At 45.1% G+C, this 117,777-nt stretch overlaps 7 protein-coding genes and 1 pseudogene across 20 annotated transcripts; 4 read left to right on the top strand and 4 right to left on the bottom strand.

Moving 5' to 3' along the window:
* Nucleotides 1-5,132: 5,132 nt before the first annotated feature.
* LOC129325287 (toll-like receptor 5) lies at nucleotides 5,133-7,214 on the top strand. The gene has a single exon (XM_054972948.1). The coding sequence runs from the start codon at nucleotides 5,133-5,135 to the stop codon at nucleotides 6,984-6,986; it is 1,854 nt and encodes a 617-aa protein (XP_054828923.1). The 3' UTR covers nucleotides 6,987-7,214.
* Nucleotides 7,215-10,909: 3,695 nt separating this feature from the next.
* Nucleotides 10,910-26,628, top strand: TM7SF2 (transmembrane 7 superfamily member 2). Of its 4 annotated transcripts, none has more exons than XM_054991037.1 (12): nucleotides 10,910-10,997; nucleotides 11,377-11,467; nucleotides 12,551-12,745; nucleotides 13,012-13,208; nucleotides 15,130-15,184; nucleotides 15,849-16,043; nucleotides 17,178-17,281; nucleotides 18,666-18,785; nucleotides 21,219-21,387; nucleotides 22,205-22,285; nucleotides 23,087-23,209; nucleotides 26,367-26,628. In XM_054991037.1, the coding sequence occupies exons 3-12, from the start codon at nucleotides 12,691-12,693 to the stop codon at nucleotides 26,525-26,527; spliced, it is 1,260 nt and encodes a 419-aa protein (XP_054847012.1). In that variant the 5' UTR covers nucleotides 10,910-10,997; nucleotides 11,377-11,467; nucleotides 12,551-12,690; the 3' UTR covers nucleotides 26,528-26,628. The 4 variants fall into 4 exon arrangements, with proteins under 4 accessions (XP_054847012.1, XP_054847002.1, XP_054847022.1 ...); XM_054991047.1 differs by having other exon boundaries at nucleotides 10,916-10,937; nucleotides 17,205-17,281; XM_054991018.1 differs by having other exon boundaries at nucleotides 10,923-10,937.
* On the bottom strand, nucleotides 25,579-31,803 carry ZNHIT2 (zinc finger HIT-type containing 2). Its single transcript, XM_054991061.1, is given in 3 exon segments — nucleotides 25,579-25,744; nucleotides 30,252-30,559; nucleotides 30,561-31,803. Coding segments are annotated over 2 exon segments (1,254 nt in total). The 5' UTR covers nucleotides 31,764-31,803; the 3' UTR covers nucleotides 25,579-25,744; nucleotides 30,252-30,508.
* A 2,043-nt stretch (nucleotides 31,804-33,846) lies between these two features.
* On the bottom strand, nucleotides 33,847-37,427 carry FAU (FAU ubiquitin like and ribosomal protein S30 fusion). Of its 2 annotated transcripts, none has more exons than XM_054990998.1 (5): nucleotides 37,322-37,427; nucleotides 36,014-36,098; nucleotides 35,222-35,366; nucleotides 34,727-34,782; nucleotides 33,847-34,012 (listed from the first exon to the last, which is right to left on the bottom strand). In XM_054990998.1, the coding sequence occupies exons 2-5, from the start codon at nucleotides 36,086-36,088 to the stop codon at nucleotides 33,887-33,889; spliced, it is 402 nt and encodes a 133-aa protein (XP_054846973.1). In that variant the 5' UTR covers nucleotides 36,089-36,098; nucleotides 37,322-37,427; the 3' UTR covers nucleotides 33,847-33,886. The 2 variants fall into 2 exon arrangements, with proteins under 2 accessions (XP_054846973.1, XP_054846983.1); XM_054991008.1 differs by lacking the exon at nucleotides 37,322-37,427 and adding an exon at nucleotides 37,137-37,299.
* Nucleotides 37,428-37,807: 380 nt separating this feature from the next.
* On the top strand, nucleotides 37,808-44,154 carry LOC129325280 (delta(14)-sterol reductase TM7SF2-like; annotated as a pseudogene).
* On the bottom strand, nucleotides 42,567-50,319 carry LOC129337333 (zinc finger HIT domain-containing protein 2-like). Of its 6 annotated transcripts, XR_008597812.1 has the most exons (4): nucleotides 50,054-50,319; nucleotides 48,744-48,828; nucleotides 46,045-47,907; nucleotides 42,567-42,755 (listed from the first exon to the last, which is right to left on the bottom strand). XR_008597812.1 is itself a non-coding variant. In XM_054990940.1 (3 exons), the coding sequence occupies exon 3, from the start codon at nucleotides 47,529-47,531 to the stop codon at nucleotides 46,302-46,304; it is 1,230 nt and encodes a 409-aa protein (XP_054846915.1). In that variant the 5' UTR covers nucleotides 47,532-47,907; nucleotides 48,744-48,828; nucleotides 50,054-50,319; the 3' UTR covers nucleotides 46,027-46,301. The 6 variants fall into 6 exon arrangements, 4 of the variants coding, with proteins under 4 accessions (XP_054846915.1, XP_054846927.1, XP_054846918.1 ...); XR_008597813.1 differs by lacking the exon at nucleotides 42,567-42,755 and having other exon boundaries at nucleotides 46,027-46,116; nucleotides 50,054-50,246; XM_054990940.1 differs by lacking the exon at nucleotides 42,567-42,755 and having other exon boundaries at nucleotides 46,027-47,907.
* On the top strand, nucleotides 50,259-54,388 carry MRPL49 (mitochondrial ribosomal protein L49). Of its 3 annotated transcripts, none has more exons than XM_054990986.1 (4): nucleotides 50,259-50,326; nucleotides 52,052-52,217; nucleotides 52,757-52,881; nucleotides 54,221-54,388. In XM_054990986.1, exons 1-4 carry the CDS (start codon nucleotides 50,324-50,326, stop codon nucleotides 54,365-54,367), a joined length of 441 nt encoding a protein of 146 aa, XP_054846961.1. In that variant the 5' UTR covers nucleotides 50,259-50,323; the 3' UTR covers nucleotides 54,368-54,388. The 3 variants fall into 3 exon arrangements, with proteins under 3 accessions (XP_054846961.1, XP_054846945.1, XP_054846952.1); XM_054990970.1 differs by lacking the exon at nucleotides 50,259-50,326 and adding an exon at nucleotides 50,500-50,635; XM_054990977.1 differs by lacking the exon at nucleotides 50,259-50,326 and adding an exon at nucleotides 50,733-51,068.
* Nucleotides 54,389-56,708: 2,320 nt separating this feature from the next.
* On the bottom strand, nucleotides 56,709-86,846 carry KATNB1 (katanin regulatory subunit B1). Of its 3 annotated transcripts, none has more exons than XM_054977447.1 (20): nucleotides 86,790-86,846; nucleotides 85,008-85,275; nucleotides 83,119-83,249; nucleotides 80,459-80,576; nucleotides 80,015-80,115; nucleotides 79,505-79,546; nucleotides 75,584-75,667; nucleotides 75,273-75,388; nucleotides 70,910-70,981; nucleotides 70,450-70,600; nucleotides 69,510-69,697; nucleotides 67,501-67,631; nucleotides 66,065-66,115; nucleotides 65,555-65,631; nucleotides 64,951-65,070; nucleotides 62,704-62,853; nucleotides 61,439-61,515; nucleotides 60,860-60,934; nucleotides 58,105-58,221; nucleotides 56,709-57,423 (listed from the first exon to the last, which is right to left on the bottom strand). In XM_054977447.1, the coding sequence occupies exons 2-20, from the start codon at nucleotides 85,111-85,113 to the stop codon at nucleotides 57,291-57,293; spliced, it is 2,040 nt and encodes a 679-aa protein (XP_054833422.1). In that variant the 5' UTR covers nucleotides 85,114-85,275; nucleotides 86,790-86,846; the 3' UTR covers nucleotides 56,709-57,290. The 3 variants fall into 3 exon arrangements, 2 of the variants coding, with proteins under 2 accessions (XP_054833422.1, XP_054833413.1); XM_054977438.1 differs by lacking the exon at nucleotides 86,790-86,846 and adding an exon at nucleotides 86,643-86,725; XR_008596874.1 differs by lacking the exons at nucleotides 56,709-57,423; nucleotides 86,790-86,846 and adding an exon at nucleotides 86,643-86,725 and having other exon boundaries at nucleotides 58,148-58,221; nucleotides 60,800-60,934.
* Between the last annotated feature and the right edge of the window lie 30,931 nt (nucleotides 86,847-117,777).

The following is a 117,777-nucleotide window of genomic DNA, read 5'->3' as shown; positions in this document are numbered from 1 at the left end:
TCCCAAACAGAAAATCCAGAGCCTGAACTGTGTGTGTTTGTGTGTGTGTTAGCCAATTCATACATTACAAAGTCCTTGCTGACATGCTGCCCCCAGTGTTTGCCTGGGCGCTGATGTGCCCTGGGAGTTTTCTCCCATGTTATTTTCCTGACCTGAAAAGGTCCTGTGGAGCTGCTGTTTGCCCCATTGGCAAAACTTGCACAGCCATCAGTAATTTAGCCCCCAACAGTACAGACAGTGGCTCTCTGGGACTGTTTTTGGATAGAAAAATGGCATTAGAGGGAGGCTTAAATCCCCTCCTTCTACTGCTGCTGCTCTGAATTGGAAACATGCACACCCAGGAGTTAAGTTATGAGCACAAGAACTCTTGGAGAACATCTGATCAACAGGACCTAGAGTAGACACGGGGATTTTGTAATGTGTGAATTGGCCTCATTATATTGTGCAACATGAAGTTGGTTGTCAGTTCTTTAAAACAATAGATTTCAGGGGTTACATTAAGAACTGATATATACTATGGTTTCCCACAAATTCCATGCAAAATCCAAAACATATTTTTAAAGAAAAACATCTTTACTTCTTTCCACTTAAGAACTTTTTTTGTTTTCCTTGCAAGTGAAACTGGAGCCAGGTAGAATCAGTCTGAGGCCCGCATCTGGCCCATGAAACAACAGCCACCATAGAAACAAAAACGTGAAAGAGAATAGGAACAGACGAATGCATTGAACAGCTAGGCAAGAGACCATTCTATGAGGCATAACCCTGTGCATCGTGCTGTCGGAAAGTATGTGTTCTGAAATTTCTTCAACACAATTATTAAAATCACAGGTGAAGTAGCCTTAAGTTGAAACAGGCCATTTAGCTCCTCATTGACTTCTCTTAACTGGTAGGGCGTCTCAAAGATCCTAGGAAAGAAAGATTTTTCACAAGAAAGTGACGCCTTACACAGGTTTGACACTTGTCAGCTTCCCTCAAGTTTTGATGGGAAATGTAGGCGTCCTGGTTTTACAGCTTGGCTCTCCATTACAGCTGCAAGACCAGGATGCCTACATTTCCCATCAAAACTTGAGGGAAGCTGACAAGTGTCCAACCTGTGTCAGGCGTCACTTGTAGCTTGGCTCTGAACATGTGCTCTGCCATTGAGAACAATATTTCACATTTATATGGTCAATGTTCAAACCACTTCCCATATATAACGATATGGTAATCCATACAACAATCTGGTAAGTAGGTCAATATCCACATATTGCAGATGGGGCAAAAGGTAGTTCAAAGCTAGTGGGTTCACAGAGCAGAAGATTCAGACTGGGAAAATATTGATTCATAGCTGTCTCTCGCAACCTCTGCACTCTGCACTTACAGAAGCTCTGTCTGCAACTGAATCTGGTTATATATCTAATCCTGAGTATAGCAGAGGGTCTGTTGGCCCCCAGAATCTTATTCATGAGTTGGCACTAGGAGGGGAAAAAAATACCAACGGTAATGCGCTAGAAGGGCCCCCGAGGGGAATTTCCCTAGCATTTCCCCATTACACAAGTTGCCAAATAACTTTTTGAGTCAATGCTGGGCTATTGACGTGGGGCCTGAGGAAAGTGGAACGCCTTGCTCAGGGGGGTTTATATGGGGTAATGCCAGTTGCAGCCTGAAAAGGGGAGTGAGAGACGGCTGCTTTGCATGGGTTCCACAATGCTGAGGTTTCATCAAAGAAGCCCACTTTGGGGGGCTCAGAGAGGTGAGTAATAAAAGATCACTGGAGTTGGGGCTACTAGCAAGGAGTCAGGGAATTACTTCTAAAGTGAGGATGGCTCATCATTTGGCTGAAGGCAGGAGTGCCAATTTATTTCCATCTCCTGCTCCTATGCTTTTGGCAGAAGCATGAGCAGCAGGCTGTAGGTAGGTGCTTGTACTTATTTCCACGGCTGCACCCTGGAAGTTTCACTTACTGATTTCTGAAGATCAAATTGCCGTTCAATGCAGAGGTGCAGGCCATGCTGTTTTTCTTGGTTGGTTGGCAACCACTGTGGTATCGTCCACGCTTTGCCTGCAGAAGATTTCAGATTTGTATTCCAGCATCTGTGCTTACAATTAACCCTGACATCAGGGCTGGGAAACCTCTCTCTGTGCAAGTCTCACCTGTTGAATAGCTGACTGTCATACAGCTGCTAAAAGCACAGGAGTCCTAATAGACAAAAAAAACTGGCAACCCTTTGAGGTCGGTGGAATGGGGGAGAGAGTTCAAGGTCAATTTTAACAAAGACATCTGTTTCTACTGGTGGGGGTGGCTTGTATAGATCTCAAGAGTTCAGAACATGAGCCTTATCCCAGATTTGAACCCAAATTCTGAGGCTACTGGAACTGTACTTTTCTGCAGATCATGGCAGGAAGGAGATTTGAAGCCAAGCCCTTCTTGTTTCTCTTTGCCATTATGGTATGTTGGTGTCTGCGGGGGTTATAAGAACAGGCTCACAAAGCAACAATAATGCCGACATTCTATGTCCAGTCTGAGGCAAGGGGCTAACTTTTATCCACAGAGTGATGGTGGAAGGGTTTCGGATCTGGCAACTGTATAATATTGGCCTACCAATTCCAGCAAGATATTTTCTGGTTGGAGCTGTGTTGGTCTGCAGGAGAAGAGCAAGGTTTAAGTCCAGAGTAATATTTCCAATAATATTTACAGGATAGAAGCTTTCTGACAAACGGAGCTTGACCCTCAAAAGCTTGTGTCTTGGAAATCTTGTTGGTCTTTAAGATGCTACTGGACTCGAATTTTGCCATTCAGCCAAGTGCTGCTATTTAGCAGCGTTATTTATTTTATTTCTTATTTATGTCAAAAATGTATATGCCACCTCTCTCAAGATTTGCTGGAGTTCCAGTTCCCTTCAGCTCTCACTAGTTAACAGTTGAGTTCCAGGTTTCCTACACACACACACAAATTAGCAGTGGGCAATGACCCTTCAGTGGTGCTCCTCTTCTGGATGCTTCACATCAACAAAAAAACAACAGGACAGATCAGAGACAGGCAAATGATTAGGCCATGGTTGGCAGGAGCCATAGCAACCAAGTTGGTCACAGGCCATCTGCCTGGAGCTACGTGTAAGGGAGCTTCATGTCCGCCAGCATTTCACAAATAGATCTTGGGGACCGGTTTAATACACCTCTGTTTTCCTAATAAGGTTCCCTGCTTGAGTCCCCTCCCTTTTTTACCTGCAAATGTTGAAGGCTCTTTTCTGCTATATCTTGTAGTACTCTGCAAGTATTTATTTAGCTATTTATATTTGTCTCCCCATGAGAACAGAAAAGGTTTATTGTTCCACCCTCCTCCATTTTATCCTCACAACAGCTCTGTGAGGTAAGTCAGGCTCAGAGAGTGAGAGAATGACAGGCCAAAGGTCACCTCCACTGAGCTTCCATGGCAGAGTAAGAAGTCAAACTTAGTCCAGCACTAACCACTACACTATAGCGGACAAGGCCCATTTCAGCAGCTGCAGGGCACAAACAGGCAGGTTGTACTCTGAATATTTGTGTTCAGAATTCCAGAGGTGTAGATATTTTGGTCCATCGCAGCAAAAACAAAACAGGAATTCAGCGTCACCTTAAAAGGCTAACAAAACTTACTCCAACATCAACTTTTATAAGTCACTTCATGAAATGCTTGAAGCGTACCTCTATAAGACTTGATGCTTTTGATGAGGTGAGCTATGACACATGGAAGTTTATGCTGGAATAAATGTGAATATTGAAAAGGGCCACTGGATTCTTGTCTTATTAATGTTGTATGCCCTGATATTGGAGACATAGGGTTGGATCTATGCATTGCTGGTGGATGGTACTGTTGAATCTTTCCCGTCTTCCTAGACTCCTAGCAGCCTCGCAGTACCACCGAAAAAGGAGCCGGGGAATGTGGACAGCTAAAACAGGCACGCAACACAGGCAGGTGCATTAAGGAGGGGGAAGTGAACAAAATCATAGCTCCCACTGTTTCTACTGAAGAAAGGCTCTTTAGCCTGGTAGAACGTATTCATAGACTCCATCCAAGTATGTCCAACTGCTCCTTTCCAGCTGAACATCTAGAGCTCTTGGGGCAGGTGTGGTCATACCAGCTACTCACACTAATTCCATTTCAGCAGGCATCACCAAAAGGTCAAAATAAGGGTCTTCTATGAGATAACATGGAGGTTGAGAGGGAAGAGCTTGCATGAGGCAATCTACAGTGCAATGCTAAACAGTCACACCATCCCAGGGCCACTGAGAGAAGGGGGCTGGAGAGTATGAAATTCCCAGGCTTCCCAGGTCAGTTTGAGGGCCTGCAAACTTGGAATTATGCTCCATTTAGCAAATGCATTTCAGTTTTACTTTTCATGTAGTTCTGCATTGCAGCCGCTAGGGAGCATAGGTAAGGCAAAGCTGAGTTTTATTTTTATTATTTTATTCTGCTTGCTCCTGCTTTCTTGGTGTATTTGTTTTGCACCTATTGCAGTTATTATTCTGTTCACAGTTAACAGAAAGCCAAGTGATTTGCTTAGTTATAACATTTGTTTTAAAAGTATAGATGACGGGAAGGCAATGGTAAAAAGTCTGCCAAGAAGTCGTCTTGATGTGACATCCCCCATGGGTCAGTAATGACTCGGTGTTTGCACAGGGGACTACCTTTACCTAATATTTGTTTTACATGAGGGTTATATGGAGGGTGACATTTTTGCCCAGAGGCCCTAGGTGATTCTTGGCAGCCCCACCTACACCCAAAAAGTAAATGGAATACTAGGATGTAACTACTTAAGATGGCCCTATTAGCGAGTCTTCTCAGACTCCTACTCAAGTCTATTCAATAGGGTTTATTCCTAGGAAAAATTCTTAAAATGACATTGTTAGTGACTTAATGGTAAAGGTAAAATTCGTATCAAGGGCTTCCAGCATCACAATATCAGATGCTAAACAATGCCAGCAATCAAAGGACCTCTCCATGGAACTCTGGGAATGGTGGCTAATAGAATTTGTGGGCCTTAATAATTATTGGTGAATAATTGAATGAATAACTTTCTCTTTCATTTACAGTTCCCTTTTGTATGGCCATCCTTTGGCTGACTGTCTTGGGTTACGCCATTGATGTCCCACTCCGTTGCCATCATACGGTGATGAATTTTCGTCTGGTGGCCAATTGCCAAGGTCAAAGCCACAAGACAGTGCCTGAAGTTGACCCATCTATCCAGGTCCTCCTCCTGAATTTTAACCTTTTGTCTACAATCTTGAATTCTACCTTGCCCCAAATGGATTCCCTGAAGATGTTGTCCCTTGGGAAGCAGTTGGGAGGATCTCTTTATGTTGGAGAGAGGGCCTTTCAGAATGTGGCTAGTCTCACATTCCTGGACCTTGGAGGTAACATGAATGTAACACTACACCCCACTGCTTTTGCAGGCCTGACCAAACTTGAGGTGTTACTCTTGGATGTTAATGGCTTTGATGAAAAGGTATTGGAAAGAAGATACTTCCAGGATTTGCTGTCCCTGAAGAGACTGGATCTTTCTGGAAATCACATTCAGAGACTAAGGCCTGATCCAACCTTTCAGCAGCTTGGAAGGCTAAGCTTCCTTCAGCTGAAGCTCAACAGAATTGAGAAGATCTGTGGGGATGACCTACAAAACCTCAGAGGGCGCCACCTTAGCTTGCTTGACCTGTCTTCTAACCGTTTGCTCTACCGTGACACCTGCACCAACCCTTTCCAGAATATCACGCTGGGAACCCTGGACATCTCTTCCAATCCATGGAATGTGATGCAAGTTGAGCAATTTTTCACAAGCTTAAGTGGCACACAGATCAAGAACCTTAAGATGCAACACTCAGGGGGCATTGGGAGCTCATTTGGTTTCCGTAACCTGAAGGACATTTTGGCCAGCACCTTTTCTGGGCTACATGATAGTAGCACCTTCTCCCTTGACATGTCCCATGGCTTCCTGAATGAATTAGTCCCCTCTGTTTTCTCAGGGTTCCCAGATCTCCAGGTCCTGCTTTTGAGGTCCAATCAGATTACTGAAATCCATGATGGAGCCTTTATCAGCCTGAATCAACTCCGTGTTCTTGACCTATCCAACAACCTTCTTGGGGAGCTGTACACAAAGGCCTTGCAAAGTCTGAGGTCATCACCCCTCCAGTCTCTCATCCTGAAGTCCAACCACATTGGAACTGTTCAACAGGATGCCCTCATAGGGCTAGATTTTTTGCAGTTCCTTGACTTGCAGGACAATGCTCTCTCACAGGTACCAAAGGGGAAACTCTCATCTCTACGGCACCTGATGCTTGGGCAGAACAGGATCAGAGATGCCTGGGGCATTGAGCATCTTAGCCAGAATCTGACACACCTTGACTTCTCCTCCAACCGCCTGAGTGACCTGGGACAGCTTTGGGTGCAGCTAGGGAAGATTCCCTCTTTGGTTTTTTTGAATCTCTCAAGCAACCACTTATCAAGATGCTTCAGGGTTCATGAGGGCCCCAGATACCTTAGAGAACTGGATCTTTCCCATAACAGCCTGGCAGATGTCTGGAAAGGAGGAAAATGTGTGGGCATCTTCCATCATTTAGAGAGACTGACAGTCCTGAATCTCAGCGCCGGTAGCCTCAGAGCCTTGCCTGAGGGTCTTTTCCAGGGGCTGGTGTCTCTGCAAACTCTGGATCTCTCTGAGAACCTTCTGCCCTTACTTCCAGAGGATGTATTTCTTGGTCTGCAATCTTTGCACACTCTCAGCCTCCGGGGGAACCCTATGATGACCCTCTCACCATCCATATTCCAGCCACTTGTACTGTTGTGGACCTTGGACCTGCAAGAATTGGCCTTGCTTTGTCACTGTGAGCTTGCAGGATTGCAGACCTGGTTGCAGAGCAATAGCGTGGCACTGAAAAGATCTGTGGCAGGCATTCCTTGCTTTCTTACCACTCCACCTTTCACCCAAGTCTCCCTGTCCTGGTTCCTCCACAGCAACTGTAATGAGTGGTGAAATGACCCCCACCATACTACCAACTGTAGTAACTGGGGAAAACAAGTGTTTTAATTTGCATGCTGCTAATGCTTGGAGGCTAGATTAAACCACCTTCTCAGGTGGGGACAAGTTACAGGACAGGTTTCAGAGCTAGCTTACAGTCTGCCTGCCTATGAGAATGGCAGTTGAGAGCCAAGCTACAAGAAATGAACTTCAGGAGGAGGAGCACTTGAAGGGAGTCGCAATGTTAGCCGGGAAGCTGAGTTTTAAAAGAGATTGGAAGGCTTAGTCAATTTCCCCCCTCTCTACAGAGCCAGGGAGATCCCTGCTCAGAGGGTTTGTTTATTTCCTCTTTGCCTTTTAGAACAGGAGGTGAAACTGACAGAGACTTCTAGAGGCAAAGAGGAAATTAACAAACCCTCTGAGCTAGGTATCCCTGGCTCTGTAGAGAGGGGAAATTGACAAAGCCTTCCAATCTCTTTTAAAACTCAGCTTCCCGGCTAACATTGTGACTCTCTTCAGGTGCTCCTACTCAGGTAATTTATCTCCTGTAGCTTGGCTCTGAGTCTACCATGGACATTGACTTTGGGTCCCATGGTAAACCTCCTCTGACAGAAGGCATTTCCATCAGCAGAACAGAACTTTCTCCACCCTCCCCCAAACGCTGCAGCCTGAAATTCTCCCCAGAATGCTAAATCTAGCGGCAGGAGATTCTAAGGAATAGCAAGATGGTAAATTGGGGTTCTGCAGGGGAGAAGGTGGAACCAATGAAAATTAGGATTGCCAGCCTCCAAATGGGGCCTGGAGATCTCCTGGAATTACAACTGATCTCCAGGCTACAGAGATCTGTTCACCTGGAGAAATAGCTGCATTGGAGGGTGGATGCCCCAACATTGTACTCTGCAGAGGTCCCTCCCCAGGCTCCATCCCCAAATCGCCAAAAATCTCCAAAAATGAGGGGCTAACTAAGGTCAAATCCCCCCCACAGCCTTGAAACTCATTGTGACCTTGAGCCAGTCCTTATCTCTCACTCTAACCTACCTCACAGGGTTGTTGTGATGGGCAGGAGAGAATCATGGATGCTTCCCTGAATTCCCTGGAGGAAAGGTGGGATAAAAATGTAATGAGTTAAGGACCATAGACTTCACCACTGTGTTGCCTTACGTACTACCTGTTGTCTTAAATACGTGCGCCTATGAGCTACTTATGCTTCATGGGGTCTAATGTCAGCCCTAGAATTGCTTGTGTTCAGTTTCAGCATTTCTTTACCTCTATATTGGATTCTTACTAATGCTGTCTTTGTAAAAATTGGGTTAATTTGCCCTATGGCATTGTTTATGGAAATGTCCTTGATACTGCTTGTATTAATTTCACACTGTGTAATCCGCCTTGAGTCTCAGTGAGAAAGACAGACTATAAATGACATAAATAAATAAATAAATAAATAAATAAAATGTTTGCAGCATTCTTCTCAATGCTGCTATTCTCAAGTACTGATCTGAACAAAGGCTTCTGAAGATTTCACCCGGCAAATGGGTAAAGATCAATAGCTGCCCATATCTCAACATCATCTCGGTTGGTTCTCAACTGATGAGGTCAGGAAGGGTTCCACATTCTCATCAATCCATGGAATGAGTAAACCAAATGATTCAAAAGGGCATTTTTATAAAGGTTGTAGTTAATGTGGTTAATGTTTAAGGCAGTCTTCGTTGTATATATTATGCTGTATTTATTGTCTTTTCCCCTAATTTTTGCAATCTGGTGTTGTTTACATCACTACATATATTTATACACATCACTGTATATAATGTTTCACTGCATGGATTGCCAGTTCGCTAACTCTGGGCTTATTGTATTATAACGTGTTGGTAGTGCAGTTTTTCTCCAACTTTGTGTTGGTTGAGTGTCAGTAAGGAAGGCAGGCTAAAAATGAAGTAAGTAAATAAATAAACAAATGTTATATATATATTTACATATTGCAAAACTGTTATTTTACTTTGCTCTTTTTTGCTGGTGAAGAGATTGTGATTGGGGAGTTATATAATTTTCTGTTGCAGTTTATAATGATTCCTTTCCACAAGTCTTTCGAAAACTGTAAAAGATGCCATGAGCCCTTCTTGGAAAGACAGGATATTAAATGTATTGATAAATCAATTAAGCTTTTTGACCAAAGACATCCTCTACAGTTGTATTTCTTCATAATAACAAGAACAACAACAACAATAAATGATATTTTCGTGGTTCTACAATATTATAATAAAATATATTCCTTTGATAGTGTTTCTTTTAAAAAATCTAAAAGTTAAAAGGAAATGAAATTGACCACAGGGTCACAATCAAATACCGACAGACAATAAGGAAGCAAGAAAAAAATGTGGCGGGGGGGGAACTATGTTATGAGGGGCCATGTTTCAGTAGTCAAGGATCTGCAGTGTTCAGTAGCACAAGGGCTTTTTTTCTGGGAAAAGAGGTGGAGGAACTCAGTGGGTTGCCCTCAGAGAAAATGGTCACATGGCTGGTGGCCCCACCCTCAGATCTCCAGACAGAGGGGAGTTTAGATTGCCCTCGGCGCTGCTCAGCGGCACGGAGGGCAATCTAAACTCCCTTCTGCCTGGAGATCAGGGGGCGGGGCCACCAGCCATGTGACCAGCGGTTCCGGAACTCTGTTCCCCCGCGTTCCCCCTGAAAAAAAGCCCTGAGTAGCACACCTGTCTCCCTCACCTCCAAGAAATCAGCATTCGTGGCGTCCAGCTGAGCATAGAGCCCACTGCATATGTATGGTGGTATCCTAACTGTGTGTGTGTAAAGAGAGAGAGAGAGACTGTTATGTGCGCGAGCACTGCATAGCCAGGACAAAGACATTTTGAAGGACTATCTCCTTCAATATATCCTATATATCAGACAGCCATTTGTTGGGGATCCCTCCTCTTAGGGTGGCCCTTCTGGCACTGACCAGTACTCAGGCCTTTTCTATTGTGGCCCCTGCTCTGTGGAAAGGACTTCCTGAAGAGGTAAGGGACGTTCCCACGCTGGAGATCTTCAGGAGGCCCTACAATGCCTGCTTGCCAGGATTTTTGAGGGAGTTTGAATGACAGACATCTTTTTAGAATAATGACTACACGTATATACCGCTCTTCTAAAGAGAATAGTCCCCCACTCAGAGCAGTGAACAAAGTCAGTGTTATTATTAGACCCACAATATAGCTGGTGAGTTGGGGCTGAGAGGAGTGGCTGACCCAAGGCCAATTGCTGAAGCCCAAGGCAATAAGGGGATTCAGACTGGCTGTTTTGTAGCCCAGCCATGTTTTTAGTCTACACAAGGAAATGTAGGATAAAAAAAGGTTACAACATCCATTTACAAAACTCCAGTGTGTGCCAACAGAAGGACACTGATCTCTATCTCATTGCATCCTAGAGTTCTTTTGTTCTTTGTGGCTGTTATGAGTGTCTCACACCCACTCCGTATGAATGGATTAGTCCTTCAACTGGATCTCATTTTGTATCATTCCCACCCAACATACACACACACACACACACCCTACTGTATATCAAACCTGTTTCAATAGTGGTACATTTCATGCAACTGAAGAAGTCAGCTCTGACTCTCAGAAGAATATTCTAAAATAAATTTTGCTAGTCTTTAAGGTGCCCACTGGACTTCTGCATATTCTGCATGGGCTCTGAAGTGCTCTTTTTCTATCAATACCCCCACAGGCTCCCTCTGCAACTCTCTCATCTATTTTTCCTTCGGGAATCTCGTCGCTCATCATGAATGCAATTGCAGCTGCATTGAACAGTGTCCGTTGGCAAGCCAGACACACCCCCTGGTTCCTGATAGGTTCTCCAGCCTGTGATGTCATTCCTCTCCTGGGTTGCGATTGGCTGCTCCTGGATAGGCACAGGATGAGCAGAGTGGGGTGTGCTGCAACCTGGTTTGATGTGGATAACAGGAGGCAGGTTGACGAGCAGGTGAGCAAGATCCGTGGTCCACAGCCAGGAATATACCCGAGTCCTTTGCAGACCAGACAGGTAAGACTGAGACTGCCTGAGCAGGTGGACTGCAGCACTTTAGGGGCAGGGTACCCCATCCCCCATCAAGATCAGACAACAAGAAAGGATATATGGCCATCTCTATTTTTCCCTGCTGGGGCACACCTACCCAGGTGTAGCTGGGGCACACTGGGGCACACCTACCCAGCAGGGTAGGTGTTAAACTGAAAGAAAGCATACTTGGCATTTACTGATACTTCTTTTTAAAAACTACACTGGGATAATTACCAAGAGCAAATGAGTTTGGAGCCTGTAAAGTTTATTAGGAAGGAAAGTGGGACACCAGCAATTAATTTATAAAAAGAAAGAGGTGCTGATCTAAAAAAAAAGTTTGCAAGTAAAGTCCTCTCTGTTCCAGAATGCCTTCTCCCAGATCCTAGATTAGGACAGAAACTGAGTGGGATGCTTAACTCAGTAGGAACACTCTGTCTTTTAAAAAAATTTATTAGGTGAGTACAAATACAAATTAAATTTTTAATCAAAAACCTAAGTATCAATTTCCCCCCACCCTTTCCCTCCCCCCTTTTTCTCAGACTTCCAACAGCTTTCCAACCCATATCTTATTCTATAACTTACTTATCTATTCTCTCTATATATTATTATCTCCTATTTCCTTAATAGGCTAATTGATATCCATTAAAATCAAATCTATTCAAAACTTAAACTTAACAATAATTAAAACTTCACTTTAAATGATAAAGATCCCTATCTCTAATAATTCCCCCAATTAGTAACTTTCAAATTGCCATAGTTTCCCCTTCACGTCCCACTTTTTCTCCAAATACTCCTTCAATCGCCCCCAGTCATTAAAAAATTCTTCAGAATTCTGGTCTCTCAGCCTTTTTGTCATTTTGTCCATTTCTGCCATGTACAGCAACTTTTGTATCCACTCTCCAATAGATGGTATTTCTTGCACTTTCCATTTCTGCGCATACATTATTCTTGCCGCTGTTGTCATGTAAAATAACAGCGTTCTATATTGCATGGGAACATCTTCCATATTTAAATTCAGTAGTAGGAGTTCTGTGTTCTTTGTTATTGAAATCTGCAAAATCTCATTTATCACTTCTAGAATATCTCCCTCAGTAGGAACACTCTGCACGTGCTCAGGGACACATGCTTATCATTATTTGTTTCAAACAAAAGACATTGGCCAGATCCCAACAACAGTTGGAAGGCTGTACGCTCCACTCCTGAATTCCAGCTACAAGCCAATAAACTTGAACGTGTAGGAAGGCTGGCTGGCTTGACTCAGTAGAAAGAGAGAGAGGCTCCATGCATATTCTTCTGGTGATTCATTTCTAAAAGAAGAAAAGCTCCTGAGCAAAATTACCCCCTGCCCACATTTGATGCACTGTCAGAAGGCAGAATTAAATTAAGGGAGGGGGTTCTAATCCTCTTGACAATCATAAGCACGAGAAGATATAGTTGAGTCTTAACCAGGAAGTCACTTATTCATATTAAAAGAACTTAATTTGGGTATCCAAGAAGAAGAAGAAATAAAACTTGGTCAATATGGATTCTTTCCTCAGGTCCAAGCACATGGCTTGTGAGTAAGCCCTGCCCTTTGATTATACGCCAGTCAAGCCTTAAAAAGAACACAGGAGTTCTGTTGCTCTCTGGCAACGCTGCCTGCTCTCAACAGCTGATTTGGCACCTGTTCAAGAGATCAATGGATCGACACAAGATTCCCCGCACCAAAGAACTGGAATTTGGGGGCGTTCTAGGTAAGGAGGAAAACTCAGGGTGGGTGGAGGACGGCGGGGAGGGGGACAAAATAGACAGGAGCCCAGATGTCCTCTGGGTGTTTATGACCCCTCCAAACACTGCTGCCTGAGAGAACAAAAATACCTTTTTATTTTTTATCTGGAATAGCTATCCTATTACCTCCCCGTTCACAAATCTGGTTTCTGTTTTGCTCTTAGTTTTCCTTCCCAAGGCACTACATCTTCCCCCTTTCTAACCCCTTTTCTAACATACTTTTCTGTTGCAGGTGCTGCCTTCCTCCTCATCCTATTGCCGGCCACCGTCTTCTGCCTGTTACTGACTTGCAAGTCAGAACAGGCCAGCCTGTTAGATTTCCCCCTGCCTTTGCCCACGCTCCGCTCCCTGTGGAATCCCCAAGACTTTGCACTGGTCTTAGCCTGGGTAGGGCTGCAGGCTTTTCTGTATATGCTACCTACAGGGAAGGTAAGAAGACCTAGACCTTTTTTTTTTTTTGGCTTGCTGTGATGTGTAGACTTTATTGCCTGGTTTTGGGCAAATTGCCGTATTGTGGTCTCAGTTTCCTCTAAAGAGCTTAGAGAAACAACCTTGTGAGATGGGTTAGGGTAATGGAGACCTACCCAAGAATCCTAACATGCTTAAGGGAACATCCCTGATTTTCTTTAGTAATCTCTATAAACGTAATTATCTATCTAATTCTGAACCAGATCATAAAGTGAGAATTAATAGACCTGCAAAATGGAGCTAGGGACACATTTCTTTACAAATCTGAAGTTCTAAATTGACAGTAAAAATTGTAATCTAAAAAATAAATAAATGGGAGGATTGAAACTCTTCCAAATAATAGAAACAATGCCTATAGCTTTAGGAAAAGAATGTCCACTGAGCAATTAGTGGTCATTTGGAGATTGCTGGACAACCACAACAATATTGCTGAGCCTTCCAAGTCTTGATTTCTATAAGGCAAAGCCATTGGTTGGGATGGGGGAAGCAGGGTTGGACTTGGAGGCAAAAACAACCCTAGAAGGGATCCCATCCTCCATCCCCTGATGGAGGATGACTCACCAGGGATAGGCACAATGGCCCCTACGCAACTGGGCTTGGCCTAACAGCCACCATGCAACTATGTTCAGCTTGTACTAGGGGCCACTGCATAGCTCAGCCAGGCTGTTCCCAGGGAGAGGTTGCCAGAGTAAGGGAAGGAGGAAAAGCTGAAGTCGGGGGAGCAGATAAAGGTAGGTTGGCTGGTGGATGGGAAGACGAGAAGGAAGCAAGAAAAGAGAAGAAGCTATGGGGGCTATGAAGGAAGAGAAAGAGACAATCGCAGGAGAGGGGATACAGGGGAAAATGAGATCCCTCCCCCCCGTAAGTCCTTGAGGGTTCCTTGCTTATAAAAATAATAATTGTTGATGTTATTAGTGATTGCCACAAGCCCATAGTCCCCATCCCCTACTGAAACTGAGGCTAAGTGTGTAAATGTGTCTTTACTTGGACTTGGATCCAGAGGAGTTAGACGTGTTAGTCTGTAGTAGCAAAATCGAAGAGTCCAGTAGCACCTTTAAGACTAACCAACTTTATTGTAGCATAAGCTTTCGAGAATCACAGTTCTCTTCGTCAGATGCATGGAGGGCAAGAAGAAACTGGTCAGATATAGAGGAGGGGAGGGAGGAGTAGATGCAAACAGCTCTCAAACAGCTCTCAAACTTGGACTGAATGCAGATTCCTCCCCTATTTACCTGCACTTCCATTTTCTCCCATTCCTTTATGTTTTAAATTTTTGATTGTAGGGTCCATGGGCCAAGGACATGAATTCTAGTGTTTTACCCCATAAAGCACCATTTATGTTGATTGATTAATTAATTATAGCACTAACAATCGATTAATCATGTTTTGAATCTATGTCAACAGCATCAACAACTGTACACAATCATTTTTTTAAAAAGTTCACCCAATAAATCCAAAGGAAAGAGGCCTAGCTGATGCCCGAAGCATAACAGGGTGTTTCAGACAAGTCACCCCAAACTGAACCTACTTCACAGCTCATACTGTGAGTTCCATGGAGAAAAGTTTAGTTCCTAATATAACAATAAATATTTTTCTATGATGCCAGTCACTTTTCTTCCCATTTTACAGCCATGGGGAACTGAGACTAACTCACAGTGACTTCTCCGAGGATATGAAATGGGGGTCATGGCAGAAGTGAGATCTGAACCCAGCACTTTTGGGAGTTCTAAGATCAGCCCTCTAGCAAGTGGATCATATTGTTACAAACTATCTTTTTTTGTAATATTTTTGTTCCACAAAATAGGTTTCTCTAATGTCGTACTTCTGGGACAACCCTACTAATAAAACTCTCCTTCCTGCTTCTTGTATACTTTTTTAACAGGTCACAGAAGGGATTGTTCTTCGAGACAAGAGCCGGCTCCAGTACCGTATTAATGGTAGGTACCCCTGGAAAATGGAGATCGTGCTAGAGCCTGAGATACAGGTTGTACGATGCAGGAGGGGAAGTCAGTTCTGAAGGGAAGCAATACTTTATGGACAGAGCAATGTTTTAATATTTCATTGCATTGTGTTTGTCTATGAACAAAATTCGAGTCCAGTAGCACCTTAAAGAGTCAAAGCTCCCTTCATCAGTTGCAAATACCACTTTTACGCCCCAAAAGAAACATTTAATATTTTCTCCATACAAGCAGAGGATAATCTGATTAATCTTGCTTTCCTGTACCCCTATGATCGTGGAAAATTGCTAAATCAAACCAAGTTCCCTTATGCTCCAGCGCTCTGTTCCTAACTGTGGCCCACCTAAGGTATTTCCTTCAGCATTTCATACTTGTAACACCCTTATTAGCATAACAAGGACCACTATCTAGCTGTCCCCTCCCCCTATTATTATACCTTGCTACAGGTATAAATTCCATTTACCATCTTGAAGAAGCTGCCTGATTGGTCAGACCATTAGTCTATCAAAGGTCACTCTTGTCTACTTGGAAAGGCAGCAGATGGCAGCAGAAGGCAACTTCAAGTGCTCACGTCTGTGCCTAAAGCAGCCTCAGGACAGCCAGTCCTCCTTCTGTCTAAACTGTTTTTTTTTTCCTTTGGCAGGGATCCATGCCATGTGGATCACAGCCTTGGTGGTGGGGGTTGGCATGGCTGCAGGTTTGCGCCTTAGCTACATCTATGACCATTTACTGCAACTTGCCTTCTCCGCATCTGTCCTTGCATTTGGGCTCAGCATCCTTCTCTATCTCAAAGCCCTCCTAGCCCCAGGGACAGCACTGGCTCCAGGTGGGAATTCAGGTGAGCTCTACGTTCCGTGGAATCTCATGTGCCGCTTCAAAGGGACAGAAGTGTCCACATGAACGTCCCTAATGAAGCCCATATTTTCAGGGATCTGTGCATAAGGACATGCCTGAACACATGCACTAACATGTGAATACTACAGCTGTGGAGGGTTTGGGAGAGGGAGGGAAGAATAATGTAAGAAGATAGCAGTCAAATGCCCAGAATCTCCCCCTGCTGTGTTGACTCCCTCTAGCAACTGTTATTCCAGCCACACTGCCATCCTGGCTAATAGCTGTCAATGGACATGAATTTGTTGAATCCCGCTGTAAAGCCATCTCAGTGTCCATTTCTAGTGCATTCCCTAAGCTGATTTTCAAAACCAATATTACTAGGAATTGGCTTTCAAAGATCTTCAAACATAAATATTTTTCAGTGTTGATTTTTAGAACTTGTGTGTTACAAAGGATTCTGGGAAGTCATCTCTGGTGCGCAATCAGTTTCTTCAGGGTACAGGCCAGGCTTATAGGACCTCATAGAAGTACCTCAAGATTTATGCCTTAGAATCAGCCCTGAATTCCCCTCCATCTCCCAGGGAAGATTGGTAGTGGCTGGCCAACTCTTTCAGAGCAGCTTGTGTGCTGTTATGTCTCTTTGGGTCTAGAGGGGAAAATATAAATACAGAAACTCAAGGTCCATGGAATGCAAAGCACGCAGCAGAACTTTGCCATTTCTGTGTGAATTAAAACACAATGAGAATTACCCTGGTTAGTACTTGAACAGGAGACCACCAAGAAAGCTCAGGATTGATACACAGAGGCAGGCAATGGCAAACCACCTCTAAAAGTCTCTTGCCTCGAAAATCCCATGGGATCATCATAAACTCACTGTAAAAAAAGGTTTCACTCTTGAGAAGAGTTTTGGTTGCTGCTGATGACGCACGGAGACTTCCAGGGCAACAGCAATGTCTTGTGGGAGACTGAAACATTTTCCACCTTGTTTTTGAGTGTATATGTTGAAAAACAAGAACCATCACCTTCTGATAACATTTTCTCATTCAATGGGGGCAAATAACAGAGACAGCCCAAAGGGTTGTATCAGAAAACATTGAAGTATTTTGGATCCTCAGTTTTCCCATCTCTCCCTCCCTAGGAAACCCCATTTATGACTTTTTCATAGGCCATGAGCTGAACCCGCGCATTGGTGCCTTTGACCTGAAGTTTTTCTGTGAGCTGCGCCCAGGGCTCCTCGGATGGGTAGGCATCACTGTGCTGGAGGTGGTGGGGAAAGAAAGCGGGAGGCTTGCGGTAGGGGGCCCCAGCCTTTTTGGAGCTGCGGGCACATTTGGAATTTTGACACAGTGTGGTGGACGCAGCAACAAAATGGCTGGCGCAAAATGGCTGCTGCTGCAGGAGGCACAGCCAGCCACAAAATGGCTGCTACAGTTTACCTCCAGTCACATAGTGAAGATCTTTGTCTGTGAAAGCAGCTTCTGCCAAATTAATATTTTTAAAAATCTGCACAACCAATCAATAATCCAATGGTCATGCTTTGCAAAAGTCCCACCTGGCCCCACCCATTTTCTAAAAATACTTGGGGAGGCATCACAAAAGGTGTCTGCAGGTACAATTGTGCCCACGGGCACCATGTTGGGGACCCCCCTGAACTAAAGCCTGATTCACACATTGCAAAGGCAGTGGCCGTTTCCACACTACTCACCTTCATGCGGAATGTTGTGAAAAACACGGAAGATAGCGTTTTCTTGCGTGAGTTTTGTGCGACATCACACAGAACTCATGCAAGAAGACGCTATCTTCCGTGGGTTTTTTTGCGACGTTCCATGGCATTCCACATGAAGGTGGGTAGTGTGGAAACAGCCCTTGAGATCCCCATGTGGCTGCCCTGAGAACTTTCAGCCAGGCATGCTCTGGGAGTTCCGTGCTGGGAATTTAATTCCAAAATGTACATGGATTGGGACCCTGGAGTGTAGGCAGATGGGGACTTAAGCCTCTCCTGCCAGGCAATCTTCCTGACCAGAAGCCATCCTGGGTTGCTGCTATATTGGGGAAGCTTGCTTGTAGTCTGAAACTCACAAAGGAAATGCAGTGCAGATTAGTGGGACAGCCACGTTGATATCGGGGCAAAGAAGGAGAGTAAGGAAAGGGTGCTTTGAGCCTATCAGGAGGTTTGGAACTACATAAGCAAGATTTCACGTTCAGATCCCAATAGGTGCCTGCTTTGAAATGGCTTTTAAGTCCCAATGGGCAATTTGTCGAGAATGAAAGCATTTGTTGATCATTTGTATGCATCATTAAGTTGTGACTGTGCACAATTAAAAGTTGTGTAGCTTTGGGTTTTTAAAAATAACCCATTGCTTTGAAGCTATTAAAAACACCACCTCTTCATTAAAACCTGTGGGCATTAATTGAACAACACTATAGTGCGCTGAACTGCATTCTTCTGAATCTGCCATCAGGGGGAACAGTTGCTTTACTTAAATGTGCTATGTTGGGTTAAAGGAATAGCTATCTGGTGATGGTGGGAGGGATATAACGAAAGAGAAATGGATGGGGAGAGAGCAGGGCAGTGACTCACAAACATCCTGTGGTTGATGCGTTCCTCTGTTCTGCTGTCTCTTAGGCCCTGATCAACATGGCTATGTTAGTGAAGGAGACAGAGCTGAGGGGTAATCCTTCCTTGGCCATGATTCTCGTTAACGGTTTCCAACTTCTCTATGTAGTGGACTCCTTTTGGAACGAGGTAGGTTCAACACAGTGAAAGATCCATGCTAGCCTGGAAGCTTGGGTGAGGGTTCATTTTTGGTGATTTCTGGTGTGGTTTCCCCCCTATCTTTGAGTTTAAAGAATCTGAAGTCCTAGGTTCTAATCCCATTGGTTTCAGAACAGCCAGTAACTGAAGACAGGGCTGATTTTTTTACTATACATTTTACCAGGGCTTTTTTTCTGAGAAAAGAGAAGAGGTAGTGGAACTCAGTGGGTTGCCCTTGGAGAAAATAGTCACATGGCTGGTGGCCCCGCCCCTGATCTCCAGACAGAGGGAAGTTTAGATTGCCCTCCGCCCATGGCGCGGAGGGCAAGCTAAACTCCCCTCTGTCTGGAGATCAGGGGGCGGGGCCACCAGCCATGTGACCATTTTCAAGAGGTTCTGGAACTCCGTTCCACAGAGTTCCAGCTGAAAAAAAGCCCTGGATTTTACTATAGATTTTTAAAAAGCTAGAAACCTGTTTTACAACAAACAGAATCCAAAAGCTGAGATCTGCAGGATGCTGAATATCTGATACCAACATTTCATGCTTGCACAACATTGATGGCAAGTGGACAAAATATGCACCACTTTGCTAGGCTCCGTTACCTGTGATAGGACTTTGCAGGTCCTGCTCACTATCAAGTGAATATACTGTGCCACTTGCCATGTAGTGTGGCCACCAGGAAGAAATTTCCTGTGTTTGCTGCCTGCCCAGAACTCCAAAATGGCAGGGAAGGGGTGGTCAGGGACCTGGCAGGCTTCCGTACATGGCTGATGCTCAGGGCCGGATCTAGGGTTGCCGGTGCCCAAGGCAACCCTAGTCTGACCTTGCGCGTGCACACAGCGCGCACATGCTCCCAGTGCGACACAGGGCGGCGGAGGCAGCGTGCGGGACTGGGAAGCCGCCCACGCCATGTGCCTGCCCCACAGGACAGGGGGCGGCCGGCTGCTCCCTCTCCTGCAGGGCAGGTGAATGGTGTGGGCGGCCGCGCTGCCCTTTGCCTGCCCTGCAGGACAGGGGGTGCGCGGCAAGCTGGCCGCCCCCTGTCCCGCAGAGCAGGCGAAAGGCAGCACGGGGGACTGCAAGGCTGCTCATGCTGCCGCCTGCGTGCTCCGGCAGCTGGCAGCTGCTCCTGGCACCCCCTCCCTGACAGCGTCGGAGGCAGACTACCCCCCCTGCCCCCCTCGATCCAGCCCTGCTGATGCTCTGTAATGGACTTAGTAAGTTGCGCAGGCCTAGATGTTGCCTTTTATACTGTGGCAAGGAACAGGGTTTCAGGTCCAGTTTGGGAAATTCCTGGAGACTTTGGGGGTGGAGCCTGAAGAGGATGGGGTTTAGGGAGGGGAGGGGCCTCAGTGGGGTATAATTCTATAGCATTCACCCTTCAAAGCAGCCATTTTCTCCAGGGGAACTGATCTCTGTTGTCTGGAGATCTCCAGCTATCACCTCGAGGCTGGCAAGCCTAGCAAGGAATGGTCCTGGGGAAAGAAATTTGCCACTGCCCTGCCGTATGCAACCTGGCATACTTCCTCAAGTAATCCAAAGTGATTTCTCTGGATGTACCATTCTAACTTGTTGTGACAGCCTGTCGTTCCATGGATCACTTTTGTCAGCCCACCCTACACATATAAAGGCACAAGTACACCTGCTGTATTCCTTCATCTCATAACAGTTTCTCCAGCTCTGTTTTCAAAGCCAAGAGGATGATTTTGGTAAAGACATGCTAGGAAAACATCATTATCCTACCCTACCAGCAGTTCAAAATATCTCTGCTATTGCAATATGTGGAACAGAAGGCTGTTCACGGCACGGTGCCTCTGGGCCAAGCTACAAGTGGCGAATTACACTTGAATGGCAAGTGAACAGACTCACGTGTATTCCTCCCTGTTCACTTGCGCTCCACTTGTAGCTTGGCCCTTAGTGTTTATAGGCTTGCATCTGTGCAGATGTGCACAAGAAAGAAGTGGCACTCACACACCCACTGAGAGATTTAACTTCCTGAGAGCCAGAGGACAAGAGCTGAACCTTCCACTGATACATGCATAGAAAACTGTAGCAAGGCAGGTGAAAAAGACTAAAGACAGTGGTTCATGAAGTCCTGAGACCAGAAAATAGGGCTACTTGGAGTGTGTGAAAATAAAGGTGGGGTGGGAGAACACTAATGATTTCTCAGAACGGGGGGTTTGCCTGCATAAAGCTAGCTTATATCAAGTCAGGCCATTCGTCTATCAAGGTCATTCAGTCTACTCAGATTGGCAGCAGGTCTTGGGCAGAGGTCTTTCACAGCACCCGTCTAATCCTTTTATTAACTGGAGGTGCTGGGCATTGAACATGAGACCCTCTGTGTGCAAAGCAAGTGATTTTACTACCGAGCCACAGCCACAGCCTAGTTGACCAGACTCGATATGCCTTGTTTCTTTCTCAAGGAGGCCATCCTTACCACCATGGACATAGTTCACGAAGGGTTTGGCTTCATGCTGGCTTTTGGGGACCTGGCTTGGGTGCCTTTTCTGTACAGTCTCCAGTCCTACTTCCTAGTCAGTCATCCGCAGAAGCTGAGCCTGCCTGTGGCTGGAGGCATCGTCCTGCTAAACGGTAAGTACTTGACACTTTTAATCGAAAGTGCTGAGTTCATGATCCTTTCTTAGTGGTTGATAATACTGGAATACATCAGTACTGAACGCTCCAGGATCTTTTCTGAATGTGGCCCCTGAACATACGAAGTAATAATACCCAAGCATGCTGCCAAGCACTTACAGAATAAATTCCCTCCTTCTCAGGTCTCTTTTTTTGTAAGGATCTTTGCCATTAACAAGGGTCTGACCAATGGACTTGCTCTGCATACTCCATGACTTTGCTTACAATTAAATTAAAGCCTGCTTCATCTTCTTAATCATATTTGTTTTCATCAGTAAATCAATTGGAAGATAGTTTGATCAATTTCTATGAGGCCAGATGGCTTGATGGCATCTTTACGTTCAGAGGCATTGTATTGGTTACAGACTGAGCTGGGTACTAAAATGAAATTCAAATTATGCACCATGAAATGCAACATTTTGTGGTCTGACCAAAATACGCAGGTTTGGATATATTTAAATACTTTGCATACAACCATATTTATCCAAAAAGAAGATTACCCTGGATGTAAGGCAACTCCCCCCCTCCAAAAATTTTACACAAAACGATTTTGTATTACTGTACATACTTGTAACTTATATGCAAATATGAGATGACCCCCCCCCCTTTTTTTGGATGGCCCATATGGGGGAAAAGTCCCTAGTCTTCCTTTCTAGTAAATATGGTATTTATTTCTTCTCCTGGTAACTGTTTCTTGGGGCTCCCTTAGTTTCTCCTTCCGTGTTCACATTTCTTCTGGTCATTCATCGGTCTCTGTTCGCACTTTACCCTACAGGCCTTGGCTATTCTATCTTCCGCAGCGCTAACTCCCAGAAGAACACTTTCCGCCGGAATCCTGCTGACCCCAAAGTAGCTGGTTTGTAATCCTGACCGCTAATTTGTTCATTTTGTACTGCCAGGTGTTATACAGAACACAGCATGCTTTCACATCAGTTGACTTGTCTGTCTCTTGTGCACTTTTATAAAAAGCGAATATAACATTTTATAGAGGAAAAAGTGCACCTGATTTATATCCAGGAACTTGTTTTTAGATTGGTAGTTATTCAGCTTAGAGGGTGGCCATTTGCCCGTGCCTTTGAATGAAATGTGCATTCATTTAGTTTAATGAGAAATACACGCTTTCAAGCAGAGGTCTTTCCAGTCCCTGGTATTCACAATACTTTACCCACAATACTTTTAAGTGGAGGTGCCAGGTTTGAAGATGGGGACTTCTGCATTCAAAGCATGGGGTTAGAGATTTGAACTAGCATCTAAGGTGGTTGTGAGAATAAAGGGGAAGGGGGTAGAGAGAATGATGCTGTAAGCTGGTCCGGATTCCCATGAAGGAGAAAAGTGGGATGCAAATAAAAAATAAAGAATATAATCAACACCTGAGCGATGGTCCCTTTCCCAAAAGAGAATCCATGCTATTTGTTTTCTTAAGAGGTGTGAAAATGACCTAAAGTGCTAGCATTTATAAACGTGCCTAACGCCGAGTTGGAACAATCCCATTGCAGACATGTAGGATTTTTAAAAAATGTCTCCTTGTAGTGCAAGAACTCTGACGATTTCATGCTTTTGTGTCTAGGGAGATCTGCTGTCATGCAGAATTTGCAGTGAAACTCCCCCCTCCCCATTGTGGAAAAGTATTAACCATCAATCCTTTTCTTTGTTCCAGGACTCAGAACCATCCCCACAGCCACTGGGCGGCGCCTGCTGGTGTCAGGGTGGTGGGGGTTTGTGCGGCATCCCAACTATTTGGGGGACCTCATCATGGCTCTTGCTTGGTCCCTGCCTTGTGGTAAGTGTTAAGTTGGAAGCCTCGAGAAAGCTGCTAAATACAAAGTCAGCCAAGTGGTGAAATGATAAGAACATAAGAACATAAGCAAAGCCATGTTGGATCAGGCCAGTGGCCCATCCAGTCCAACATTCTGTCACACACAGTGGCTAGAAATCCAGTGCCATCTAAAGGACTGTCAGTGAGGCCAGGACACCAGAAGCCCTCCCACTGCCTTCCTTCCAGCACCAAGACAACAGAGCACCCCTCCCCACAAAGAGAATACCATCTATCTCCTGTGGCTAATAGCCACTGATGGACCTCTGCTCCATATATTTGTCCAGTCCCCTCTTGAAGCTGGCAATGCTTGTAGCTGCCACCACCTCCTGTGGCAACAAATTCCATGTGTTTATCACCCTTTGTGTAAAGTAGTATTTTCTTCTATCTGTTCTAACCCGACTGCTCAATAATTTCATAGAGTGCCCACGAGTTCTTGTATTGTGAGAAAGGGAGAAAAACGCATCTTTCTCTACCTTCTCTAACCCGTGCATTATCTTGTAAACCTCTATCATGTCTCCCCTCAGTCGTCTTTTCTCCAGGCTAAAGAGCCCCAAGCGCCTCAATCTTTCCTCATAGGGAAAGTGTTCCAACCCTTTAATCATTTTAGTTGCCCTTCTCTGTACTTTTTCCAGTGCTATGATATCTTTTTTAAGGTGTGGCGACCAGAACTGTACACAGTACTCCAAATGAGGCCTCACCATCGATTTATACAGAGGCATTATGATACCGGCTGATTTGTTTTCAATCCCTTTCCTAATAACCCCTAGCATAGCATTAGCTTTTTTTATGGCAGTCGCACACTGTGCTGACGTTTTTAGTGAGTTATCTATCATGACTCCAAGATCTCTCTCTTGGTCAGTCTCCGCCAGTTCAGACCCCATCAACTTGTATTTATATTTTGGATTTTTGGTTCCAATGTGCATTACTTTGCACTTGGCTACATTGAACCTCATTTGCCACATGGATGCCCACTCTTCTAGCCTCGACAGATCCCTTTGGAGTGCCTCACAATCCTCTCTGGCTTTCACCACCCTGAACAATTTCGTGTCATCTGCAAATTTAGCCACTTCACTGCTTAATCCCAATTCCAAATCATTAATAAACAAGTTAAAAAGCATTGGACCCAATACCGACCCCTGTGGCACCCCACTGCTCACCACCCTTCACTGTGAGAAGTGCCCGTTTATACTCACTCTCTGTTTCCTATTAATTAGCCAGTTTTCGATCCACAAGAGGACTTGGCCCTTTATCCCATAGCTACTGAGCTTACTTAGGAGCCTTTGATGAGGAACTTTGTCAAAAGCTTTCTGGAAGTCAAGATAAACAATATCTATCGGGTCTCCCTTGTCCACTTGTTTGTTCACTCCCTCAAAGAACTCTAACAGATTGGTGAGACAAGATCTTCCCTTACAGAACCCATGCTGAGTTTTCCTCATCATGATCAGAGCACAAGACTAGGATCTCGGAGACTCCGGTTCTAATCCCCTCCCTGTCATAGAAGCTTGGGAGAGTCACCCACTGTCGGTCTGAATTACCTCACAGTCAGGATAAAACTGAGGAGGGGAGAACAGTGGTATAAGCTGCTTTAGGTCTCCTTTTGGTAAAGGTAAAGGTAGTCCCCTGTGCAAGCACCGAGTCATTACTGACCCATGGGGGGATGTCGCATCACGACGTTTTCTTAGCAGACGTTTTACGGGGTGGTTTGCCATTGCCTTCCCCAGTCATCTACACTTTACCCCCAGGAAACTGGGTACTCATTTTACCGACCTCGGAAGGATGGAAGGCTGAGTCAACCTTGAGCCGGCTATCTGAACCCGGCTTCCACCGGGATCGAACTCAGGTCGTGAGCAGAGCTTGGGCTGCAGTACTGCCGCTTACCACTCATATCTAAATTAAACAGGTTGCGTTGTTGCATCTTCCCTTCTCTCTATCACCCATGTTTCAGACCATACATGCTTATTCCCCAGAGAACCACTCTATCTGTAGCCAAATATTTTGGCTCTCTTTTCTATCGTTCTGAAAATTAAATGGGCTTTTGAACTATAATTGCATGCCAAAAACACAAAACCCTTTGCTTTAAAAACAAAAAGGGGCTATTTTATCCCTTGGTTTGATGACCTTGGGTTGGACCCAGATTAAATCTTCCAATGGCAGAATTAAACTGTCCTGCCTCCCCTCTCCCATTGCAGCCTCCTGATCTACACAAAATGCTGCTCCTGGGGCATGGGGGTGTTGGCACAGCGTGGTTTGAACTGTAGCTGAGCTATAAATAAGGCTTCCACACACTTGTAGTAGTAAAAGTGTATGTACAGTTTATTTTATAGTGACTTATTTACAAGACTTTGTTCTCAGTGTCAAAGTGCTTCGCTAACACTTACTGGAACAAGCTCCACACTTACACCAGACACAGCTGGCTTATATAGCACCCCCCAGTGTCCAATCCCAGCACATCAGGTGAGGTGACTAAGCTGTTTCTTCGCTCTTGCATCATCCAAGGACCTGTCAAATAGATCTATTACATCAGTTATGACAGACAGACCTAAACAGCAAGATGCACACATGCTTCTTGGCTCATTATGTCAACAGGGGGACCCTTTGGAATGACAGGGAGGGGGTCTGAAGTAGCAATGGGGATTTGGCAGAAATTGCCAGTTTAGTCTGGATCCAACCTGTTGTTCTATTTCCTATGTGTAATTTTAAAAAAATCACTATAAATGCTTGTGCCCTGACCTGGATAGCCCAGGTGAGCCTGATCTCATCAGATCTCAGAAGCTAAGCAGGGTCAGCTTTGGTTAGTAAGTGGATGGGAGACCTCCAACGAAGACCAGGGTTGCAGAGGCAGGCAATGGCAAATCACCTCTATTAGTCTCTTGCCATGAAAACACCACCAGGAGTCGCCTTAAGTCACTTATGACTTGAGGGTACTCTCCACCACGTAAACGCTATAAAATATACTGTCACAATTTAATCTTCCATATTCCCTGGAATTTCATCCATAGAACCTTATTTCCTTATTAAATTTTGCCCCCTACCCTGTCTACTGAAATGATATACTTCTTGTATTAGAGGTAGGGAGAATTACCATTGCCCCATTGTCTCATGGGTCACCTTTTTCTCTCAGGTATTAGCCACATCCTGCCTTATTTCTACATCTTCTACTTTACCGTGCTTCTGATCCACCGGGAAGCCAGGGACGAACACCAGTGCTTGAGGAAGTATGGCTTAGCCTGGCAGGAATACTGCCGCCGTGTCCCTTACCGGATCTTCCCATATCTCTACTGAGTAGCTGCTTGGCTGGCAATCAATCTAATCACAATGACACATATTCTGCATGGCTGTGGGAAAGCTCATGCCAAAAGGACCCAGGTAGGTAAGACAAAGAGGTGCCACTGTCTTTCCAGGGTCCTGCAGCAGCCACGTAAGAATGCTGGCAGTTCTGTTTCCAGATATCTAAGTGTTTTACCATTTACTGGGACTGCAAGATGATTGCCTTCGCAACCAACATGGTTTACTTCTCCCACTAACAGAAATCCATTCTGGTTTCCCAGTCTGCCCCTATCAGGTTACTTTCATCTCGCAATTACCATTTTTTAAAACTAATCCTGAATATGGACAGATCTTACCCATGGATGCTTATGGACAGGGCTGGGCAGACCCTATGCTCATAACAAAATATTCTAACTGTGTAAAGAAAAACAGATCCTGCAACTGGAATTAATGATGCAAATTTGAGCATCTGCTTCTGGAACCCCAGGACTGGGCAACAACTCTACTAAAGGCCCCTTGGACACTGCAAGTCCTTTTCCAGCCTCTCTGTCTAGTAAGACTTCACAAGGCATCTACAAGCTCTGAAGCCAGAAGGATTTTTTAAATTAAAAGTAAAGCTTCCTAAGATGCACAATTTTTGCAGTGGATGGGATACCAATCAAGCGGTGCAGAAGACAGAGCACTATTTACAGCGAACCGAGTTATACTCACTAGGAGACATGAATCATTGTTAAGCTAATTTAGGAAAATAAAATCATCTAACAGCTAAAATTATTGAAAAGAAAATGCTCACAAATCTGGATCTTGAATGCTTGATATTTGGGGACTGGATTTTAGCTTCTAACAAGCATCACTTTTGATAATGCAACTAGAGTTTCTGCTATAATAAATGAGCTTTTGAAACTCAAAAAGTGCATTTCTTAGCTATTCTCAGAAGGCAAATAGGACGTTAGTGCAACTTCCTGAATCCTTCCTGATGGGGTCAAAGAGAAGACATTTTAACATATCACTTTCAGATTGACTGTGCAGTGTTATAACCAAAAAAAATATTTGCAGAAATCTATGCCATTTTATTAGAGGCCACTTGTGTAGACTCACCCACCCCTGTAAGAACTCAAGGAGACATAAAGGATATATTGAAGGGCCAGGGAAAGTGCAAAGACCTGTGGAGGAGAATCTCAACATAATATTTGGATTCGTGGCAGAACAATCTTTTGGCAGGGCTGAAAGTAAACTCAGATATGAAATCGGGTTTTGCTTACTGAAAAGGGCCTGGCTGGGTTAGGAATAATGGGGTTATTACCTTGGGATTTTTGAGGTGGAAGGAGGGAAAGTAACTTATTTGAATAAAGACTTTATTAAACATCTTTTGGATGTTGGAGTCTTATTTTTATAAACCTTCCAGCGACATTGGGGGTGGGTGGGTAGGGTGGAGACAGTGGAGATGTGTGCCCTTCAGGCACAGGCTTAGAACATATCTCTTCACACAACCAGAATCACTGTTCAGGCCCTCAAGCCCAGTATTATCCCTTGCTAAAGGATTTACTCTGGTTGCTGTATCTATCTGCTCTGCAAAAGAAAGCCCTGTGTTGATTTAAAAGCCAAGAAGTTCACCCTGATCTTTTAGTTAAAAGCAAACTACAAAAATCTAATTGTCCTAGACAATCATTTACTAACAAGATATACCTAACAACGTAAGAGTAGACCAAAGGTCCATCTAGTACAATATCTTGTTTCCAACAGGGGCCAGTCAGGTGCCACAGAGAAGCCCAAAGGTGGACGTAGTGACAGTCACAAGCATAGATGGCTTTTAAAAGTTAGACAGATTCATGGAGGATCACCATGGCAACTACCCATGGTGAATGAAGGGAACCTCCACCTACAAAGGCTGCAAACCAGGCAACGTTGGGGGAAGCCTTGGCCTCTATGCCTCGTTTGTTGGCTCTCTAGGGTAACTGGTAGGCTGCTATATAAAACAGGATGTTGAACTAGGACACAGGACATGTCTTATGTGTAGTTTGGGCCTGCAAACCTCACCTGCCTACTCCCCAGCACCTGATAATCTTAAACCAGATCAGCTCTCGTTAACAGCCATCAGAGTTGAGTTTATTATCATTTATTTACTTTAAAAAATTATTTTCTGTTTTTCTATCAAAGAAGCTCAAGGTGGCTCACAATGTAATTTATGTGAAGACTATGCCAGTAGGCATCACCACATGTTGTGGCAGTGAGTTCCACCAGCCCACACAATAGGTGGTTAAAGTAGTACTAACTTTTATCCCAAATCCGCTGCCAGTCACTTTCAAAGGGTAATTTTCCCATTCACTTTTTCTACACCATGCGTAGGTTTGTAGGCCTCTATTGCATCCCCCCTTGCCTTTTCTAGGAGGGGAAGATGCTTTGCCCTTGTTTCATAGGACAGGCACTTGAAACCCACAATCATTTGGGTTATGCTTTTCTGCACCTTCCCTAGCTTTTTGAGATGCAGCAAGCCGAACTAACAATGGTTACACTAGCAACTTGTATAATGGTACTACCATTCTGGGAATTTTATTCTCAGTCCCTTTCCTGATTATCCCTACTTCAGCATGTGAAAATATTTATTTATTTATAGTCTGCCTTTCTCACTGGGATCCAAGGCGGATTACACAGTGCAATTGAAAATACCATGTAATTGATGGCATTTACTGGGCAAAGTACAATAACGAACACCAGTTAGGACATTCAGGGAAACAGAAACAATAAGGAACGGCAGCAGAAAAAAGAATCTGGGTAGTGCTTGCACGTCTTCCATAGATGTGCACTACGGATCAAGGACATTTATCTTCTGCATACTGTGGGGATGGGAGCACAAACATGACAAGTTGAGCAGCTAACGAAGATTTAACAAAAGGCAAAAAAAATGGGACAGTGGTTTATCAGGGGCAGGGCCTGAAAACAGGGTCCTGCCATGGATAACAGGGACAGCTGAGGCGTTATAGATATGGTACAATATTGGGGGCCCTCTAGCCCAGCACCCCATTTCACACAGTGGCCAATCAGATACCCCCGCAAAAGCCTACAAGCACAGCATGGAAGTAAAAGCCTGCTCCTATTGCTGCCCCGCAGCCCCAGTGCCAATATTCAGGTTATCATCTCTGAACATGGAGGAACCTTTTAGTGATCATGGCTAACAGCCATGGATGGACCCTGCCCTCTGTGAACATGTGTAATCCCCTTTTAAAGCCAACTAAACTACTAGTCCTCACCACATCTTGTGTCAGTGAATCCCTCAAGTTAATTACTCTTTGAGTGGAAAAAAGTCCTGAATCTTTATCTGTCCTGAATCAATTGCCCACAAATTAAACACATTTTACAGTGGACAAAAGTGATAAAATGTGAGAGCTAAGAACCCCCATGTTCAGAAGTGGCCTTCCAACAAATCCTAGGTGCTGGGAACCAACAACAGGATTTGGCTGCTACTTTCATACCGAACTTGTGAGGTTTCAGGAGTATTTGTCTGGTTACTTTCGGAAACAGGCAGACGTAAGGTTCTTTCCCCACTGGCAGCTCCTCAATGCCGAGCCTTTTAAAAATAATTAGGAAAAAATGCCATTTTGCTCATTTTAAGTTCAAGTTCATCATCTGAACACTGCTTGGTCTACTCTTGTTACATTTGTTATTCTCTCACAATCAAGAATGGCTTAATTGGGTTAAAAGGAATCTAGAAAGGAAACAGATGGCACAGCAAGAAGCTTACATTTTATTACAAGCCTGATTCCCCACATCTCTCAAAACTCCAGCTATGCTCCGTTTCAAGGTGTTCTCTTCCCTGAAAAAGAAAAGGTGCTAATCAATTCCACTTGGACATCTGTGCTTGTGACTAATCTGAGATCAACTTCCTATTCACAAGGCATTTATTCCTGCTCAAACCCTAATCCAATCTTCAGTAGGGAGAATCCGTTCTCCCCCCTAGGCCAGCAGGTGTGCCAGTTTCCAAGCCTCCAGTCTAGCCCTTCAATCCAATTCTTCTATCAAGGGCTTTTTGGGGGGAGGCACTTTGGCCCCCCCACATCTTCTCCAGTTCCTGGGTGACAGCTCCCACCTCCTTGACTGCGTCCAAATGGGCCTTGTATTCCCTCTGCACTTCCATGGCCAGGAGGGTTAACTCCCCTTCATTATCATTCACCCAGGACAAAAGAAATGCACACTTTTTCTTGGCAGCATACAGCCTAGGTTGATCCCCAACGGGCATCCGCCTCTTGCCCTTGCTCAGCAACCTGGAAAGGTGGGCAAGGGCAGCCAAGCTGTACCCCTTTTGCTTGGCTTGGCATTCCCCCATTAAGATCTGGGCCACAGCTGCCATCACTCCAGCATTGCCCAGCAGGCATTCAGGGTATCGCCCTGTGGTTATGGCCTGCAGGGCGGCCTGCAGAGCCTCTGCGGTGGAGCTGAAACCTTGCTTGGCCCCCAGGGCACCCGAGACATTCAGAACTGTCTCACAAAACTCAGGGAGCAGCTGATCTTCCTCCACATCCCCGTTATAAAGCGCCAGGGAATAGGCATAGGCGTATAGCACGTTGGGCAGCTGGAAGCAAACCAGGGGGGAGACAGGCGAACGGGTCAGGCTGAGCAAAGGTGGGATGACCCCGGGCACCACTGGCACTGGGTTCGATGCATCCGCTGGCTGTGGAGGGCTCTGGAAAGTCTCTTGCAAAGGCACTGGAGTGTGTGGGCGCTGCAAGGCCCCAGTGCACTGGGAGGGTGCCGGTTGTTGCAAAGGGGTGTGGAGGGTCTCAGAGGGCTCCCCCAGTTCCTGAACCAGCACTGCCCCACGGCTGCCCCCCGTCCACCAAGGTTTCCAAGGCGGCAAGAGAGCCGAGATCTCCCCGCTGTTCAGTAACCTCTGGAAACACTTCCTCTGCTCAGGGCTCAGTTGCTCCCACAGCTCTTGCTCCACACTGGGATCGAGGCCTAGCTGGGTATCCGCATCCCCGGGCTCGCGTAGGTCCTGCAACCGGAGGAGGGCCTCCCTCAAGCGGCGTTGAGAGGCCGGATCCTCCCGCTGGCCCTGGAGCAGGATTTGCAGCTCCCGGCGCTGGAAGTCCTGGGCGCAAGAGCCGTGCTCCCGGTAGCAGGGCACGGAGCAGAAACGCAGGTGGCAGCGCGGGCAGGTGTAAGGAGCCCGCTCCGCTAGGCACAACCCGCAGCAAGGGTCGGCCGCGGGGCTCGAACCTGTGGCATCCATAGTCATCGTCGAGGGGCCAATCATACGCCGATTGGGCGGTTCCTGGGCTGGTTAAATTACCAAGACTCTTGGGGCGCGAACGCGGGCCGTTTGATCGGCCAATTTAGCGTGACGTGAAATATTGAGCGGGAGGTCACAACCATGTCCCTGATCTTATTAACTGAAGCAAAACATAAGTAAATTGACATGACATATTTAATCACTTAGAAACTACCCAGTAGGAGCATATTCAGAATCATAGTGTTGGAAGGGGCCATACAGACCATCTAGTCCAACCCCCTGCCCACTGCAGGATCAGTCACCCAGCCTATTCTTGAAAACTGTCAGTGAAGGGGAGCTCACCACCTCCCTAGGCAGCTGATTCCACTTCTGAACTACTCTGACCCTGAAAAAGTTTTTCCTAATATCCAGCTGGTACCTTTGTGCACATAATTTAAGCCCATTGTTTCGGGTCCTACCCTCTGCTAACTGGAACAGCTCCCTGCCCTCCTCCAAATGACAGCCTTTCAAATACTTAAAGAGAGCAATCATGTCCCCCCTCAATCTCCTCCAAACTAAACATTCCCAAGGCCCTCAGCCTTTCCTTGTAGGGCTCAGTCTCCAGACCCCTGATCATCCTCATCGCTCTCCTCTGCACCCTCTCGATTTTGTCCACAACTGCACACAATATTCCAGGTGCAGCCTGACCAACAGTTAATTCCCAGTAGTAAAGGACAATCCGTCCTTTTGAATCATCTTACAGCATAGCCCTATTGCCTGAGTGACTAGGAAGCGGTACTTCACCACTGAACCCGTTTGAGGCTTGAGAAAGTTATTTTGCCCATTGCTGTGTAAGTCCCATTTTGCTTAGAGAAAATAATACTGAAATACTGAAAGGACTTAGTACGTATTACCCGTTGCAGTCCCTAGAAAAGCCGTTATGCAAGCTATTATCTGAGTTTTGTAGAAAGGTGGCTGCCCAGTGGATTCATATTACCGGAAAGATCTGAACCCCATTACAGTTCATCGTTCGTCTCTATATCAGACTAGTGATTTCCTTGGTTTTCACATAAGATGGTGACAGAGCTTCAGTTCTCCACCCTCCTCCCCAATGTCTTGAAAACTGGATTCTTTGTATCGGAGTATGACAGCATAAAAATTCAAATTCTGTATACACAGGAAACCAAAAGTTCCCTCTCCTGGCTTTCTGAATTGTTCAGGTCCTTTCTTAGTTAATAGGGCTGTGCCATAAAAAAAAGCAGAGACTTGCTTTGGTAAACAGACTGTAGACTGTACTACTGGGTACCATCTGATGTAGATATGCTCCTACCGAGCTTTCTGCAGTGTTAAATCATTTCTGCTTTGTATTGTCGAAGGCTTTCACGGCAGGAGAACGATGGTTGTTGTGGGTTTTCCGGGCTGTATTGCCGTGGTCTTGGCATTGTAGTTCCTGACGTTTCGCCAGCAGCTGTGGCTGGCATCTTCAGAGGTGTAGCACCAAAAGGTGCTACACCTCTGAAGATGCCAGCACTTTTGGTGCTACACCTCTGAAGATGCCAGCCACAGCTGCTGGCGAAACGTCAGGAACTACAATGCCAAGACCACGGCAATACAGCCCGGAAAACCCACAACAACCATCATTTCTGCTTTGTTTCAGCAGTGTTTTATCTCCATATTCAGATTTATGCTTGTTTTCAAATTTCTGCATCCCCTACCCTATTTGTCCACTAAATGTCCCTAGCTGTTGAATGTATTGATTGGCACTGTCTAGTCCACAGAAAGACAGACAATAATTAAACAGATAAATAAAAAATGCCCTTGAATACCAGGGACTGAGACAAGCTGTAAGGGGAAGGTGGTTGTCTACATTCACTGTTTGTGGGCTTTCTGGGGGCATTGACTGATCTCTGAAGAAGAGGCTGGATTAGACAGCCCTTTCAGCTGATCCAGCAGGATTCTCCTGGTCATGACTGATGGGCTTGAAGATCTCTCCATGGTGCAGCACAATCCTACTCAGCTACAATTAGCTACAGAACTGAACCCAGATGTCATGAAGCCCTATTACCAATAAACAAAGAAGAAGCCAAGAGCCCCACCTATCCCAAAGAGAAATCAAACCAGGAGAGTATCCAAGCAAATATCAGATTTATTAGGTAACTGGGTGCTCTTTAGGAGTTAGCATTGGGGCCCTTCTTCTTGCCAAAGCCTGGCACAACATTGACAAAACGGCGGTTGTACTGCATGCGTCTCTTAGCACGGCCAGTCTTCTTTTTCTTCTTCTCTTGCTTAGCAACCTTGGGGAAGAAAAAACCAAGCAGGAGTCAGCCCACAGGGCAGAAACTTCACCATCCTATAGCTTCCACCCTTCCCAAGAACCATTTTACCAGGTTACCACGATTTTGCTCCACCCACCCCCTCATTGGATTTTTCCCTGCCAGTGTATATACCCATGCCAACAAAACCTATAAATGCTGGATTTCTGGCTGTCCAACAGTAGTTCAAGCAAAGAAACTTGGTAGGAAACAGGTCTTAACTGCCACGAGAGTTCACCTCTGCTAAATGTGGTTTTTTATGCACAAAATCACCATGCCACCTGTGAAATCTAGAGTCAAGGTGAACAATGACTATGACTAGATAAGCTCCAAGTTGTAAGAACCAACATCCAATTGAATGAAGGAAAGGAGGCCAGGCCTGGTGCATCTGTACAATGTGCAGGCACATACAGCAAAAGGACAAGCCAGATCAAAAAGAAAGGACTCCTCTTCCGTGTCCTACTCAGTTGGGAAGAGGCAAAGCTACCACCTGAACATTCAGAAGGCTGCGATCACTCCATTTGCTGAAGGAAGGGGAGAACTCAGCACAAGTAGGCAGCCTCCTCCCATCAGCAACAACTACCTGAAAGTCACCATTTGTGATAGTCTGCAACAACCCGTCATGAGCAAACTGAAGGATGTGAAGAAATAAACTCCCAACCACAATGTTCATTTAAGTCATAACAGGCTGCTTACTTTGGGGGTCTGGCCTCTCACTTTGCCAGCACGAGCCAGGGAGCCGTGGACTTTTCCTGGGAAGAGAAGACAAAAAAAAAATTGCAATAAAGACCACTATCTGTTTGCTCAACAATGCATTCCCCTCGAAAAAGCCTAAGAAAACAACTTTTAAAAATTTGGGTTGCTGAACCCTCTGGTCTTCATTAGTGAAACGTCATTTGGGTCCAAATGATGAATACTGAATTGCTTCACAGGAGACAGATTGCCAGCAAAGCCAGGGGAAATGAACACAATGAAGGATCCCAAGATATTCCAAGAAAGAAACAAGAACTTTGTTTTCCAGCCAATATCATTTTACAGGGACACTGTCCAGATTCTCTGGGAGAATCTACAGTAATCATGTAGCATCTTGCCACTGTTTCATCCTGCCCCTTCCCTCCCACCCTGCTCCACCCAATTTGGATGGACTTAATAGAAAGCTTATGCCTGATCCCCCAGGGACTTCATACTTACCACCCAGCATGCGTGCAGCGATCTCCACAGTTGTGAGGTCACTGATACCGCACTGCCCAATGATGGCATCATCTTCCAATGGAGTCCCACCCAAGAGAACCACCTGATCCTCAGGTGCGATGCCCTCCAAGGACTCAATGTGAGCCTAAGATGAAAAGAAGTTCAGTATGAAAGGTCAAGAGAGCTCCAGCCTACTCCTTAGGAGAACAAGCAACTGGCCCAAGGTCACCTAGTAATCTTAATGGCTGAGCAGGCATTTGAAACCTATGGTCTCCAGTGACACAAGCTACTAGCAATGGTGACCAAAAAAATTATTTCAGAGATTCAAGCAATCCCATTTATAAGACAACTCCTTCACAACTCTAAATCTGATACCTACACGGATCACAATTTAGCATCCCTAAGCAACAAAGGTAAACATACCAACACCTTTTTCACTGAGCAGACACATGGAAACTGGAATGCATAAAGATGACAGTGGTCGCCCCCCCACACACACACCCATGACACATCATCACACTATCTTGAGGAGCTGATTTCCCTGGGCTTATTGTAGGCTTCACTATGGTCAGCTACAACCCCAGAGAGCTGATGAGACATTATCATCAACCTCAGCATCTCTTAGTGGTTCCAAAACCAAGCCACATTGCATCTATGAGCAGATTCCTTTTTAATTTGCTGTAAACTGCCAATGACTATTTAAAAGTGAGGGTACAAGTCTCCAAGCACAAACAGTACAGAGGAGGGGGAGGTGAGATGGGCGCAGGACAGTGCAAACGAACAATTCCTTACCTTGAGGTGAGCTACTGTTTCTTCTCCAGACACCTCAAGGGTGTGCAGACTCTGAGCACGAATGAAGAGTTGCATGGTTCCAGCTCTGTTGAAGAAAGAGCAGTGAGATTAGGACTTATTCCTGATGCCTGGGAAGAAGATGGGTATTTGACACTCCCCCCCCCCCGCCCAAAAAACCAGAACTGCCCCTTTCCATTAACTTCAAGATGGCAGTGATATAATCTGAAAACCATAATCCTGACTGAAAGTTTTGCAAAGCCACCATGAGTATACCCTTACCCCCTTAAGAACAAAGTTCAGCACAGAAGTACTGTCCTAGACTGTTCCTATTCAGAGGCAAAGATTACTACTTTTCTCAAGCAAAAGATAAGGCAAATACTCAGTGCTATCAACTGGACTAGGACCAACCTCAGCACACCTGGAGAAAAATCAGCCAACTGATCTATTCTGCATCCTTGGGTAGCGTAGGAGAGAACCCTGTTTCTGCCCCCAAGAGACCCAAATCCTCCTCCTTAAGAGTTTCAAGGATTCCTATCTTTTCTCCTTTTTGATCCTTCCATTCATTATCTTTAAATAAACAGGAATCTTTGCTTACCAGTGCCCCCGAATAACTCAGGCTTCCCACTCTCACCCACTGACCCACAAAAGCACACAGGAGTCCTCTCTCACGGCCCAAAGCCTCGCCTGCCCACCTACCTGGAAAAAGAGCTCATGTGGACGAGCACTTAACAGTGTCCCCTTCAACAGGCCTGCAAGCCTCAAAACCCGGAGAGAAACTCTTTCCCCACACCAAGAGCTACACTTACCGCTTCTCCCTTCCCAATACATGGGACGCAGGAGAGGAAAAATACTCGAAAAAGCATTTATAAACCAGGCCCCTCCCCATTTGGGCCCAGCTCTGATTCCCGCCCCCAACCTCCAAATAGACAGAAGCCGGGAGTGCTGGCTTTTCACCTCCGGCGCTATTCCCTCAGAACACGCTGGCTCCCCAACCCCTCCCTCGTTATCCTCCTTCCCCGCCCAAAAGAGAACTCAGGAGTCCTCATCCCGTAGGACCTCTCTGTGTAAGCTCAGGGGGAGAAAAAGAGCAAGAGTCCAGTAGCACTTATAAGACTAACAAAACCTGTGGTAGGGGATGAGCTTTCCTGAGTCACACAGCTCACTTCTTCAGATTCCAAGCTCAGACACCTTCTTGTTCTTCCTTTTTTCTCTAAGAAAGATGTCAGAACAGAACCCACAGAGCGACCTCCCTCGCCCCTCCCGGGTCTTTCCAATCCCTTCGAGCCCACCCAGTCCCTTCAGCCTCACCCACGGCGCGTCGTTCCAAGATGGAGGCCAGAGAGAAAAGGAAACTGCCGTTCCTCCGTGCATGCAGATGAGCGAAAGGAAGGCGGGGCTTTGACCGCGCGGGCGCACTGCGGGCGCTTCTGCTCTCTATGATGATGCAGAATCTATCTTCCCCTCCATTGACTCATAAACACAGACAGTTGGGTGTCGTCATCAGTCCGCGCAGCCTCCATTTCCGACATATTCAAAACAGTATACATATGGACATACACTTTCCGATGGGATGAGTAGATGGTTAGATATAATTTTTCACTATAGAAATCCTAATGCGTAGAGCGATACCATTATACTTTTCCTTTGCGGGTTAGGGCCAGCGAAAGCTTGTGATTGTTACCGAAAATTCATGCAATGGGTTCCTCTGGCATTTTTTGTCTCTATGATATCCCTTCATTTCCCTCCTTCCTTTGTGTTCATTCCCAGCGGCCACTGCGTGAGGGGGAGGGCAAGATGGCGGCCCTTGTCTTAGCCAGAATTGGGCTGAGCAGGGCTCAGTTGCTAGGAGGACCAAGGCAACGGTTGCTGTCTCTGGCGGTGGCCCATCTGGTAGGGGCCACTGTGGCATTTATGGGGAGCAAGGGCTAAGTGGGAGCGGGCAGTCGTGGCATGGCTGTTGGGACAAATGGCATCAAAACTTGGAGGATGCTGCGCCTGTGGGGGGAAATTAGGGGAGAAAGACGGGCTTCTTAATATACAGGAATTAATTTGCACGGACATTCATTAGTTTTTAGCGTCCTTCCCCCTGCATCGTTCCTCTTAATCAGCAAGAGAGAGACATGAAGGGCCCGAGAGAGACGTATATACTCCCTGTAAAGTAGGCTTATTTATTGGGAGCTATAGAGGTCCTTTAGAAGATGTGTGTTAGAACGACAGGCATATAAATGTTTTTAAAAATTTAAATGGTATTGTTATATTCTGCGTTTATGTAAAGGGCTGTCAAGCCACAGCCGGTTTATGGCAATCCCTCGAGGGGTTTTCAAGGTAAGAAATGATCAGATATGGATTGCCATTGTTTGGCTCTGCATAGAGGCCCTGGGCTTCCTTCAAGATCTCCCATCCGACTAATAACCAGGGCTCAGCCTGCTTAGCTTCCAAGATGTGATGAGATTGGCCTAGTCTGGGCTACTCAAATTGTTCTGTTATATTGTTATCTATTTGTATTTTACCCATCTTCCAGTTACTTCACGGTGACATGCATGTTTCATTCCCCTCCCCCCGTTTCATCCCTAAAACAGCCCTGTGAAGTTAAGTGGGCCCAAAGTCACCCAATGAGCTTCATGGCCCAGCAGAGATTTGAACTTGGATTAGTACCTTTTAGCAAGACGACTTGGGTCTTTGTAATAACCTGTTTTGTTTATATTGAGGGAGCACACCATTTTACACAGGCAGTGTTATTCCCAAGACAGAATGAATGCCCTGTACTTGACTGCTTCTCCAAAACTAGCTTTTAATGCACCTAGTCCAAAAACTATCTACCCAGACTTTTGTCAGCCCACCCTACACATATAAAGGCACAAGTACACCTGCTGTATTCCTTCATCTCATAACAGTTTCTCCAGCTCTGTTTTCAAAGCCAAGAGGATGATTTTGGTAAAGACATGCTAGGAAAACATCATTATCCTACCCTACCAGCAGTTCAAAATATCTCTGCTATTGCAATATGTGGAACAGAAGGCTGTTCACGGCACGGTGCCTCTGGGCCAAGCTACAAGTGGCGAATTACACTTGAATGGCAAGTGAACAGACTCACGTGTATTCCTCCCTGTTCACTTGCGCTCCACTTGTAGCTTGGCCCTTAGTGTTTATAGGCTTGCATCTGTGCAGATGTGCACAAGAAAGAAGTGGCACTCACACACCCACTGAGAGATTTAACTTCCTGAGAGCCAGAGGACAAGAGCTGAACCTTCCACTGATACATGCATAGAAAACTGTAGCAAGGCAGGTGAAAAAGACTAAAGACAGTGGTTCATGAAGTCCTGAGACCAGAAAATAGGGCTACTTGGAGTGTGTGAAAATAAAGGTGGGGTGGGAGAACACTAATGATTTCTCAGAACGGGGGGTTTGACTGCATAAAGCTAGCTTATATCAAGTCAGGCCATTCGTCTATCAAGGTCATTCAGTCTACTCAGATTGGCAGCAGGTCTTGGGCAGAGGTCTTTCACAGCACCCGTCTAATCCTTTTATTAACTGGAGGTGCTGGGCATTGAACATGAGACCCTCTGTGTGCAAAGCAAGTGATTTTACTACTGAGCCACAGCCACAGCCTAGTTGACCAGACTCGATATGCCTTGTTTCTTTCTCAAGGAGGCCATCCTTACCACCATGGACATAGTTCACGAAGGGTTTGGCTTCATGCTGGCTTTTGGGGACCTGGCTTGGGTGCCTTTTCTGTAGTCTCCAGTCCTACTTCCTAGTCAATCATCCGCAGAAGCTGAGCCTGCCTGTGGCTGGAGGCATCGTCCTGCTAAATGGTAAGTACTTGACACTTTTAATCGAAAGTGCTGAGTTCATGATCCTTTCTTAGTGGTTGATAATACTGGAATACATCAGTACTGAACACTCCGGGATCTTTTCTGAATGTGGCCCCTGAACATACGAAGTAATAATACCCAAGCATGCTGCCAAGCACTTACAGAATAAATTCCCTCCTTCTCAGGTCTCTTTTTTTGTAAGGATCTTTGCCATTAACAAGGGTCTGACCAATGGACTTACTCTGCATACTCCATGACTTTGCTTACAATTAAATTAAAGCCTGCTTCATCTTCTTAATCATATTAGTTTTAATCAGTAAATCAATTGGAAGATAGTTTGATCAATTTCTATGAGGCCAGATGGCTTGATGGCATCTTTACGTTCAGAGGCACTGTATTGGTTACAGACTGAGCTGGGTACTAAAATGAAATTCAAATTATGCACCATGAAATGCAACATTTTGTGGTCTGACCAAAATACGCAGGTTTGGATATATTTAAATACTTTGCATACAACCATATTTATCCAAAAAGAAGATTACCCTGGATGTAAGGCAACTCCCCCCCTCCAAAAATTTTACACAAAACAATTTTGTATTACTGTACATACTTGTAACTTATATGCAAATATGAGATGACCCCCCCCCCCTTTTTTTTGGATGGCCCATATGGGGGAAAAGTCCCTAGTCTTCCTTTCTAGTAAATATGGTATTTATTTCTTCTCCTGGTAACTGTTTCTTGGGGCTCCCTTAGTTTCTCCTTCCGTGTTCACATTTCTTCTGGTCATTCATCGGTCTCTGTTCGCACTTTACCCTACAGGCCTTGGCTATTCTATCTTCCGCAGCGCTAACTCCCAGAAGAACACTTTCCGCCGGAATCCTGCTGACCCCAAAGTAGCTGGTTTGTAATCCTGACCGCTAATTTGTTCATTTTGTACTGCCAGGTGTTATACAGAACACAGCATGCTTTCACATCAGTTGACTTGTCTGTCTCTCGTGCACTTTTATAAAAAGCGAATATTACATTTTATAGAGGAAAAAGTGCACCTGATTTATATCCAGGAACTTGTTTTTAGATTGGTAGTTATTCAGCTTGGAGGGTGGCCATTTGCCCGTGCCTTTGAATGAAATGTGCATTCATTTAGTTTAATGAGAAATACACGCTTTCAAGCAGAGGTCTTTCCAGTCCCTGGTATTCACAATACTTTACCCACAATACTTTTAAGTGGAGGTGCCAGGTTTGAAGATGGGGACTTCTGCATTCAAAGCATGGGGTTAGAGATTTGAACTAGCATCTAAGGTGGTTGTGAGAATAAAGGGGAAGGGGGTAGAGAGAATGATGCTGTAAGCTGGTCCGGATTCCCATGAAGGAGAAAAGTGGGATGCAAATAAAAAATAAAGAATATAATCAACACCTGAGCGATGGTCCCTTTCCCAAAAGAGAATCCATGCTATTTGTTTTCTTAAGAGGTGTGAAAATGACCTAAAGTGCTAGCATTTATAAACGTGCCTAACGCCGAGTTGGAACAATCCCATTGCAGACATGTAGGATTTTTAAAAAATGTCTCCTTGTAGTGCAAGAACTCTGACGATTTCGTGCTTTTGTGTCTAGGGAGATCTGTTGTCATGCAGAATTTGCAGTGAAACTCCCCCCTCCCCATTGTGGAAAAGTATTAACCATCAATCCTTTTCTTTGTTCCAGGACTCAGAACCATCCCCACAGCCACTGGGCGGCGCCTGCTGGTGTCAGGGTGGTGGGGGTTTGTGCGGCATCCCAACTATTTGGGGGACCTCATCATGGCTCTTGCTTGGTCCCTGCCTTGTGGTAAGGGTTAAGTCGGAAGCCTCGAGAAAGCTGCTAAATACAAAGTCAGCCAAGTGGTGAAATGATCAGAGCACAAGACTAGGATCTCGGAGACTCCGGTTCTAATCCCCTCCCTGCCATAGAAGCTTGGGAGAGTCACCCACTGTCGGTCTGAATTACCTCACAGTCAGGATAAAACTGAGGAGGGGAGAACAGTGGTATAAGCTGCTTTAGGTCTCCTTTTGGTAAAGGTAAAGGTAGTCCCCCTGTGCAAGCACCGAGTCATTACTGACCCATGGGGGGACGTCACATCACGACGTTTTCTTGGCAGACATTTTACGGGGTGGTTTGCCACTGCCTTCCCCAGTCATCTACACTTTACCCCCAGGGGACTGGGTACTCATTTTACCAACCTGGGAAGGATGGAAGGCTGAGTCAACCTTGAGCCGGCTACCTGAACCCAGCTTCCGCAGGGATCGAACTCAGGTCGCAAGCAGAGCTTGGGCTGCAGTACTGCCGCTTACCACTCATATCTAAATTAAACAGGTTACGTTGTTGCATCTTCCCTTCTCTCTATCACCCATGTTTCAGACCATACATGCTTATTCCCCAGAGAACCACTCTAGCCAAATATTTTGGCTCTCTTTTCTATCGTTCTGAAAATTAAATGGGCTTTTGAACTATAATTGCATGCCAAAAACACAAAACCCTTTGCTTTAAAAACAAAAAGGGGCTATTTTATCCCTTGGTTTGATGACCTTGGGTTGGACCCAGATTAAATCTTCCAATGGCAGAATTAAACTGTCCTGCCTCCCCTCTCCCATTGCAGCCTCCTGATCTACACAAAATGCTGCTCCTGGGGCGTGGGGGTGTTGGCACAGCGTGGTTTGAACTGTAGCTGAGCTATAAATAAGGCTTCCACACACTTGTAGTAGTAAAAGTGTATGTACAGTTTATTTACAAGACTTTGTTCTCAGTGTCAAAGTGCTTCGCTAACACTTACTGGAACAAGCTCCACACTTACACCAGACACAGCTGGCTTATATAGCACCCCCCAGTGTCCAATCCCAGCACATCAGGTGAGGTGACTAAGCTGTTTCTTCGCTCTTGCATCATCCAAGGACCTGTCAAATAGATCTATTACATCAGTTATGACAGACAGACCTAAACAGCAAGATGCACACATGCTTCTTGGCTCTCATTATGTCAACAGGGGGACCCTTTGGAATGACAGGGAGGGGGTCTGAAGTAGCAATGGGGATTTGGCAGAAATTGCCAGTTTAGTCTGGATCCAACCTATTGTTCTATTTCCTATGTGTAATTTTAAAAAAATCACTATAAATGCTTGTGCCCTGACCTGGATAGCCCAGGTGAGCCTGATCTCATCAGATCTCAGAAGCTAAGCAGGGTCAGCTTTGGTTAATAAGTGGATGGGAGACCTCCAACGAAGACCAGGGTTGCAGAGGCAGGCAATGGCAAATCACCTCTATTAGTCTCTTGCCATGAAAACACCACCAGGAGTCGCCTTAAGTCACTTATGACTTGAGGGTACTCTCCACCACGTAAACGCTATAAAATATACTGTCACAATTTAATCTTCCATATTCCCTGGAATTTCATCCATAGAACCTTATTTCCTTATTAAATTTTGCCCCCTACCCTGTCTACTGAAATGATATACTTCTTGTATTAGAGGTAGGGAGAATTACCATTGCCCCATTGTCTCATGGGTCACCTTTTTCTCTCAGGTATTAGCCACATCCTGCCTTATTTCTACATCTTCTACTTTACCGTGCTTCTGATCCACCGGGAAGCCAGGGACGAACACCAGTGCTTGAGGAAGTATGGCTTGGCCTGGCAGGAATACTGCCGCCGTGTCCCTTACCGGATCTTCCCATATCTCTACTGAGTAGCTGCTTGGCTGGCAATCAATCTAATCACAATGACACATATTCTGCATGGCTGTGGGAAAGCTCATGCCAAAAGGACCCAGGTAGGTAAGACAAAGAGGTGCCACTGTCTTTCCAGGGTCCTGCAGCAGCCACGTAAGAATGCTGGCAGTTCTGTTTCCAGATATCTAAGTGTTTTACCATTTACTGGGACTGCAAGATGATTGCCTTCGCAACCAACATGGTTTACTTCTCCCACTAACAGAAATCCATTCTGGTTTCCCAGTCTGCCCCTATCAGGTTACTTTCATCTCACAATTACCATTTTTTAAAACTAATCCTGAATATGGACAGATCTTACCCATGGATGCTTATGGACAGGGCTGGGCAGACCCTATGCTCATAACAAAATATTCTAACTGCGTAAAGAAAAACAGATCCTGCAACTGGAATTAATGATGCAAATTTGAGCATCTGCTTCTGGAACCCCAGGACTGGGCAACAACTCTACTAAAGGCCCCTTGGACACTGCAAGTCCTTTTCCAGCCTCTCTGTCTAGTAAGACTTCACAAGGCATCTACAAGCTCTGAAGCCAGAAGGATTTTTTAAATTAAAAGCTTCCTAAGATGCACAATCAAGGACATTTATCTTCTGCATACTGTGGGGATGGGAGCACAAACATGACAAGTTGAGCAGCTAACGAAGATTTAACAAAAGGCAAAAAAATGGGACAGTGGTTCATCGGGCAGGGCCTGAAAACAGGGTCCTGCCATGGATAACAGGGACAAAAGAAATACCAAGGGCAACCCTAGTACAAATTAGCAAAAACAACAAGCCAGGGCTACAATATAGTTAATAATTAGGAGTATAATCTATTGTTTACAATACAAAGTGCAAAAGTGCTAAAAATACATGCATGGATTATAAACCAATTTATACAGAAGAATTCACAAGTGCATAGATACAGTTACCAGTAGCAAATATAATTGTGCAAAATATCACTGTCCGGAACAAGTCTTATCCATTAAAGTGCAAATGCCAAAAAAATCAAAGGAGAATCGGTAGGTGGGAGCTTGCGCCAAAGGAATATTAACAGTCCATATAATCAAGGTACATATACAGAAGAAAACGCCGACGGGGACTTGCAGGCAAATAACATTAACCCGTTTCGTGAGGATCACCCCTCACTTCTTCCTGGGCGTGTAGCAATTCGGACTGTACATAAGTATGAAAGTAGCGCCACGAGTTCTCCCACCGTTCCTCCGACACGCAATTCACGTCCGTGAATTGCGTGTCGGAGGAACGGTGGGAGAACTCGTGGCGCTACTTTCATACTTATGTACAGTCCGAATTGCTACACGCCCAGGAAGAAGTGAGGGGTGATCCTCACGAAACGGGTTAATGTTATTTGCCTGCAAGTCCCCGTCGGCGTTTTCTTCTGTATATGTACCTTGATTATATGGACTGTTAATATTCCTTTGGCGCAAGCTCCCACCTACCGATTCTCCTTTGATTTTTTTGGCATTTGCACTTTAATGGATAAGACTTGTTCCGGACAGTGATATTTTGCACAATTATATTTGCTACTGGTAACTGTATCTATGCACTTGTGAATTCTTCTGTATAAATTGGTTTATAATCCATGTATGTATTTTTAGCACTTTTGCACTTTGTATTGTAAACAATAGATTATACTCCTAATTATTAACTATATTGTAGCCCTGGCTTGTTGTTTATGGATAACAGGGACAGCTGAGGCGTTATAGATATGGTACAATATTGGGGGCCCTCTAGCCCAGCACCCCATTTCACACAGTGGCCAATCAGATACCCCCGCAAAAGCCTACAAGCACAGCATGGAAGCAAAAGCCTGCTCCTATTGCTGCCCCGCAGCCCCAGTGCCAATATTCAGGTTATCATCTCTGAACATGGAGGAACCTTTTAGTGATCATGGCTAACAGCCATGGATGGACCCTGCCCTCTGTGAACATGTGTAATCCTCTTTTAAAGCCAACTAAACTACTAGTCCTCACCACATCTTGTGTCAGTGAATCCCTCAAGTTAATTACTCTTTGAGTGAAAAAAAGTCCTAAATCTTTATCTGTCCTGAATCAATTGCCAACAAATTAAATACATTTTACGGTGGACAAAAGTGATAAAATGTGAGAGCTAAGAACCCCCATGTTCAGAAGTGGCCTTCCAACAAATCCTAGGTGCTGGGAACCAACAACAGGATTTGGCTGCTACTTTCATACCCAACTTGTGAGCTTTCAGGAATATTTGTCTGGTTACTTTCGGAAACAGGCAGACCTAAGGTTCTTTCCCCACTGGCAGCTCCTCAAAGCCGAGCCTTTTAAAAATAATTAGGAAAAAATGCCATTTTGCTCATTTTAAGTTCAAGTTCATCATCTGAACACTGCTTGGTCTACTCTTGTTACATTTGTTATTCTCTCACAATCAAGAATGGCTTAATTGGGTTAAAAGGAATCTAGAAAAGAAACAGATGGCACAGCAAGAAGCTTACATTTTATTACAAGCCTGATTCCCCACATCTCTCAAAACTCCAGCTATGCTCCGATTCAAGGTGTTCTCTTCCCTGAAAAAGAAAAGGTGCTAATCAATTCCACTTGGACATCTGTGCTTGTGACTAATCTGAGATCAACTTCCTATTCACAAGGCATTTATTCCTGCTCAAACCCTAATCCAATCTTCAGTAGGGAGAATCCGTTCTCCCCCCTAGGCCAGCAGGTGTGCCAGTTTCCAAGCCTCCAGTCTAGCCCTTCAATCCAATTCTTCTATCAAGGGCTTTTTGGGGGGAGGCACTTTGGCCCCCCACATCTTCTCCAGTTCCTGGGTGACAGCTCCCACCTCCTTGACTGCGTCCAAATGGGCCTTGTATTCCCTCTGCACTTCCATGGCCAGGAGGGTTAACTCCCCTTCATTATCATTCACCCAGGACAAAAGAAATGCACACTTTTTCTTGGCAGCATACAGCCTGGGTTGATCCCCAACGGGCATCCGCCTCTTGCCCTTGCTCAGCAACCTGGAAAGGTGGGCAAGGGCAGCCAAGCTGTACCCCTTTTGCTTGGCTTGGCATTCCCCCATTAAGATCTGGGCCACAGCTGCCATCACTCCAGCATTGCCCAGCAGGCATTCAGGGTATCGCCCTGTGGTTATGGCCTGCAGGGCGGCCTGCAGAGCCTCTGCGGTGGAGCTGAAGCCTTGCTTGGCCCCCAGGGCACCCGAGACATCCAGAACTGTCTCACAAAACTCAGGGAGCAGCTGATCTTCCTCCACATCCCCGTTATAAAGCGCCAGGGAATAGGCATAGGCGTATAGCACGTTGGGCAGCTGGAAGCAAACCAGGGGGGAGACAGGCGAACGGGTCAGGCTGAGCAAAGGTGCGATGACCCCGGGCACCGCTGGCACTGGGTTCGATGCATCCGCTGGCTGTGGAGGGCTCTGGAAAGTCTCTTGCAAAGGCACTGGAGTGTGTGGGCGCTGCAAGGCCCCAGTGCACTGGGAGGGTGCCGGTTGTTGCAAAGGGGTGTGGAGGGTCTCAGAGGGCTCCCCCAGTTCCTGAACCAGCACTGCCCCACGGCTGCCCCCCGTCCACCAAGGTTTCCAAGGCGGCAAGAGAGCCGAGATCTCCCCACTGTTCAGTAACCTCTGGAAACACTTCCTCTGCTCAGGGCTCAGTTGCTCCCACAGCTCTTGCTCCACACTGGGATCGAGGCCTAGCTGGGTATCCGCATCCCCGGGCTCGCGTAGGTCCTGCAACCGGAGGAGGGCCTCCCTCAAGCGGCGTTGAGAGGCCGGATCCTCCCGCTGGCCCTGGAGCAGGATTTGCAGCTCCCGGCGCTGGAAGTCCTGGGCGCAAGAGCCGTGCTCCCGGTAGCAGGGCACGGAGCAGAAACGCAGGTGGCAGCGCGGGCAGGTGTAAGGAGCCCGCTCCGCTAGGCACAACCCGCAGCAAGGGTCGGCCGCGGGGCTCGAACCTGTGGCATCCATAGTTGGCAGGAGATGGCCGAAGATCTCCGAGAGTGTTCGGGTATTTCCGGCAATTGTCGGTTAGCTCCGTCTCTGAAAACGCTTTGGCGACAACTTCCTCCTCGCCGTCGTTTTTACTCGGACAATTCCGGCCACCGTCGAGGGGCCAATCATACGCCGATTGGGCGGTTCCTGGGCTGGTTAAATTACCAAGACTCTTGGCAGGGCTGTGAAACTACACATTATTGTGTTGTAACACAAGCTTCAAAATCCTCAAAGGCACTTCCAGAACAGCTTTGAGAAGCAGAAATTTGCAGGAAAAAAGTATCTGCATCCACGGATTTTCTGCTGCCCTCCCATCTGGGTTTCAGATACATGTGCAAGAGCAAAAACGCATCTAAAATTCCCAACAGGAAAACAGAAGAGGAATTAGGGAGGGACACTGCAAAAACCAGTTAAGATGGTAAAGGACTAACCATTCCCCAGTCCCTTTCAGTTCCAAACTGCCTCTTCCCAAGTATGTTTTTCCTCAAAAGAAAGGCTCTGTTTCAACTATGACATTTTTACCACAAGCTTGGTTCTCTCCTCTTTCTTTTTATCTTCATAACAAAAATGAAGGACTGCTTAGGCAAAGAGAGGTTAGGAGAACAAGCAACTGGCCCAAGGTCACCTAGTAATCTTAATGGCTGAGCAGGCATTTGAAACCTATGGTCTCCAGTGACACAAGCTACTAGCAATGGTGACCAAAAAAATTATTTCAAAGACTCAAGCAATCCCATTTATAAGACAACTCCTTCACAACTCTAAATCTGATACCTACACGGATCACAATTTAGCATCCCTAAGCAACAAAGGTAAACATACCAACACCTTTTTCACTGAGCAGACACATGGAAACTGGAATGCATAAAGATGACAGTGGTCGCCCCCCCACACACACACCCATGACACATCATCACACTATCTTGAGGAGCTGATTTCCCTGGGCTTATTGTAGACTTCACTATGGTCAGCTACAACCCCAGAGAGCTGATGAGACATTATCATCAACCTCAGCATCTCTTAGTGGTTCCAAAACCAAGCCACATTGCATCTATGAGCAGATTCCTTTTTAATTTGCTGTAAACTGCCAATGACTATTTAAAAGTGAGGGTACAAGTCTCCAAGCACAAACAGTACAGAGGAGGGGGAGGTGAGATGGGCGCAGGACAGTGCAAACGAACAATTCCTTACCTTGAGGTGAGCTACTGTTTCTTCTCCAGACACCTCAAGGGTGTGCAGACTCTGAGCACGAATGAAGAGTTGCATGGTTCCAGCTCTGTTGAAGAAAGAGCAGTGAGATTAGGACTTATTCCTGATGCCTGGGAAGAAGATGGGTATTTGACACTCCCCCCCCCCCCGCCCAAAAAAACAGAACTGCCCCTTTCTATTAACTTCAAGATGGCAGTGATATAATCTGAAAACCATAATCCTGACTGAAAGTTTTGCAAAGCCACCATGAGTATACCCTTACCCCCTTAAAAACAAAGTTCAGCACAGAAGTACTGTCCTAGACTGTTCCTATTCAGAGGCAAAGATTACTACTTTTCTCAAGCAAAATATAAGGCAAATACTCAGTGCTATCAACTGGACTAGGACCAACCTCAGCACACCTGGAGAAAAATCAGCCAACTGATCTATTCTGCATCCTTGGGTAGCGTAGGAGAGAACCCTGTTTCTGCCCCCAAGAGACCCAAATCCTCCTCCTTAAGAGTTTCAAGGATTCCTATCTTTTCTCCTTTTTGATCCTTCCATTCATTATCTTTAAATAAACAGGAATCTTTGCTTACCAGTGCCCCCGAATAACTCAGGCTTCCCACTCTCACCCACTGACCCACAAAAGCACACAGGAGTCCTCTCTCACGGCCCAAAGCCTCGCCTGCCCACCTACCTGGAAAAAGAGCTCATGTGGACGAGCACTTAACAGTGTCCCCTTCAACAGGCCTGCAAGCCTCAAAACCCGGAGAGAAACTCTTTCCCCCACACCAAGAGCTACACTTACCGCTTCCCCCTTCCCAATACATGGGACGCAGGAGAGGAAAAATACTCGAAAAAGCATTTATAAACCAGGCCCCTCCCCATTTGGGCCCAGCTCTGATTCCCGCCCCCAACCTCCAAATAGACAGAAGCCGGGAGTGCTGGCTTTTCACCTCCGGCGCTATTCCCTCAGAACACGCTGGCTCCCCAACCCCTCCCTCGTTATCCTCCTTCCCCGCCCAAAAGAGAACTCAGGAGTCCTCATCCCGTAGGACCTCTCTGTGTAAGCTCAGGGGGAGAAAAAGAGCAAGAGTCCAGTAGCACTTATAAGACTAACAAAACCTGTGGTAGGGGATGAGCTTTCCTGAGTCACACAGCTCACTTCTTCAGATTCCAAGCTCAGACACCTTCTTGTTCTTCCTTTTTTCTCTAAGAAAGATGTCAGAACAGAACCCACAGAGCGACCTCCCTCGCCCCTCCCGGGTCTTTCCAATCCCTTCGAGCCCACCCAGTCCCTTCAGCCTCACCCACGGCGCGTCGTTCCAAGATGGAGGCCAGAGAGAAAAGGAAACTGCCGTTCCTCCGTGCATGCAGATGAGCGAAAGGAAGGCGGGGCTTTGACCGCGCGGGCGCACTGCGGGCGCTTCTGCTCTCTATGATGATGCAGAATCTATCTTCCCCTCCATTGACTCATAAACACAGACAGTTGGGTGTCGTCATCAGTCCGCGCAGCCTCCATTTCCGACATATTCAAAACAGTATACATATGGACATACACTTTCCGATGGGATGAGTAGATGGTTAGATATAATTTTTCACTATAGAAATCCTAATGCGTAGAGCGATACCATTATACTTTTCCTTTGCGGGTTAGGGCCAGCGAAAGCTTGTGATTGTTACCGAAAATTCATGCAATGGGTTCCTCTGGCATTTTTTGTCTCTATGATATCCCTTCATTTCCCTCCTTCCTTTCTGTTCATTCCCAGCGGCCACTGCGTGAGGGGGAGGGCAAGATGGCGGCCCTTGTCTTAGCCAGAATTGGGCTGAGCAGGGCTCAGTTGCTAGGAGGACCAAGGCAACGGTTGCTGTCTCTGGCGGTGGCCCATCTGGTAGGGGCCACTGTGGCATTTATGGGGAGCAAGGGCTAAGTGGGAGCGGGCAGACGTGGCATGGCTGTTGGGACAAATGGCATCAAAACTTGGAGGATGCTGCGCCTGTGGGGGAAATTAGGGGAGAAAGACGGGCTTCTTAATATACAGGAATTAATTTGCACGGACATTCATTAGTTTTTAGTGTCCTTCCCCCTGCATCGTTCCTCTTAATCAGCAAGAGAGAGACATGAAGAGCCCGAGAGAGACGTATATACTCCCTGTAAAGTAGGCTTATTTATTGGGAGCTATAGACGTTCTTTAGAAGATTGTGTGAGAACGACAGGCATATAAATGTTTTTAAAAATTTAAATGGTATTGTTATATTCTGCGTGTATGTAAAGTGCTGTCAAGCCACAGCCGGCTTATGGCGATCCCTCGAGGGGTTTTCAAGGTAAGAAATGATCAGACATGGATTGCCATTGTTTGGCTCTGCATAGAGGCCCTGGGCTTCCTTCAAGGTCTCCCGACTAATAACCAGGGCTGAGCCTGCTTAGCTTCCAAGATGTGATGAGATTGGGCTAGTCTGGGCTACTCAAATTGTTCTGTTATATTGTTTTCTATTTGTATTTTACCCATCTTCCAGTTACTTCACGGTGACATGCATGTTTGCTTCCCCTCCCCCCGTTTCGTCCCTAAAACAGCCCTGTGAAGTTAAGTTTAGTGGGCCCAAAGTCACCCAGTGATCTTCATGGCCCAGCAGAGATTTGAACCTGGATTAGTACCTTTTAGCAAGACGACTTGGGTCTTTGTAATAACCTGTTTGTTTATATTGAGGGAGCACACCATTTTACACAGGCAGTGTTATTCCCAAGACAGAATGAATGCCCTGTACTTGACTGCTTCTCCAAAACTAGCTTTTAATGCACCTAGTCCAAAAACTATCTACCCAGACACCATCTGCAGCCCCTCCCTAGGGATTCCTTGAAAATGTGCATTGTCGGGTGCCAAGATGTTTGAAGGCCACTTCATTTCAGTGGTTTATGGATTTTGTCCTCTGTAGCCTGAGATGCTCTAACCCTGTCAGTGACAGACTTGTATTGAACACATGAAGGTTCTTTATAATGAATAAGATTATAAAACTGTAAGAATAAGACTATAAAACTCAGTATTGTCTGCTCAGACTGTGAGCACCTCTGCATTGTCTCAGGAAGTCTTTCATATCAAGTACTATCTGACCCTTTTAACTGGAGATGCCAAGGATTGAAAGTGGGAACATCTGCATGGATAGCAGGTGTACTGTCACTGAGGCACAGACCCATGTGATGAGCACATGCTAAACAATGAAAATCCTCGCTACAGGGAGTCGTGTGTCAACTGCCATTTCTTTGTGTTACGGAGATATTGTGCATTGACTGCCATTTCTTTGTGTTACAGAGCCAGGAGTCAGCTGAACTCAGCCATGGAAACTTACAGTATCCAGGGATTGTTGAATCTACTGAGGAATATAGATTTGTGGAGAGGCTCATACCTCCCACCAGAGTACCTGAGCCCCCCAAACATGGCACGTACCCCACTCCTTCTGGATGGAGGCCACCACAAGGTAAAATTTAGGTGGAAAACTAAGCGCAGCATGAATTTGTACAGGCCTTATCTGGTAGAGTCTTGGACTAACGGCCACCAAGGACAGGTGAAGCTGCACCATTAGGCTGAACGCATAGGATCTCTGCTGCTGTAACTAAGCAGGCCTGGCCTCTACTGTTCCAAACCCCCTTCCTTCATCACCCTTGATAGAACACCAGATGTTGCTGCTGAGACAAGTTACCTAAATTGAGGATGTTAGTAGAGTGGCAAATTGGAAGAAGGCTGAGCAGCCAGCTTTTCTGTGCAGGGTTAACTACTCTTAGGTCATTTATTTAAAGCATGTTTATGTCTTGCCTTTTCTCTGGAACTCAAATATATGGAGTATGCAGGTGTTCTCTTATGTAGGCACTGATCAGACCCAGAGCAGCTTAGTTTTAGCAAGACTGCAGCATTATGTAGTTTCAGAGCACGTCTTGTATGTCCATTGTAATACTTGAGCTAATCTGTAGAGCCAAAAATACTTTGTCCATGTTTCAGTTTTCTCTGCTTTCTTGTCAGATCCCCCTCCTGCCTTTCCATATTTTGTACGGCGGTCCCGCATGCACAACATTCCTGTCTACAGAAAAATGACCCATGGCTGCAGAAAGTTGACAGTTATCAGGAAGATTGAAGGTGACATTTGGGTAGGTGTTTGCCACCCCTTGGCATTGTGAGGGCAACACAAAACTGCTGAACCCAGCTTTTCAACCACCTGCCGGCAGATTTGACTCAGTTCCTGCAATAGAGACCTTTGTTGGGTCTTAAGCTCTCATGCCCTCAGGAGAGGAAAACATTCCAAATAGAAATCTTGCAAGTTAGTTCACTGAAGCTCCTGACAAACCTAACTGGGAGGGATTTCCCCTTTCACTCTGTCACAGTCTTCCTTTTATACACACTGTATTGTTCTGCTCCAATTCTCCCTGCAGCACTCCTTTGTTTTTCTGTCTCTTCTCCCTCTCTTTGGTACAACATTCTCTTTCCCATCTGGATGATGACATCCATTCCCTGTAATCCTCTTTCTGCCCAATCTGGGCCACTCACTTCTGAAAGCTTTTTCTCTAAAGGAAAGATCCTCTACAGTGTCTGCTTCTGCTATAACTTCATGAGCTCCTTATAAGAAGCTGCCACTTTAATGTTGCAAAGTGCTGCTGTGTAGGCATTTGTCATGATCTTAAAAGACTTTCCTTTGACAGCAGCAGAGTGAGAGCTAGGCCAGAACTCCACAGAAAGGGAGCTTATGCCCGGACATGTGACTTGACTTATTGTTACATATGATCACTCGACTTTTCTGTTATCACTATGCCAACTGATGCTAGTCCTGGTATATGGAACCTTCTTGCATGGCTCCTTATTATGCTGCCCCAGCATGGTAAAATTGGATTTTGTATATGAACTTCAGAACAAAGGAGTGTAATTCTGTGAGTAGACCAGAGCATGAGAGAAATTATGGTAGAAGTCCCAGAAATCTTGAATTGTTGAAAGTCAGTGGATCCACATTAATAGTTGGTAGACACCTTACCACCTTGGTGGCAGATTGCCAGCTCTTTATTCCACCTGCCTAGAGAAACTTATAAGGACTTGAGAAGCTGCTTTCCACCTTGGTCTGCAGATTTTCAACTTTTCTGTGTTTTGTCCCAATTTTTAACTTTTTGTTTTTTGGGGGTGGCTTCTGCTGGTGTAGTGTTTCTCTTCAGTTTTGAATTTTGTGGTTGATGAGGCGTGAGCAGGACATTAGAATTTTGAGTGACTGTGCTCATCCTGAATTTTCTGTGCCTTTGTAAAGTGCTTTAAGTCCTGTGTTTCAGGAGAAAAGCAGCATATAAGTATGTTAAACTTTAAAAAAACAGGGCAAGATATGTTTGTGCTACTAATTGCTGCATTGTTCCTGCCCGGTACTTGCAGCTCAGAAGAGATGGGCTGCTTTAAATGAAAAGTATGTGATCTGGGTTTCTGACCTCCTTTCTTTTTCCTCCCCCTCCACAGGCCCTTGAGAAGGAAGTGAAGGAATTCCTCACAGAGCTCTCTGGAAAGACACCACCCACCCAAGTCAATGAAATCGCCTGTTTCATTCTCATCAAAGGTTATTTTGATGAGGAACTGAAGAAGTGGCTGATGGACAAAGGCTTTTAAATAAAACAGACTTGTGGAAGATCTGTTTGCTAATTGTGATGGGATTGAACAGGAACTTGGCAATAGTTTATGAGAGGAAGTTACCAGAAGTAGCGTTACTTTTTGTCTAAAGCCTAGCTTTTAATCAGTGTTTTGGGAGAATCAAATTCCTGCAATGAGCAGCATATTCAGTGAGTCAGACAGGCAATACTCTAAAAGCCTCATAACTGCATAAGGTCTAGAAATCCCTCCTAGAACAGCATGACTGGTGATTTCTGGACAATGCAGAAGTGTCTGAGGAAAGAAGGTCCCATCCTGATGGTCTTTTTCTTAAACAGACACTTAGAATCATAGAGTTGGAAGGGGTCTTACAGACCATCTAGTCCAACCCCGCTGCCCAATGCAGGTAGAGCCTAAAGCATGCCCAACAAATATTCGTCCAGCCTCTCCTTGAAGACTGCCAGTGAGGGGGAACCCACCACATTCCCAGCTAGCTGATTCCCCTGTTGGATTACTCTTAATATGAAGATGCTTTTTCTAACATCCAAGCAGTACCTTCCCTCAGGTAATTTAAACCCCTTTTGAGTCCTATCCTCTGTTGCTAACAGGAACAGCTCCCTTCCCTCCTCTAAGTGACAGCCTTTTAAATACTTAAAGAGAGCAATCATGCCTCCCCTCAGCCTTCTCTTCTCCAAACTGAACATTCCCAGATCCCTCAGTCTTTCCCCATAGGGCTTGGTCTTCTGGCCCCTGATCATCTTGGTCGCTCTCTGCACCTGTTCCAGTTTGTCCATATCCTTTTTGATGTGAGGCCTCCAGAACGGCACACAATTCTCCACCCTCTTTTTGAAAGATAATGCTGAGGCTGACATACTGGGCACGATTCAGTAGACAATTACTTGTGCTTTAATACCTCTGACATTTGTGACATCTGGCAGCAAAAGATCTGGACTTGCTTGGATGTGACACTACTACCCCCTCTAAGATCTTCGTATCATGAAAAAAGCTTTGGCTCCTATGTTTAGCACAGTTGACAAGCTGCATGCATTTTGCCTTCTTAGAACTAAAGCAGCCCACCAGCTTACCCACACTGCCAAAATCTGCATATGACAACTCTTGAGTCTATAGCATCCTGCACTATGATGAATAAGGAGCTTTGTTTTGGCTGTGGCAAACAACAGAAATACTAAGTCAGCAGTTCTCAAACTTTAGCAAATTGAGGACACCACCCCATTTTGCCTACTATGCAGCAGCCAGACTTTACTCATTTTGAGGGAGCATTTCATTTAAAAGGGACTGGCTAACTAGTACTCAGGAAATACCTTTGCCTTGCTTGACAATCAAATCTTTTTTAAAAAATTCCCAAAACTGATTATGCAAATTCCTAACATTTTGGATTTGCTGGCCCTGCTGGGCTCTAAAGAGCAGCTGTACAGAAATTAAACAGGTGAAGCTTTCCCAGCCTTTTGTCTGCCTGATCTGGCAGTGTAAGAAAATGTTTCTCATTGATGCTTACTGCCATCAGCCTCTGGTGGCTCCAATTTTGACAGTCGCCCCCATTCTTACTGGTTGGACTTTTACCCTACGCAAAAGGAGAACAGATGACAGCAAATGTTCTAAAAGTTACAGCCATCAGAGGCTACAGGAATGAGCAGCAGCCTCCAGCAAAGGTACAGCCTGACTTCACAGCCCCAGAGCAGTCACTATGCAGGGACAAGGTGGTGTACACACTTTTTAAAAGGTGTGCTAGTACAACATACTATAAAACTAGACAACCAACCCAACTATCTCCTGTTACAAAGAACACCCTTGGGAGCACAGATGGCTTGTGCATTGGGCAATGGGTAATAAGTTTTAAGGAGTTATAACTCCCCTGCTATCCTTTCTCATACATGCATATGTATACAACTCACCTTGCTGATTCCTATTGTGACAGTTTAAAAACATGTAAGTTCTCTTTGGAGAAATGTGATTCCCAAACCACAGACTGACCAATTTTGCTTGAATATCTGAGTATCTGTCATGCAGCTTGTTGTTGGTAAGTTAATACAGACCCAAATATGAAAGCCACGTACCAGCTTCAAAATCATACTCAGAAGCAGATATTTTCTCCTCTTCTTTAAACTAGTTGTTGGGATCTTTGCCCCAAATATCCTTGTTTTAGTCTTTGAAGGCACAGAATTTGAACCTGAATCAGCCCCAGCTTTCTAGCTGTATTGGGATAATAATACCGAATTTGTTCATCACTCTGAGCAGGGCACTAATCTGTTTTAACTCCCAAATGTGTAACCCCACAACAAAAAAATCCCAAGCTTCCCTTCAAGAAGGGACACACAACATCTTCATACACCACTCCAAAATAAAAGTTACAAACATTTTAATAAAATTATAAGTTACAGCTTCATGAACAGGAAACATCCCATTCTCAAGCACTGAAGGTTCCACCATGGTGAAAAACCAAGGAGGAGTAGACACACTGGCCCCAGCCCCTCCAGCCCAAGAGCTGTCTTTCCAAGAGGCAAATGTAGCTACACAACTGGCACAAACAGATAAGACAGGTCTCACCCCGGACCCCTCCCTTGACTGGAGTGATGAAGCCAATGAGACAACAGTAAAGGCTGGAAAGGAAGGAGAGCTCACAAATAAAGGGGGCTGGTGGTCCCAGTCATTGTGGTCCCTAGGAACAAAGGATGCTGCCCAGCCACTGCATGCGAAGGAGGGTGTGTATGTGCAGAAAGGAGGCGGGCTGTCTTGGATGGAGACAGCTTGGTTTGCAATCCAGCCTGCAAGGCACTGAAGATGGAGCAGTGAGCTAGTACCCCCTCCCTTTGAAGGAGTGTACAGACTGGACACCACACAAAATTATCCAAAGCTGACTGGAATGGGAGACCATGGAGAGGAAGACTTATCCTCAGTGGCATGTTTGCAGAGCAGGCAGTAGATGTCACTCAAGGACAGCCATAAGGAGGTGCAACTCACGGAAGGCACTGCCATGGCGGCCACTGAGTCCACATTTGTTCTTGATGACGTTGCTGATGTTCTTCAGCTGCTTGTAGCACAGACGGCACTTATGGAGCCTATAAAAGGGAAGAGAGGAAATCTGCAAGCTATCCTGGATGGAGCCAAAAAAAAACACACCAAGGAATACAAAGCAGTAGGTAGCTAGGTTTGGGGTACGGACATCCCCAAAGGGTTTAAATGTTAAACAAATACCACTTCGAGTGCTTGTCAGGAAAGAACTATATGAACATTTTCAATAAATAAAAATTAAAATCCTCCACGAAGCACTGTGGAGAGAGCAGGTACATGAAGAGGACAAAGGATTCCACTCTCTAAGCATGACGGTGTAGGTCTCTCTCTCTCTCTGGAAACTCTGATCAGCCTACATAAAAGGAGCCCAAAAGGGTTTTCCACCTGGCCCTCAATGGATGTCCAGGGTCCAACTCCCCCGTGGCAGAGTCCAAGAATGGATAAACTAGGAAAGGTGTGCATTTTCCCCCCAGCCACATACACAGTGCTGGCATCAGCAAGGTCTACAAATATCCTTACACAAGCCGAGCTTTTCAGGATTCTATAGGCTAGGAGGGACCAGCAAGATGCATCAGTAGTATGACTCAAGCCAGCAAGGAGACTTAACAGAGAAGGGCCTGGGACTCGACTGTTGCATTACCACTGCAGAGACCTAGAAGCCTCACCAAAGACCTGCAAAAAACAGGGAAATGTGTGTGCAAAGCCTCCCCATCTTCAGGATATAATACCTCTCCTCGCGGCTGATATCTACCCCCACCGATGGTGGCGCTGCAAGAATGTCTGTGATCAGGGGCAAGAAGCGTTGCAGGATCAGCTTCAGTGAAGTGCAGCCTGTCTGGACGTAACTGCAAGACAACACAGCAAGAGGGTTACGTTTTCAAAAATCAACGCCCTGCCTGAAAAAGTGCAAGCAGAGAGGCAGGAGGTGGGGCTCTTGTTCCCGAGCACATTTGGTTGGCTTGCCAAGTTTCTCTGTTCAAGCTACGTGAAGGATGATGTTCTTTCCAGCTATCCTGAGCCTCCTTGGAGACAGGCGCAGCATTTCTTACCACCATAGTCCGTGGCTGCAACAGGAATTGCCTTTCATCCAACTTTGTTTTGATAAAAAGATCATACCCCAGGATCATCTGAGTGGTGCAGTGGTTGTAGTGTCAGACTGGGATCTAGGTTTGAAACCTGCTCTGCCATGGAAGCTCACTGGGTGTCCTTGTGCCAGTGGCTTGCTCTCAGCGGAATGTAACTCACATGGTTGTTGTGAGAATAAAATGGAGGAGAGGAGAATGATGTAAACTACCCTGGGGAGAAATCCCGGGTACAAATCTCTAATCTATAAAAGGCAAGACATGCTGCCAATGACTCACTTTTTATCCCCATGCAGGCGTGCTCCCACTGGAATAAGTGAGTCATCGGCCACACTGCTTGCCTTCCTGCCACCATGGCAGGCTCCAGCATAGCAGCAAGAAGGCTCGATGCAGCCCTCCGGAGGCCCCGAGGAGGATGCAGTGGTGGTGGGAAGGCCCAGCATGGTGGCACAGCCCTCCAAAAGTCTGAGAAGGCCTGGCGTGGCAGCAGGAAGGTCTGGCATGGTGGTGCAGCCCTCTGGAGGTGTGGAAAGGCCTGGTGCGGCAGCACGGTCCCCCTGAAGGTCATTTTCTAGACCCCATTGTTTCCACAATGGGATGGTTGCTAGTAAGGTAAATAAATAACTTAAAACTGCCTACTTGTTTAAGCTCTTTGGCCCAGATGCCACAAATTTGCCTAGTGAAGCAGTGTTCCTGGTCTGCAAGTAAACTGCAGGGAGAGCTTCACCCAAATTCCTGTGGTCAGGCTGCTATTGAAGGCAGGTCAAGCAAAAGGTGCCAGCATAGGGATGGAGAGGAAACAGGCATAGCAAGGCAGAGGACTAATAAATCTTAGCAGAGAATCATAGAGTTGGAAGGGACCTCTAGGTCCTTCTACTGTTAGCAGCCATCCAACTATGGAAATGTCTAAACCATCTCCATACAATTAATGGATAATAACTCAGGCCAGTGCTGCTTAACGCTTCCAGTTTCTATGGGTGGGATTCCTGCTCTGCCACGGGAGTGCATAAGTAGGGTTACCACCTTTGTGGTGGGGACATTGTGGAAAGAAATGCTGCATAACAGGCAGCATTGCACTAGCAGCACACCCCACCACATCTCAGTATGGGGATGCTTTCAGAGGTACAAGTGCCCTGGCCAGAAAAAAATGAGGCATCCTTAGAAGTACAGCAGCAGTCCTACCCTCCCCAGCTATCACTGAGACTTTGAGCTGGTTGTGATAAATGAAAATTTCAACGCTTGTATTCTAAGAAGAGAAAGGTAAGAATTTCCTCTCTGCTCCACACAAACACAAGAAATCTTCTATTGAGAATGATCCATCTCAGTGCTTAGTTTAGTTTCTGAAGCTACCCTAATCCCCAGTCCTCCAAGCTCAAGCTTTCAAAACACATTTAACTAAAGGTGGGAAGGGAACCTTCCCTACATGGAAGTCAAGTGACACTACAAACTATCACAGCTAAGCAAGAATACTCTCCCCTTAGACCTGTGTTGTCCTTCTGTACAACATTCACAGAGCAATCAGGCACATTGGGAATAAAACTCCTCTAAGCACAGCATTTACAAGCTTTCACCCTTGCCACCATCTGGTTGGATAATTCCCACTCTGTTTGAGAAGCAATTTTACAGGAGATTGGTTGGAACCAATGCTGGCAGTAGCTATTCACTCTCAGAACTACAACTGAACTTTATTTAAGTTATTTATAGCCCGCCTTTCTCACTGAGATTCAAAAGCAGAGTACACAGTGCAAGTCAATACTATCAATGGCTTGAACACACAATAACAATGCAGTATAGTATGGATTGCAGAACTTTGAATACAGCCAGGAAAAAATGCTGAAACAAAGCAAAAGCAATTAGCAAAGTACACGCAAATAGACATAGCACATTAAATGACACAGGAGCTACTCAGTAGGTATACAGTAGTACAATCCACAGCTCCTGTCCCTTAACTGAAACTTCTCTCTGAATCCTTTCCTTATAGTATGGCCATCCTACTTGTGTAAAAAACCCCTCCTGTATAATTTGGTTTTCCACAGTCTGCAGAAAGCCGGGAGAATAGGAGCCCTCCTGTCCTCATCAGGCAGGCCATTCAATAAGGTGGAGGCCGCAACAGAGAATGCACGTGTATTGGCAGCTGCTAATTTGCAGGCTGGCATCTGCAGAAGGCCTTGTTTAAATGAGTGAAGCTGCCATAGTGGGGCACAGAGAGACTGTCCCACACATATGAGGGACCAAGGCCATGAAGGGCTTTGTAAGCGATAGCCAATAACTTGAATTAAACCCAGCAACAAGTCTGAAAAGTTCTAGCACTCAGAGATAACTTCCATCCCCCCAAAGTCACCTGTTCCCTTGGTTAAGTGTCTTTAATCCTCTTGTATCCAGTACCATCCTGGAGCCTCACCTTTCGTATTTGCTTTGAAGAAGTTTCTCTATCTGGGGCAAGATGACAGTGCACAGGTCAAGCTTCCACAGAGACCTGGGAAAAGAGACAGATTCCAGAGAGTTGCCATACCCACCACCATGCCGTTAAGCCCTCAAAGCCCTTCAAGAACACAATGGGGACTTGCAGTCCAAGGCAGAAAGCAGTGCACAGGGTGACTGGAGGCAGTCTTCCTCCACGGGAATACACACATGGGATCCAAATTATACTGCAGCTCCAGGCAACAACTTCCACACTCTGTGGGTGTGCACATTAAACCCTGCCCAAGTCCCTCAGAACTTCCACCAGCTCCCAACCCCAGAGGGTGCCAAGTATTATTTGCAATCAGCTGGGTAATGTTGGCCAAGGGCTGCCTATCTGTGATATGGCAACTGAGTAAAACTGCACACCAAAGTGCACATTGTGATCCCCCACACCACAACATAGGCCATGCTGAAGTGGCACAGGAAGGCAACAACTGAGTTCCTAGATCCTAATTCTTGGATACCACAATAGTTCAGAAAACCAACTTTTTGCCTTCTAGAAGAAAAACAGACTCACGCCTTCTGGTTGACAATGTTCAGGAGATCGACTACCACAGAAAGGTCATTGATAGCCACAGCAGAGTCCACAGATGTCTGAGGAAAGGAATATAGGAACAGGCGGAGGATTATTAGGGTAGGGCTCACACTGACATTAGGTCACAGTTATGGTACATCCACAAGATGCAGAAGTGTCCCAAAGGCTTCAATTCCATCTATTAACTGGGCAAGTTTCAGCCTTGCTTTCGGCTCAGCTGCTCTATGAAGAGGGAGTACAGCCATTTGTCAAGCAAAATGCAGGAACCAAGAAGAGAAAATGTTAATGTGCCTGGTGGTTTGCACTTCTCAAACCGGAAGGCATTCAGCCTAGAGAAGATCCTGCCTCTGTATCAAGGAGGCATATTCTCCCCATTTCAGCCATTAGTATTGACCAAAAACTTACAGAGACATAGCAGCAATAGCCTGCAAACTCAAAACTACAGATGTTAATATTAAAAATTTGCACGAAAAATAGCAGAAGCCAGAAGTCACCAAGGCCCAGATTGCAGCTCTACAGATCCCAAGGAAGAATATTCTTCAGATTGCACAGATGCCTGGACATCTAACGAGAGTGCATGATTGCTTCTACAGGAGCTGCATGGCCCTGGAGCTAGCCAACCTCCTGCTTGTGCACAGGTGAAACAGCAAGCCCTATTTCACACTCCTGCAGACCAGCAGAAGATTCTGGGTTAAAATGGGGCCAGGAGACCCAGTTTCAGGTTCCTAGGGATCCCAGGGTGTACGATTCAGTCAGAAATAATGCAAATGACACCTTTTGAGGAATGAGCGCCCCTCCATGCTGGCTCCATCCCTCCCATAGCCCTCAACTCCAAGAAAATACCCTCTAAGGATGCAGAAAGTGTCTCCATCCACAACTCTTTTTGTCTCCCAGATTACATAGACAATTGGTCTGTTCTAGCATGGCTGCTCGTGTTTGTAGCAGCCACCTGGTAAGACATGCATCTAGGGGCCACAGAGTGTGCCAGTGACATTACTTGTCCAGCTTGGTTGGGCTTCCTTCCTCACCTTAACTAGCAAATTTGGGGGAAGCAAAAGCAAAAAAAAAATTCCAATCTACTGAAATTCCTGCTCTGTTCATTGCTCTTAAAGAACTTTTTTACACACCACCCCTTGTCACACAAAATCTCACACCGGTAAGAGCTTTGGAATCAATAATTGCTGAGTCAAAGGCATCTGCCTAACCCCTCTTGCACTGCTACCCCCTCCCAATTGGGAACAGCTTGCCTTGATGTCTCCAGTGCTCCACACGGCCCGCACCGTATCTAGATTCTTGTGCCGGCTGGTAAGCACCACGCACATGGTCTCGTGGCCCTTCCGGATTTGAGACATGGCCTCATCATCTACAATTTCTGTCAAGCTTTGGTTCTTCATGGCCTGGGTAGAGAGACAAAAATAGGGGAATACAAGGTAGTCACAGCACATGTTACTAAGCCTACCCGAGGAGGCGTGGGAGGTGGGCATTGATGGCATCCTACCAGGGTCAAGAAGATCTGGAATTACTCTTTGTCTCAGCAATTGGGGTTAAATGGGTACATGAAGTGACTGGCCTTCGTCTTTTACAGCTGGCTGCAGTCAAGATCTCTGGCCTGCTACAAAGAAGTAGCAGAACTATCCCACTGGAAGTTGCTTCACAGCCACCCATGCACTCTTTTCCTAACTACTGGGCAGGCACACACTTGCTTTCTCATGTTTTGACAGCCGTTTAGGATTTATAATTTGATGTAGACTTCGAGAGAAAACTGAACTTCAGCTTAAGTCAGAGAGGCTATGAATGTTAAGAACTCCAGAAAACGTCACGGCGTTCCTCAAGGCAATGGAAGTGTAGCAGCTGAGTTACGTCAGAATGTGGATTTCTATTTAGAAGCATCTCAAATAAATGCCAGATACTGCTGTTAAAAACCAGTGTTCTTAAATGCTGTGAGTTGTCTGTTGACAGCTTCTAAAAATTTCCCCCATGAAAATAGCTAGAAGTACCAACTTTTATTCCACAGCGAGTGTGCCTATCCCTCTGTGGCTCTACCCAGCAGCCTGTTGTTGATGTAATGGCTTCAAAGGCAAGAGCTGTGGGGAGGCACTCATCCCCCTCTTCTATGTTCGCTAAAGCCAGACCTTCAGCAGATAGGGAGGGAGAATTATGCCAGGGCCCGTATAGAGCCTTATGATGCCCTAAAACAGAGAAAGGGCCATGAAAAGGCAACCCCCCCAACTGCGTACATTGAGTATTTGTATGTTCAAAGACTCAGGTCCCAAAAGGTCCAGAGACAGAGGGTTTATGTGCAAATGGCCACACAGCTCAGACTGGCTGCTTTTAGAAACTGAGCTTCAGGCAAGCTGACCTCTTCTTCCATCTATTAACTATATTTCCTTTGATTTGCTTAGTTTATTCCAAGTAATATGTATCATCAGAGTTTGGATGCTTTACTACTGATCACCAACCAAGCTGCCACTTCTGTTTCAGTAAAGTTTCTCCTCCCTCCAAAAGTAATTCACTACAGCAAAGAGTTCACTGGGCAGATACACCCCTTCCTTGAGCTGAGAAGTGCCAGTAAAGGTATCTTCTAAACCATTTACACTGAGGAGAGGACTGGCCAGTTAATATAGTCTCTTTTACTTAAGAGACAGGCTGCCGGGGCATATGATGTATGTTCACAGCAAGCTGATTCCCGTGGAATTCACTACTGGTCACAGCCAATTATCTTTCTTTTTCAGGAAAAAACCTCTTTATTGTCCCTTTCGGTGTGGAGTTCTTTCCTCTCACATGAATATAACACAGACGACTCTTGCTCTTTGACCATCATTCTCTGATACTGTTCACAGGAGACATGGGTGGTGCCAGCTTCCCTTCTCAGGGAAACAGAGGCCACTTGGTTGCTCCTCCTACAGTTCTTCAGAGCACGAAAAACATTCTGCTTGACCTTACAAGCAGTTTGGTAGAGTACAGCAGAGGGGAATAGATGCAGAGAATCAACTTGTTCTTCAACTGGCCACAATGAGTAAATTTTCACAAATGGCCACCCTCAGGAGCTTGTCCACAAGAGGTCTACAGATGTCATCTCTCCTCTTTAGAAAAGAAGCCCTCCAGTTCCCACTATTCTTGTCTACTTATTCAAGTCTTCCTTCAACAGGACCATCTTCAAGGTCAAGAGTTGGTTCCTGCTAATGCTATGTCTTTGTGAACTTCTATCTATTTACCCTATGGCATTGTTTATAGTCATATTCTTGATACTGACTGTACCAATCTCACACTGGGTAATCTGCCTTGAGTCTCCATGAGAAAGGCAGACCATAAATGACATAAATAAATAAATTGCACCATAGTTTCCCTAAGACAGCAAGTTCGATGGTTTGCCAGTTCAAAACAAAAAGTTCTCCCCCCTCTGAAGAAGCCAAGGAAGGTAGAAAGAAAATGCTATCCTCTCTCCAATGCCAATTTCTTTCCCCAACCCCCTTCTCTATAGGAAAGTAAATTACCGGCAAGAAGTCAGAGGCTTTCAGCCCAATGGGCTCATTCCTGGCAGCAGGGATCACTGAGGGCTCAACCCTGGTAATGGTGGCTGAGGAGGCTATTGGTGGCCTCTGAATAGGGCTAGGCTGTAGGAAGAAGCAGAGATCAAGTCAGGGCAGACATGTCATTTAAGAGCATGTTTGCAGCCTCCCACATGGCACTGAGGCTCAATTAAAATGTTTATTTTGATTCTATTCTTTCTCCCCACCCTCCTCTTCCATCAAAGCACGCCATTAGATAACAGCAACATCTAAAATAAAGGCAGTGGCCACCCTAAAGACACCCGGAGAGATGCCATTTAGTGTCAGTTAAAGGGATCCTCAATTCATTCCTCACCCTTCTTCAAACACATTTCACAACAATGAGAAACAAGCCACAGTGAAGTTCCAGCCATCAAACCCGAAACCCGCTGGGAACTATATCCCCACGAGAGAGCAGGCCATCAGAGCCTGCTAAGGATTACCCACTTTAGCCTACATTTCATGCTGTTGGATGCACTACCATAACAACCAACCTTCTACTGTGACAGGAGAGGGAGAGGAGGAATATTAATGGATGCAAGGTACTTACATTCTCTTGGCTTGGCAATGTGGATTGGCTATCTGCAGCCTGACTTGGCCTGGATGTTTCTTTTGCAAGTGTGGGCTCTGGAGGCAATGGGAAAGGAAGCTGTTAGAACCTCACACACTCTGTACTACGGTTGCTTGAATGGAGGCAGATGTGAGCTCTTCCCTGGAAAAATCCAAGGCGGACTTTGCCAGGGCAAAGGGGAGGGTGGGAAGAGTCACAAAGGACTCTTCTCTTATTCTGGCTCGGCCACTGAGTGGGAAAGCACCTGTTGTTTCCACTGGACACAATCCATTGTTCTTTGGTGGCAAAGGGATCCCAGAACCTAGGTGCTTGTCTTAGGGGAGACTTGCCATGACTTACGGAGATCTCAAAAGTCAAGGAAAAATGTGATTCGTAACCTCCTCTGGTAATGTAGGTTTGGAAAGCATCCATAGAAAGGTCAAGAACACAGCGACGGTTCCTGAGATCAACCCCCTGCACCCATTCTCTGAAAAATAAGTCCTAACTCACCATCCTCAGGAGGTGCGGGAAAAGGCTCACTCTTGCAGGGTGGAGTTCGAGCTGCAAAAGGCAAAAGCCCAGCCTTGGACCAGGTTTCATTCGCAGAAGCCACACAAGAAATTAGACCTTTTGCAAGCCTGAGACTTGTCTCCACTATGACTGATTTATTTCTGCAGAATGGACACTTGCCCACTGATACAAAGGGCCACTTCCCATCTCATGACAAGAGCAAACCCCTACAAAGCTGTGTTTATGTGCTGGAAGACTGGTGCAAGGATCAACAACTATTTCTACGGCTGAGAGAAATGAACAGGACATCCCTGCCCTTTCTTGAATGCTGTAATATTTATTAATCTTTCCCACATGGCATTCTGAAACAAGTATATGACCTACAGGAGCAATTCTACTTCCAAAAGATGCAACCTGGGAATAATACAAACTAGAAGTGACTATTCTAGTTCCAATGTTAGCTTGTTGCAGCGAAGTTAAATGGGAATGCAGCCGCATCTTAAAGACTAAGAAGTTATGCCAGTGTAAGCTTTTGAAAGTCAGAGATCATCTGAACAGATGTATGGTGCGGTCAGCCTTAGCAGGATTAAGTGAGCCCCGATTCACAAAAGCTTAGCAGAAATTTCTGCTCTGTTTAAAATGCCACTAGACTCCTGTTTTATTTTACTCTAGTTCCACGATACTTCAAAAGGCTCAAGTGGGAATTTGCTTACGGGGACTGCTAGACTTCCGTCCACTAGGTAATATTGCTCAGTTTGGCTTCCTTCATTTAAGGTGTTGCACTAGACAATCTCCAACTTTTTCAAACATACAGACCACATTTTTTTTCTTTTGATCACTACCTTACCAAGTTGACTGCAGACGCATTTAACCAGCTGCTACCTTTTGCATATGTGAAAGAAGAACCAATTTTTGCTCTCCTTTGTCCCAGCAACCTGGTGCAAGTTTTGGGCTTTGCCATCATGCCTTGAAATGACTATATTTTACTCTTCCCCCTCGACACTGTTTTTTGTACTGAACATCCGTCCCAATGGAAAGTTCTAAGGAACTCAACAGCTTACACACTGTTATATGATATTCTGGTTGGCATCACACATTTTGTTTGGGGAGTTCCACATGACTGACTGCCCCAACATGCAGTATTTTGGAGAAGTCTCGGCGCACTAGCTGGCCTCTGGACTTAACAGAAAATTAAACTAGTAATGATGAGGGAAAGAGGAGATCTGATAAAACACCCTGCCACCTTAGGGAGACCTTCTAGGGAACTCCTAACCTAGCCACGTTACTCATTCCGTTCATAACCATCACAAAAAGACTGAACTTTAAAAGGCAGTGGAGGATGGAAAATCCTCCAGTGTTTGCACCAGGGACAAGGCCTAGTTAACCCAAGAAATCTTGACCCCCCCCCCACCATGGGCTATTTTAGCAGCACTCACTGATAGAATTCTTTGGCTGGAAGATCTCCTTGTAGTCTTCTGGGTTCTGGATCTCTGCAGTAGATTCTTTTTCTTCCCTGTCATCTTCACTACTGGGACTACGCCTCTCACTCTCTGAATTGTGTTTCAATCTGCCATTGATCCACAGAAACATGGAGTTAGATCAAGCAAGTGCATGAGAACAAGAATATACTTAGCACAGTTCTGCTTGCACAAGTTAATATCCACAAGAGCCACTTCAACACAAAGCACGTCAATATAATTTTTAAGTTGGTTGTTGTGGATTTTCCAGGCTGTATAGCCGTGGTCTTGGTGTTGTAGTTCCTGACGTTTCGCCAGCAGCTGTGACTGGCATCTTCAGAGGTGTAGCACCAAAGGACAGAGATCTCTCAGTGTCAGTGTGGAAAAGAAGTTGGCAGGTAGTTTATATCTACTCAGGAAGGTAGGGTTGGGCTGAGTCATCCTGTAAGAGTTTCCCAGGTTGTGGAATGCTAATGGAGGGAGGCTTCACTGTATCCTGAGGAGGTTCTTTTGCATATGGATTGGTACTTGATATGCTAATCTTCTCTGCAGGGCTATTGTCGGGGATAGAGTATTTTGTTAGCCTGGTGTTTTTCAGGACTGGAAACCATGCTCTATTCATTCTTAAGGTTTCTTCTTTCCTGTTGAAATTGTGCTTATGCTTATGAATTTCAATGGCTTCCCTGTGCAATCTGATGAAGTAGTTGGAAGTGTTTTCCAGTATTTTAGTGTCCTAGAATAGGATACTGTGTCCTGTTTGAGTTAGGCTATGTTCAGCCACTGCTGATTTTTCCGGATGGCCAAGTCTGCAGTGTCTTTCATGTTCTTTTATTCCTGTCTGGATGTTACGCTGTGTGGTCCTGATGTAAACTTGTCCACAGCTGCAGGGTATGCGGTATACTCCTGCAGAGGTGAGGGGGTCTCTACTGTCTTTTGCTGATCGTAGCATCTGTTGTATTTTTCTGGTGGGTCTGAATACTGCTTGAAGGTTGTGCTTTTTCATAAGCTTTCCCATCTGATCAGTGATTCCTTTGATACATGGCAAAAACACTTTTCCTGTGGGAGACTGTTTTTCCTTGGTTGTTTGATTTATCCTTGGTTTAATTGCTCTTCTGATTTCATTTCTGGAGTAGCCATTTGCTTGAAGTGCGTGGTTTAGATGATTAAGTTTCCTCGTTGAGAAAGTGCAGTTCACATATCCGTCTTGCACGGTCTACTAATGTTTTTATTATGCCTCTTTTCTGTCGAGGGTGGTGACTGGAGTTTTTGTGTAAGTACTGATCTGTGTTGAGTTGGTTTCCTGTAGACCTTATGACCTAACTGAAAGTTTGCTTTGCGGATGACCAAGGTATCTAGAAATAGAAGTTTCCCCTGATTTCTTTCTCCATGGTGAATTGTATGTTCCGGTGGATATTGTTGAAGTGGTTTAAAAACTCCATCAATTCTTCCTTACCATGGCTCCAAATGATAAAAGGTATCATCTACGAACCGGAACCAGACAGTAGGTTTGTGAGGTGCTGATTCTAGAGCTGTTTTTTTAAAATGTTCCATGTAGAAGTTTGCTATAACGTCAGGAACTACAACGCCAATACCATGGCTATACAGCCTGGAAAATCCACAACAACCATCATTCTCCGGCCATGAAAGCCTTCGACAATACAATTTTTAAGTTATTTAACAATGTGTGTATGGAGCAATGCAAGATACAACAGATATTTTGTATGATTTAACTTCCTTTTGAAATTTCATCAAAAGAAATTCCTTATGCTATGTCTTGATCACTTGGGGGGGAGTGAGGATTCAATCACTTTCACCTATACAACCAGATGCCAAGAAGTAATTTTAGCACTTTCGCAAGGGCTGTTGCACACGTGAAAATCTTCTCTGGAATCCAACCCACTGTGCATTAGAGATACACAAACAGTTCTCACTTTAGTCTCCCAAACCTGTGGCATTGTCATCCTCCTACCAAGAGGAGCCTTCCTTACCTTTGGGGTCTGCTGCATGTCGTTGGCGGCCTGTCATAGATGCGTCGGAGGGAGGAGCCCACGGACACTGGCTGAACAAGAGGCTTGTCATCCTTAACCAGTCCATGGAGGCCAGACCCACATTTTGAGACTTTGTTCAGATCCACAACAAATGAAGACACAATGCTTTGTGTGAAAGAAACTCCAACCTATAAAGAACAGAGACAGCGGTTTTGGAATTCAGAGCACTGCCGAGGGACTGCATAAAGAAACCACCACCTTCTTTGCAAGTTGGCTTTATGTCAAACGTACCACTAATCCATAAGAACTTGTCAGGATCCTCCTGGAGTCAACAGGAACCTACTACTGAGATTTACTGAGGGACAGTGGGTCGCAGCAACTAGTAGGCGGAAGGCAGTGATGGCCACAAGCACAGATGTCTTTAAAAGGCGTTAAGACAGGTTCACAGAGAATGAGTCCATCAATGGCTACTAGCCACGGTGAGTAAAAAGAACCTCTACACCCAAAGGCAGCAAACCTCTGAATATCAGTGCTGGAAAGCAACATCAGGGGAAGCTCTTGGCCTCTATCCCTAATATTGACTCTCCAGAGTAACTGTATGACACAGGATGCTGGACTAGATGGACCCCTGGACTGATCCAGCAGAGCTCTTCTTTTGGTCTTATGGGAAGTGGAAGCAAATTTTACACTGAAGAGCATATTATCAGAGGAGATAACAGGATTCACTGTATAGTTTCCAAGGATCACACATGCACACAATCTCCTGGACCTTCATCTCCACACAGGTGTATCAGCAATGCCACTGTTACACTGTTTCTGCTGCAAGAGGCACCACTTGCAACCCGTACCATATACTGTAACCATCTGTTTTCAGGGCCCAGCAACCCATTAAGAAGCTGCAAGACTCAAGTTACATACACCACCTCACTCACTCACTCACCAGTTGGTTGTTACAGACGGACAAATCAGCGACTTTGCCCCAATTCACCGTGACCACATCGAAGCAGCGCTCAGGCTCCCAGCCGTACACTCGCAGAGAATCGTGGCAACCGGCATACAAGCAGCAGCCATCTGGGTTAAACAGCACACACCTGAAGGGGAGAGGAGAGAGCTCAGCGTGCAGCTCCCCCAAACAGGGCTGGCTACAAGATGGAAAACCTATCTCAAAAAGAAAGCATGAAGCCAGTCAAACTAGGCCACCCTTATGATCTCCGCTAGCCTTCAACTGCATGCGCTGCACACCCTCCTTAGCCAAAGCTTTAATGATGACCATCACAATTGCTCTGCAGCTTCACTGGTCTGGGATTCCCCTAGCAAAGTGGTACAAGTGATTGGTTGCCCCTCCCCCTTCCCAAGAGAGACTGTGTGTTATTTCCTTACGTTGCCCAAGTCACACAGACCTGACAGGATTGGCCTCTTCTTCAATGCAGCTCACTACCTGGAACTTTTCCAAGTCCCAGAACCTGATGGTTCTGCAAGACAAACCAAGAAAAGAGAGCAGCTGAGGAAATTAACAAATGCAGACTTTCCCCATAAATAACACGCACGGCGCATGTTTCCAGCAACAGGTGATGCTTGTGTTAAGAATTCAGATGAAGCTCCAAGATATAGCAAGGTGTAATTATTAGTTCCAGAGACAGAACAGCTAAAGCTCACATGGTTGCTAGAGTGCAATGCAGGATCTGCCCTTGCACCATACATTCAAGCTGGCTATTTTTAGCACTGTATCTATCAGTAGCTTTATCCACAGGGACTCCAAACAGAAGACTCTTTTTCTTACTCAGAACACTGCAATAGTATTCCATATTTACAGATTATGAACAGAGGGCAATGCAATTAGCTAAAGTAAAAGGTTCCACAGCACATGTTCTGCAGGACACTACACCACTCCAATAACGTGTCACAAAAAAATGGCAATGAGGGTAATCCTGTATGGAAATGTTCCACTGTACGGAAACGATCAATGAGGGTAATCTAGGTTCTCATTTACTTGGAGGATCCATATTGAAGTGCCATAAAGGAGCTGTGGAATGATTTTCATATCAAATACATGCAAACCTCCTGGGATATATTTGCCTCAGAGAAGAAGAAGCATTCAATCGATGTATTGTCGAAGGCTTTCACGGCCGGAGAACGATGGTTGTTGTGGGTTTTCCGGGCTGTATTGCCGTGGTCTTGGCATTGTAGTTCCTGACGTTTCGCCAGCAGCTGTGGCTGGCATCTTCAGAGGTGTAGCACCAAAAGACAGAGATCTCTCAGTGTCACAGTGTGGAAAAGATGTAGGTCATTTGTATCTACTCAGGAGGGGTGGGGTTGAGCTGAGTCATCCTGTAAGAGTTTCCCAGGGTGTGGAATGCTAATGGCGGGAGGCTTCACTGTATCCTGAGGAGGTTCTTTTGCATATGGATTGGTACTTGATGTGCTAATCTTCTCTGCAGGGCTATTGTCAAGGATAGAATGTTTTGTTAGCCTGGTGTTTTTCAGAACTGGCAACCATGCTCGGTTCATTCTTAAGGTTTCTTCTTTCCTGTTGAAGTTTTGCTTATGCTTGTGAATTTCAATGGCTTCCCTGTGCAGTCTGACAAAGTAGTTGGAAGTGTTGTCCAGTATTTTGGTGTCCTGGAATAAGATACTGTGCCCTGTTTGAGTTAGGCTATGTTCAGCCACTGCTGATTTTTCAGGTTGTTTCAGGTTCAGAGAAGATTAGCACATCAAGTACCAATCCATATGCAAAAGAACCTCCTCAGGATACAGTGAAGCCTCCCGCCATTAGCATTCCACACCCTGGGAAACTCTTACAGGATGACTCAGCTCAACCCCACCCCTCCTGAGTAGATACAAATGACCTACATCTTTTCCACACTGTGACACTGAGAGATCTCTGTCTTTTGGTGCTACACCTCTGAAGATGCCAGCCACAGCTGCTGGCGAAACGTCAGGAACTACAATGCCAAGACCACGGCAATACAGCCCGGAAAACCCACAACAACCAAGCATTCAATCGCTGACACAGGAGATTTGATTTATTACAAATTTAAAATGGGATTGCCAGCTGAGATGTGGGTCAAAAACCACATACACGCACGCATGCACGCATGGGAATTTTGAGATTTGTTCTAATTGAACACTGTCAATTCTTCAGACCAAGGAGGTAATTTCCTTGGCTTTGGAAAAGACCATCACCTTTGATTTTGAATAATTGATCTTAATTCTGACGGGGAGGGCGGTCTAGAAATGTAATGTAATAAATAAACAAATAAAATAAATTCTTCATGTTTACAGTAATTTGAAAAACGACTTAGAAGTCTTCTCAGTCCAACCTGAGTGTGGAACATAAGAACAGCGTCATCCGCAAAGAGGAGTAAAATTAATGAATTTGAGGGTAAATACAGCATGGAATTCTGTTGAAGAAAGGGCAATTGCAAGGTCATTCAGATAAAATTTAAAAGTAGAGGTGCTAGGAGGCAACCTTGCTTCACTCCTCTGCCAAGGCGAAAACACTCCTTAAGATCTCCCTTTTCTCCATGGAGGTCTTGAGCCACACAAGAGATTTTCAATTAGCTGAAGCAACCTTTTATCAATTGAAGTATGTTCCAGTTTTCCCCACAGTCTGCTCCTGGGTATGGTGTCAAAAGCTCTTAAGGTCTATGAATGCAACATATAGTTTACCTCTAAATGGGGAGGCATATTTTCAACTAAGTGGGCTAACAGCAAACAGCGGTCTTCAGGTGCAAAGCCCTTCCTGAAGCCAATTTGTTCCCATCCAAGAATATTGTTTGAGGTTATCCATTCCTCTGAGGTACAGATGTGAGGTTTATGTATGTATGTGTGTATGCCATTTATAGTCTACCTTTCTCACTGAGACTCAAGGTAGATTCCATAGTGTGAGATTAGTACAATCAGTATCAAGGGCATTTCCATACTGTATCAAAGACATATCTATACAGTGGCAAGAACATTTCCATAAACAATGTCATAGGATTTTATAAAGATAGAACATTAGCAAGGATCCAATACAAAGTTGAGGAATTGCTGAAACAAATGGAACCAGAAAAACATACCGACTATCTCTAATTGGCAAGCCCATACATGGGATCATTTCGTAATGGAAAGGAGCCCTGTGGTGCAGAGTGGTAAGCTGCAGTACTGCAGCCCAAGCTCTGCTCACAACCTGAGTTCGATCCTGGTGGAAGCCGGGTTCAAGTAGCCGGCTCAAGGTTGACTCAGCCTTCCATCCTTCCAAGGTCGGTAAAATGAGTACCCAGTTTCCTGGGGGTAAAGCGTAGATGACTGGGGAAGGCAAAGTCTGCCAAGAAAACGTCGTGATGCGACGTCCCCCCTGGGTCAGTAATGACTCGGTGCTTGCACAGGGGACTACTTTTACCTTTTTTTACCATAATGGAAAAGCTCTCGGAACAATTGGCTCAAAGAGAAAATCAAAATCACAAATCCCACCTCCTGGCAATGGTCCCCTGTTCTAGATTATTTAACAAGGGACAATATTAAGATAAATGACAAGTGGAAACAAGACTACTATTATTCTTTAGCGTTCTTATGAATAAGGTGGATATTATCATAAAGAATAAAATTACTCAGTCTTAAATCTAGATAATTAAGTTAAGCAAATATTTCCTTGTCTATTATACATTGTTTACGCAGCTTCTCTTATGTATATTAAACGATGAGATGGGAGGGATGTTGTTCAAGTTGTTAACTGTTAATTTATATTGTTGTTTATCTGTTATTGTTGTTTTGAAAAAATTGAAAAAAGTTGAATAAAATATAATTTAAAAAAAGATTTGCTGAAACAGAACAATCAATTCTAGGACTGACATTAGATAACAAGAAGCACAGGTAGTATATAGGAGTACATAGTCAAAGCAACAAATAATATGCAAGGCAACATAGTGGTGAAGTCTATGGTCCCTAATTCATTAGCGAAGCATCTGAGACCTCCCCCACCCTTCAATACTTCCCTCCTATCTGAGTAAAACGCCTTTTTGAATAATACAGTTTTGCATTGTTTGTGGAAAGCCAAGAGAATGGGTGCTCTCAGTCCTGACCTCCTCGGGCAGGCCATTCCACAGAGAAAGCCTGTGTATGGGCAGCTGCTGTTTTTGCCCATGTGCAGGCTGGCACCTGCAAGAGACCCTGTTCTGATGAGCAAAGCTGACATGGAGGGACATAGGGAGGGAAGCGGTCCCGTAGGTATGCTGGGCCAAGGCCATGAAGAACTTCGCCACTGATGAGAGTGCTAGTTTGTTGAATCCGGCATGGAACCTTTCATAAAGATTGGAACGATAACAGAGTGTTTCCAAATTGGGGGAATCTTCCCCGAAAGGTTAATCTCAAAGAAGATTGGAGCTAAAGTCGTAGCCATCATGCTGGGTTAGCCTTAAACCAACTGTTAGGCACTAAGTCCAAATTTGGGGCTTTTCCTAAGTGTAAATGCTTAATCAGGGAGATAACCTCCAGCTTAGTGATAGCAGGCCACAAGGGGAGATCGACAGGGGTCAAGTTGCATGGGGTAGTGTTTGAAGACAGAAGCTCCACATTCCAGAAAGCAATGTGCTTCCTCTCCTAACCAGCCCCAGATCTTCAGCTATCACAACTTCTAACAACTTCCTCCATCTCCATAATTCAAAGCGTAGAAGCTGAAGTATGAACATTTGCAACACAGCGTCACAAGCTCCAGCTGAGGCTTCTGCCACTCTCCCGCCCAGTGGCATAGCCACTGTCCTCATTTTCTCAGCAAGCATTTACCTGTCAGAACTACCAGAGACCAAAAGGTATTCATTGGGATGGAATTCAACGACGTTTACTGGGCCTGTGTGTTCTGTGAACTCGCACATGATCTTTCCGGCAGCCAGATCCCACAGCTGGAGAGAAGAAAGATTACTCAAGCTTTGAGTGGGGTGAGGTTGCCCAGCCCCATAACTGATCTTCTGAACAAGAGCACATTTCTTCACGCAAAACATTAATGGCAGGAAAAAAGCTAATGCAAACAACTGAAACCGCCACCCAAGAAACAGTCGTGCCAGAGGATGAAAAGGTCCAAACCACCGCACTCCTACCTTCACAGTGTGATCATCTGCAGAGGATGCCAGCCACTTCCCATCAGGGCTAAATCGGAGACACCTGATGGCTTGCGTGTGACCCTGCAAAAGCCAATGGATTTGGTACAGTCCCTGAAAATCAGCCTGGTACTTGCAGGATAGAATGGGGGCATGAGCAGGATCATTACTCCATCTTCAGTATAGCACAGCACTCTAGTCGGTACTATGCTGGCGCTTTCCAAAACATATCCAGCGTGCCCCTTGATCCCCCCCATCAGGTTATCCCCACTGAAGAGGATGAGACCTAGGCAAAGGGCATGTCTGTGGATCTCACACAGCCAACACAAAGCTGGGATTATGCCTCTCAGAGCACCAACCCAACAGATGCACAATTAATGTGCTAATCTATAATCATAGAATCGTAGGGCTGGAAGGGACCTCCAGGATCATCTAGTCCAACCCCCTGCAGAGTGCAGGAAATTCAAAACTACCTCCCCCCCCCGCACCCCAGTGACCCCTGCTCCATCCCCAGAAGATGGCAAAACACCACTAGCATCCCTAGCCAAACTGGCCTGGGGAAAATTGCATCCTAACCCCAAAGCGGCGATCGGCATTACCCTGAGCGTATAAGAAGAGGTCTGGTAATGTTACCAGACTCTCTGCTGTTTGTGCTGCAAAGCAAACTATTAGCTGTCAAGAGAAAAAAAACTAAATTTCTCTCTTTATATAGCTTGATAACGGAACTGCTTTTAACAGTAACACCTTTCTCAACAATGGTGAGAGCAGCAAACAGAAGTTTATTCATTTATTCTACAAAATTTATATCTCGCCCTTCTGCCCTTACAAGAGCCACAAAGGCGGTTAACAAACTAAAAATAGGGGTATGCGATTCAGTATTCCCAAATAGGAAATATACCCGAATAATATCTTATTGGTATTATTTGGGTATATTCAAAATATTTGGATAATTCCAGATATATTTGGGTTTATCTGGGAATCACCACACCAGCCATATTAAAGCTGGCTGGCTTCTCCCTTTTGTTCTTTCCTGTTCCCCCCCCCCCTCCAGGCAACAGGAGGGTAAGGGGAGGGAGGCAGGGAAGAGTGAATGAGTGACCAATGGTTGGAGGAGTTCTAGTGGTTTGGCCAATCACAAGGATTCTTTGATGGAAGAACCCTTTTCAAATTTTTGCAAGGACATAAAAGCAGACCTGGCTCAAAGCACACTCCATTTCTGTGTGAGATTTTGGAGAGTGTGCTGTGAGTCTGGCTGCTCTGGAACTCTGTCTTTTAGATTTACCACTGCCTTTGGAATCTGCACTTTGGATTACTGTTGCTACCTGCCTGAAGGACTGCCTGAGGAATTGCTGCCTGCCTGCCTGGAGGACCACCTGAGGGACTTTTGCCTGCTTTGAGAGTTGTAGTGTGTTTCCCCCCCTGTTTTTTGAGGGAAGGGAAGGTTGGTCTGGTGTTGAGGAGAGGTAAAGGTGGGTGTTAAAGAATTTTCAGGCACCATTTCCTAAAATCTTATTCTTAGCATACATTCAAGGCTACCAGCATACAGATTATGTAAACAAGTAAGAAGGCTTTGCTCCAATGTCAAAATACTGCCTCTGAGATATCCTGCTTGTCAATGGGTGAGACTGGTCACTGAGCAGAGTATAAACATTTTTTCTTGTTTTGGTTATTCTAATTAGATAAGTAAGATTTCAACCTTGTATACATTCCTTCACCAAGAATATATCAGATATATGGCTCCAGATTCTCAAAAGTTTGTATAATTCATTTATCACTTGTAACATGTCATGTTTTCTGGGAAAATACGTCATTCTGCATCATTCTGACAAGGTGTGTGTGTCAGTTTGACAGGGATTTATCCTAACCTTTGATCTTTTATTCTGTAAACAAATAGCAATTATCCTGTAAACAAACATTATTGAAAGTATATAAGATTCTCTGATCTGACTGGTCTTTACAGTTTTCTCCCTGAAATAGAGGAAGTGTCATGGGCTTATCAATATAAAGCAATAAACCCATATTTCTTTGAAAATCACTGCTTTAATGTCTTAATTTGTGTAAAGTCATTAGCCGAAAGAGGAGAACAAATTAAAATGCAGAGTATTCTAAATTAAATCCCCTTTCAGAGGGGAAAAAGGCAAGCTTTTTCTTTCCTTTTAAACTTTATTTAATTGCTTCTGTTTGTTTGCTAGTGGTTGTGTAATACTTGTTATTGTTGTGGTGGGGGACAGGTTGTTTTTTTTGCTTTTTGGTGTGCTTTAAAGAGTGCTGTTAATTGTTATATATTAATAGTTGCTATCATTGTGTGGGGGGTGGCAGATTATTTTTGCCTGTATTAAAGAGCTGTTAAAAGCCTCTAGTGGATTTTCTTTGTGCCAGGTTGGTGGTTCTGCTGCTAGATGGCTGTACCAGGTTCAGTTCGGTTGGGCTTGCAAAAGCATCCCTTGCTTCACTTTGGTTCTACTGAGATTCTTTGGTTTGACATTGGTTCTTCTAGGCTTTGTTGCTTCAACTAGCAAAGGGACACATTTTTGGCCAATGATTGCCCCTGTGTGTTTGGTTAAGGTTTCTTTGCCCTGGAAAACCTTGCAATTTTTCCCCTATAGGAAACAATGGAGAGTGGCTGAGGGCACCTTGTTCAAGAGGCCACAGAACTGGACCCCTTGGACCAGTCTTCTTGAAACTTGAGGATTCTATAGTGGACAGGGAGAACTAGAGTTCCTGCAGTTTTGGTGGTTTGCACAAAAAAATCCCTCTCCCAGTCCCCATATGGTATTCTGGATACCCAGATCCCGATAATAACAATTGTTTTAGTGTGCACCCCTAATTAAAAGATATACAATAAAATCACATTTTAAAGCCACTGAAAATAACAAAAATCATTCAATCAAAACCAGAGCAAAAATACATACAGCACATAAAAGGCAACAATTAAACAAGAAGTTAACCATTGTATCGAAAGACCTCTGAAAATTAGGTTAGGCTGAATGTTAGGGGCTCATCCAAAGACATACAGGAAATGTTTTGAATACAGAAAACCTTATATAAATGCTATGTGGTAATTATTGTGAACATGCTGCACTTAAAGATCACAATTTATCTCACAAGATTTACCTGATAATGGTTACACAAGAGGAAAGAATAATTCTAATCACTGTACAGTTAATTTTTTTAACCAATCTGTCTTTTTGGAATGGGGAATCATCTCGAACAGTGTAAAGTGAAACATTAACTATTAATATAAAATATGTTTTTACAACTAGAATCAAAGTTCAGTAACTTGCTGGCTTTTAAAAAAAAACTTGTGAATTAACTGGAGAGTCTCTCTGACTCCAATACTACATTAGCAACACCATGTTTCCTATTGTAGCAGGATAGTTCATCTTGTTTCACTGTATTTAGTTACATGTGCAAGACACTGGACATTTTGTAAACTGCCTGGAACTTCTGAGTTTACTTAAGGATAATCTAAGTAAACAAATGGGCAGTTTGGCAGAAAACAGCTCTGTAGAAGGCTGCAAGAATTACAAGATTCAAGTCCAGTAGCATCTTAAAGACCAACAAGATTTCCAGGGTATAAGCTTTGTATTTGAGGAAGGGAGCTTGACCCTTGAAAGCTTATACTGTAGAAATCTTATTGGTTTTTAAGGTGCTACTGGACTCAAATCTTGCTGTTCCACTGCAGTTCAACATAGCTACCCACCTGAAACTTGCCAGAATAGTGTAACTTTAGTGGCTAAATTACTGGATTTGCAGGGGAATTGCAAAGACACCGTCAAAGCCAGTCCATACAGGTCTGTTTATCCTGGTTGAAAAGACCTTTCTAGGTACATTTTCGTAATAACGGCAAATGGCACAGGAGATTTCAGAGGTGTCCTAGCAGAGTCCTACATAACACCTAGAACAAACAAGCTCTCTTACCTTGTACCTAAAGACACAGCCTTTTCTCCTGACATCCCAAAGCTACAAAGGGGGAAGAAAAGGGGGAGAAAGTTACAAAAGAGGAAGTGCACTGAAAATTTCTCAAAGCACCTATGTAAAGCTAAGTTTTTTGAGACTATTTTTGTGTAATTCCATTTTTCATTATTAGATTCCAGGGACTAGTGAGTTTCTGAGGATGTGTATTTTCTTTTTTTAATGTCCAACAATAAGCAGCTTCCTCTTTCACCCATCAGTGATGAGAATTATCATTCAACTGGGGGGAAAAATGAGCCTTATTAGTTAAATGCAGACGTGGGGTTATAAAGTTCCCAGAGATAAGGTACTAGCTTGCTAAAGAAGCTGCATTTAGCAACAGGAATTTCCAAAGAGTCAAGCAAGAATGTCAGCAGCACAGATCAAAACCAACCAGTAGGCAGGTGTTATAGTGGCAATATCCCAACTAGCTGCTCCCAAATATATATTGGTGTAGGAGGGGCACAATGAGCTCACCTTAACATTGGTATCCATAGAGCCTGAAGCTACAAAGCCTCCATAAGGATGGAAATCTAGGCTGCAGATGTTTGCTTTGTGACCCATTAATGTACGAAGAACTGGGTAGGAAGGAAAATATTGAGATGCATGATTGAATAGCACCCCCCCTCCAAAAAACAGTTACACCAGAGATTAGAGAGCAGACAACAGAACGAGCAAGCAGGGATTCCCTCCCCCCCCACCCCGCAAAAAATTTAGTTTTTAAAAATTCAGATCTGATGAGAAATTTAAAACTTCAAGTTAAAATATAATTTGGTTTAAAATGAAACTAGAATTAAATACAAACTGGGGGACATCTACATACGCAATTTCTTAGAACCAAATCATTGCTGTTTACAAAGCAAGGCAGCTGCAATACAATTTAGAAACTGGAAGGCATGAAACAACTAGCTCTGAACTTACTTTTGGCAGCTTCCAGGTCCCAGATTCGAATGGAGCCTGACTGGGACCCTGCAACAATCAGTTCTTCATTGGTATTGATCTTCACACTCTCTACCGGAGTTGTATGACCAGTCAAACTCTGGACAAGACATAAAGAGCAGCAATGAACCAAATGACGTCTAGCCTCAAACAAGACCTCGCAGCAGCAGTTTTAAAGATCCTAGACTGATCACTAGAATTCTTTCTGTGGAACAAGATAGGAAGCACACGGATAACATGAAAACCATGCTCACAGCCCCAGAAGATACCAGCGCACTAGCCTCTGAAATGACAGCAGAAACAGTGTTCCTCCTACTGGTGGATTAAGCAAAGTTTCAAGCACTAAGCTGCTGTTGTATAAAAATATTAAATACAGGCAGCTTAATTTTGCTTATTAAAGCAAAAACAAGTGGAAGTACATGAAATTACTAGTCTACACAGACTACTTGGAGTGTGTGCGTGATTTAGCTAAATCAGATTAAAAATTGAGTAACTGATGGAAATGTTGAATGGATTTTGCCTTTAAATTCTCCCCTTTTTTAATATTGGAAAAGATGTCTGGAGAAAATATCTTCTGCAAACTCTACCTGCTACAGTGCAAAGTGTTTTTAACAGCAGCAGAATGCCAGAAAGGTACGCTGATCGGAACGGGGAGATCCATATCTGAATCCCCATCTGCTAGAATACTCGCTAGGTGACCTTGGGCCAGTCACTCTGGCGCTCTCAACCTAACCTACCTTGCAGAATTGTTGTGAAGCAACAAAGCCAAATCAATCATGCTGCTTTGAGCTCCTTGGAGGAAAATGAACTAAAGATACAGATTCCAAACAATGCCCAAGGCAGTACTGGAAAGCAGAGAGACTCAAGTGACAATCAAAGCAAGACTGTCCTCAGAGCTCCAATGTAGTTGAAACTCTGGATTTGGCTGCACACTCCTTTACATAACAAGAGAAAAGACAGAAGGCTAGATCACCTTCCTGCTAAAATATATCACCCACCTCCAACAAGGAAACAAATATTAAATTATCTGGGAATGATCAGTCTGTGACCTACAGTGTCAGCAGGTTTAAGAGTGAGAGCTAGATCTTTGTTTTCAGAAGGGTTTCAATGATAACCCAACACAAAATGCAAAAGGTACTCATCTACTTGCTTAATAATATGTGCACAAAAATCTGTCCTGCCAATTCACGCCCTCCCACACGATTCCTGTTGCCAAAGATCAGCAGCCACGCCTCTATAAACTATTCTGTTAAGGTTCCAGCCTGCAACTTGTCTACTCTATTGTGGTTCAATTAAAAGTCTGCTGACTCCCAATACATATTAGAGGACTACACTGTAGGAAATAAGGACACCATTAAACAATTATGCCAGTCCTGGTCCTCTCCATTTTGTGGCTAGCCCAGTAACTTACTCAATTTTTCCTCAAGAAATGCTTACCTGCCTGCAAGCCTTCATGATCACTAAATGCCAGCGTATGACCATTTAAATATACAACCCATTATCAAGTTTCTGCTAGCAGAGATCTTTCCAATCACCTACTGATCCTTTTAACTGGAGATACCAGGGATTGAACCTGTGACCTTCTGCATGCCAAACAGATGGTCTCCCACTGAGCCACGCCCCCTCCAAAATGTCATCCAGTTACCATTGGCAACAGCCAACCAATACAAATGCAAATATTCCTTTTTACGTAGTACCTCTTCAGTAGAATGAAAACTGACTCTGCCCAGATACTTCCTTTATTTGTTACTGGAACAGTACTGAAGGCACAGGAAATCACCTCCCATACTACAGCTTCTGAATTAGCTAAATTTGCTCAGTAAAGAAAAAGTGGTCAAGGCAGTTCTGCACCACTGATGACCAACTTATGCTATCTGGGTGCTGCCCCAGCTTAACCCAGTCTTGGTCAAAATACAGAAATGTCATGAAGGAAGGCAAGATCTCAAAAAAATGAGAGAGAGAGAAAACTGGATTTGAATCCTACCATGGTCAGTCCTCATTTCCCCTGTCTTGAAGATCTCAGAAATTCACCAGAAAAAAAAAATAGGCCAAGGCAAAAGAAATCCACCCAAGGCTAAATCACCTTCTTCAAGACTCAAAACAAGTTAATTCTGCTGAAAAAAGTTTGATAAGACCATCTATGGACACCTACGATCCTGCACTGAGATGGGGGTGTACTAAGTATCGGGGGGTAGTGGATAAGTCCCAGGTTCCTCTGGATGATGCCTCTATTTTGTCCATTTAAGTCAAATCTAGATGTAACAAATACAACATTAACTGTTGTTCAACCTATTGATACAATTTTGCTAGTGAGCAGAAATATCTCTAGTGGCTTTTGAACATGTCTTGTTTTCTTTTGTTTTTAAATAGCCACAGTGTCTCTCTCCAACTTAAGGCAACAGAGATAGGGTGGGCTTTCCCCCCTTGTTAAATCCACAGTCTATTGGTCTACATAAGTTGTGTTTAGCCAAACAAAGAAGCATGGGACATGGCCCAGGGGTGGCTCCTTTTGATACTCGCTGCTGTATGAAGACAGCAGAAAGGTACTGAGTGCTTTAAAAGGCTACAGGTTTTTTCCAGGCAAAGCTATTACTTCCTGGCCTATTGTTCTGTAAGCAAAAAGATATTTAGCCAGTGCTTACCATAATACAGTTGGGCTTGTTAACTGACCAGATGTTAACCCGACAGTCATCTCCACCAGTTGCCAGTAGCCGGCTCGAATTTTTGCCCAGCACCAGTGAAGAAACATTGCTGCTGTGAGCTGTAATTTCCTCTGCAGAACAAAGCAAGTATAAATCCTGAGTACTTTCCATCAACAACCTTATTACTGTCTCACACACACACACCCTTATCCCTCCCTGCACACACAAAAATATATTTAAGCACACATTTAATGATAAAATAGCTGTGGTTGTGTTAGTTGCATATTTTATGGGCAATGTGGTATTTTAAACAAGAGGAGTTTTTAAATAAAGAGAGGAAGCCCTATACCATCTTGCTGCAGATGTGTAAGCTGGAACAAATTAGGCATTTAGGCAAGAAGCCAAACTGCTCAGCTCAGAATCTGCAGGTTTTACCAACAATAATAAATATTACAACACCCATCCTTTAGCTTCTGCAAATGAGCTCCAGCCTCATAATGAATTTCCTTTTGAACAAATGTTTGCCAGACATTAGAAGAGTTCCCTTGCCTCCCACATCTTTCTTAAGGGCTGCCTCCTTCTTTTCACTTGGAAGGCTCCCCCAGTACTAACTGTCCAGTTAAACAGTACAGCTGTGCAAATTCAGCAACGTGCAGTCCTGTCAATAACTGTGTGGCGCACACCTACAGTTTGCCACTTACCTGGGAATTACTAACAACTGCTTTTGTATAAACATGCTAGTGGCAGCTTCTATAGGATGGCTCTGCCACAATATAGGTGTCATGGTTACTAGCCATGGTGAGTACAGGGAACCTCCAACCAGCACTAGGAGGTAACATCAAAGGAAGACCTTAGCCTCTGTGCCATTTGTTGCCCCCTATGTGAAACAGGATGCTGTTCTAGATGGAGCACTGGTCTAATTCAGCAGGGCTCATCTTATGTTAAATAATGGCACCTGTCTATCCAGGGTTCTCTCCTCTTCTAGAGGTACTGGATACCTCTAAAGGCAACAGAGGGAGAAGCAGAACCATCCAGACTGCTAGCTCAGCACTTCCTAGTATAGGGCTGCTAGGCAACCACATGTGTAGCATCTCTTCTTCTTAAATGGCAATGACACTTATTTGCAGGGCTTCTCTCTAGCGCCACTAACTCATTTTGGGGACCTGAAAGTCAGGAGTGGGAAAATTTTGAGCAAATAATTCTTAACTCCCCTTACTTGTCACCTACTCTCTGTGGACTTCCTGCCATCTCCCCAACCCCTGTGCAGAAAACATATTTTTGGCATCTCCCTTAATGATCAAGGATTCCACAGGGGGTAAAAGAATTCGCTTTTAATACCCAAAGCTAGGCAATACTAAGAGAAAACAAGTACAGAGATTATAGCATCAAATGTATGCAATGATATGTTAAAGCTATAAAAATACAAGACTTTAAGCAGCCTTAGACAGACGGGAACCAAATTTGTTTACCACCTATTGAAGTAGCCATCCACAGTAAGTCCTGAAACCTCTGGCTGACACTTCTCAAGATAGCTAGGAAGCTTTCTGCATAAGCAGCAACCCATTATGGCTCCCCCACCAAGCATATCAATACACTGAGCTCATATTAGGATGCAACAAATTTGCCCTTGGCGCTTCTCTCTCCAAACCATATGCTGAATTCAGAAAGCCTGACAGGGAGTGTTGGTGTTGCCAACAGCATTATGTCTGATGCCCCATGAACAAGCCTCCCCAGAAAAGCAGGCGATCTTAGAGAAGGAAAGAAGAGAAAGACAATGCAGTAGCAAGGTCCAGGGGAGGAACCAAGACGGAGTTAATGTGCTACAAAGTAGAGCTGCTGAAATATCAAATATCTAAATAGCAAAGGCAAGAGAGAACCATTTCACTCACGCAGCTTCCAAGCTGTCTTCGTGGCAACTGCAGCTGCCATCACAGAGGATTTCACGGCTACAGAGAACCAGTTTTTTCTGTCCAAAGGCTGTGTTGTCATGAGCATGTGTGGGGCAAAACCCCACAAGTATCAAGCTCCAGATTTTGAACTGTCCTGCAGCAATCAAGTTGGCAAAATGTTCCTTAAAACAATTATTCCTATGCTGTCTCCTAGATCCGGCGGCCTATTTCTTCCATTAAGCAAGCCAGATCCTGGGAAGCAATTAACCTGAAAGACAGCAGATAGGATCACATCAACCACTCCAGCAGAAAGACAACAGCAGCATGGTAATCTCAAACAACAACCTTTAAAGAGCTTAATGACATTACTCATATGTCCACTTATTTGAACAGTCATTTCTTGGAGCACAACACAAAACAAACCACAACCTACTTACGTGTGTCTGTGTGTCCTTGAACACTAAAAATATTGCTTTTCTGATACTACAGGATTTTACACACTTCTCACTCAGACCACATAGATGGTACACTGCTTTTTTAGGAAGACAGAAAAGGACATTTACCAATAATTGCCTCATAATCCAAGAATATCACATAGTTAGGCAATGGAGCACAGAACTGTACCCCTTTCCAAATCTTTCAGAGCCAAACTAGCTTGCTCTGAAGACATATTATTAAGATGAACCTAATTACAAATACTAGAAGAAGTGAATTGTGTGCCTAGTTTCTCACAGTGTGGTTACCACAAGGGCAGTATACTAATTAGCAATTTGAAAATATATTCTAAATATAGACTATGATGAAAAATAAAGTTGCTGCAGTCATCACTATAGACATTTTCTTTAATGTACACTAGCAAAATCAATGAACACTTCATTTTAAAAAAATGTCTATTGATCTATCAAATTTTTATTCAGCCCTTCCTCCAAGGAACTCATGGGGGTGTGCATGGCTTTCCCTACCACCTGGTCATCTTCATGACAACCCTGTGAGGTAGGTTAGGCTGGGACTAGCCCAGAGTTAACAAGCAAGCTTTTTGCCATTGAGATTTGAACCTGGAGCTCCCCAGACCCTAATCTGATATTTTAACTGACATTCAACATTAGAATTCAAACACAGCTGTAGATTAATCTCACCACAACATCACATACAAATAACTTGCAAAAAGTATAGTCTAATAATAATAAAAATACACAATATCTAAACCTGATACACAATATCTAAACCTGAAATGATCTCAGGCGTGCCCCATGCTTGTGAATGTATTAAATATTTCCAAATATTCTAGAAAACTGTTGCTATATGAATTCTAAAAAGGAGCAGTGATACGAGTAACCTCATTAACTAAACAATAAATGAGCTTACTCTAATAATATTATTAGCATTAGTATTATTGTGATTATTATTCAGATTATTATTATCATTACTACTACTAATGCTACAAGCGAGACCTAGCAAGCAACACAACTGCAGGGGCAGAGGTAAGGGGGGGAGGAGGAGGAGGCGGCCCACCTCGCTCGCTCACCACTCACTGAGGGGGAAGAGAAAGCAGAGCGATGCCTCGCAGAAGAGGACCTTCTGCGCTCCTGCCAGGCCGGGCGCCCTCCCTCTCTAGCCTCGGCCGGGGCCACTCACCCTCCAAGGGCAGGGCAACCAATCTCCCCCGGGAGGGCTACCTGCCCGCCAGCCTCCGCGGCCCTCCTCATTCACGACTGCCACTGCCAAGCCCCCACCTGATTGGCAGCGACCGGCCGCTTGACAACAGGCCCCCTGACAACAAACCTCTCGATTGACTCCTCCATCGTCCACTCACAGCCGCTCGCTTCGCCTTCCGGTTGGCCCCTCTCACGAGAAACGCGTCTTCCGGACACCGCCTCAGCCTCTCTAGGCCCGCCTCTTCTAGAAAAAATGGCCAATCGGCAAAAACGGCAGCGTCGCCTTAGCAACCGCGCCTCTTTCCGCACTAGGAAGGATTTACAGTGCAATTGGCAGAGTTCTTATGCAGAATTCATTCGAAGCCCTTTACAAATACAGTAATAGTAACTATGGGTTGTATCTGTATTTCTAGGGTTTCTTCTTAGCGTTTAACATTGTTTTATAGTGTTCTGCCCACTTCACGTGACGTGGGACAGTATTATCATCCTCTCCATATGGCCAATGATAGTGGCCAGTGAACCTGCTAACGGCAAGATCATAGTTTGACATAACAGTTTCTGTACATGAGGCATCTAACAAATGAAGAACGGGAGATGCAATGTTAGCCCGGAAGGGTAGTTTTAAAAGACAGCGTCCATGGCGGGGCAAAGGTTTTCCTATACACTGAAGCTGTGTGAAGGGGCTGTGAAATTTCAGCCTGTTATAACCTCCAGGTCTAAGCCCAGCTCTGCAAGGCAGCGCCAGCCCATTTCCGCTACTCTCTGGTTGCGATCCCATGCAGTTTTGGACAGGAGAGGTGAAACTAACAGACCCTTCAGGGAGGCAAAGAGGAAATTAACAAACCCTCTGAGGAGCGATCTCTGCAGGCTCAGTCTCTTTAAACTATGCTTCCCGATTAACATTGCATCTCCCTACACTTGACGAAACTTGACGAACACATGCTGAGGTGTCTCCTGTACAGAGACTCATAGCCACCAGCCTGTACCAACTCCATGATAAATGTTTTCCCCCACCCCATCACATTTTTCTCAAGAAATGTTGGATACTATCTTTGGATTGGGAAGATAGGTGGCTGCACAATTTTATTTATTTATTTTATAGTCTGCCATTCTCACTGAGACTCAAGGTGGATTAAACAGCATTAATCAGTACAATTTCAGTACAATTTCAAATACATTTCAATACACGTGATAATCAGTTACAAGAACACAAAAGTCTTCGGCTTCTCATTTTAATAGTGCACATGTGCTTGTGGGTTGCACGATGACATCACTTCCAGGAAGTGACATCATTGTGCAGGTCCTTGTGTCACCCCCGAGAATGCTCCTGTGTTCTGCAGCAGGCTGTTTGGGGCCTAAATTGGCCCGGTGTGAAGCACAGGAGCTCTCCAGGGCCCTCTCAGCAGTGGCCCCATGCTCCACAGCTGACTGAATTGGGCCCGTTTAGGGCCAAAATCAGCCCACTGCAGAATGCGAGAGCACTTCAAGCTCCTCCCCCAAATCTCCAGGAATTTCCTAAACCAGAGCTGACAACTGTAGGGATTTAAGGTCAATACTAGCACCTTGAATTGGGCCTGGAAGCTGACTAGAAGCCAGTGTTGGTAGAACAAAACTGAAGTGATAGTCTCTGACCCACTCCAGTCAGCATTCTGGCTGCACCATTCTGTATCAGCTGTAGCTTCTGAACAGTCTTCTAGGGTAGCTCTACATTGAGTGCACTGCAGTAGTCTAAACTACCTTTATTTGCATCTAATCTACATTTAGCTTAGAAGAATGCTATGCAAATTTTTAGAAGAGTGCTTTCTGTCCACAAACTATTCTAAGGAAAATAACACAAAGGGGAAGGAAGGAGAAGCAAGAGAGTGACTTACAATGTACTGGATGTAGCAATTTAGTCCAGACTCTGTTTCCAGAGTAGGATTGAGAAACGGAATGGTTTATGGCCGCCTTGCAATGTAGTCTAGTGTGATTACATACTGAAGAATAATCTAATACATCATAGCAATCCTTTAGTACACCATTCAGGGCTTTAAAACGTTGCAAAAGAAGTTATTCCCACGATCCTTGGCTCTGTCTGTGGGTGGCCCAGAAAAAAAAAAAAGAAAATGCCCCCCCAACAAAATTCTTCAGGCTTCAGCAAAAGCAATGTGAGTTAAATTGCCGAGTCAAAGATTATAAGTAAATCAACCCCTTCCAGCACATCAGCCTTCTCAACCAGTATCACCTACATCTTGTTTGGACTGAATTTTATCTTGGTCTCCCAACACCAATGCATCCAGTCACTGATTCTAGATAGAGACTGGTTTAATTAATGCAATATAGAGTTGTCATCAGCAACACCCAACACCCTTGCCTAAAGTGACACCCAAATCTTCAGATGATCTTGTTCAGTGATCTTCGATTAAGCATCTTGTACTATCTGAGTGAAGATTCTACTCTCTCAAACAACTCTGCCCTATTATAATGGGAACCTAAGAAAATCCTCCAGGCTCCCAAAAGAACTTTATTAAATGTATCATGCTTTGTACACTTACCACATGCTCTTATGACATCAATGGTGTCCTAGAAATCTGTATAATGCTGCCTGTAACACCCATGGAATCCCTCCTCCAAACTTAAATTTACCACAGTAGGGGCACAAGCCCTTAGCCTCCACTCTTGGCCAAAATTAAGCTTGTGTATGTAAAACAGAAGTTATGTTTTCACAGATAACTGTACTTTTACTGCTCTTTCCCTTTCATTATATTTTAGATGGTCAGTAGCTCAGGGCAGGGACCAGCTTTCCATGAACCATGCTCACTGAATTCGCGCTATAAATAATGTATCATATAGCCATATGGCAGCTGTGAAGAGGGTGATGTTCTGAGAGGGGCTTGAATCTTGTTTTAGCCCCCAGTTTCTGACAGGAGGTGTCAGACAGTGACTTACAACAGCCCTGTCATGAGTCTCCTCATATTGCAGGACAAGGCTAGACTGTAGTTTATGCTAGTCCTGCTATGTAGCGGCAGTGTTCCTTTAAGATCATTTTGCACACACAGCGCCCCCCCCCTGAGCATCACCATTAGGGTTCTCATGAAGTGTGTAAAGTGCTGTGCTGGGAATTATTTCTCCACCCTCTCTCCCTGGACAGTTCTCCAGGACTCCCACACCAACCCAACCAAGGTTATGCCCCATGAATCCACCTCCTTCCAGTGGATTGGCCAGAGCCATGCCTCATATATGTGTAAATCACTCCAGCTTCCCACGACAGAGGCACAGATTTGAATCCAGTTGGCAGCCAGTACCGTTCTACCCTTTCTATCTATGCAATTGGAGCACCATAGAGATGTGAGGGTAGAGCGACTCTCATCATGATTGCTGAGATGGATAATGACCCCCCCTGGTGGCCAGTTTGACTGGGTATCTCGTGAGAGGCAGGAGCACAAGTAGCATATCTGACGGTATATAGCCCTGTGCTTGATGCTTTACAGAGTGTGAAAGGTAGATTCTCAAACAAAGGAGCTTAAAATTTAACACAGGGAAGGCTGTGGGTTAATTTCAGTTAGCCTTAGAGCAGAACCACAAGTGACAAAAGGCACAGGTTGGACACTTCTCAGCTTCCCTCAAGTTTTGATGGGAAATGTAGGCAGCTTGGCAGAATGTTGGACAAGTGACAGTTGAAAAGTCCATTGGACAGCAGTCAGAGAGCCAAGCTGCGAGACCAAGATGCCTACATTTCCCATCAAAACTTGAGGGAAGTTGACAAGTGTCCAATCTGTGCCTTTTGTCACTTGTGGTTCTGCTCTTTGTTTCATGAAGGAAGTTTGTACACGATATTGTTTTAAGATCCATGTCTCCATTTTCACATTGTACTCATATTTGTAATAGTCCACGGGTTTGTGGATCTGGAAATATTCATACACTCTGCACATGCTCAGTATTTACTATCTTTTAATGTGTTCTTTATCTTTAACTCTGTTTTTAATGGCATTGTATTTTCTGTTGATATTCCTAGAGATCCCCCTGAAGAAGTGTCAGCAAAACACGTAAGGGCAGTATATCTGAATAAAACAACTTTTCCCCACTGTGCCATCGTTTTTGTTCTTTGCTTTGTCCTTGGTATGGCCCTCTTCTCCGGTGTTTGCAATATTAGGGACCAAAGAAGAGGACTTGGCACCAGTCAAGCAAGAGATGACCGGAGGGTGAATTTGTTTTCTTCAGTTCGAGGGAGGGGGAGGAAACGGAGATGTAGGATTGGATGGTGGGAGAAATTTCAGAGGCAGAGAGGAACAGCAGGGTGAGCTCTCAAGCCATGGCATGTAGTAAGGTCACCAAGGACAATGTAAAGAGAAAAGAAGGGGGTCAACAGTGAAGGGGTGCCTGGGCAGGTGGGAAGAGAACCAGCAGATAAGATCCATAAAAATCTAGAAAAGGAATCACATGAGAGATGGGGGGAGGGGGAGTTCAGTTCATCAAAGGCAGCAGAATCTCTGCTGCTGAGCTGCCTCTTCCCACCGTGACCGTGTGACAACTGCCAAGGCACTGAGACTCTCAACAAGCGAAAGAAAATGTGTGTGTTTGAGACCCAACTGCACCATCTATCACAACATGCATATCCTCTGTGTGTACCCATTACACTCAGTGCACATGTGCAAAGGAGACATGTGCATTAAAGGGTGCTGTGTATTTCACCCAACCTGCAGGAATTAGGTTGAATGACCATGAGAAACTATGGGTGCATGCAGCCCACATTTAAAATGAGTGCAACAGACAAGGATGGATGTCTGTACTGCTTTCTATGGTCAGGCTGAATATGGAACGGGTGCAGGTGAAGGCAGCAGGCCAGAAAAATCTTATGAATGCCATAAAAAGATGCCCAAATATATTTTGTTTTTTAATTTCACTTTAAGAACAAATGTGTAAAAATCAATCTTTGGAAGCATCTTTGGGGAAACTTTTCTTTTTAGGTTGTCCTCTATTTTACCTTCACAACAACCCACTGAGATAGGTTAGGCTGAGTGTATCTAACTGGCCCAAGGTCACCCAGCAAGTTTACATGGCAGAGTGGGGATTCGAAACTGGAACCATTTGAAACATGCCGCTTATTGTGCCAGAATAAAAAATGTTGCTCTTACTAAAATTCTCTATCTCGTATTCTGTTTCTTCCATTCTTGGAAGCCTCAGGGAAGATGGGGCAACTGGCTGCTGTTCCAGTTTATGGGCTCAAAAAGAGCAGAAAGGCATATAAGCTGCCTTTTTCCAGGTCCTACCCCCTCTGTTGCTTTTCACAGTATTCAGACTCACCTATTTAAGCGGCAGCTCCTTCTAGCTTGCATACGCTTACCCACAGTTTTTGCTAAACATATAGATGGGAGCTTCTTGTATCTACTTTGAGCCACACCAAGTTTCTTCCTTTCCAAAAATGCTTCCTTTTTCCTGGCATCCCACAATTCCCCTTCCTTATTCTCCCTGCTGGCTATTACAGCTTAGCAAAGCCTCAATTGCTCAAGAATCCAAAAGGAGGGAAACAAGAAACACGCATCAGGAAAGGAGGGTGCATACTTCCTTCTACACAGGATTCCTCCTACAAAGCCTCTCCCCATCCCAGCAGCCCTGCAAGAGGCAACTGGTTGTATATAGGGAGGCAAAATGGCTTCCAGCAGCCAGGCACATCACATTGCCAAAGAGAGCACATGGTCAAGCTACCTCAGTTATTGGTAAAGCTGCTCCAGTGAGGCGGTCTTTCAAAGTGACCCAACAGCCCCACCCCTCTCTGCAAAAAAGTAAAAAATGGGCCTACTCCAAATAGGAAAAAATGGACCTACTCCAAGTTAGGGGTGTGTGTTTCGGCATTCAGAATGCCGAAAGAAAGCCAAAAGAAACCTCTTTCGGCTTCTTTCAGGTTATCCGAAACGTTTCGGGGTTAGCCGAAACGTTTCGGGTATCCGAAAGAAAACAAGCCGAAACGTTTTGGCTTTTTCGGCTTTCTTTCGGCAATCGAGAGAATCGCCATTTTCTTTTTGCTAGCCGTTTGCCTTAGTAAGCATCTAGGTGGGAAGCCCTTCTTCCAAGGCTTCCCACCAGGCTCTCAAAAAAATGTGCCAGCCTCTGGCCTACACACAGGCCTGATGCTCTGGCTTTGGGGCCTCTCTCTACTAGCTGGCCGGGCTCTCACAGTTATGCTCCACAAATTGGGTTGGTGTGGGGTTTTTTTTCTGTGTTTGGTCCCCTGCTTCCAAGGCTTCACACCAGGCTCTCAAACAAGTGTGCCAGCCTCTGGTCTACACACAGGCCTGATGCTCTGGCTTTGGGGCCTCTCTCTGCTAGCTGGCCTGGCTCTCACAGTTATGCTCCACAAATTGGGTTGGTGTGGGGTTTTTTTCCTGTCTTTGGTCCCCTGCTTCCAAGGCTTCCCACCAGGCTCTCAAACAAGTGTGCCAGCCTCTGGCCTACACACAGGCCTGATGCTCTGGCTTTGGGGCCTCTCTCTGCTAGCTGGCCTGGCTCTCACAGTTATGCTCCACAAACAGGTTGCTGACCGTTCGTGGACCTCTTCTGGACTGGACTGCACTTGGAGGACATCTGCCTGGAGACCTCTGCGTGTGGAGGATCAACTGTGCTGCTGGGCATCTGGAGAGGAGGACTGGTAGGGTTGTTAAAAAAATTGTTTTTTGAACTTATTGCTGCTGCTGTGGCAATCTGCTAGCATATGCTTTAGTTTGGTCTTTATGGCTTGGGCTAGGGGGGACATTTTATAGTTGGGCAAGAGGACATTGTTTGGGGGTTGGGGAGGATCAGTATTGATTGCTGTGCTTGCTTTCTTTGATGTTTCCTTTGTTATGCTTGAGTGTGGGGTGGGCTTGATCTACTGTTTCACAGGAATTTAAAAGGAGTGTGCCAGCTTTGGGCCTGCACACAGGCCCGCTCTGCAGGGTGGATGTGTTGTGTTTTACCACTGGTTGGCCCCTAGCCTTTCGGGGGGGGGTGCCTTGACTTGACTTGTAGATTGGTGCCTTGACTTTTGGGGGTCGCGTGTGCGGCGTGTGTTATTGACTCTGTTAACATTCCAACTTTCTTGACAGCATCGCGGAGGAGAGGAGGACCAGCTGCAAGACCGCCTGAACATTGCTGGACTGCAGGACTGGTGGTGGTGTGTGAGTCCAGGTTTATATTAGGGTGGGCTTAGGGGTGGGTTCTTGCTAGCTTGGGAGGGGGGAGGCTCATCTTCAGACCACCACATCCACACCCCACACCGACACACACCACAGAAACATTGTTCCCGCTAAATAGTGTCTTAGGTAGGTAGGCCAGTTGGTAGGTATTCAGTGGCTAATTGCCCTCAACTTAATCGTTAGGGAAACCAAGCCTAGTTTTTTAAAAAAAACTAAATGGGGACTCAGCAGGAAAAGCAGTAGTGAGTGAGCGTTAGGTTTGAATTCTATATATATATATATAAATTTGGAATAGCTGTCAATAGGCTTCCCATTAGTGCCCCCATAACTAGGGTTCCACTGCCCATCTCTGGCACCCGTGGTGATGCCAGGCCGGCCCGGGCATACTAGTGTGTGAATGTCTAAGGCTGTCTGTCCCCTACTGGAGTTTAGGGCCAGCTCAATTCCGGAGGAATTCAGCTGTTTGGCAGGTTCAGGTTCCCCGAAATAAATAGGGTCGCTTAAAAGGGCACTTGATTGTTCATCTCCAAGTCACAGAGCCACTAGAAGCACAGATTTAGAGCAGGTAAGTTAGGTCTCGAAAACAAAGTTGACCTTTGTTTTCCCAAGGTTTTCTGATTAGTTAGGGTAGATTTCGGGAGGGGAAAGCATGGCAGAGAGGAAAGAAGAGAGGGGCCCTGGGGGAAAGGCTAAGGAGAAATCTAGACGGGAGGAGGGGAGGGGGAGGGGGACTGCTGCGGCAGCCCCCCCATCTGAGCAGAGGAGGCCCTCCCCTGCGCTGCTGCCGTTCACCAGCCTGGCTTCTGGTGACAGGAAGAGGGTTCGCAAGACTCTCTTTCCTGAGGCAGCTGCTGGAGGGTCACCCCCAACCCAGGTGTCTCAGGCAGGGGCTGGCACTGGGCAGGGGCCTGCTGCTGAGGCTCCTCCTCCTCCAGTGGTTGTGAGCCAGCTGCTGGAGGAGGGGCAGCATGTGGTGTCTCCTGGGATGGACGTGGGGCATGTGACTTTTCCATCCCTCACGATCACCCCAGGAACCCGGAGGATGTTGGAGGAACTGCCCGTGAGACACCCCCCCGGGGCGGTCCACCCCAGTTTCCTCTGAGGCCAGCAGCAGGCCTCTCGCGGCTGTGCAGGAGGGGAGGATGCAGGAGGAAGAGGCAGAGACTGTGGTGGAAGAGCCCACATCTCTGCCCCTTCAGCCTTGTCCATCCCCACCTGCCCGGCCGAGAGTGGGACACGGTGTGTCCGGCCAGAGCACCTCACAGGAGGTGCCTCAGGGTGGTCCCGAAAGCGCTTCTCCTGGGAAGCATGGGATGCCCTTTTCCTCCGAAATCTGGAAGCGCTTCCAGAGAACGGAGGATCCCCGAGCAGCCCAGTGCCTGCATTGTAGGCAGCACGTCAGCCGTGGCAGAGATGTGCGGCATCTCTCCACGTCTGGGATGAGGTACCATATGAAGAGGCACCACCAGGCGGTACTTCTTCGGGAGGAGGGTTCAAGTGGCGCCGCACGGCCGCCAGCTAGCCAAAAGGAGGCAGGCTCCTCTGGTGCTCTCCCCCCAAGGGTACCTGCAGGGAAGGGACGCCAAGCCTCTCTCCCGGAGATGCTTGGTATGCAGAGCACTAGTGTGCCCAGAGAGGGGATCCGGAGGGCGAGGTGGCGCATCACGTGCCACATCGTCAACATGGTAGCGGTGGATGGGAGACCGTTCTCCATAGTTGAAGACTTCGGCTTCTCAGGGCTGCTCCACGATTTCTTTCCCTGGTACGCCATCCCTGCTCGCACGACGTTGAGCAGATCGGTGGTGCCCTCGTTTTACAGGGCTGCCAGGGACCATGTGAAGGCACAGCTGTCCCGGGTTGCCGGGAGAACTGTGCACTTCACATCCGACATCTGGACCTGCCCAAGTGTGCAGCAAGCGTACCTCTCGCTTACTGCTCACTGGTGGGAACCTGAGGCGGTTGTGGGTGGGGGCCGGGGGGAGTTGCCTAGCACAGCTAGCCGGGGAAGGATGGGAGACTGCCGAGCCGGCTACTGCAAGGCCTTGCTTCACGCCGAGGTGCTCGACGTGTCCCACATGGCGGAGAACATCGCTGCCACCTTAAGGAGACAGTTGGAAGAGTGGATAGGCCAGGGACCCGCCACCGTGGGATGCATGGTGACGGACGGTGGCAGCAACATGAGGGCGGCAGCGCGTCTAGTGAGCCGAGAGTGCATCTACTGTGCGGCTCACAAGCTTCACCTAGTGGTGAGAGACGCGCTGGGGTTGGGCTCCTCGAAGGAACCCTTTGATACCCGGACCCGTGAACTCCAGTTACTGATCCAGAAATGTCGGAGGCTCACGGGTCACTTCTCGTGCAGCGTGAAGGCCACGCACGAACTGCACCAGACACAGGTCAGGACAGGTGTGCCAGAGCACGCTCTGATCACTGATGTTAGCACTCGCTGGAACTCCACCTGCGCCATGCTTGAGTGCTTGGTGGAGCAGCAGGCCGCGCTCCACGCGTGGCTCTCCGAGAGCTGCAGTGCGAGTCAGGTGGGTGAGTTCAGCCAGGAGGATTGGCTCACCGTCACCCAGACAGTGGAGGTCCTGAAGCCCTTCAAGGACTTCACTGTGGCGGTCTCGTCAGACACGGCGACCCTCGGTCTGGTCATTCCCCTGGTGCACACGCTCCAGAGGAATCTGGCCACCCTTGCAGACCGGGTCGCGCCCCGTGCTGACCTTGTTCCAGCGGTGAGCGCATAAGTGAGAAGGCTGCAGCAGGGCATAGCTGCCAGGCTAACTCCTCTCACTAAGGAAGAGTCATACATGTTGGCGACCATGTGTGACCCGCGCATAAAGGGCACTTTCACCGAGCGGGATGGGAACCTCACCAAAGCCAGAGACGGGCTCTGCTCTTGGGTGAGGCACAGGCAGGCCAAGAGGGGACGCCTGTCGACAGGGGGGACGCAAGAGGGGCCCTGCCGTGCGGGTCCCTCTGACGCCCCCTCTGCGCAGGCCCCCCCCGCGGCCACCACCGGAGTACCGATGGAGATGGAGATGCTCTGGTGGGCCCTCGTCCCCTCTGGGGTTGTGAGGACCGTGAGAGAGGATCCGGTGGAGGCAATGGTCAGGGACTACCTCACGGAGCCCTGCGAGTCGCTCTCCACTGATCCGCTCAGCTACTGGGCCAGGAAGGAGTCGGTCTGGCCGGACCTCTCCCTCGAGGCGCAGCGGCTGCTCTCATGCCCTCCGACGAGCATGGAGAGCGAGTGCTTCTTTTCACATGCGGGCGACATTGTCGGCCCACATCGCACCCGCCTTCTCCCATGGAGAGTCGAGCAGTTGACCTTCCTGAAGGTCAACTCTCGCCTCTTCGATTTCTCAGGACTGGACTTCCAGAGTGACTGAGGTGAGCCCAACTTGTGGCCTGCATCCTCTGCGAGTCCAATCCTTTGGAATCGTGCTCTCCCCTGCATAAAACCCTGTAGACGCAGTTAAAACCGGCCAGTAGAGGGAGGGTGGTTAGGAACCAGTGGCAAAGGGAATCCCCCCAGCAATTTGAAACCCCCCCCCAAGGGAATTAAAAACCTCTCCCAGCACTGAGACAGACCCTGTGGGACCAAATTTATTCAGAAAAATAATGCCCCAGAAACATGGATTGCCACTGGAGGGAGAAATAGGTTAGATAGGGATTGCTTAGGTGGGGATTAGGGAATGGGAAAAAATCAGATGTTTTTCACTGGTTTTCACTGTTGAAATATTTGTAAAAAAAACAAACCAAAAAAAATGTTGTGGTTATGTTTTTTCAAAGTTGATGAAATGTTCATGTTTAAAAAAAAAACTAAAAAAAATGTTATATTTTTTCAAAGTTGATAGACTGTTCATGTTTAAAAAAAAAAAACCAAAAAAAAAATAATTGTTAATGGTAATATTTGGTTTGCTGGGGCGGAGGATGCGGGAAGAGTTGTGGATGGGCACCAGCCAATGATGATCTCTCGCAGATGTTTCCAGGTAAATCCTGAGGCTGGTGTGGGGGTGGGGGGAAACCTCTGCAACACTGCTCCAGAAATACCAGTGTCCAGTGCCTTGGCAGTGCCCAGTCCAGCTTTTTGTGCCTGAACTGAAAGCATAGCCGCAGGAAATGACATAGGTTCTGCTGGACCCTGTTGCAGTGGTTTCCCCCCATCAAGTTGGGTTATGGAGGGAGAGTTGTATGAAGCTGGTAGTTATGATAATCTTGTCTAGTGTGGGCTTCTTTTTCCATGCCCTGTTGTGCCCTCCTACTATGTAACCTGAATATGTTCTAAAATTTAGAGTTTGTCCTTTTCAGAAAAAAATTTTTTTTTAAAGATTCTCTGATGTGTAGTTAATTGTGTTGTCCTTTTGTGTGGGTGACAGTTATTGTGATATGTTGTGATTTGTGGACCTATATTGTACTTTGAAAGTGATAAAATAAAGGTTTTTTTAAGCTTGAATCATTGTGTGCCCTCCTTTGATGTGAGGTTGGTTCCCATCATTGGGAACAATGGGGCAGGCTGGCCAGCCTTCTCTGTAGGTGGTGGTGGGGGGTCAGGGGGTGGTTGTCTGTGTGCCAGGTCAGGTGCTCTTTCCCAGGGACGAGTTGGCACTCAGGACAGGAGTGTTCCCATTGTGGCACCCCTGGGCTATGCGGATTTGCCCTGGGAACGAGAGTTAGGAACTTCCCAAAGGGGGAGGGCTGGCCAGCCTGTTCCTGGGGTTATGGGTGTGGGGGAGCTGGGGGTGGATTTGGGACTGTGAGGGGCTACTGGGGGGATTTGGGTCTTTGTTTGGCAGATGGGGGGTGGAATTGGGTTTGTATGGGGCTGTAAGGAGTGGACTTTGGGGGATGAGAGCACCTACTTGGGGACTTTATTCTCTGGTAGCCCTTTGTTCCCAATTAGGCCCTGGCTAATGTCTTGGTGAGGGATTCCATGCCTCTGTCAGTTGCTGGCCCTCCTTTGCCATCTTTATCAGAAATTGGCCTAGGGCTGCCAAACTCCAGATAGGGCCTGGAGTTCAGGTTACAGAGAGTGGTTCCCTGGAGAAAGTGGCAGCTTCCAAGGGCAAACTCTTTAGAGGGCAAAAGTTGCCCATGGAACCCAGGGGAAATCCCTACTCAGATTTCCCTTTCAACAAGTCCCACCCCCAAATTGCCAGGAACTTCCAAGGCCAGAGTTTGCAACCCTACAGAGATCCCATTTCCACACTCATAGCCTTGGCACGGTAGGTGTAGCCCCCACGGAACATTTTCAGGTTCCTGATTCCAAGTTCAATGACGCCAATGTAAGACAATCCAGACCATCATCAAAAATGGGTTTTAAACAGCAGTGGCATTGGGCTGTATTTTACTCGTTCACTTCTCTAGTTATACCCAAACATTTTGCTTATGTTTTTAAAATCAAAGAATTTTAAGTGTGGCACTAAAGACATTTTTAAATGGTTTTTAAAATATATTTTTATTTTGTAGTAATTAATGTGGCATTGCTCAAGGCCTTTTGGCCAAATGAGCAGTTTCATTAAAGTAAAAGTTGGACAAAGCTGACAGGAAGAAAATGCATTCGAACTGTGGTGTAGGAAGAAAGTTTTGGTTTACATATAACATGGACTCCCAAAAAGACATGTAAGTGTCTTCTAGACCAAATCAAGCCTGAATTCTCCCTTGAAGATAAAATGATTGTGCTTTGGACACATCATGAGAAGACAAGACTCACTAGAAAAGACAATAATGCTAGGAAAAATTGAAGGCAGTAGGGAAAAGAAGAAGACCCTAAAGGTGGTGGATTGACTTCAGTTTGCAATACATGAACAAGGTTGTTGGGATATTTTGGAGCTCATTAATTCTTAAGTTCACCATAAGTGATTTGAATGCATAAAACATACACACATACACATAAAATATATATCTTAGTGCATATATTACCCCCCCACCCATTTATTCGTTTATCTTATGCCCTGGTTTTCTCCCCCCTGGAAGCCTATAGTGGTTTACACACTATTGTTCTCCCTTGCTTTGTTTTAACATCATCATAACAAAGAGGATAACAATAGACAGCTGCTCCATGCCCCACATTGGGTGTGACTTCAGCCGCCGATGGCCTTCTTAGTAGTTGAAGGGGGTGGAGGGGAGGGGAGGGAGACAACACACTCCAGCCTACTCTATCTGGGTCCTAGGTAACAAAAGGGAAAATGGTGGCAGCAGGAGCTCCTGCCCACTCCACATAGGGCAAGGGCCACCCATTGCTTGGCCTTGGCAAGGAGCCAGTGGTGGGGCAGCACTGATTCTGGGGCCCCATCCTGCACATTTGTCCAGGTCCCCAGGATCACTAAGACTGCCTCTGAAAAAAACAACTCTATGCGTTACATTGGCTGAGCGAAGGACATCCATCAAGCCTCCAAGGCACAGGATCAGAGTCTCCCAGATTCTAGTCCAACACTCTAGCCATTGCACTACACTGGGTATCTTAAAATTGGTTATACCCCCACACCACCCACTTAACCATTCTTCTCCAAAAGGCACACAACTTGGCTGTGGCTCAAAAATGAGTATGATGCATGGGCCAGTCACTGCAAACTGGTTCTAAGGCTCAGGCCGGGGGGGGGGGGGGGGGGCATTGTTCCAATGCTACCCTGGCTTTGGAAGGGTACAGCAAAATAGATGAAATAATCTAGGTTCAGTGCCTCCCTCCTTCTCTGTCTCTCTCTCTATATATAATGTGTGTGAAAACATTGTTAACATTACTACACCATCACTGAAGCCTAAAGGATACTTAGGGTCTGTTCACACATGCATGATCATTTCATGGCACTGCACTGGCATGATGATGTCTCTTCTTGGAAGTGATGTCATCATCACACAAGGCTGGGGAGCACACATACTTCACAGCAGGCTGATTTGGGCCACAAATGATCCTGCTTCGGCCTGTTTAGGGCCCAAATCAGCCCGCTGCAAAGCACAGGAATACTCTCAGGGCAGCCAGATGACATCAGTGGCATTACTGCAGCAGCCCCAGGAGCGTACCCCGAAGGCTCATTCCCTGACTTTCCCCGTTCAAGCCAGGTAAGCAATGACAGGGGGCGAAAGGTGGGAGTGGGGGATCCCCCACCAGGGGAAATGGATCCCTAATTGTGTCTGAGGATCAGTAGAATTCAAAGTGTGAATGGTTCATTAATTCCATAGTGCTTCAGTCTTTAAGGGACTGACATGCACGTGATAGTGGACTCCAGATTTCTAGATTGTTAAGGAATGCATGAGGTGGGGGGTGGGAGTAGAGGTGGGAGAAGGGCCCCAGAGGGTAGGGGTGGCATTTTGCATGCAAAATGCCACCCCTGGCAAGACAAGCCTCCCCCAGCTGTAAGTAGTAGAGAAAAGAGCACCTACTTGGGGAGGCCATGAAATGCCCCCCCAAGTGGGAGCAGGCTGAGCCTTGGTAGGGGGTGGGAGTAGAGGTGGGAGAAGGGTCCCAGAGGGTTGGGGGGCATTTTGTTGCAGTGGTTTCCCCCCATTAAGTTTGGTTGTGGAGAGAGGGTTGTGTGAAGCTGGTAGTTATGATAATCTTGTCTAGTGTGGGCTTCTTTTTCCATGCCCTGTTGTGCCCTCCTACGATGTAACCTGAAAATGTTCAAAAATTTAGAGTTTGTCCTTTTCAAAAAAAAAATTTTTTTTTAAGATTCTCTGTGGTGTAGTTAATTGTGTTGTCCTTTTGTGTGGGTGACAGTTATTGTGATTTCATGTGATTTGTTGACCTATATTGTACTTTGAAAGTGATAAAATAAAGTTTTTTCTAACTTGAATCATTGTGTGTCTGTGTTCCCTTCTTTGATGTGAGGTTGGTTCCCAGCATTGGGAACAATGGGGCAGGCTAGGCAGCCTTCTCTGTAGGTGGGATGTGTGCGTGTCAGGGGGTGGTTGTGTGTCAGGTGCTCTTTCCCAGGGATAAGTTGGCACTCAGGAGTGTGCCCATCATTGTGGCACCCCTGGGCTGTGCGGAATTGCCTGGGAAAGAGAGTTTAGGAGTTCCCAAAGGGGGAGGGCTGGCCAGCCTGCCCCTGGGGTTATGGTGGGTGTGGGGCAGCTGGGGGTGGATTTGGGTCTGTGAGGGGCTAATGTGGGGATTTGGGTCTGTGTTTGGCAGATGGGGGGGAATTGGGTTTGTATGGGGCAGTAGGGGTGGACTTTGGGGGCTGAGAGCACCTACTTGGGGAGGCCATGAAATGCCCCCCCAAGTGGGAGCTGGCTGAGCCTTGGTGGGGGGTGGGAGGAAAGGTGGAAGAAGGGCCCCACAGGGTTGGGGGGCATTTTGCATGCAAAATGCCACCCCTGGCAAGACAAGCCTCCCCCAGCTGTCATTGTTAGAGAAAAGAGCACCTACTTGGGGAGGCCATGAAATGGCCCCCCAAGTGGAAGCAGGCTGTGCTTTGGTGGGGAGTGGGAGGAAGGGTGGGAGAAGGGCCCCAGAGGGTTGGGGGGCATTTTGCATGCAAAATGCCACCCCTGGCAAAGGAAGCCTGCCTCTTCATTTTTTCCCCATAGGAAATAATGAAGAAGCGCTTCTTCATTATGCTCAGTGCTTCTTAATGAGAGGATAGGGGGACCTGGTTTGGGGGGCCATAACATGGCCCCCCAAAGTCCAATCGGTCTGAAAATTGGGGGGTTGTTAGAGAGGGGTGAGAGGAAGGTCCCCACCAATTTTGGCTTGATTCAGCGGGAAAACGCCTCCCCCAGGCGTCTGGGAAGACGCGGAGACATTTTCCCATTGAAAAAAGCCGAAAGCCGAAACCTGAAAGCCAAAAGCCGAAACAAAGCCGAAAGCCGAAAGCCGAAACGGCTTCAAAATAGAATGCCCCCAGAACAATTCAATAAGAAGAAAGGGGCGGCAGCTGCAGGAGAAAAAAACTTTGGATCACCCCAAATCACACACCCCTGAACTCCAAAGACTGTCCCCTACAAGAGGACATGTGCTAGTGCTGATCCAGTCTCTGGTTCTGGACCTAAGGCCTCCTATGTGGCCCAGCTAGAAAAACCTTGTATTACACATTGCTGTGAATAAGACATGGCTTTGAATAAGGAAGTGGTGAAAATATAAGCCCTCTGAAACCCAAACAATCTTTGGATCACCCCAAATCACACACCCCTGAACTCTAGAGACTGTCCCCTACAAGAGGACATGTGCTGGTGCTGATCCATTCTCTGGTTCTAGACCTAAGGCCTCAAATTTGGCCTCCCTTCAAGCACCCTGTATTAGACATGGCTTTGAATAAGCAAGTGGTGAAAATATAAGCCCTCTGAAACCCCAAATAATCTTTGGATCACCCCAAATCACACACCCCTGAACTCCAGAGACTGTCCCCTACAAGAGTGATGGATATAGATTTGAAGAAAAAGGATTTTATATATTACTTTTATATATCACTTATATGCCTTGCACTTTCTTCCTACGCTGTGTTAGACATGGCTTTGAATAAGGAAGTGGTGAAAATATAAGCCCTCTGAAACCCAAAACAATCTTTGTATCACCCCAAATCACACACCCCTGAACTCCAGAGACTGTCCTCTACAAGAGGACATGTGCTGGTGCTGATCCAGTCTCTGGTTCTGGCCCTAAGGCCTCGAATGTGGCCTCCCTCCAAGCACCCTGTACAAGACATGGCTTTGAATAAGCAAGTGGTGAAAATATAAGCCCTCTGAAACCCCAAATAATCTTTGGATCACCCCAAATCACACACCCCTGAACTCCAGAGACTGTCCCCTAGAAGAGGACATGTGCTGGTGCTGATCCAGTCTCTGGTTCTGGACCTAAAGCCTCGATTTTGTGGCCTGTCTCCAAGCACCCTGTATTAGACATGGCTTTGAATAAGGAAGTGGTGAAAATATAAGCCCTCTGAAACCCAAATAATCTTTGGATCACCCCAAATCACACACCCCTGAACTCTAGAGACTGTCCTCTACAAGTGGACATGTGCTGGTGCTGATCCATTCTCTGGTTCTAGACCTAAGGCCTCAAATGTGGCCTCCCTTCAAGCACCCTGTATTAGACATGGCTTTGAATAAGCAAGTGGTGAAAATATAAGCCCTCTGAAACCCCAAATAATCTTTGGATCACCCCAAATCACACACCCCTGACCTCCAGAGACTGTCCCCTACAAAAGTGATGGATATAGATTTGAAGAAAAAGGATTTTATATATTACTTTTATATATCACTTATATGCCTTGCACTTTCTTCCTACGCTCAGGAGCCAATGTAGTACTTGTAATGCAACCTGTAAGAATATGACACTTGAAACAAGAAGACCAAGAGAAGTATGCTGAAACTCTGCAAGAACTGAGAACTAATAATATACTGCTTGTAGAGCTGCACTTATAAAATATTATGCATATGTTATATTATTCTATAAGATTCCAATAGGAATCAGTACCAGAGAGCCTTTTGTAGAAAACTGATTTGATGCAGCAAGCTGGTTTTGGCCACCTGTGGCCTATCTTCCTTAAGGCTGAGAAGGAACTGGGGGAAAGGGCACAGAGAAAAAAAACATCCCTTACCAACAGACTTCAGTTATCAGAGGGTATCAAGGTTGCTAGACTGAGACGCATTGGCGCTATTGATAGTATTATTCCCAGAAGAAAGTAAGTAAGAGGTTAGAGGGTGTCCTTCTAAATTGAGGACAAGATAAGGGGTTGCAGGATTTGGAATTCCCCCAAGTAGAAGAGCCAACCCAGAATTGCATCTTCAAATCAGAACTAACCCTAGATACTTTATGAGCCAATAAGATAACAAATATTAGAATATTGTAATATTGTTATGATTATCTGAAAGTATTAATTGCTCTACGCTTCTATTGTAAGGGGTTGAACCTTTACACACAAGGAGACTGTCTACTTCTGTGTAAGAAAAAGGGCTCATCCACTGGGTAAATAAAAACCATCTGTTTTGCTTCAATTCAAGGACTCCTGGATTTTATTTTAATTTTTATTGTGGTTGGTCAGAAAAGGGAGAACGAACCACAAAGGTGCAAAATTTTGCACGTAACAAGAGGGCATGTGCTGGTGCTGATCCAGTCTCTGGTTCTGGACCTAAGGCCTCGAATGTGGCCTCCCTCCAAGCACCCTGTATTAGACATGGCTTTGAATATGGAAGTGGTGAAAATATAAGCCCTCTGAAACACAAAACAATCTTTGGCTCACTCCAAATCACACAGATCTGAACTCCAGAGACTGTCCCCTACAAGAGGACATGTGCTGGTGCCGATCCAGTCTCTGGTTCTGGCCCTAAGGCCTCGAATGTGGCCTCCCTCCAAGCACCCTGTATAAGACATGGCTTTGAATAAGGAAGTGGTGAAAATATAAGCTCTCTGAAACCCAAAACAATCTTTGGATCACCCCAAATCACACACCCCTGAACTCCAGAGACTGTCCCCTACAAGAGGACATGTGCTGGTGCTGATCCAGTCTCTGGTTCTGGACCTAAGGTCTCGAATGTGGCCTCCCTCCAAGCACCCTGTATTAGACTTGGCTTTGAATAAGGAAGTGGTGAAAATATAAGCCCCCTGAAACCCCAAGTTGGCAACTACTGTAAGGAGGTGGTTCAGACACTCAGTTGCCAGTACCCAATACCACCATTGTCTCCAATTTAGGTAAAATAGGACATATGGAGTTCAGCTGAAATGGAAGGAGATCTCCAGGTATGTTAATCATAATATGGAGGCTTCTCAGTGGGGTATAATTTGTAACTCTCGGAGTTCTCTAGGTGGGTTGGCATCAATTGTCAGGTAGTACCTATGTGGGGTATAATTCCACATAGGCCAGCCTGAGAAGCCTCCATGTCTCGGAGAATGTTAAAACCTGTCATTTGGAGATCAGTTGTAATTTGTGGGGATCTCCAGGAGGGTTGGCAACCACAGTGTCATCAAGCCAGGCAGCCTTAGCATGGACCTGCCTGCTGCCAGAACTTCCACTGTCTCCCAAAGAACCCCAGGAGCAGCGAAGGCTGAGGGTAAGGGCAGAGGCATGGACCAAGCACAGGAGCGCATGCCTGGCAGTCCACGGCCTTCCCCCTGCTGAGGAAATGTCAGGAGAGCCAGTAGAGGATCTGATCTACTCCTCCTGAGTAGCAGAGATGAGCCAGCTTGGAGCAAGAAGCTTAATGAACCCAGCCTCACCTGTAGGGGAAACTCCCTTTATAAGGCCGCAGCTAGCATGGGATTAGCTAGTCACAATTGTGGTATTTTGGACTTGGCTGTTGGTGAGCTCTTAGGTGCTGGCTGCCTGAGCCTTGGTGGGTCACAGTCTTTGATTTGGGAATCTGTTACTTGACCATGGAGTTTGACCTGAGAATCTTTGTTGCTGGCCCTGTTGTCGTCAGAACTTGCCTCCAACCTAGTGAGCAGAATACTTTTAATCCTTCTGTTTCTATTGCTCTCCATTATACTCTTAGATTATGTTGCTGCTGTTTCTGTGGGTTTGTCATGAAAATATGGTTTAGAGCACATTATACTAAGTGATACATGTCTATTCTAATGAACTTTGTTTTAGAATTTCATTAGGCTACTTGGTTTGGGGCATAAATTGAGCCAAATGTGTAAGTTTGGTTTTCTATAGTGCCTTTAATAAATATGAATCTGCCTTTTGGATCTCTTAGTGTATCTTTACGTTGGAAGGGTAAATATTTTTACTTTACCCTTCCAACATAAATTTTAAATTTCAGGCAGGGGAGAGACGGAGCTCTTTCAATGTGCTATCATTCTCTTCAACACCGACACCACACCCTCCGCTTTTCTCCATTTCTCAGCTTCTTCTGGTGGTAGCTAGGATAATTCACCCCATGAAGTAGGTTCAGGTATTTCTGCTGTTCTTAGTGCAGAGGTAGTCAAGTCAAGTTTATTATTACAGTCTGCGACCAGTACATATAAAACCATTTGCAAATCAGTTTAAAAACAGTCGAGACTGGATACTGGGGAAGAACGATGAATAAATATAAGAGTAAAAAAATAAGATCATCATAAATTAGTAGTTTAAGCTGCCTAATGTGATTTACGTTGCTTGTAGACCTGGGCACAGAATCTTGCTACTTGATGTGGTGTCTGGCGATTCCGATCAGACAAAAGATAATCAAGTCTGATTTTATTTGAACTACCAAGGAATCTTTCTACTAATGGACTAATGGTTTCCGCTCTAATTTTACTATGACTTGGGCAGTTGAAGAAGATGTGCTCCATTGAGTCAATTTCTCTTAGGGGATAGGAGCAAAGCCTAAGAGAGTAATTGACAGCTTTAAACTTTCGTTCCAGGAGGGCAGAGGGTAGAGTTGAACTTCTAGCTAAAGCAAATGCCCTTCTGGAGTTACTGGATTCAAGAAAGTAAAAATAGGCTGCAGGAGCGGCAATATATTTAGTAGTATCTGAAGAAATAAAACCTGGTGCTCTAAGAAAATGTTTGTCTTTCAATGTCTGTCACTCTCTGCTTAATGAGTGATTTTGCTCGGTCTAACCCCATGACTCGCAAACTTTGAGGGGAAAGACCCAATTTTCCCAGGGATTTCAGAGTCGCCTTTTGCCAATTAGATTGAAATTTGTCTTGGAATAACAGAGGGAGCAGACATTGTGGGTTTAGACGTCCTGACAGCCTTTTGAAAATTGAAAGGATGGTGATTCTGGCCTCTACCCTTAACATTCCTGTTTCCAGTCTAACCCATGAGTTAGGCATGCATTTGGGCACTTGTTGTAGGGCTCTAAGGAATTTGGACTGCACTCTCTCAAGTTGAGAGAAAGAGGAGGATGGCAGCCCCAAGAATGATCCGTATAGTAATTGGGCCAATGGTTTGGCTTTAAACAATCTGAGTGCAGCCGGTACATACTGCCCCCCTTGTGATCGATAGAATTTCAGTATACCGTGTGCTGTTTTTTCTCCCACATCAGCAATGAAGCTGCTATGTGTTGTTTTGGTACCTGAGGCTTGCAAAACTATACCCAAATATTTGAAGCTGGTAAGTTGTTCTAACTGATGCCCCTGAAGCTCCCATCGTCTGATCTTTGGATTTTTACCGAAAGCCAGGATCTTAGTTTTTTGGTAATTAGTTAGAAGGTGTTCAGTATCACAGAATTGGGAGAATTTTTTTAGAGCTCATTTCAGCCCAATGGGGGTCCTAGAAAGTAATACAGCATCATCTGCATAGAGCAGTATGTGAATGTGCCTATTTGCTAATTTGGGAGGGTGCAATCCAGGGTCATTCAAAAGGTTTACCAAATTGTTGATGTAGAAGATAAACAGAAAGGGGGCTAGAAGGCACACCTGCCTGTAAGTTTGAATGGGGTCAGTCAAATGCCCAATTCGGCTGCACCTTACTCAGGGCAGTTTGTTTGTGCATAGCCCCCAAAAGGAACAGCAGTCGCCTATCAGTAGAGGAGGCCTGCAGTTTCCTCCAAAGTCTATTTCTAGAGACTGTGTCAAAAGCTGCTTTTAAATCAACAAATGCCCAGTAAAATGATGCTTGGTCTCCTGTAGCATATTTCTCTACAAGGTGTTGCATTACTAGGCAGTGATCTATTGTTGACCTGCCAGCTTTAAACCCAGCTTGCTCATCAGCAATTATATCCTCCTGTTCTAGCCAGTCTAAAAATTTCTCCAGCAGATGTTTTGTAGACAACTTGCTTACACTGCTTAGTAAGCTGATTGGTCTATAATTGGATGGATCCTCCTTCTTTCCCTTCTTATGGAAGGGGACTACTATAGCCATTCCCCAATCATTGGGGATGTAGCCGGTTTCATCAATATAAGTAAATAGGGAGGCTAGGAAAGTTGCCCACCAGTCCTTATTTGTTTTTAGTAATTCTGGAGATATTCCATCAAGCCCAGGGGCTTTTGCATTCTTTAACTGGCTAATATAAGCTTTTACCTCTTCGGCATGAACTGGGGGGCACTTGGCCAGATTTTCTATTGTTAGGGCAGGAGGGGGTTGAATAAGATCATCATACATTTTTTGGAAAAAAAGTCCATTTATCTGGGGGGATACAGGAAGTCAAGGGGGAGGCGGCTGTGGAGGCGCGGTTTGACACTAGTTTCCAGAACACCACTGAGTTTTTGCTCGTAGCTGCTTCAGTTATATTGGCCCACAGTTTTCTGGTATGTTCTTTCTTACAGCGGGCAACCAGTGATTTATATTTCTTTTTTAAAAATGAAAGAGAACGATAAGTATCCTGTCTGGTCTTTTCATCAGCTCTCAGTGCTAACTTATAGTCATAGATTAAAGCATTTTTAGCACAAATACAGCTTTGATCAAACCAAGGTTTAGATGACAAATTGGTCTTGACCAGTTTTCCCTCTCGAGCACCTACCAAAAGTGGCCTTAAGGATTGGACGAGGTCATCATAACTCTTTAAAAGATTTTCAAATTTTGAGGAAACCTTAAAAGCTTGACTATATAGTTGTAGGTTCTAGTGCAGAGGTATTTTTCCCTGCACTTGTTCCTCTGCAGCAAGTATGCTCTGCGCATTGCTACAGCAGAATTTCCCTACTTTCCTCCCTTTTATTGCAGTCATGAAGCTGACTTTCTGCCCATTTCTTTCCAGACACAGCAGAATAGCTGTGAAGATTTTAGTGTTTTCCACTCTGCCTCTTCTCTTGGTGTTGCTGGGATACAGTTTGCTCTATGAAGTGGGTTTTTTTCTTCGCTCTGGAGGCAGTTTCTCACCTTTTCCCTTTTGTTTTCCTTCTCACTTCTTGCTTGGCTTCCTCAAGTTGCTGAAAAGTTTCTTTTTGTAGCATTGGAAGCTATTTCCCCACCTTTTTCCTGGTTGGCACAACAGAGTGTCTTCTACTCCCACCCCCTTCTCATGTTTGCTGTGAGACAATGAGAGAGAGAATTATGTTGTACTTGAAAAGGAGATACTTTTGTCTGCAGTTACTTAGTTTGTTTGCTTTCTTCTTTTTAGCTGGCTCTCTGGAGAGCTAAAAAGGAGTAGTTTCAGTAAGGATTGTTCCTCTCAAGTTGACTGAGACTTCTGAGATAACTTTGAGTCTCCTAGACTATTTTGAGATGCAGCAATGACTGGCAGTATTATCTGAAAGCGGGATGATATAACTCATAAGATTTGCCTTTTTCGAGAGTTAATGATCTCATATTGCCTATCCAAAGCCATACCATACTGCTGTTATTCAAAGAACAATATACATGAATCGCTAACATCTTTTTCACCTTAATAATTACTTCAACTGGTCCACTTTGTTGGGGGAAAAGGTTAAAAAATAGCTTTTCTTCAGAGGTGCAATGGATCTTGAATCAATAGAGAGTCAGCACACGAGTTTAGCTTTTAAAATCATTTACTTCTAAAGGAAAAAAGGTTAACAGGATTGCCTACAAAATAACAAATGCCTGGAGCTACATTCTCACTACTGGTTACAAACAAAGAGCTGTGATAACTGAATGGAGAATCTTCTTCTTCCTCTGTCTTCTTGACCCTGAAAGAAAATCACCTGACCTGTTGACCAATAACAGTTTACAAACACTTTCAAGTTTCCTGGGCTTGCAGATTATTGGCTTTGAGCCAGGTTCCCCTTCCAGGTCAATCTAAACAATAGCATGGTAGGTAAACATATTAACCCCATAATGACTGAATCTCAGACCTTGCAACACACATATATTCCAACACATTTATGGTACAGGTTTCTCCTATTTGTTTTACATATTGGGAAATGTCTTGTCGGGGTAGTGGTGCTCATTCGAGAGTCTTTCTCCATCAGGCTGCTCCCCTTGCCAAAGATTGCTGGCATTGATTGTCTGGGCCTGGTGTGGGATGCCAAGGAGAGTATAGCCATCTGTCTGGTGTACCGATCGCCCAGTGCACCAGCAGATGCTGTGCCTGGCCTGTTAGAGGCGGTGGCTGGCTGGGCCTTGGAGTACCCCAGGCTTCTGGTCTTAGGGGACATCAATGTCCATGCTGATGATGCTACCTCCTCACAGGCCATGGACATGATAGCCTCCATGGCAGCATTAGGACTCTCCCAGTTTGTATCAATGCCCACACATCGAGCAGGACACACAGAGGATTTGATCTTTGGGTTCGGGATACAGGTGGATCTGGATGAAGCTATAGCAGTGCCATGGTCAGACCACCTCATCCTGAGGGCTTGTCTGGGCACCATGACCCCCTCTCTTTCCCTGACTGAGTGTCCTTTCACAAACATGCTCAGTTCAGGTTATATTTCTCTCATAAACACTTCAACATATTCAGGCAGCACACAGCTAGCCTGCTTTCTTCTGACTAAAAATTTTCTCTCTACTCTCAGTCTCAAACTGCATTCACTCCACCCACCCTCTCAGTCCTCAACCAATCATATTGTCAGAAACTGTTTTAACCTAAGTAACGCCATATTTAATTGTGTAGTGTTTAGACTTCTTTCCCTCCAGGCAACACCTGCAAGAAGCCGATTCCATGGGAAAGGATCCTGTCTTATCTGCTGTTCCAGGCAACACCTGCAAGGAGCCAATTCCATGGGAAAGGATCCTGTCTTATCTGCTATTTCGACCTTGGCCAGCTCAGCGCACCTCTGAGAAGTTTTGCTGTATGAACTCGGGGGGGAGGCTGGGCTCCGGGAGTGTGAAATGTAACAACCTTTACTCTATGATTCATTCCTAGCAACACTTTGCTCGGCCAGGATCTCTAATCCTGGAATATGCACATCTGGGCTTGAATGCTGTCTTTCACAATAAACCTTTCGAAATCAAAAGACCTCGTCTTCTTGCAGAAGGGAGTGAAACAGACTATCAAGTCTGGAATGCCATAGCCTGACACATATCACTCACTCATCCATCTCCTTCACCCCCCCCCCCACTCTTCACCTATCTCATCAAGCATTTAAAGATACATGCACACATTTACTTGGAATCATTACAGATGGCCAGTCCAATCTTGCTTTGGATTCCTTGGTCAAGGGTCTTGAGGCTGTGACAGTATGGTTACATCAGAGTCGCCTGAAATTGAATCCCCTGAAGACAGAGGTTTTGTGTCTGGATCATGGGGCAATCGAGCTGGGAACCGGCTCCCAGCCATTGATGGGGTACAATTGAAACCTTCGCTGATGGTGAGGAGTCTGGGTGTGACCTTGGATGCTACACTTTCAATGGAGGCCCAGGTCATGAGTGTTGCCAGGTCTGCCTTTTTCCATCTTCAACAGGGCAGGCAACTGGCGCCCTATCTTTCACCACAGGACCTGGCCACAGTAATCCATGCAACGGTCACCTCCAGGCTAGACTACTGCAACTCACTCTATCCTGGACTGCCCTTGGGCCTGACCTGGAAGTTACAGCTGATCCAGAATGCAGCAGCACACATCCTTTCTCGGACACCAATCCGAGTGCACATTCATCCTGTGCTGTGCCAGCTGCACTGGCTCCCAGTGGAGTTCCAGATCCGGTTCAAGGTGTTAACCTTGGTGTTTAAAGCCCTTCATGGACTGGGACCTCCATACCTGCGGGACCGCCCATTACGTCCCCTGCAGGGTGTTGTGCTCTGCAGACAAGCAACTCCTGGTGGTCCCTGGCCCAAAGGACATCCATCTGGCCTCAACCAGGGCGAGTGCTTTTTCTGCCCTGGCCCTGGCCTGGTGGAATGCTCTCCCGCTGGAGATCTGGACCCTGTATTTTGCAGGACTTGTAAAACGGAGATGTTCTGCTGGGCCTTTGGCTGAGTGCCAGTGAGTGTCCTTCTTCTTCCATCTAAGACCACCATTTCTTCCGGAGCTGCCCTCAGCCATCTGCCATGCCTGTATACAGACTCCCAATATTTGTTTAAATAGCCTGCTCCTGGGCTATTTTAATCATTTTTAAAAAAATATTGATTTTATGTTTCTGTGATTTTAATGTATTTTTTAATGTTGTTAGCAACCCTTAGCCCATCTGTGGGGAGGGCAGGGTATACATCAAATAAATAAATAAAGTTACGGTGAGCTTTTGAGCTGCTTGATGTCTGTGGACAGGACCATTTAGGGGGTGCTCAATAGGTTTTCTCAGTTGCATTTTTTTCAAGAAAGTAATCTGCATAAAACTATGCCCCTCTTGAGGTCTGTGCCTAAGGCAGCTGCCTAGTTGGTCTAATGGTAGCACCGGCCCTGTCTATAGTTATGGCAAACAGAAATGGGGAAAGGGGACAGCCTTGTCTAGTTCCCCTTGCTATATGGATATCTATCGAATGTACATTGTTAGTCCTAACTGTAGCTTTTGGAGAAAGATAAAGAGCATTAATGGCATTTTAGAATTGGTCGCCAAAACCCATTTTTTGAAGTAAAAGTTTTAGATATGGTATTTCCACTTAATCAAATGCCTTCTCTATATCAAAGGTCAGAAGTAATGCAGGGGTTTTGTATGCTACACAGAAATTAATTATAGTTAAAGTGTTACGTGTATTGTCAAAAAGATTCCTTATTGGCATAAAGCCAGTCTGGTCAAGGTGAATGTTGTTGGTTATTTAAATTTAGACAATGTTTTGGCAAATATGCTTGTAAAGATCTTTTGGTCTTGATTCAGTAAGGGTATTGGTTGAGAAGATTTAGTATTTGTAATATCGTCCTTTTTTGGAGTAACTACTATTTCAGCCTCTGACCAAGATAGAGGGATGCTACCTCCTATCATAACAGAGCTGCATGTGGCAGTTAGTGGAGTTGAAAGTAGGTGAATGTATTTTTTTGTAAAAATTTGGCAGGGAATCCATCCCTGTCTGAAGCTTTGTTATTTTTTTCAAGGGTTTGATAGTGACTGTAACATCTTCTGTTGTGACTTGCTGGTCCAGATATTGTTTATGTTCTTGTGAGTTTTTTTCCAAATTTCCTGTGATGATAAAAAAATTAAAATATAATTAGTGTCAGGATTGTCTGATGTACAAATGGTTTGGTAGTATTCAGCAAATACATTGGCTAATTTTACAGAATTAGTTTGGGTTTTTCCTGGGCGCCTTTAATAGCTTGTATAGAATGTGAGGAGGTTTTTCCCTCTAATTTTATGCAAGTAAGTTTATAGATTGGGTGGCCTTTTTGTGTTCATATTCTAGTTTTCTTATTCTAGATATCATTTCATTTCTAATGTTTTCTTTTTGCTCTTCATGACAGGAGGCAATGGAGATTAAGTACCACTTCCATAGCATCCTACACATGGATCTGAGGAATGCCACAGTTTGTTTCTATTGTTTAATTTCTAAAGAGACTTCAGAAGAAATTTATTTGTTAAATAAAAGTGATTTATTTAGTTTCCAATTTGTTTGATATCATTTATTCTCAGTGTACATTCTGTCCAAGCATAGTCTGTCCACAACTTGTCACCAATCCTTGATGTAAGAGTTTGACTAATTAATTTAGGAGATAAGAATATGTCATTTAAATATGTAATTTAGAAGATAAGAATATGTAATCAATCCTTGTGTATATATTGTGGATAGAAGAGAAGTATGTATAGTCTGTTACCAGTGGGTTTTGAAGATGTCACTAGATCAATAAATAAAGCCTAAGAGCCATTAATTGATCTTAGCAGCTTAGTAACTGTATTGTTAATTTTAATTGCTTTGACATGATAGGCAGTAAAATTTAAAAGGTCATTCAGAGAGGAGTGATACAAATGTTTACTGCTGACACATTGATTTACCCATGCTGAATGAAAGCAGAATTGAAAGCCAAGAGAATCAAGTGCACTCTACATGAAGACAGCTCGCCAGGTTGTTTTGATCTACAAGCAGATCTCCACACTGAAAGCAGTGAAAGCAGCTTTCTCAGTAATCATGCTTTGCGGTATTATCCAATACAATTTTTAAAGTTTGTATATGTACACTCACACATTATGCAATGCATTTATATTTTGTATCACTTTCATATTTATCAAAATACTTAATTTCACAGGTCAAGGGATGGTGTCATGGAAATATAAATAATAATAATAACTGTGCTTATATACCGCTCTTTTACACATATTAGTGCCTCACCCAGAGCAGTGAACAAGTTAGTGTTATTCTTATCCCCACAATGGAGATGGGGCTGAGAGGAGTGGCTGACCCAAGGCCACCTACTGAGCTCATGTCAGTAGTGGGATTCATACCAGTAGACTGCTGATTATGGTTTAGAACACATACTTAGTGAAACATATGCATTGTAAATAAGGCTGTATGAACTTCACTGTAGTTCTTTTTCTAGTATGGTGTATAACTGGTGCTTCTTTATCTTTGACAGCCAATTAAAAATAGTGAACAGTATCAAATACATGTTCTTTAATTGTTAGCAGAGACCAAGGATGATCTGGTCATGTAACTTTTCCTGTCATTTTTACTATCCATACCTCTTATCTTGCAGCTGGGCATAGTGGTACTTTTGGCTAGGTAGAATGTCACATGATTGGAAATAGTAAATAGTGGTTTGATATTTATCTATGTTATCATATGAAAAGATGTTAGATTTCTGCATAAGATAATATATAAAAATGGTAATCCAAATAGCAGATCAGGGTGTTGGCCAAAAGAAATCTCATGAAGATCTAGGCAGGAAACTTACCCTTGTAATATGTGCTACGGTAACTTGAATGCATTTCATTGTTAATCTGACTGAGTTAGATTTCATTAAGAAATGTTAGGAAACTTAATTCTTGTTGTGTTCATCTGTTCTATTTTTCTGTTTCATTTAAATGAACATTTATATTTTGATACCTCACTTAATGAAAACAACTAGTGTTTGTTAATGAAATAAGCCATTAAACTCTTAGGAGCAGTCTGTCTCCTGGTTGGGAGAGTGCAACAAAAACATACATCCCATATATTTTGTACTGAAAAACAGTTTCTCTAAAACAGAGAAATGTGTTTTCAGTTCTCACTTGAAGGTTTCAAGCTGTTCAGGATTTAAGATAAAACCTTCAACCCATCTCTACTGAGTATTTAATACTTTTTACCTAATGTTTAAAAGTTATGTATAATATTTCTGCCTAATATGATTATAGAAGCAATACTGTTTGAATTATTTATATATGAATTTGAGATGGATTATTAGTAAATTTACAATTTTATGAAGTTTTCACCATTTTATAACATCACAAGTTTGTACCACAAACTTTTACTAGAAGACGAAGACGAAGACGAAGACGAAGACGAAGACGAAGACGAAGACGAAGACGAAGACGAAGACGAAGACGAAGACGAAGACGAAGACGAAGACGAAGACGAAGACGAAGACGAAGACGAAGACGAAGACGAAGACGAAGACGAAGACGAAGACGAAGACGAAGACGAAGACGAAGACGAAGACGAAGACGAAGACGAAGACGAAGACGAAGACGAAGACGAAGACGAAGACGAAGACGAAGACGAAGACGAAGACGAAGACGAAGACGAAGACGAAGACGAAGACGAAGACGAAGACGAAGACGAAGACGAAGACGAAGACGAAGACGAAGACGAAGACGAAGACGAAGACGAAGACGAAGACGAAGACGAAGACGAAGACGAAGACGAAGACGAAGACGAAGACGAAGACGAAGACGAAGACGAAGACGAAGACGAAGACGAAGACGAAGACGAAGACGAAGACGAAGACGAAGACGAAGACGAAGACGAAGACGAAGACGAAGACGAAGACGAAGACGAAGACGAAGACAAAGACAAAGACAAAGACAAAGACAAAGACAAAGACAAAGACAAAGACAAAGACAAAGACAAAGACAAAGACAAAGACAAAGACAAAGACAAAGACAAAGACAAAGACAAAGACAAAGACAAAGACAAAGACAAAGACAAAGACAAAGACAAAGACAAAGACAAAGACAAAGACAAAGACAAAGACAAAGACAAAGACAAAGACAAAGACAAAGACAAAGACAAAGACAAAGACAAAGACAAAGACAAAGACAAAGACAAAGACAAAGACAAAGACAAAGACAAAGACAAAGACAAAGACAAAGACAAAGACAAAGACAAAGACAAAGACAAAGACAAAGACAAAGACAAAGACAAAGACAAAGACAAAGACAAAGACAAAGACAAAGACAAAGACAAAGACAAAGACAAAGACAAAGACAAAGACAAAGACAAAGACAAAGACAAAGACAAAGACAAAGACAAAGACAAAGACAAAGACAAAGACAAAGACAAAGACAAAGACAAAGACAAAGACAAAGACAAAGACAAAGACAAAGACAAAGACAAAGACAAAGACAAAGACAAAGACAAAGACAAAGACAAAGACAAAGACAAAGACAAAGACAAAGACAAAGACAAAGACAAAGACAAAGACAAAGACAAAGACAAAGACAAAGACAAAGACAAAGACAAAGACAAAGACAAAGACAAAGACAAAGACAAAGACAAAGACAAAGACAAAGACAAAGACAAAGACAAAGACAAAGACAAAGACAAAGACAAAGACAAAGACAAAGACAAAGACAAAGACAAAGACAAAGACAAAGACAAAGACAAAGACAAAGACAAAGACAAAGACAAAGACAAAGACAAAGACAAAGACAAAGACAAAGACAAAGACAAAGACAAAGACAAAGACAAAGACAAAGACAAAGACAAAGACAAAGACAAAGACAAAGACAAAGACAAAGACAAAGACAAAGACAAAGACAAAGACAAAGACAAAGACAAAGACAAAGACAAAGACAAAGACAAAGACAAAGACAAAGACAAAGACAAAGACAAAGACAAAGACAAAGACAAAGACAAAGACAAAGACAAAGACAAAGACAAAGACAAAGACAAAGACAAAGACAAAGACAAAGACAAAGACAGCCAGGCCCCCGGGGGTCGCGGCTGCGCCGCTCCCCCCGACGCCCCCCGCCCCGCCTCCGGCAGAGGAAGAGATAAGGAAGGCAATACAGTCAACAAATCTGGGTAAGGTGCCAGGGCCTGATGGACTCACAGCTAAATTTTATAAGGTAATGGTTAATGAACTGGTGTCATTCCTAAAAGAAGTGATCAATGGTGTTATGAGAGATCAAAGAATTCCA

The sequence above is a fragment of the Eublepharis macularius genome, chromosome 1 (assembly GCF_028583425.1).
Source record: "Eublepharis macularius isolate TG4126 chromosome 1, MPM_Emac_v1.0, whole genome shotgun sequence".
Classification (NCBI taxonomy): domain Eukaryota; kingdom Metazoa; phylum Chordata; class Lepidosauria; order Squamata; family Eublepharidae; genus Eublepharis; species Eublepharis macularius.
The sequence above is the reverse complement of the archived record's forward strand: the minus strand, read 5'-3'. Positions and strand labels throughout refer to the sequence as shown.

Coding starts and splice junctions, on each gene's coding strand:
- FAU (XM_054990998.1), bottom strand. CDS start 36,088: ATGCAACTCTTCATTCGTGCTCAGAGTCTGCACACCCTTGAGGTGTCT. Junction 34,783..35,221: donor CGCTGCACGCATGCTGGGTG/GTAAGTATGAAG, acceptor TTCTCTTCCCAG/GAAAAGTCCACGGCTCCCTG. Junction 34,013..34,726: donor TGAGAGGCCAGACCCCCAAA/GTAAGCAGCCTG, acceptor TTCTTCCCCAAG/GTTGCTAAGCAAGAGAAGAA.
- MRPL49 (XM_054990970.1), top strand. CDS start 50,540: ATGGCGGCCCTTGTCTTAGCCAGAATTGGGCTGAGCAGGGCTCAGTTG. Junction 50,636..52,051: donor CTCTGGCGGTGGCCCATCTG/GTAGGGGCCACT, acceptor TTTGTGTTACAG/AGCCAGGAGTCAGCTGAACT. Junction 52,882..54,220: donor AGATTGAAGGTGACATTTGG/GTAGGTGTTTGC, acceptor CCCCCTCCACAG/GCCCTTGAGAAGGAAGTGAA.
- TM7SF2 (XM_054991027.1), top strand. CDS start 12,691: ATGGATCGACACAAGATTCCCCGCACCAAAGAACTGGAATTTGGGGGC. Junction 12,746..13,011: donor GGAATTTGGGGGCGTTCTAG/GTAAGGAGGAAA, acceptor TTTCTGTTGCAG/GTGCTGCCTTCCTCCTCATC. Junction 17,282..18,665: donor GCCCAGGGCTCCTCGGATGG/GTAGGCATCACT, acceptor GCTGTCTCTTAG/GCCCTGATCAACATGGCTAT.
- LOC129337333 (XM_054990940.1), bottom strand. CDS start 47,531: ATGGATGCCACAGGTTCGAGCCCCGCGGCCGACCCTTGCTGCGGGTTG.
- LOC129325287 (XM_054972948.1), top strand. CDS start 5,133: ATGAATTTTCGTCTGGTGGCCAATTGCCAAGGTCAAAGCCACAAGACA.
- KATNB1 (XM_054977447.1), bottom strand. CDS start 85,113: ATGCTCATGACAACACAGCCTTTGGACAGAAAAAACTGGTTCTCTGTA. Junction 80,577..83,118: donor ACAAGCCCAACTGTATTATG/GTAAGCACTGGC, acceptor TGTCTTGTCCAG/AGTTTGACTGGTCATACAAC. Junction 67,632..69,509: donor ACATGCAGCAGACCCCAAAG/GTAAGGAAGGCT, acceptor GATCAATGGCAG/ATTGAAACACAATTCAGAGA.